At 43.0% G+C, this 116,056-nt stretch overlaps 4 protein-coding genes and 1 long non-coding RNA gene across 10 annotated transcripts; 3 read left to right on the top strand and 2 right to left on the bottom strand.

The window, feature by feature from the left end:
- Positions 1 to 13,872: 13,872 nt before the first annotated feature.
- LOC127907708 (uncharacterized) lies at positions 13,873 to 15,578 on the top strand. Its single transcript, XM_052464286.1, has one exon. The coding sequence runs from the start codon at positions 14,178 to 14,180 to the stop codon at positions 14,958 to 14,960; it is 783 nt and encodes a 260-aa protein (XP_052320246.1). The 5' UTR covers positions 13,873 to 14,177; the 3' UTR covers positions 14,961 to 15,578.
- A 13,446-nt stretch (positions 15,579 to 29,024) lies between these two features.
- On the top strand, positions 29,025 to 83,461 carry LOC118370786 (paired box protein Pax-3-like). 2 transcript variants are annotated; one of them, XM_052463662.1, is made up of 9 exons: positions 29,025 to 29,479; positions 30,085 to 30,320; positions 30,854 to 30,980; positions 31,481 to 31,627; positions 45,082 to 45,281; positions 46,208 to 46,373; positions 47,356 to 47,576; positions 59,936 to 60,199; positions 80,688 to 83,461. In XM_052463662.1, the coding sequence occupies exons 1-9, from the start codon at positions 29,395 to 29,397 to the stop codon at positions 80,703 to 80,705; spliced, it is 1,464 nt and encodes a 487-aa protein (XP_052319622.1). In that variant the 5' UTR covers positions 29,025 to 29,394; the 3' UTR covers positions 80,706 to 83,461. The 2 variants fall into 2 exon arrangements, with proteins under 2 accessions (XP_052319622.1, XP_052319621.1); XM_052463661.1 differs by having other exon boundaries at positions 30,851 to 30,980.
- A 4,767-nt stretch (positions 83,462 to 88,228) lies between these two features.
- LOC118370788 (mucin-4) lies at positions 88,229 to 95,099 on the bottom strand. Of its 3 annotated transcripts, XM_052463660.1 has the most exons (6): positions 94,956 to 95,099; positions 92,503 to 92,760; positions 92,217 to 92,351; positions 90,197 to 90,391; positions 89,964 to 90,052; positions 88,229 to 89,784 (listed from the first exon to the last, which is right to left on the bottom strand). In XM_052463660.1, exons 1-6 carry the CDS (start codon positions 95,029 to 95,031, stop codon positions 89,701 to 89,703), a joined length of 837 nt encoding a protein of 278 aa, XP_052319620.1. In that variant the 5' UTR covers positions 95,032 to 95,099; the 3' UTR covers positions 88,229 to 89,700. The 3 variants fall into 3 exon arrangements, 2 of the variants coding, with proteins under 2 accessions (XP_052319620.1, XP_052319619.1); XM_052463659.1 differs by having other exon boundaries at positions 88,229 to 90,052; XR_008065177.1 differs by lacking the exons at positions 92,217 to 92,351; positions 92,503 to 92,760; positions 94,956 to 95,099 and adding an exon at positions 91,234 to 91,383 and having other exon boundaries at positions 88,229 to 90,391.
- On the top strand, positions 91,444 to 92,041 carry LOC127907623 (uncharacterized). Of its 2 annotated transcripts, none has more exons than XR_008065179.1 (3): positions 91,444 to 91,572; positions 91,645 to 91,860; positions 91,933 to 92,041. It is a non-coding gene; the product is annotated as an uncharacterized LOC127907623 (long non-coding RNA). The 2 variants fall into 2 exon arrangements; XR_008065178.1 differs by having other exon boundaries at positions 91,897 to 92,020.
- A 260-nt stretch (positions 95,100 to 95,359) lies between the features above and the next one.
- On the bottom strand, positions 95,360 to 114,603 carry LOC118370787 (zonadhesin-like). Of its 2 annotated transcripts, XM_052463656.1 has the most exons (23): positions 114,416 to 114,603; positions 113,867 to 113,907; positions 113,260 to 113,507; positions 109,644 to 110,196; positions 109,256 to 109,452; positions 108,527 to 108,907; positions 107,378 to 107,679; positions 106,939 to 107,204; positions 106,492 to 106,545; positions 106,237 to 106,374; positions 105,683 to 105,945; positions 105,488 to 105,572; positions 105,307 to 105,378; positions 105,058 to 105,195; positions 104,279 to 104,541; positions 104,013 to 104,097; positions 101,686 to 103,920; positions 101,276 to 101,484; positions 101,015 to 101,171; positions 100,389 to 100,768; positions 97,419 to 97,548; positions 96,399 to 96,567; positions 95,360 to 96,120 (listed from the first exon to the last, which is right to left on the bottom strand). In XM_052463656.1, the coding sequence occupies exons 1-22, from the start codon at positions 114,490 to 114,492 to the stop codon at positions 96,434 to 96,436; spliced, it is 6,408 nt and encodes a 2,135-aa protein (XP_052319616.1). In that variant the 5' UTR covers positions 114,493 to 114,603; the 3' UTR covers positions 95,360 to 96,120; positions 96,399 to 96,433. The 2 variants fall into 2 exon arrangements, with proteins under 2 accessions (XP_052319616.1, XP_052319618.1); XM_052463658.1 differs by lacking the exon at positions 105,058 to 105,195.
- Positions 114,604 to 116,056: the final 1,453 nt, after the last annotated feature.

Here is a 116,056-nt window from a genome sequence, read left to right as displayed (position 1 = left end):
CAAGTCATAGACTCTTCTCTCTGCTTCCACACGGCAAGCGGTACTGGAGCGCCATGTCTAGGTCCAAAAGGCTCCTTCCCAACTTCGTCCCCTTAGCCATAAGACTGCTGAACAATTAATGAAATGTTCATCCTGACTATTTACATTGACCCCCCCATTTACACTTTATCTTCCTACATGTACAAATTACCTCGACTAACCTGTACCCCCGCACATTGACCTCTGCAATCCGCCCTGGCATGCTGTCAATTAACTTCTGGGCCACATCCTGACTGATGGCAGCCCATTCTTGCATAATCAATGCTCAGAGTTCGCCAGAATTTGTGGGTTTTTGTTTGTCCACCTGCCTCTTGAGGTTTGACCACAAGTTCTCAATGGGATTAAGACCCAAAATATTGATGTTTTATTCCCAGAGCCACTTAGTTATTACTCTTGCCTTATGGCAAGGTGCTCCATCATGCTGGAAAAGACATTTTTCGTCACCAAACTGTTCCTGGATGTTTGGGGGAAGTTGCTCTCGGGGATGTGTTGGTAACATTCAAAATTGTGAGTGAGCCCACTCCCTTGGCTGAGAAGCAACCCCACACATGAATAGTCTCAGGATGCTTTACTGTTGGCATGACACAGGAATGATGGTAGCTCTCACCTTGTCTTCTCCAGACAAGCTTTTTTCCGGATGCCCCAAACAATCGTAAAAGGGATTCATCAGAGAAAATGACTGTACCTTTTGCAGAATATCAGTATATCCCTGATGTTTTTCCTGGAGAGAAGTGGCATATTTGCTGCCCTTCTTGACACCAGGCCATCCTGCAAAAGTATTTGCCTCACTGTGCGTGCAGATGCACTCACACCTGCGTGCTGCCATTCCTGAGCAAGCTCTGTGCTGTTGGTGCCCCGATCCTGAATCAACTTTAGGAGATGGTCCTGGCACTTGCTGGACTTTCCTGGGCGCCCTGAAGCCTTCTTCACAACAATTGACCCCCTCTCCTTGAAGTTCTTGATGATCCGATAAATGGTTGATTTAGGTGCAATCTTACTGGCAGCAATATCCTTGCCTGTGAAGCCCTTTTTGTGCAAAGCAATGATGACGGCACGTGTTTCCTTGCAGGTAACCATGGTTGACAGAGGAAGAACAATGAATCCAAGCACCACCCTCCTTTTGAAGCTCCAGTCTGTTATTCGAACTCAAGTAGCATGACAGAGTGATCTCCAGCCTTGTCCTCGTCAACACTCACACCTGTGTTAACGAGAGAATCACTGACATGATGTCAGCTGGTCCTTTTGTGGCAGGACTGAAATGCAGTGGAAATGTTTTGGGCGGATTCAGTTCATTTGCATGGCAAAGAGGGACTTTGCAATAATTGCAATTCATCTGATCACTTTTCATAACATTCTGGGGTATATGCAAATTGCCATCATACAAACTGAGGCAGCAGAGTTTATGAAAATGAATATTTGTGTCATTCTCAAAACTTTTGGCCACGACTGTACACTTGTATTTGGCGTATGTGACAAACACATTTTGATTTGATTTCTTATGGAAATATGGGTCACAGCGTAAAATACAATATTCAACTATGTTTTGCATTAGGCCCAACAAATAAATAAAAATACATTAAAACAATGTATTGTTTTAAAACATTGACACATTCTATCAACAGTCAAGTCAGATGTATTGCACCATGTGGTTTAGTTTGTGCTCATTTGCAACATAGGCCTGCAATAATTTCTTGATCCAAAGGTTGGATTCCAACCATTATAAACAGGAAATCATTTATTCATAAACAAACGTTTACTCTATAGCAGTAACATTGCACAACATTGACAGCCAATTAAGGAAGAGCATAGACACGGGAATATAAATTGATAGGCTATTAGTTTAAAAATATAACATTTTTAGGATCATTTCAAGATCCAACCAGGCATTATTATAAACTGTAAATAATTTACAGTGGGGTCTGAAATGATTGACACCCTTGATAAAGATGAGCAAAAATGACTGTATAAAATAAATCATTCAAATACTCAGCTATAATGTATGCAACAAAAATGTGGGAACAAGTTCTCAGTGAAAGTAATTTTGTTTAAAAAGGTAGGGGTCAAAATGATTGACACCCCTGTATTCAATACATTCCAATACCTCACCTTGTGAGGATAAAGGCACTGAGCCTTTTCATAAGATGGTGTATGAGTTGGAGAACACATCCTCTATAACGAATCCTTTGTACATCATTGATGTCCTTCCTTTGTGCTTATGGAGTCCTACCCCTATGGGTTTCAAGTCCGGAGACTGAGGTCTGCTCCCGCCCCCCGCCCTCAAACGCCAGGCTGCCCTGCATCACGTGCTCCTATCATCCATTACGCACACCTGTTTTCCCTCGTCATGCGCTTCAGCGTTATTGGACTCACTCATCGCCTGTTTATTACCTCCCCTATATTTGTCAGTTCCATTGGTCTGTTCCCCGGCTGCTGCATTTATTGTTTTTTTGTCTGTGTTTACTCGAATGCTGACGCTGTTCCTGTCTCGTTCCATGTCCGTTCCTTATTACATGTTTGACTCCCCGTACCTGCTTTGTCTCTCCAGCGTCAGCCCATGTGACAGATGGCCATTGCAAAATTGTGATTTTGTGACCAATTAACCATTTCTTTCTGGATTTATAGTACCAGTCAAAAGTTTGGACACACCTACTCATTCAAGGGTTTTTAATTTTTTACTATTTTGTACATTGTAGAATAATAGTGAAGACATCAACTATGAAATATCACATGTGTTATATAAGCAATCATGTAGTAAATAAAAACGTGTTAAACAAATCAAAATATACTTTAGATTCTTCAAAGTAGCCACCATTTGCCTTGATGACAGCTGTACACACTCTTTACATGTGTTCTATGGTATGAAAATCTAGCTCTTTGGCCACATACGCCATCTCAGTCTCCTGACTTGAAACCCATTGAAAACATGTGGTTAGAATTGAAGAGGGCAGTCCATAAGCGCAGATGAAGAATATCAAAGATCTTGAAGGATTCTGTATGGAGTAATGGTTAAGATCCCTCCCAAAGTGTTCTCTCAACATGAGAAAAAGGCTCAGTGCCATTATCCTCGCAAGGTAAGGTAATGAAAACAGGGGTGTCAATAATTTTGACCCCTTGCCTATTTGAGAGAAAAAGTATTACTTGTCAACAAAATCTCTTTCTCTGAGCAGTATTAGTAGGCCTATAATATAATTTTCAATGTTTTTGTTGCATACAATATAGTTCAGTATTTGAATTATTTATTGTATACAAATATCTGTGCTCATCTTTATCAAGGACGTCAATAAATGTGGATTCCACTGCATATTTTAATACCTTGAGCCTCTCAGCTGCGGGAGGGCCTTATCCTACAACATTATCCTACAATTATGCTCCAATTATCTTCATTTTACGAACAAAAGAAGCAGGTTCTCCTCTTACATGGCACTGGCCACTTTATATTCCGATGTGTTTCCGATTTATTTTGTGTATTGACTATTTATTTGTGTCGAATTGCTCATGCGATTTTCAATGGTTGGATGTAAATTATGATGCACGGTACAAATAAAAAAATGTTAAGTGCTGTTATCCTCACAAGGTGAGGTACTGAAAGGTATTGCAAACCAGGGGTGTCAATACTTTTGACCCCAACCTTTTTGAGAAAAACGAATATTACTTGTTAAACAAAATCTATTTCACTGAGCAATTGTATTAGTAGCCTACAAAATAATATAATTTACCCAAAATGTTTGCATACAATATAGTTCAGTATTTGAATTATTTATTTTATACAGTAGGCACATTTTCGCTAATCTTCATCAAGGGCGTCAATAATTTCGGATCCCACTGTATATTATAATACCTTGAGCATCTCAGCTGCGGGTGGGTCTACTCCTACAATTGTGCTCCTATTTTCTTCATTTTACGATCAAAAGAAGCGAGTCGTCCTCTTGCATGCCCTGTTTTTGTGTTAGGAATGGCAAAGTTACTATGGGAAATTCAGCGTCAATTTTGAATCTTTAAAATGACTACATTAACCATAACGCTAATTGACTGGACGTTCAAAATTGCCATGGCAATTATGCATCGCAATAATTATACTATGGTGTAGGCAGGGCCTTCTAATGTGTATGGCAGTCCAGTACATTTTGCAACCAAATTATTTGACTGTGCTGTGAGACCTTGAAGTAGTAGTTCCCCTTGCTCTGAAAGGGCTGCGGCTTTTGTGGAGCGACGGGAACTACTACTTCAAGGTCTCAGAGCAAGTGACGTCACTGATTGAAACGCTATTTAGCGCGCACCACCGCTAACTAAGCTAGGGTTTCACATCCGTTACATCTACACACAATACCCCAGAGTGAAAAAGCAAAAACAGTTTTTTAGAATTGTTTTTCTATTTTGAAATACCTTACTTACATAATAGATGTAAAATTGAGCTCAGGTGCAACCTGTATCAATTGATCATCCTTGAGATGTTTCTACAACTTGATTGGAGTCCACCTGTGGTAAATTCAATTGATTGGACAAGATTTGGAAAGGCACACACCTGTCTATATAAAGTCCCACAGTTGACAGTGCATGTCAGAGCAGAAACCAAGCCATGAGGTCGAAGGAATTGTCCGTAGAGCGCCGAGACAGGAAGGGTACCAAAACATTTCTGCAGCATTGAAGGTCCCCAAGAACACAGTGGGCTCTATCATTCCTAAATCAAAGACGTTTGGAACCACCAAGACTCTTCCTAGAGCTGGCCGCTCGGCCAAACTGAGCAATCGGGGAAGAAGGGCCTTGGTCAGGAGGTGACCAAAAATCTCCAGAGTTCCTCTGTGGAGATGGGAGAACCTTCCAGAAGGACAATGTTCTCTGCAGCACTCCCCCAATCAGGCCTTTATGGTAGAGTGGCCAGACGGAAGCCTCTCCTCAGTAAAAAAGCAAATGACAGCCCGCTTGGAGTTTGCCAAACGGCACCTAAAGGACTCTGTGTCACGTCTGGAGGAAACCTGGCACCATCCCTATGGTGAAGCATGGTGCTGGCAGCAACATGCCGTGGGGATGTTTTTCAGTGGCAGGGACTGGGAGACTAGTCAGGATCGAGGAAAAGATGAACAGAGCAAAGTACAGAGAGATCCTTGATGAAAACCTGCTCCAGAGCACTCAGGACCTCAGACTGGGGTGAAGGTTTACCTTCCAACAGGACAATGACCCTAATCACACAGCCAAGACAATGCAGGAGTGGCTTCTGGACAAGTCTCTGAATGTCCTTGAGTGGGTCAGCCAGAGTCCGGACTTGAACCCGATCGAACATCTCTGGAGAGACCTGAAAATAGCTGTGCAGCGACGTTCCCCATCCAACCTGACAGAGCTTAAGAGGATCTGCAGAGAAGAATGGGATAAACTCCCCAAATACAGGTGTGCCCAGCTGCTGGTGTCATACCCAAGAAGACTCAAATCAAATCAAATTTATTTATATAGCCCTTCGTACATCAGCTGATATCTCAAAGTGCTGTACAAAAACCCAGCCTAAAACCCCAAACAGCAAGCAATACAGGTGTAGAAGCACGGTGGCTAGGAAAAACTCCCTAGAAAGGCCAAAACCTAGGAAGAAACCTAGAGAGGAACCAGGCTATGTGGGGTGGCCAGTCCTCTTCTGGCTGTGCCGGGTGGAGATTATAACAGAACATGGCCAAGATGTTCAAATGTTCACAAATGACCAGCATGGTCGAATAATAACAAGGCAGAACAGTTGAAACTGGAGCAGCAGCACAGTCAGGTGGACTGGGGACAGCAAGGAGTCATCATGTCAGGTCGTCCTGGGGCACGGTCCTTGGGCTCAGGTCCTCCGAGAGAGAGAAAGAAAGAGAGAATTAGAGAGAGCATATGTGGGGTGGCCAGTCCTCTTCTGGCTGTGCCGGGTGGAGATTATAACAGAACATGGCCAAGATGTTCAAATGTTCATAAATGACCAGCATGGTCAAATAATAGTAAGGCAGAACAGCTGAAACTGGAGCAGCAGCATGGCCAGGTGGACTGGGGACAGCAAGGAGTCATCATGTCAGGTAGTCCTGGGGCATGGTCCTAGGGCTCAGGTCAGTTGAAACTGGAGCAGCAGCATGGCCAGGTGGACTGGGGACAGCAAGGAGTCATCATGTCAGGTAGTCCTGGGGCATGGTCCTAGGGCTCAGGTCCTCCGAGAGAGAGAAAGAAAGAAGGAGAGAATTAGAGAACGCACACTTAGATTCACACAGGACACCGAATAGGACAGGAGAAGTACTCCAGATATAACAAACTGACCCTAGCCCCCCGACACAAACTACTGCAGCATAAATACTGGAGGCTGAGACAGGAGGGGTCAGGAGACACTGTGGCCCCATCCGAGGACACCCCCGGACAGGGCCAAACAGGAAGGATATAACCTCACCCACTTTGCCAAAGCACAGCCCCCACACCACTAGAGGGGTATCTTCAACCACCAACTTACCATGCTGAGACAAGGCTGAGTATAGCCCACAAAGATCTCCGCCACGGCACAACAAAAGGGGGGGCGCCAACCCAGACAGGATGACCACAACAGTGAATCAACCCACTCAGGTGACGCACCCCCTGCAGGGACGGCATGAGAGAGCCCCAGTAAGCCAGTGACTCAGCCCCTTTAATAGGGTTAGAGGCAGAGAATCCCAGTGGAAAGAGGGGAACTGGCCAGGCAGAGGCAGCAAGGGCGGTTCGTTGCTCCAGAGCCTTTCCGTTCACCTTCCCACTCCTGGGCCAGACTACACTCAATCATATGACCCACTGAAGAGATGAGTCTTCAGTAAAGACTTTATACAAACAAGCCATTTGCCACACGGGCCTGCCATCATTCACTTTGAACTGGACTGTGTGTTTACAGGCAGTAGGCCCTGTCATCATTCACTTTGAACTGGACTGTGTGTTTACAAGCAGTTGGTTCTGTCATCATTCACTTTGATCTGGACTGTGTGTTTACAGGCAGTAAGGCCTGACATCATTCACTTTGAACTGGACTATATGTGTACAGGCATGTGTGTTTACAGGCAGTAAGAGACCTGCCATCATTCACTGGAATGTGTGTTTTTGAACTGAACTGAACTGTGTGTTTACAGGCAGTAAGGCCTGACATCATTCTTTGAACTGGAATTTGAACTGGACTGAACTGGAATGTTTACAGGCAGTAAGGCCTGATCATCATTCACTATATGTTTTTGACATCAACTGAACTGGACTGTGTGTTTACAGGCAGTAAGGCCTGACATCATTCACTTTGAACTGAACTGTGTGTTTACAGGCAGTAAGGCCTGACATCATTCACTTTGAACTGGACTGTGTGTTTACAGGCAGTTGCAACAGAGCGACTTTAGATCATTAGAACGCATTCGCCAAAAGCCACAAAATCCACCTGAATGGATTTCTGCAAATATGTAAAGACCACAGGATTAACCCCGGTGTCCTGGCTAAATTCACAATCTGTCCTTCATACAATCATGGCCACCTAATCATGCCCAGGTTACAATTGGCTCATTCATCCACCCCTCCTCTCCCCTGTAACTATTCCCCAGGTTGTTGCTGTAAATGAGAATGTGTTATCAGTCAACTTACCTGGTAAAGTAAAGGTAAAATGAAAAAGATGAGCTAAAATCTAATGAAGGAACATTAGATAAACTCTCTCAAACTTTTTCAGCTAGTTGGACGTCAAAATTTCACTGATAAACGATGGGGAATTGTAGCCTCCTCGTCGTTCTGCAGCTTGCCTGCCAATGCATGCTTGTCCCAACTAAGCACGCAAGGTAACTGGCTAAAGTTGGCTAGCTTGCCAGCTAGCTACTTCCAGATACAAATGAGAAAGCACCTCTGACCATTTTGGGCTCCCGAGTGGCGCAGCGTTCTAAGGCACTGCTTCTCAGTGCTAGACGCGTAACTACAGACACCCTGGTTCGTATCCAGGATGTATCACATCTGGCACAATGGCCCAGGGTCATCTGGGTTTGGCTGGTGTAGGCCGTCATTGTAAATAAGAATTTGTTTTAACTGACTTGCTTAGTTAAATAAAGGTTACATTTTTTAAAAATTAAATACTTGTTGTAGCAGAGATGGCTAGGCTGTTTATACATGTTATGTAGAGCGTTCTTAACGAACAATTACTTTTTTTGTCTACGTTTACTGACACCGGTCATATTCAGCGGATGTTGCGTTTTCGTAAATTCAATCAGTTATTCTGCACTCTGACACATTCAGACGAGAGTGCTCTGAAATCGGAGTAGATAGCCAGAGTGATTTTGCAAATGCAATAGATTCTTGAACTAGCTAACCAAAGTACACCTGCATCTCTAGCTGTGTATAGCTAAAAGTCACTCACCCACTCCTCCAATGGCAGGACATGACATCCTCCTAGAAGATAGCTAGCTAGCTAACGTTAGGCTCCGTGTTTTTAGCTTGCTATATAAATAGATACGCTAGCCTATTAGCCACGTTATGACTGACTTGTGATCATTGCCCTTGCTAGTTTGATTGTATTGACATTCCCAGCCTGTTACATTTGTCTGTTTTTTTGTCCAGAATAGTGAGTCATTGAAACTGAAACAGTGCATCCTGAATGGAGGCAGAAAACAAATATTGGGAAATGCCTAATGATTGTGTTTTTGTATTCTTATGATTGGAACCTACTGGCTTATTATTTCAGATTGTATGGACTTCGTATCCTTTAACATCATGCTGTGTGTGACTGCTGTCTTCCCATCTGTCCTATGCAGTGGTGTAGTGGTGCCTGGAGAAGTGGGTATACTCAAATTCTGCCAAAAAGTTTCCAAATGGCCCACCCAGCAAAGGAAAGGCACCCCGTTTTTAAATTAGTTTTCCTATAGATTTTTCAGATTTTCACTCTCAAAATCATGTTTTATTTTATTTTATACAAAAATGTGATCGTCTAAGTCCACAACAATGCTTAAAACACATCAATCTGTTTGGGTGGGCCTGTCAGGGCCTGGCTCCCCAGTGGGTGGGCCTTTGTCCACCCAGGCCCATCCATGTCTACGCCCCTGATGCATGATGACAATTGCGCATCACAAATAGCCTACTAACCAACACTTCGGACTTTTTCAATACCTGGTTTGCATACTCATTATTGTCTTCGGTAGGATTTACTGGTAAATATCATAAGTTGAAACGTCTTTCCTACCCTACCGGCTACCGATGTCATTCTTCTGTGAGCTGCTCTATGCCAACAAAAAACAGCTGAGAGCTGCACACTCATGCTGCCTGCCTGCAGATAATATTCCGCTGAAACTAGGCTGTGTTCGGAGCGCATGTGAATATATTTCACGTGATTTGCGACTGTATAGGCTAATTTGTGCATGATTTCTCTATTGTACTACATAATTGATAAGTCCTATACCTCCACTTCAACATTGGTAAGCATCAGTAGGGATTAAGAAGTGAGTATAGCAGTGAAAGGAAACGGGGCTTATACCTGCGTATATCTCCACTACACCACTGGCCCTTTGTTTTACAAAGAGTGCGCTATCGTACATGAGTGCGCTGCTATTACGGTTGCTGTCCTTTCAGAATCACGAACCTGTCACACACTGAAGGCCTGTAGGTTCGCCACTGCGCAAGCATGTTTATAATATATATAATGGCTGTTAAGATACTGTATTAATGATTCAAGAAATGAGTGTATATATTTGGCCAGGAGAAACGGTTTTATGCGCTGACTGAATGGAAACGGATAATTATGAGTTTTTTACTCCGCTGGTCTCGGCTGGTCTCGGGAAGAAATTACGAGTCCTCACTGTCCTCACTGTCCTCCGAGACTGTCCTCACTGTCCTGTCTCGAGACCGGCCTTGAGTACTACAGCTCTGAAAATAGGGTTGTAATGTGAAAGAGGAAGTGTGAAATTTAATTCGGATTTTCGCATGTGGAAAGAGCTACAGAGCGAATGCTCACCTTAGAAACGACATGCAAGTGAAATGGCCAGGGAAGCCCCTCTTGACCCCCTGACCCTAGACTGATGATATCCACTCAGTACAGCCAAACATCTCCAGGGTATTGGCATGCTTATTAAAGCAAGAACGATCATCCTTTCACATGGTGTATATTGACCATGTGTCTAATAGGGTTAGGTTCCCCAACATACTCATGTAAACAATGGACACACATGTGTTAGTACACACACACACACACACACACACACACACACACACACACACACACACACACACACACACACACACACACACACACACACACACACACACACACACACACACACACACACACACACACACACACAGCATCTGTGTCCCCAGGCTATTCCTTTCTCGTCTAGGTCATCAAGATGATTCACCCACCATCAGAGGGCAGATGTTATAAACCGAGGAAGCACTTTCGTCTCCTCTGTAAATATGTGTGTCCAATCTGATAATGACACCGACACACACTTGAGCTGCTTGCCCTGGTGCCTAGGTGCACACTTAGTGGTGACCCTAAAGGCAGACAGAGGAAGAGAGGGAAATGCATAATATCCTGAGACCTAGCCATAGGTGACCTCTTCTCCCTGACAGGCTTAGACTAGCTGACAGACTCTCCCTTGGGAGTCACTCTGAGCAGCACCAATATTGACCCATGTCATGTGATCACTTCATGATTATGATGATGTGTAATGTGTTTAGTCATTTCTCTAATACCCACCATAATATATGATGAATGGTAAAGTGTCAATGGGGAATTGTATGAATTAATGGAATTAGATTACATTACAAGAAATTGGGGTGATGTTTCTCATTATGGTTGCTATGGCACTGTTAAAGAGATGATGTTCTGTTATAATCTCCACCCGGCACAGCCAGAAGAGGACTGGCCACCCCACATAGCCTGGTTCCTCTCTTGGTTTCTTCCTAGGTTTTGGCCATTCTAGGGAGTTTTTCCTAGCCACCGTGCTTCTACACCTGCATTGCTTGCTGTTTGGGGTTTTAGGCTGGGTTTCTGTACAGCACTTTGAGATATCAGCTGATGTACGAAGGGCTATATAAATACATTTGATTTGATTGTATGGTTTCCATAGAAAGACTGCAAATCAAGCTCTTATTAACTTAAATGCTGGCTAAATTCTGGTAAACTGCCAGCTACAGTTGACAGCAGTTCAGAATCATGAAGATATACAATTAAAGTCCCACATACAGATATTTGTGTCTGTTACCCTTAAAAAACAAGGGGAGAGAATGTATAAAAAATAACGCTCAGATTATCCCATTCTTCTGAGTGATGAAGTAGAATGAAAAATGTAACCATTGAGTCCCTGCCTGAGCATGCAGCCCCTTTGACGTCCAGTTGGGCTTGAAATGTGCCAAGGGGAGGGGATGGGTGTAAGGAGGGGGATAAGAGGGGCGAGGAGGATTAGGGGAACAAAAGGATCCTTCTCTGTCGTCTTAAAGAGGATCTTCTCCTGGCTCATCCCCTGCTCTCTGTCGGCAGATTTATTTTTCAGAGAGAGGGTGGCTGGTGGAGAGAGTGATGGAGGGAGGGAAAGAGGGAGGAGGACAGAGAGGAGGTGGAGTGCAGATTTCAAAGTCATCTTTAACTTTAAGTCCTGCAGTCACTCCCAAACGAAGCCCCCTTTCCCAGACACTGTGTTATCTATGGCTCCCCAATGGCAGCCCAGTAGCCTGGCACCCTCTCTTTCTTCTCACGCTTTTGTCACGTTGGCATTTAAGTACCCTTTTTCACTGGCTGGATGACCAAGTGAAGGAGCCCCTTTGAGGGACATGAAAGAGACAGACTTTAACTAAAACAATACCAGCCCAGTCTCAGGTTCTCTTAAGAACAATACCAAAACTGATAGGAGAAAACAAACTTTAGCTGCATTTGTTATGATCGTTTCATCCCATAGCATTTTTGAAGACATTTTGCTAATGCAGAATTCTCCATTAAAGAAATGTTGCCACACACACACACACACACACACACACACACACACACACACACACACACACACACACACACACACACACACACACACACACACACACACACACACACACACACACACACACACACACACATCAGCTTCATGTACAACTTCCCACAGAATATGCAACACAATCACACACACCAATTCCTTCAGAGGCTCTGTCAGACACTGAACTCTTAACCTGTGCTTTGTTCCAACACGCCTAGCTAACAGGGAGGTTGACAACATAATACAAATCTGTACCTAAGGGTTAACTCAGACAGGGTCGAGGGTTAAGGATCATTTTTCACTTAAATGATCATGTCAAAGAGATGCACATTCAGCACTGTGATATTGGCAAAATACAATAATGAGGACATCAATAAAAACATAAAATGACATCTGAAAATGTTTATTCAAGGTATGGTGTTCATTTACCTCCAATTTGTCAGATACAGCCTAATCTATATCACATATCAACACATGAAATTCACCTGATGATCCATACATTTGGAGGTTCTAGTCTTATTGATGTGTGTGTGTGTGTGTGTGTGTGTGTGTGTGTGTGTGTGTGTGTGTGTGTGTGTGTGTGTGTGTGCGTGCGTGCGTGCGTGCGTGCGTGCGTGCGTGCGTGCGTGCGTGCGTGCGTGCGTGCGTGCGTGCGTGCGTGTGTGTGTGTGTGTGTGTGTGTGTGTGTGTGTGTGTGGTGTGTGTGTATGTGTGTGTGGTGTGTGTGTGTGTGGTGTGTGTGTGGGTGCTACACATTCTGAAATCACATTCTACACACTCCACATCGACTCACTTTGTGTCCGTATTTGCCTATGATACTGGTTCAGATTGTCTGCCCTGGCTAAAAAAATAAGTTATTTCATTATTTGCTGCTCATGTTGGTCAATAAACTATGACAGGGTGCAAAAATCGCGTAAAACTAATTTGACTAAGCATTTTTTCTGGATGGGATGAGTAAAAAACGTATCACTAGCTACTTTAAACAATGCCACTTAATATAATGTTTACTCATCTCATATGTATATACTGTACTCTATACCATCTACATCATCTTGCCATCTTTATTATTATTATTATTATTATTATTATTATTATTATTATTATTATTATATTATCTTTATGTAATACATGTATCACTAGCCACTTTAAGCTATGCCACTTTTATGTTAACATACCCTACATTACTCATATGTATATACTGTACTCGATACCATCTACTGTATCTTGCCTATGCCGTTCTGTACCATCACTCATTCATATATCTTTATGTACACATTCTTTATCCCTTTACACTTGTGTGTATAAGGTAGTAGTTGTGGAATTGTTAGGTTAGATTACTCCTTGGTTATTACTGCATTGTCGGGAAACTAGAAGCACAAACATTTCGCTACACTCGCATTAACATCTGCTAACCATGTGAATGTGACAAATAAAATAAAATAGGATTTGATTTAGCAGGCGGGAGGTGTCGTCGCATGGTGCTGATTAGAATCACTGGCGCTGTCCACCAAGTGTGGTGCTGAAATGTCTAAAACAGCAGTGCGCGGATTGATCACAATAAAGATATTGTTAACTATTTCACTCAAACGACAAGATGTAGGCCTATCTCTAAAACGACGAATAGGCCTATTATTTTTGTTTGTTCAGATAGGCTGTAGGCTACGCAAATAGGTACTTGGCAGGAGGATAGATTAGGTGTTTTGCAGTAAGGGTTAATTCCTTTAAGTATGTAACAGGTTTAGACCTAAACGGGTTTAAACCTGAATAATCTGATCATGTAGCCTAATCTGGCACTGTTCTGGGTTGTGCCAGTACCCCAGTTGCGCCCCAGATTTGTGAACCAAACAGCTCTACAGGGGGAACGACTCTAATCAAGATTCTGGTTCATGCCGAGCTTCAGCAGCGGGGGAAGGGAACCGTGAATGCTGCTCTGTCCTGTCCTCTGTGAGAGAGAGGGCTAAAACGGCTGCCGCCTCTTCACCGACTCAGCTAGGAAACCCCAGCATTACCTCATCAAATTCCCATTGCGTCGTATTACGGTATTATATCTCTATTCCGGGATTTGATGATAACAAAACCACACAGAATGGCGGCGATGGAACTCACTGCGTCTGTGTGAGCCCGGATGAGAGGCAGTGGAAATCATTTGATTACATCACATCAGAAGTTATTTTGAGCATGTAAACATTCGAGGATGACATGGCAGAGGCGCCGAATGTAGCAGGAACTAAAGGAATCGGGGCGCAGGTGAATGAAGATGTTTCCCTCTATGAGGAATACGAGTGTAAAATATGCTATAACTACTTCGACCTGGACCGTCGCACGCCCAAAATTCTGGAATGTTTGCACACTTTCTGTGAGGAGTGTCTGAATACTCTCCACCTTCGTGAGGACCGAGGATGGCGCATCGGCTGCCCTCTCTGTCGCCACCGGACCCCGGTGCCTGAGTACAGGATACACAACCTCCCCAACAACACCAAAGTCACCGATGCTTATCCATTCTACATCCAGGATGACAGTCTTCCGCAGGACATCCTGCCACCGTATCCTCCTCCTTTGCACCCAGCGCTCACTGCCGCGTACCGCCGCGAGGTGGCGAACGAGGCAGCCGTAGCTGCGCAGGACCAGGCTATCCCGTCTGTAGCTGTGGTCGGAGGTAATGCCGCTGCGAACTCTTACGACAGTGCTGGATACGAGAGCTGTCAGAACTGTAGGCGCATCGTGTTAACCATAGGCTGTGTGTGCGCCATTTTCGGCTTCGTCTCCATGCTTGTGTTGCTGTTTTTGGGACTGATATTCGTGCATAACTTCAACAACCCTCCGTCTCCAGTCGGCCCTATCTGTTTGTCTGTAGCCAGCATCATGGCCATGTTCTCTGTTGTTATGACGTGGTTGGTGTGCTGGTTGAGATACAGGCCTGACCCGGAACCCGGGCGTGCTGCTTCCTCCAATGCCAGCAGGAGACATGTAAATGTTTTATGAGATTACATTTAAAATGTGTTCACTTCGTTGTATTAATTTATTGACGTGTCAGTTATTAAGTGTAGGGTATACTATATATACTCAAGTTTGTTATACACAATAAGTAAGCCATGATACACTCCTTTCGGTAGCCTGGTTGACATAGAAGGGGGTGTATCACATGCTAGTGATCACATATTATTGGACCAATTTAATTGTGTAAAATGTCTGCCCAATTTAGTGTTGCATCACATTGTGTTCCACGTCTGCCTCTGGTGGGCCTGTCATGTCACCCTGAATGTAGGCTAGGTCATGACTCATAGTCAGATTGTGTGTTCTTCTGTGTCAAATGTGTCACCCATATTCACATTAACCAAAGAATAAAGCTAATGAACAATTGTCATCTGCCCTTGCTGTCCTGGCTGTTAGGTATAGGTTAGTACTATTTGATGGCAGAAAGGATTTAGAGCAGTTTCTTAGTTAGCCGGACCCTGGAATCTAGCCCTTCAGATGTTTTTATATGACATTGATTCAGGCAGTGCTCAGGTCTTATATTTGTAATAGAATTGATCCTTGAGTCTTGATCTGCCAGCCCTTTCCTTCCTTTCTGATCTGGCATTACTGGATAAGTGTACATGTATTTGTAGTTCATATTGATTGTTATGACTACATTGCCTCACCTGGTCCCAGTTTTTTCAAAGTTATCTATCTGGATTTCGCTTATCGGATAGGATTAAATACATAGAAATAGAATGAACAGAACTCACAAATCATTGACATGAATGGGGACTGCCGTTCTATTTATTCCATTTCTATGCATTTAATCCTATCCGATAGCCGAATTCCGCATAGATAACCTTTGAAAAACTGGGCCCAGAGGGTGCGAATCTCAGCCTCAAATCAGAATAAGGATTACCACTGGCGCCCTCCTGTGGATCATACAGTTAATACTGTACAATGTTTCATACAATGAAACGACTGAATTCTGTGCAGCTCACTGATGCTGCATGAATCTCAATGTACTTGTCACAATCTGTGATACACTAAGCTACTATAAAAGCCTATCATTGGAAGCCTTTACAATGACAGAATGTTCTGTTTTAGGTTCTGGTCTTATAAAGAGAACAATGCAAGGTTTTCCACATCATCAAGCAGAGATGGTAGGCTACCCACATCCTCTACTTGGTATCCCTTTTTCTTATTCTCATGGTGGGAAATACACTCCCTGTCAAAGTGAATATTGTTCACACTAAAACATTTTCCACCGAGTTCCCTAGATGGAGAGATGAAATAATGACATTATTCACAATTAGATCAGGGAGAGATATGGGGTTCCAATGTTGATGGGGGGAATCTACTCCCACAATAGTGAAGGTATTAGGTTACAGGTTGATGAGGCACCATGGTGGGACATTTCTTATAGCACTACGACGTGATAAGTACTTTTTGTACACACATGTGCACGCACAAAAGAAGAACAAACACATACACGCATTTCTGGCAAATGCCAGATGGGCTGGTCCATCTTTAGCTTAGTGTGCCTGTCTAAGATATGTTTTTTTTGCACAAAATGATCATTATCTGGCTAACAGTGGGGCTCATGGGAAAAAATGGGCCGGAGGGCCGTGAGATAAAAAGAATGGCCGTTATGGGGGCCTCGAGGGAAAAATTGACCAGTGTATTTGAAATGCCAGTTCCGATTTCTTTCGTCCAAGTCCGCCCCTGCATACACACACACACACACACACACACACACACACACACACACACACACACACACACACACACACACACACACACACACACACACACACACACACACACACACACACACACACACACACACACACACACACAGAGAGAGACACACACACACACACACACACACACACACACACTCAAACAAATTAACACACCAGACTGAGCGTCAGAATAAAGTGACTAAGAGGGCAGTTGAAATCGGTGAGGGGGTAACATTTTGGAATTATATTGAATTCTGCTTATATCGGGCTATACAACAATAAACAAATGCTGAGACTCCAAAATCATTGAGGGTTTTTGAAGTGACAGATAGGCTACATATTTTGCGTCAATCTCCGCTGTACTGTATCAGCACAATGGACAGCGCCCTACACACTAAAGCAAGGCCATTTTGGTAATGAATATAAGCTACAAGATAGATAGGGTAGTTCACCTATTGCAAACATCTTATGTGAATGCAGCCGCACACACAGCTGTCTTACTAAAATAATGCAAACTAAATCCTGAAAGTAGTAGCCTTGTTATTCATGCATGCAAACAAACATAGTGAATAGCAGTTTGTGAATGAGAACGAATTAATGCGAACAGAACAAAACAGCAGTACCAAATAAGCCCAGTAAACAACATTTGATCCATAAAGGCATGACACGAGCTATATTTAGGCTTGTCACATTAACAGTAAACAAAACATTTGATTCATAAAGGCATGACACGAGCTATATTTAGGCTTGTCACATTAACAGTAAACAAAACATTTGATTCATAAAGGCATGACACAAGCTATATTTAGGCTTGTCACATTAACAGTAAACAAAACATTTGATTCATAAAGGCATGACACGAGCTATATTTAGGCTTGTCACATTAACAGTAAACAAAACATTTGATTCATAAAGGCATGACACGAGCTATATTTAGGCTTGTCACATTAACAGTAAACAAAACATTTGATTCATAAAGGCATGACACGAGCTATATTTAGGCTTGTCACATTAACAGTAAACAAAACATTTGATCCATAAAGGCATGACACGAGCTATATTTAGGCTTGTCACATTAACAGTAAACAAAACATTTGATTCATAAAGGCATGACACGAGCTATATTTAGGCTTGTCACATTAACAGTAAACAAAACATTTGATCCATAAAGGCATGACACGAGCTATATTTAGGCTTGTCACATTAACAGTAAACAAAACATTTGATTCATAAAGGCATGACACAAGCTATATTTAGGCTTGTCACATTAACAGTAAACAAAACATTTGATCCATAAAGATCCATAAAGACACGAGCTATATTTAGGCTTGTCACATTAACAGTAAACAAAACATTTGATCCATAAAGGCATGACACGAGCTATATTTAGGCTTGTCACATTAACAGTAAACAAAACATTTGATCCATAAAGGCATGACACGAGCTATATTTAGGCTTGTCACATTAACAGTAAACAAAACATTTGATCCATAAAGGCATGACACGAGCTATATTTAGGCTTGTCACATTAACAGTAAACAACATTTGATCCATAAAGGCATGACACGAGCTATATTTAGGCTTGTCACATTAACAGTAAACAAACGCAGTAAACAAAAGGCGACTGGAGATCTAAAGAACCAAAACATACAGCCTGCCACAGTGAGATGCAGCCATGCACAGCTGTCTTGCCAAATAAATACGCCTATAGGCCCTCTTCAAACATAGAAAACCGCTCATAAGTACAGCAACTCGTTGTGATATGCACAATACACTTCTGTGGATCAAATTCGACCCATGTAATCAAGGAAGCAATACCAGACTTCAATAAACACGTTTCCAATACGTATAGTTCTATTTACAACCATGAAAATTAGTAGACTGCCAAGAAAACCATAATACAATGTATCTATTTCTATGAGGAATCGTACGGATATGTAGCTACAGCGCATTCGGAAAGTAGTCAGACCTCTTAACTTTTTCACATTTTGTTACATAACAGCATTATTTAAAAAAAATATTAAATTGTTTTTTCCCTTCATCAATCTACACACAATACCCCATGAAGCCAAAACAGGTTTTTAGACATTTTTGCAAATGTATTCAAATAAGAAACTGAAATATAACATTTACATACAGTACCAGTCAAAGGTTTGGACACAACTACTCATTCATACTTTGAAGAATCTCAAATAGAAAATATATTTAGATTTGTTTAACACTTTTTTGGTTACTACATGATTCCCTATGTGTTGTTTCATAGTTTTGATGTATTCACTATTATTCTACAATATAGAAAATAGTAAAAATAAAGAAAAACCCTGTAATGAGTAGGTGTGTCCCAACTTTTGATTGGTACTATAAGTATTCAGACTCTTTGCTCAGTACCTTGTCGAAGCACCTTTGGCAGTGATTACAGCCTTGAGTCTTCCTGTGTATGACGCTACAAGCTTGGCACATCTCTATTTGGGGAGTTTCTCCCATTCTTCTAGACAGATCCTCTCAAGCTCTGTCAGGTTGGATGGAGAGCATAATTTCACAGCTATTTTCAGGTCTCTGTCTCTCTAGCGATGTTCGATCAGGTTCAGGTTCGGGCTCTGGGTGGGCCACTCAATGTGTTGTCTTGGCTGTGTGCTTAGGGTCGTTGTCGAAGGTCCTGAGTGCTCTGGAAAAGGTTTTCATCAAGGATCTCTCTGTACATTCAACTTTCCCTCGATACTGACTAGTCTCCCAGTCCCTGCCACTGAAAAACATCCCCACAGCATTTATATTTTATTTTATTTATTTAACCTTTATTTAACTAGGAAAGTCAGTTAAGAATAAATTCTTATTTACAGTGACGGCCTACCCCAGCCAAACCCAGACGTCGCTGGGCCAATTGTGCGCCGCCCTATGGGACTCCCAATCACGGCCAGATGTGATACAGCCTGGATACGAACCAGGGACTGTAGTGATGCCTCTTTTACTGAGATGCAGTGCCTTAGACCGCTGCGCCACTCAGGAGCAGTGGTCTGGTGCCAGGTTTCCTATAGACGTGAAGCTTGGAATTCAGGCCAAAAACTTAATTCTTGGTTTCATCAGACCAGAGAATCTTGTTTCTCATGATCTCAGAGTCCTTTAGGTGCCTTTTAGCAAACTCTAAGCAGGCTGTCATGTGCCTTTTACTGAGGAGTGGCTTCCGTCTGGCCACTCTACCATAACGGCTTGATTGGTGGAATGCTGCAGAGATGGTTGTCATTCTGGAAGGTTCTCCCATCTCCACAGAGGAACTCTAGAGCTCTGTCAGAGTTACCATCAGGTTCTTGTTCACCTCCCTGACAATTGCTCAGTTTGGCCGGGCGGCCAGCTCTAGGAAGAGCCTTGGTGGTTCCAAACTTCTTGAATTTAAGAATGATGGAGGCCACTGTGTTCTTGGGGACCTTCAATGCTGCAGAAATGTTTTGGTACCCTTCCCCAGATCTGTGCCTTGACACAATCCTGTTTCGGAGCTCTACGGACAATTCCTTCGACCTCATGGCTTGGTTTTTGCTCTGTCATGCACTGTCAACTGTGGGACCTTTGTATAGACAGGTGTGAGCCTTTCCAAATCATGTCCCATCAATTGAACTTACCACAGGTGGACTCCAATCAAGTTGTAGAAACATCAGTGGTGGAATGTGCAATAATAAGTATATCTATTTTTTGCTTTGTCATTATGGGGTATTGTGTAGATTGATGATTTTAATTTAATTTAATCCATTTTAGAATAAGGCTTTAATGGAACAAAATGTGGAAAAGTCAAGGGATCTGAATACTTTCCAAATGCACCAGGGGCATCATTTGGTTTTTGCATTGGGAATTATATTGAATTCTGCGTATATCAAACTATATCACAATAAGCATAACAGTTCAATTTTTTATTTAACCTTTACTTAACCAGGTAGGTCAGTTGAGAACAAGTTCTCATTTACAACTGCGACCTGTCGTAGATAAAGCAAACAGTGCGACAAAAACAACACAACTCTGTGGAGTTACACATAAACAAATGTACAATCAATAACACAATAGAAAAAAATAGAAAGATCTATGTACAGTGTGTGCAAATATAGAAGAGTAGGGAGGTAGGCAATAAATAGGCCATAGAGGTGAAATAATTACAATTTAGCATTAACACTGGAGTGATAGATGTGCAGATAATGATGTGCAAGTAGAGATACTGGGGTGCCAAAGAGCAAGAGGGTCAGTAATAATATTAGGATGAGGTAGTTGGGTGTGCTATTTACAGATTGGCTGTGTACAGGTACAGTGATCGGTAAGCTGCGCTGACAGCTGATGCTTAAAGTTTGTGAGGGAGATATAAGACTCCAGATTTGGTGATTTTTGCAATTCATTCCAGTCATTGGCAGCAGAGCACTGGAAGGAAAGGCTGCCAAAAGGAAGTGTTGGCTTTGGGGATGACCAGTGAAATATATCTGCTGGAGCGCATGCTGGGTGTTGCTATGGTGACCAGTGAGCTGAGGTAATGCGGGGCTTTACCTAGCAAAGACTTATAGATGACCTGGAGCCAGTGGGTTTGGTGACAAATATGTAGTGAGGGCCAGCCATCGAGAGCATACAGGTTGCAGTGGTGGGTAGAGTGTTGGGGGCTATTTTGTAAATGACATCGCCGAAGTCAAGGATTGGTAGGATAGTCAGTTTTACGAGGGTATGTTTGGCAGCATGAGTAAAGGAGGCTTTGTTGCGAAACAGGAAGCCGATTCTAGATTTAATTTTGGATTGGAGATGCTTGATGTGAGTCTGGAAGGAGGGTTTACAGTCTAACCAGACACCTAGGTATTTGTAGTTGTCCACATATTCTAGCTCAGAACCGTCCAGACTAGTGATGCTAGTCGGGCGGGAGGTGTGCGGGCAGCAATCGGTTGAAGAGCATGCACTTAGTTTTAATAGCATTTAAAAGCAGTTGAAGGCCACGGAAGGAGTGTTGTATGGCGTTGAAGCTCGTATGGAGGTTTGTTAGCACAGTGTCCAAAGAAGGGCCAGATGTATACAGAATGGTGTTGTCTGTGTAGAGGTGGATCAGAGAATCACCAGCAGCAAGAGCGAAATCATTGATATATACAGAGAAAAGAGTCGGCCCGAGAATTGAACCCTGTGGCACCCCCATAGAAACTGCCAGAGGTCCGGACAACATGCCCTCCGATTTGACACACTGAACTCTGTCTGGGAAGTAGTTGGTGAACCAGACGGGGCAGTCATTTGAGAAGCCAAGGCTGTTGAGTCTGCCGATAAGAATACGGTGATTGACAGAGTCGAAAGCCTTGGCCAGGTCGATGAAGAGGGCTGCACAGTACTGTCTTTTATCGATGGTGGTTATGATATTGTTCAGGAACTTGAGCTTGGCTGAGGTGCACCCATGACCAGTTCGGAAACCAGATTGCATAGTGGAGAAGGTACGTGGGAAGGTACGGTGATCAGTTTGTTAACTTGGCTTTCAAAGATTTTAGAAAGGCAGGGCAGGTTAACAGATTGGGTCTAGAGTGTCTCCCCCCTTGAAGAGGGGAGACACTCTAGATCCAAACTGTTAAAGACCTATTAAAGACCTATATCCAAGACGCACTACTCTCTGTAGCGTCTTGCAGTTGGATGTCAAGTAGTTGTCATACCAAGCGGTGACGCAGCCAGTCACGATGCTCTCGGTGGTGCAGCTGTAAAACATTTTGAGGATCTGAGAGCCCATGTCAAATCTTTTCAGTCTCCTGAGGAGAAAGATGCTTTGTCGTGCAATGTTCATGACTGTGTTGGTGTGTTTGGATCATGATAACATGTGATTCAGTTTTACAGTCGTGTAATTATTTTAAAATGAACCAGCTTACGGTGGTATTTGACATCAAGATGCCAACATCAGAGCGAGGATGACCCATGCTGCTGCAGGGTGAAAGGTCAATTGAGAGCTTATGGTTTAGTTTAGGGTATACAGGAGGAGGGCCACGGTGCTCACACAGTAGCCTGGGGGTATGGATGGAAAGCTATGCATGGGGTTGTAGGTATATGAGTTCACCATAGGGATAATAAACTATAAACTCACCATTGTCTCCAGTCATCATCTATGGTCATTAATAGTATTAAAGTAGACTGCTGCATGGCCTGGGGGCTCCCATGCCCCTCTACTCATCTTTCTCTCTTCTTCTCTTTCTTCTGCTCACCAAGTCCACTTTATAGGCTCACTGTCATGCAAAATGCCCCCAGTTTGAGCTCTGGGTGACGGGCCTCAGATTGCATGTAATTGATAACATCAAACACATTAGACGTAACATATCCATTGTTGAATGAGCTTAGGCCCACAAGTCCTACCTTACCTGTAGGCTATATGGGCAACCAATCGACCAATAGCCATAAGAATATTTTGCCCCTGAGAAGCTATTCTTTGTTTGCAACCTTTTTGAAAATATCCATATATGACTGCATTGAGAGCTAAAGTTCTGACTGGGCTATGCTGATAGGCTATTGTTTTAACACATATCATATCTGGGGACAGTATAGCCTACACAAAAATTGGCTATGACAATACTTGGTTTATATAAAATCATGTTACTTTCATGAGAGAATTACTGCCTCTGTCACAGTGGCAAACATTTATCTGTGGACTTAATACATCGTTGTTTACACTCAAAGTAAATGGGAAATGGCTATCAACCATTCCTCATGTATTTGAATGACCTGAAAACAGTGTGTGAAGTCATCACAGCAACCAGTTCCGACTGTAAACGGTATTCTGTCATCATAATGGGAGAATGATACGGTTCCCACATTATGCACCACTGACTTTAAAAGGGATCATTGAAAGGAAAATCTCCAAACCTCCAAAATTGACGTTTTTCTGATTTACTGTTATACTTTTGAACAATATATTTATATTAGGCTACAATTTCCCAAAAACATAAGTCATCTTTCATAATTGAAAGAACTTGTCAATAAATAAATGAAATACCATGAGATGTGGGTTTATTATATCGAAAATGACATAATTCTGAGATCAGAACCAGACCAAATTCCTGACGGTACTTTCTTGTTTCCTCCCGGCCTATACGTGACAGATTTGTTGTTATTCTTTTTTAAAATTAATTTTGCTCTCTGATACATCACAAGGTTATGTTGGTTCTGAGCCTGCACTGAATACTACGAGTTTTATTTTCTACACTGAGGCATTTTGCTCTCTGATACATCACAAGGTTATGTTGGTTCTGAGCCTGCACTGAATACTACGAGTTTTATTTTCTACACTGAGGCATTTTGCTCTCTGATACATCACAAGGTTATGTTGGTTCTGAGCCTGCACTGAATACTACGAGTTTTATTTTCTACACTGAGGCATTTTGGTCTTTATTTTTCGATGCATTTTGTTGAGGAAATTTCTGACTGATCGAGGAAATTTCTGACATAGATTTTCCCCTTCACTAATTGATTTGACACGGATATCCAGTATCCCTTTCATGATAATCAAACTTCGTATCATAACTTTGTTTTTGCACCATTCCATCTTTTATGGCGATATAGAGTTTCAGTAAGTCCTTCATGTTCCGTGGATGTATTTGTGTAGGAGGAAAGGGGAATGTATCTCACCTCGAACCCTGTGAACAAAAACATTATCAGGCTACATGCTGGGGTTGTTGCTGTAAGAAGTAGCCACGCCATTTCTTTAGAAAACTGCAAAGAAATACACTTTTTAGTGATCTCACTGTAGTGCATGTTTCAAATGTCACAATATATTATTCTGATATATTATTATTTGTATTATAATTGGTCATTATTATTATCATTATTACTACGTTATTAACAAGCCAACATGTTAATGCACGATTGGAAGATTAAGTCCCATGCCCGTAAAATGAATAATAATCGTGTTATCAGATATATTTACCATATTAGTACATTAGATTATCACAAATAACGCATACGCATCCGACCATTAAACATGGCTAATTGTCACAGTTCAACAAGACCACAAAACAGTCAAATGATCTCTCATGTCTCTGTGTCAATAATCGAACATTTGCAAGGATGTGTTAGTTACACCAACGTGTGGTTGAACCATAGGTCATGCATGGTCCTAATGTTGAATTAGTCGACCATTAGGCGAAGAAGTTCCACATGTAGACTTTTGTGCTGAAACTCTGAGAAAGAGAGCAATTTCTCCATTTGCACGTGAAATAACTCCCGTGTCCATACCATATTCCCCTCGTGCGTTCAATTGCCCGTGCATTCCTGTAGAAAGACAACATTTGGAACAGACTTTTCAGTTCCCCAAAAGTTTAACGTAAAAGCAGGCCTTCATAAAACTATGGGATAACCCATTTCCATCTCTAAGATGTCTTTTGGCTAACAGTCATTCTTCTTCTGTTAGGTTTTATAGATCTCAGGTGACAAAAACGACAGCAATGGTCATGGAACAGGGTTAGAAGAAAAGCCGCAAACAGCCACTTTCCTAATGATTTTTAATGCCGTAGCCTATACTAGTAATGGATATTCAATAAGAATGTTAACGATTATTATTATTATTATTATTATTATGCCTGTTTATCTCCATAGTTAACATTGTGTGAGATTTTTTAAAATCATACAATGTTTTATTATTAATGGATATTTATCAGAAATAATACGAGCCCCAATTATAATAGTAATAATAATATGCTTAATATTCCATGTATTTTTTTATATGTAGATATATGAATAAGACATACTAATAATCTGTTGCTCTTTTTTAACACCTCAGGGACATCGCTAAAAACGACATATAACGAAGCTATTCCCATTGATAAATAAGTGACACCATTATGCAAATACTAGGCTATGATTGGCTTTAGGCATAGGGCCTACTCATCAGAAGCATTTATTAGTGTTCAGCTATCCCAGCAAAATCAATTAAAATCAAATCCAATGACGCTCTCCCTTGTGGAGATTCCAGCTTGGTATGGAGGCTCCTTGCTCCACAGTGACGGCCTTAATCCGGTTAGGGTGCACCTGGGACCGCGACGCTCCATAATCACCTCTTATTAAGGTCCGCGGTGCACCCGGGCGCGCACTCAGAGATACGGAGAGGGCAATTATGCCATCCAATATTCCGAAGGAAAACCACTCTCGAATAGACTTTTCTGTTTATACACAGAAGTATTTTTGTCAACAAAATTCATCTGTGGTGAATATCAACCACAGTAATGTTGTAGGGCTCAATCTGTTGGAGTTGACCACGTTGTTATTGGCCTTTTATAGAGCACAATAGTGTAATAGCTGCTGATATGCCTAAATCCCTTTAATGCAACAACATAAAACATGACAAAAATGTTCATGTGGGGTTATGAATTGTTGATCAAGTTGACTATATTCCAGGCCCCAAACAGCCACGACTGCCACAAGTAGCCTGTAGGGGAAAATGCCCCCTTAAGAAATGTCAAATTTCTGACAGAAAAATATTTAGATATGTGCATACTGGCTATCTTTAGGCAAACACATTTTGAACGGAAATAAGTGAGCAAAAATGTTTGTTGTTGTTGTTGTTATTCAATAAAAGTAGAATCTTTAGAAAGGGGGCGTTTTGCCCCACTATCAGGTCAAAACGCCCCCCTCTATGGGCAAACATATTTTTAAATAATTTACTCTTAAAAGCTAAGATATCCTATTTTAAATAGATAAATCAAATATCCGAACAAACTGGCACTGTACTATCTCACTATTTATATACCCGCTATGATGAGGTTTTGATCCACTGTCCCTCTTTTTATATTCGCCCTTCCTGTCCAAATCATCCTGAAGTTTCTCTAAATGGATTGTTTAACTCAAAGAAGTTACTTACTATTTGGACAATGATTTGGAAAATGCTAATATTAGGTATCATTGATTTACATTGATTGCCTGTACATAGATTTTTCCATTTTTCTTTTCTTTTGTGTCATTGGCTGTACGTTTGTTTATGTGTAACTCTGTGTCATTGGCTGTACGTTTGTTTATGTGTAACTCTGTGTCATTGGCTGTATGTTTGTTTATGTGTAACTCTGTGTCATTGGCTGTATGTTTGTTTATGTGTAACTCTGTGTCATTGGCTGTACGTTTGTTTATGTGTAACTCTGTGTCATTGGCTGTACGTTTGTTTATGTGTAACTCTGTGTCATTGGCTGTATGTTTGTTTATGTGTAACTCTGTGTCATTGTTTTTGTCACTTTGCTTTGTCTTGGCCAGGTCGCAGTTGTAAATGAGAACTTGTGCACAACTGGCCTACCGAGGGTCTCGATTTCGACAAACCATTTCTGTATGGACCTCGCTTTGGACACGGAGGCATTGTCATGCTGAAATAGGAAAGGGCCTACCCCAAACTGTTGTCATAAAGTTGTAAGCACAGAATTGTCTAGAATGTCATTGTATGCTGTAGCGTTAAGATTTCCCTTCATTGGAACCAAGGGGCCTAGCCCGAATCATGAAAAACAGCCCCCTTACATTATTCCTCATCCACCAAACTCTACAGTCAGTGCTATGCATTCGGGCAGGTAGGGTTCTCCTGGCATCCGCCAAACTCAGATTTGTCCGTAGGACTGCCACATGGTGAAGTGTGATTCGAGAGAACTGCTCCAGAGTTCAATGGCGGCAAGCTTTACACCACTCCAGCTGATGCTTGGCATTGCACATGGTGATTTTAGGCTTAAATGTGGCTGCTCTGCCATGGAAACCTATTTCATGAAGCTCCCGACAAACAGTTATTGTGCTGACGTTGCTTCCAGAGGCGGTTTTGAACTCGGTAATGAGTGCTGCAACAGAGGACAGACGCGACTGAGCCATTCTTACTCCTAGACGTTTCCACTTCCCAATAACAGCACTTACAGTTGACCAGGGCAGCTCTAGCAGGGCAGAAACTTGACAAACTGACTTGTTGGTGGCATCCTATGACGGTGCCACGTTGAAAGTCACTGAGCTCTTCAGTAAGGCCATTCTACTCCCAATGTTTGTCTATGGGGATTGCTTGTCTGTGTGCTCAATTTTATGCACTTGTCAGCAACCGGTGTGGCTGAAATAGAGGAATCCACTAATTTTAAGGGATGTCCACACACTTTGGACATGTCATATATTTTCTAAATGACAAAAAAACAGATAAATGAACCTCAAAATAGTTTTTTTGGAGTGATTTAAAAAGTTGAGCTGAGACAGATGAAATGTTAATTAAGTTGAGCAAGACTAGTGGCATCCAGGTAAAGTGGTTTCTGTGAGAATTACAGGAGGGGGACGTTTAACCCCGAGCCACCCTACATCTCTCATATACATATCCTCATACAAAACTGTATTTTCGTTCAGTTTACTGATTGGAAATGTGACCAAACAATCGGTGGGTAATATTAGGCTATGTGGAATTTTGAGACAAATAACCCGTTGTTTGCATAGAACTAACTCAAAGGCATATTTTGGAATGATCTCGATACTTTTGATTGATTGGAGTGGTGAATGGAAGAAGCTTTTTGACTGACCGGACGTATTCAGTTAGCCTCCACAAAGACTGCGCTTCTGAACTGGGAACAATTGTGTGCGTGCTTGTGCGTATGCGCGCGCGTATGTGTGACGAGAGAGAGGCAGAGCGCGCGCGAGAGCGAGAGATAAGGACAGGGCAACCAGTGAACAAACACGATATTTATGTTTATTTATTAGTCATGTTTACTGTTAATTTCTGATAGTTTATTTAACTTTTGTTTGTTATCTATTTCACTTACTTTGGCAATGTAAACATGTTTCCATGCATACCAGAAAAAACATTTGAATTTAATTGTGAGAGAGAGAGAGGAAGAGGGGGGGCAGTTGACACTCATGAAGTTATAAATAATGTCTTCACACAATTGTACTTATTTCGCTACAGACAACTTTTACTGCACTCCCGGCGTCATATCCTGCTGGGTCGACCGAGCGGTGCTCCTTTTATTCTAATTAGTGCAATACTGTCTAAATAGTACAATACATTCCTGTGTTTGTAGCATCACTGTGCATAGCATTAACAAACTGTGTTTGTGTATGTGATTTTAGTCACATCATAATAAATGGATAGATGAGTGACTGTTTACTTACAGACTCAGGGGGTAGCGTAGCCTTCAGTGAAAGACGCATCTTCATCCATCCACATATTGGATGGAGGGCTGATCCTGGATCAGATCCTGTGAAACAAAAAGCTCGAGGGCACCGCAAGACTCAAAACACATCGCCTTGAACCAGTGAGGCCACGACGTGATACATTTTCCTCTGTCGGCCAATCAAAAAGTCCCCTCGGCCCTCAGGACTTTCGCCTCTCTACGCCAATCAGAGGCCTGGAAAGACTGGGGTAGAAAGGAGAGAAACATCTTCTAAAATGTTTCACTTCCACGCATCTTTTCAATTCACATCAAGTGTTAACAAGAACTCCATCTAAGCGTCTTCCAATTTCAACAGAGGCAAACATCGCTTTGTGAAACGTTCACTATTTTCACTCTCCATATTGGATATCGACAACGGCACCATTCTCAAAGGATTTATCTTGTGTTTTTATTTGCATGTTGTTGTTATTTTGACGAAGCAACTTGCTATTCCCCAGGAGGTGGAGGCTGTCCTGTTGCTCCATCAAAGCCAAAGTGTAGTCTGTAACTTTTTTGGGGATCCCAGAATTGTTCTGAAGTTCCCGTTTTGGTGTTGATTTTGGTCCAGCGCAAAGCTTTGTTTGCGGAGGTTTAGGAGACATGACAGCTCTAGCCGGGGGCATACCGAGAATGATGCGCCCGACACACCACCAGAACTACCCGCGGGGAGGCTACTCTCTGGAAGGTAGGCAGTTGCAAATAAATATGGGTCCAAATGGAACCAAGTGCATGTTTCTTGCGTGTTGGAAGATTTGTTTTGTTTGTAATTGATTCAATCAGGTAGCAAGTGTTGATATTTTGTCAACTTCGAACAGATGCAAAATTGTTGTTCGTCTATAAATCATTTTGTTTGCCTTTCAACAGACAATTAGGCTACATACGAACTAGCATTTTGACAGTGACAAACATTTTAGGCTACACTACTAGGCCATGTAGCAACCCATGATTCCGTTGAATTGACATAGCAGCTGTTATCAAAACAACGACAATGCTCATGTTGTGATTTTGATATTTATCGATTTAGCTACACTGTGCACTATTAATTAGGTCTAGTGTAAAAACAATACCAATCAACCCTTTGCCTATATCTAGCGAGATTAAATGCTATTTTAGATATCAACAAATGTTCTTGCAACAGGTCTCTCTTGAAAAACAGTCTCGTTTTAATGAGGATAAATAAAGGTTGAATGAATAAATACAGGCCTGATTGTTTGGCATTTTTTTTACTGTTGTTGTTCTTTTTTTTGAAGTAATTGTTGTTATTGAATGATATGCGTTCCCTCCTTCCAGTCTCTACCCCGTTAGGCCAGGGCCGGGTGAATCAACTCGGTGGAGTGTTTATTAACGGCAGACCCTTGCCCAACCACATTCGCCACAAGATCGTGGAGATGGCCCACCACGGCATTCGACCCTGTGTCATCTCCCGCCAGCTCCGAGTCTCCCACGGCTGCGTGTCCAAAATCCTTTGCCGGTATCAGGAGACCGGCTCCATCAGGCCCGGGGCCATCGGAGGCAGCAAACCGAAGGTGAGGGCCCTAGAACCGGATTGCAAGACCTGCCTGAAATAGTCAACGATAATTAATAGCATAATATTTTATTTGTATTGTTTCAACTTTAAACCAAGCCCATATGCTCTAACACTGTTATCATCACTAACGACACGAGAGAGTTAATGGGAGATGACAGGCCATAAAAGTAACGTGCTATCTAAAAAGACACGTAATAATGTAGGCCTACAGTTGGTATAATTTATAGAATTGTCATACGCTATTAATGAATTCCCAATTTGAAATAGCCTACTTTTTTAATCGATAAGGACATTTGAGGGGTGTTTTACGCGCACTTTTACACACTCTATTAACCCAGCAAGTGGATGTAGAGTCAAAACGTAGGTTTTATAAACTAAGTAAACAATCAAACTCAACAGAAGCAAGCATAGACTCACCCCTTAGGGTACTTATTTTCTATTGTGCAATGTCTAATTTATTCAGAAAGGAAACCGTATTTTGCAACAACAATATATTGAAAGAAATGTGTATGCATTCTTGGCATGAAGCAGACATCCACCCCAGACGTGGATAAGAAGATCGAGGAATACAGGAGAGACAACCCGGGAATGTTCAGCTGGGAAATCAGGGATACATTACTCAAAGACGGCATCTGCGACAGAAACAACGTCCCCTCAGGTAGTTACATTTTATTTGATTTTCTTGACCAATTTGCAATACGTACAACATTACTAAAATGCATATTTTACAATATATCTACACTTTTCAAATAATGTCATTCATAATAAACAAACATGGACGGTAGGATATAGGCCTACTTGACTGAAATCGTCTAAACTTTTGCGTAGTAAAAAAAGGCAATGCCTCAAATATTTCGGCAAGAGAGGATATACCAGCCCAGGCCTAAGAAATCATAACCGCAGTTGGCTAAATAACGAAAACAGTATTTGAATGTACATGTAAACTTATCTGAAAGTTGAAAAGTATGCCATGCATTGCCTAAAAAAACAACATATGAATACCATGTGTGAACAAATCAACCGGTGCTATAATGGCAATATGAATGACATGTTAGTATGTCTAATACCTGTTTGGACATAAGTTTGCTCATTATCCCGTATTCCTGCAGGCATTTAAAAAATAACGTAGGCCTATCATTTTACATTTTGTTTCGAAAGTGAGTTCAATCAGCCGCACCATGCGTTGTAAATTCGGGGGAGGTGCAGGAGAAGACGAGGAGGATGATGATGAAGTCGAGAAGAGGGAATTGGAAGAGAACGAAAGAAGGGCGAAACACAGCATCGACGGCATCCTCGGGGATAGATGTAAGTAATGGTTTTAATTTAAAGCAGTGCAGAGCACTGGCGATGTTGATGTGGCCTAGGCGACGATGTTGAGTTCTATTGGACAAGTGTGCAATTATGATACAGAGAGGCCTACTTATTTTTTATTTCAGAATTAGTACCATCGTATACTTTGTTTTCCTCTCAGTTTTCTATATTTGGTTGTGATAAAATGTGTAGAGTTATTATTTAGAAGTTTCGTAAAGGTTTGTTTATTTGTTGGCCTCTTGAGTCTGTTGGTGGAACATTTAGGAAAATTGAGAATGGGGAAAATTAGTATTTGTCTCTTAACGATACTGAATTAGAAGATATCTGTACCATTTAAATTCAGAGGATAGACAAGACTCAGTTGGTGTAGCCTAAATAAAGTATAATCATGAATTGGAATAGTCCTACAATTTGATTTGTGGAAATAGGAATTATCTTTCATTTTCAGTTATTCCATTTCATTACGCAATTTCCCAATCATGCATTGAATAAAGTTGGAATAAATGATATACGTCCAGAAATTGTTTAGTAAATCTGTTGACCAAAATTGTTTTTTAAATGTGTTTTCTTAGGCTACGGTTGGCTTATAAAGCGAAATGAGTCCTGTGCATATTATATTTTTTTACTTGAACATAAAAAAAATACATTCAAAAACCAATGGCACTTGACAGAGAACTATTATGTACATTTTTGCAACATAGTCTATTGTTTATGAATTTGGAGTTCTGAATTGTATGCCTGTAGGCTATTATTTCCAAACGAAACTTTTACAAAAGCCAAACGTTTCCATATGAAGTTGATCAAACATTTGCCCAACTGTTCCGTCCCCCATAAAAAGAGACGGTTCCTCTGCACACAATCCGGCACTTGAGGATGAACTTGGGAGACAAAGGCGCGAGAGTCCATTGAGACTCACACTTCGGCATCTCGCGCACAAAGGTCTGCTATAGCAAGCGGCTCAGTGGTGTACAAAAAGACGCCAAAGCTTTTCAAAATGTGGAGAGAAAGGGTGAAAAAATGCGCTGACAAAGGGCTGGGAGAAGACATTATGGACCCGCAATAAGCGATGAATAATTCAGATAACACCGATAGCAAATCCGGCCTGTTTTATAGACTGCGCGCCCAGAGAAAAAAAAATGCAGTTTTCACCTACAAAATGTTACTTTGGAGTGCTTCTCAGCGTCAGGAGATGGGGTTTACCATTCCGAGTCCGAGATAAAGAGACAGCATCTACTTTCTCCCTGTGACCTGGATTTTCCCCGAACACCTGTTGATTGGTGACCTGTTGGGTTTTATGGAATGTAGGCTCTATGATATCATAGTCCTTTCTCATTGTGCTTATAGTAGGCTAAATGGACTTGACATGCTTATTTACATTTTTTACATAGTTATACAATTCTAGAAATGTGAGCATAATATTGTTGGTAATGTAGTAGTTCATAAAATATGTCTGAAGTGCCCAGTGCCCATTGCCTGCTTTGTTTATATATAAATATATGTATATATATATATTAAATATATCTATTTCGTTCCACTTATAGCAAATACTTCTAGGCCACATTAGATAAATAACTATCAAACATATATATATATTTAAAAAAAAATGTACTTCCCCTCCAAGCATCCTCAAATGATTGTGCCCACATCGCTCTTTTACGCATGGTTTTACTAGTCCGTACTGCATCAGTCATCGCAGTGAAAACCTTTTCTAGTAGATTAAACTCAAACCTTTTATTTTTCCCCACTTTCATCTCCGGACAAAGCCCGCCCCCTTCCTCTTCGCCCGGGGCGCGCGCATTCATGCAATATAACCGCTTTCCTCCCTCTTTCCAGGCGAGGCATCGCGAATACAGATCAGGATAGTCAATTGACTTTATTAACCTTTAAAAGTGACTCTGCCAGTTTGGTTAAGGTCTTTCCTGTAGGGTTGGAACGAATTTGTAGGCTTGTATTTTGTTGCATTTATGGTGCTCCTTTATGATTGTGTTTCGATATCTGATATTATTCTCCCCAATTTTCTGTGTAATCTATTCGTGTCGATGCCTTGTTTAGATAGATTAGACAGCCTCGCAGATATTCTGAGATAGACCTATGAACCGGATGAAGACATTGTAACAAGTCAGGACCAGCAAGGCATAATAAAACGTTGCAACAAGTCATGTTAAATTGGATATTATGGGCACAGTATGATTTACAGCCTATTTATTTTCAAATATGCCAAACATCTGAATGAACTAAAAGTAATTGTTCTGATGTGTTATCTATTTCAACAGAAATAGTTTAGTGTTATGGAAGGATTATTCTAGGTATTTTGCTTTCAGTACCTGGACCTCATGTTACATTATCATCCGCATTAGCAACATTATCTTATCCATAATGACTACATCAACTTATAAACTCAGTGCAAACTCAACTGTTGATAATGGCATATCTGAAACGTTTTTTTCTCAAAATCTGACTTTCCTTTTCCCGTCTTCTGTGTGTCTGTGGAAGTAGTTGGTCTTGTTGTTTTCTTTGTCCTTTAAAGCTCTTCATTAGAATATGAAAAGGCTGTTTTGGGTATGAGGACTGTGTCTTCTGGCCAAATATTGATTAAGTAGGTGTTTGTAGAGGCGATAGTTGTGGGAGAGAGAGGACTGTTGCTCTCTGCCCCTTTCTCTTCGGCCTCCATTGTTGGCTTCCCTTAAGTGCCGAGATCAAAGCTGCTCTGTTTAGATTTATTTGTCTGGTAAAAGGCCACTGCAGAGTTCTGTGGCCGGGATAAAAGTATCTATACTGGGACTGGGTAGCTACTATATCTGCATGGTATTACAGGGAACCTAGAGCATTCTGGGAAAAGGATGCCCCCAAGCAAATTGGAAATGTTGCGCTTTTAATCAGGAAATGAATCTGATGTTGAATGATTCCACTTCCTGTTTAACTGTAATAATGAAGTTTAGCGGAAATAAAATATAACTATATACAATTGATTTACTGCGTGTCCTTAATTAAAATGGTTGTGTTATCATTATACAAACGGTTGTACCTTGTACTAGAAGTAGCAGTGAGAGGCATTAGTACAGGAAATAGTAAATACATAGTATCTTTAACAACAAATGAATATTGCTGAAAAAAATATCTAGAAACATATCCACCCAAATATTGCATTAGCAAGTTCCATAAAGGATACTGGCATGTAAAGTGCCTCCAGAACGGAATAGATGGTTACATTTATTAATCAATAAATACTATCGTAGTAAGTGGCCCCTAATTAATGACACCGTTCCTCTGTATAGTCTGTATGACTATATCACCAATGACACTCCTTTAGCCTCATTTAGCTAAGTAAAAGTAACCAATTTCATGATAGAGGAGTGGCCTTCTTTTACAGATTCCATTTAAAACGATGGGGGAGAGAGAAGAGAGGAGGGAAGGGAGAAAAAATAAAATACAAACAGTCAAAGGGATAACTTCTCTTAAAATGGAGTCCTGCGGTGCCAAATTGAATAAGCCCAGTTCTTTCAAATCTGCCATGGTGAACGCAGTCAACATGTAATAATTGGTTTCATTGAGGCACATTCCAACAATCTGCTCCCATTCTCCTGGCTCCATTGTCTTGGGGCAGGCAAATAGCCAGGGGACAGGAGGAATCAAGTGCTGACAAAACATGAAAGATTTAGCTGCTTTTGTCAAAGAAACTGAGTAGGACTTTGTTTGTGTAAATAAAGTGGGGAAAATGGCTCCCCACTACTTTGGCATGGACTGAGAGAGAGTAGAGGTTGAGAAAAAGAGACAAGAGAGCAGAGAGAGATGGATACAGGGAGAGAGAGAAAGATATCGATTACGGAGAAAGTGAGACATTTTTCAACGTGGCATGAATACACTGTAATGTGCATACTTTGCAAAAATGTGTTTGATGTTTAATCATATCATTGACTGATATGATTTGTCTGAATGTATATACACAAACCATATAAACCAATTAGAACGTTCCATAATGACTATTCTCCCAGGGCATTTAGAAATGTCAATAGACCCATGTATATCACACAGTCAGTCAATAATAGCCTAGTACAAGCTCAGGTCAGGAATACACCGATACCCCCTCAGATAGAACAGGGAAAACCATCAGGGAAGATGAACAGGGAAAACCATCAGGGAAGATGAACAGGGAAAACCATTAGGGAAGATGAACAGGGAAAACCATCAGGGGAGATGAACAGGGAAAACCATCAGGGAAGATGAACAGGGAAAACCATCAGGGAAGATGAACAGGGAAAACCATCAGGGAAGATGAACAGGGAAAACCATCAGGGAAGATGAACAGGAAAACCATCAGGGAAGATGAACAGGAAAACCATCAGGGAAGATGAACAGGAAACCATCAGGGAAGATGAACAGGAAAACCATCAGGGAAGATGAACAGGGAAAACCATCAGGGAAAACCATCAGGGAAGATGAACAGGGAAAACCATCAGGGAAGATGAACAGGGAAAACCATCAGGGAAGATGAACAGGGAAAACCATCAGGGAAGATGAACAGGGAAAACCATCAGGGAAGATGAACAGGGAAAACCATCAGGGAAGATGAACAGGGAAAACCATCAGGGAAGATGAACAGGGAAAACCATCAGGGAAGATGAACAGGGAAAACCATCAGGGAAGATGAACAGGGAAAACCATCAGGGAAGATGAACAGGGAAAACCATCAGGGAAGATGAACAGGGAAAACCATCAGGGAGATGAAAGGGAAAACCATCAGGGGAGATGAACAGGGAAAACCATCAGGGAAGACAGGGAAAACCATCAGGGAAGATGAACAGGGAAAACCATCAGGGAAGATGAACAGGGAAAACCATCAGGGAAGATGAACAGGGAAAACCATCAGGGAAGATGAACAGGGAAAACCATCAGGGAAGATGAACAGGGAAAACCATCAGGGAAAACCATCAGGGAAGATGAACAGGGAAAACCATCAGGGAAGATGAACAGGGAAAACCATCAGGGAAGATGAACAGGGAAAACCATCAGGGAAGATGAACAGGGAAAACCATCAGGGGAGATGAACAGGGAAAACCATCAGGGAAGATGAACAGGGAAAACCATCAGGGAAGATGAACAGGGAAAACCATCAGGGAAGATGAACAGGGAAAACCATCAGGGAAGATGAACAGGGAAAACCATCAGGGAAGATAGACATTGATTTTCTGTATTCCTTTAATGTTGTGCATTTGTCAACGGTCCATGCGTTTTTAAGCTGTTTTAGTGAATTAAGCAGGGGGATTGAGAGAGATGGAGAGAGATGGGAGTCTCCAGTCACAACAAACAAAAGCCTCATTGCAACCAATGGAATGTTTTCTACAGGCTACTTTCCATCTCTGCCTCCAGGCAGAGCAACAGAGAAATCCTAGAGTCGAGAAAAGCTGGGTTTTGACTCTGTGTGTGATCCATGGCTGTCTCCCTGCCTGGGTTATAACTACTTATGTAAACCCAACTGAACTTGGCCAGTGGAACTGTACTGTAACAATATGCCAAACCAGAAATCCAAAGCCACAATACCTGGAATATAGCAACTGTTTCTAGGAGATTGATGGAGGGATCAGAATTCATTCCAGGGTTAAGAGTTTTTAACCTCAGTGATAGATTAATAGTGGATGTATCCTAGGGAATTTGGTGTTAGGTGTCCTACAAGCTCTCACAGTCTCACGTCAGGATTAGTCCATCATCCATGTTTCTCAAATTTCAAATTTGTCCAATTTTGAAGTGTTTAAGGTTAAGTTTAGGCATGAACTCACATTCTTAAAGTTAGGCATTAACTCTGAATGGTTAAGGTTAGGCATTAACTTTGAATGATTAAGGTTTGGGATAGGCTTAAAACAAAAATATAAAAAACAACTTTCTATTGCTGGATTTGAACATGCCACTTTTGGAGTCAGAGGAAGACGCTTATGCTTATTCCTCTCTACCATCCCTGTCCACAATGGTCTAGCAAAACCCAAACCTACTTGAAGGTAACAGTGCTTACTGCCAGTTTCCACCTAATCTCTTATGCTCATTCCCCTCTACCATCCCTGTCCACAATGGTCTAGCAAAACCCAAACCTACTTGAAGGTAACAGTGCTTACTGCCAGTTTCCACCTAATCTCTTATGCTCATTCCCCTCTACCATCCCTGTCCACAATGGTCTAGCAAAACCCAAACCTACTTGAAGGTAACAGTGCTTACTGCCAGTTTCCACCTAATCTCTTATGCTCATTCCCCTCTACCATCCCTGTCCACAATGGTCTAGCAAAACCCAAACCTACTTCAAGGTAACAGTGCTTACTGCCAGTTTCCACCACATCTCCCAACCTCCTCAGACATGAATGGACGTGGAATACTGACTTGAATCACGGGCGACATGCCTGAATGTCACCACAAGTCAAACAGAGAAACAGCTTGATAGTCCCATATTTATCTGTTTCATGGCAACTTTTCCCCCTTGCATGAATTTCCTTGTTTTCTTGGATAAAGTGATAAAGATAAAGTTAGTGATCGTTTAAAAAACAAAAGTTGTAGTTTATTTTTTACTTCTGCAGTGTGTTTCCTGCAAACAATTTAAAATATTGTCAGCTGGTTAGTTAGCGAGGTCCAGATTCTGCTGGCCAGCATTTTTAGAGAATGTAGCTATGCTAGTGGCAACAGATTGCATCAGTTAGTGTTGCATTCAAAAGCATCCCCCCTCCTATTCACTTCCAGATTTACTCCTCTCACCCTAGCTATACACACCACATTCACTTTAGCCTACGTCACATCATCACTTTCAAGACGGGCTTATCTGCAAGTGAATGGATCTATGCTTCATTAATGCTTCTTTCTCCACTGGCACCCTCATTGTGATCGGCATGATATCATTCAAAGGACAATTAATGAATGCAGGGCAACTTTGAAGTGAGGGAGTGGGGTCCTGCCCTGGACCTGCCCCTCGTTGCTGATAGACTCCATCACATTCTCCCCACTGCCCTGAGAGACAGTTTGAAGTGGCTGAAAGAGAAAGAGAGAAGAAGAGAGAAGAGACGAGCGACCAATAGAAGGTTAAGGAGAGGAGTCCCTGTATAAAAAGAGCTCTCTATTTCCTTGGAAATATTAGCCAAGCAAATCTCTGTGATGGTTGAGGATAAAGGAGTTGGAAGAGAATGGAGTCGGGGGGCCGAGGGCAAAGGGACTCCAGGCAAAAAAGGTTCGGACACAATGAGATAGTTAATTGAGTAAAGCCAGACAGCGTTGTCAATCACTTAACTTTGTTTAGCCAGGCTTTTTTGTTGTTGAATAGCAGTTTAGTTCAGCGTAGAAGAAGGGACACGGTAGAAGGGACTCTTTTTAGCTGTCTTCTCACAATTTCTTTTTATCTGCAGCTGTTTTTTCATCCGTATTCGTACATCTCAACTGTCTTCGACTTGACCAATCTCTCATTTCTGCGAGAGAAGCTGAGAAAAATCCCACAAATGTCAAAATGTAAAACTAAAGAAACCAGGACAGACAGACTAACCAGTAAAGGGAGAAACAGAAAGACAGACAGACGTCACAGCCAAGAACATTTGTTATGGAAAAGAAGAGAAACTGAGGAATGAGATGGTGGTTGATCTCTGGCCGTTCACTGCCTATGATCTTTTGTGGAGAGGTGATGTTGGGCTGTAAAGGGGTAGGTAGCCCCCATCCGCCCCTCTCCTGTCCCCCTCCCATCTCCGGCAGTACATGGCAGTGTGGTTTGGGCAGGGTCAGAGGGCGGCTTGGGGTCACTGCCTGTTAAAACTATCTCCTCCTCAGGAAGAGAGGGTTAGAATAATGTTTAGTTCACCATGACAGCTAATGGACTCCCGTTCCGTTCCTCTGGGCTATAGAACATATTACATAGACATCCTATATTACATGGAAATCCTGCATGGATGTGTAATGCTAAAGGGAATTGGAATGATGATGGTGATTGCTTGGTGTGAAACTGTGAGAGTAGGCCCACTAGGGTCATTATGCACCTGGGGAGCGGGTGGCTTGGGCGGCTGGGCAGGGGTTAGTCGGTGCTGGGGGGGGAGCGTGTGGCAGACTGGCCTGTTCATGTGGCCCTGCATGGGTGCTGTACCGCTGCTTTGTCCCTTCTCTGGGGGTGGCAATGCCACCGTGAAACTGTCACCTCACTCCACCCCACTGGAACTAAATAATAAGATGCCCCACACTGGGTCCACATAATGTCCTGCACAGGGCCGTTTGGGGCTTTTTGTCACTTCAGCTACATTAGAGAGTGATACATCTTTTTAATGTCATATCGCTGGCTCTCTTTGTGTGTGATCTCTGCAGCCAGCTTTCCCATATCTCCCTGTCTACCATTGTCCTCCCCTTTCTCTCTCTCTCTCTCTCTCTCTCTCTCTCTCTCTCTCTCTCTCTCTCTCTCTCTCTCTCTCTCTCTCTCTCTCGCTCTCTCTCTCTCTGTCTCTCTGTCTCTCTGTCTCTCTCTGTCTCTCCATCTCTCTCGCCATCTCTCCATCTCTCTATCCCTCCTACCTCCCTTCCTCATTCCCAGGCAGCTGGCACAGACTCCTGGGGGCTCCTTAGAAAGTCAAGTGAGAGCCAGGCCCCACTCTGCTCTTCCTGCCCATCCTCCCTTCTTTCTCCCCACACTGTTAACTCCAGCTGGGGTCAAAAGCTCTCAGTTAACCATTATGCCCCGTGTGCATCTGCTGGGTCTGGCCCTAGCATTTCCCTGTCACGCCTCCATGGCGATGATGTACTGTTTTATTCAGAGAGTAGGCCAGTGAGTCCTACTCTCTGAAAGGGCCAGATCTACTTCCCTGGGCAAATAGCTAGTTTATTTGTCTCTTCTGCCTTTTGTTTTGGGTGCAGAGGAACACATGTCAGCAGCTCAATTACCCTCTATAGTAAGAACCCCTAGAGGATGGGCTGCCCGCCCCTACGACCGTTCTCGTCATAAACAACCCCATATGGCCCTCTCTCTAAACCCTTTCTCTCTTCTTCTATTCCTCTCTCTCTCTCTCGCTTTCTTTCTCTTTCTACGTCTTTATGCTGAGATTGCAAAAGCAGAGAGTGCACAGGTTGTATTTTAGTGTGTGTGTGTGTGTATTGCACACTCTCTCTCTGTGTGTATCAGTCACTATGTGTGTGAGTGATGTCTCTCCTCATATTGACATGTCAGAGTAGGGTGGAGAGTTGAATGCTTGCCAGGGCGTCTCTTGTCTTGCCCACTGTACTCTACACAGTCAACAAAGCCCGTCCCTATTGGAGGTCTGGTCTGTGTGGAGGTTTTCCTCTATTGTTAAATACAGTTCTACTGCAGGTGATCTTAATGGACAGAGACAGCTTGACAGTTCACATCTGTGTGTGTGTGTGTGTGTGTGTGTGTGCCCTGCCTGTCTGCTCCCTGGATCCATAAAGCATTAGTTTAGCTCAGGTTTGTGTATGTGTGCTTTTAAAAAAAATGTGTGTTCCCAAGTCGGTGTGTGTGTGTGCTTGCGTGTGTTTGTGCGTGCATGTGTTAGAGCTGGTTTCTGTGTGAACAGCACATGAATGTCTGTAATAGTTTAAGAGACACGCACTGTCTAACACAAACTACCTATTTAAATCTATCTCTCTGTCTATTCTTACTGTGGCACTCTGCCATCCTTATGCAATGTATCCTTTATCTACTGGCCTTGTCCTGCTTTGTTTAAATGTCTATTTTACTGGGTAATTCAACAGCAAAACCAATTTCCCCCTCAGGGATAATAATCTATCTTCCCATTGTGGTCAGAGACACAGCCAAACTGTTGAGTATTTTGTATTCTCAGCACCCTGGTGCTTTAGCTCCAGCGTAACATTTGATTTGGGTGTTGAAGTGAGGAGGTCGAGGCCTCCCTTTGTGTGTTTACTATCCTCTTCTTCTGTTTGCTGATGAGAATGTGTGGGAACACTGTTGCTCCGGGTTCATGCGCCTGCGTTCCCCTCTCGTCCCGATTCTCTGCGACGTCGGAACGTGGTTGGTCTTCTCATACTCAAAAGCTGTTGTGGCGAGGGGGGTATATAGAGAGCATGAGTAATGAGAAACAGGGGAGTGAATTGATGGAAATGGACGTGATGTAAGGGAGAGTTTTAAGAATGAACGGCACAGAGCAAGGGAGTAGAGAGCATCCCCAATTTATCTCCCTCCTGTCCTGCTATCCTGGTTCCCTCTATAGCACCCCTGAACTCCTGCCCACATACACTTTTCTCCAGGTGCATTCAGCTCCCCTCTCATTTACCCCCTCTCTCAACCCCCCCAACCCCCATCCCTCCTCCAATCACCATGCCCCTCTGGGTTTAGGTGGAAGGTGGGCGCTCCCCTGCTGTGCCCCTCCACAGCCCCCAATGGCCCCTCTCTGGCCCTCTTTGTGCCCCCCCCCCCTCGACTCCTTCAGCTCCCCCAGCCCCCCACTCCCCTGCCGGGCAGGTGACAGGGCCCTGAATGCGGGCCTGGGCAGCCCTGATGAATCCTACAGATGGAGCGTGGAAATTGACCCAATAGAGCCCTGCCAGGCCTCTCCCCTCTGCCATACAAAGGAACCCAGGCCACATCACTCCCAAAGAGAGAGAAAGAGAGAAAAAAAAGTCAGGAGGATGACAAAAGTAACACTGTCATTTGCCATTAACGGAGTGGCCGTGATGTAGAGTTTCCGTGGCAGTTACTAATAATAAAAACAGGGAGTGAAGAAAAAGACAGAGAGAAAGTGAGTAAAAGAGGAATGCTCCACCCCCACCCTGCAACTAACATGATACAGTGCTGCTGGGGTGCTTCATGAACTCTCACTCTGTCGTTGAGTCTCTCATTTTCAGCTCTAGCACTCTCTCTCTCCTTCTTTTCTATCTCTCTCTTCTCTCCTTTAAATGGTAATGACTGTGAAGTTTGTTTAGTCTTTTTCTTGTTTATCTCTTGATTAATCCGTTTCTTGTTTTGTGAATGATTTGACTAACAAGTCCAGTGGCTTTTGGGGCAGAATTTGAGATTAGAGGGTAGTATCCAAAATACTAGTTTGTAGTTTATAAGTTGTAAATGTAAAATCCTTCACTATACTTTTTTTCAGTTTTAAGTGAGGCTTCATGCTGTGTTCCAAGCCTCTCCTCATCATTGCTGCCAAAGTACCACAAACGTCCTAGCCAGACCAGTATTCGAAATCACGGCTGAAAACTCTCTGCCCTGATAGGTATTTGCACTTTACGTCCAACAACTCTCCCATGAGTCTCTCTGCTCTCAATGCTCTGTCCGGTACCCCTGGTCCGACTCTATTAAAGAGCTCTTCTCGGTGTCGGAATCTTGATTTTGGTGTTCCAGAGCCGGAGCAGAATTCCCCGAGCTAAAATCCCCGTGTAATGCCTGGACGGGCTTTCACTGGCAACCAGCACAAGCATTTCCTGCTCGGCTCCAGGGGCTGGCGCTGAGGGGACTGGAGAGACGGGATCCCAACTCGCCTGCCTGCCTGCCTGGCTCTCTTTTTAATTAAACCTCCAAATCTGGAGAGGAAAGGAGAGAGGGAGGAGAGAGGAGAGGAGAGGAAAGGAGGAGGGGAAAGGAGAGGAAAGGAGGAGGGGAAAGGAAAGGAGAGGCGAGGTGAGGCGAGGAGGAGGGGAAAGGAGAGGAGGAGGGGATGGGAGAAGAGAGGAGGGGAAGGAAGAGGAGAGGTTACCTCCATTAACCATTCTCTCTCCACTTCTCTCTCTCTTTCCTCCTCTCTGATGCCTCAATGAGAGACATGCAGTGGAATTGATTTGGGAAATACTATCACCAGAACATAACTTTATTTGCCTAGGAGCACAGACTTGTGGCTCACAGAGCTCTGTCCCATCTTCTGTCTGACTTCATGATTAGATGGTCTCAGGCAAGGAGCTCAAGGGAGTGGAGTTTAACCCTTTCTATCTGTAGCCATCTGCGTTGGAAACATTGTTATAGAGAAAAAGCAATGCGTGAAATCAGAGGTCCAAGACACAGCAGATGCATGTGTGGGTGTGAGTGTGTGTATACATTTTGTGTGTGTGTCGAGGGCATTGCATACACGTAATGGCAAACAATGGGTGGCTGTCACGCTAGTTTGAGGAGCCTAATCATTATTTAATAGACGGCTAGCCTCCCCCCATGTGCTGCTTTAGTTGTTCAGTCTATCAGCCTCAAGCCTTCATTCACCTCTCTTCTGCTGAATTAGGCCTTAAAGGCCCTCTCAGTCTGTCTGTCTCTATATCCCTCTGTCTGTCTGTCTGTCTGTCTGTCTGTCTGTCTGTCTGTCTGTCTGTCTGTCTGTCTGTCTGTCTGTCTGTCTGTCTGTCTGTCTGTCTGTCTGTCTGTCTGTCTGTCTCTGTCTCTGTCTCTGTCTCTGTCTCTGTCTCTGTCTCTGTCTCTCTCTCTGTCTCTGTCTCTGTCTGTCTGTCTCTGTCTGTCTGTCTGTCTGTCTGTCTGTCTGTCTGTCTGTCTGTCTGTCTGTCTCTCTGTCTCTGTCTGTCTCTCTGTCTCTGTCTGTCTCTCTCTGTCTCTGTCTGTCTCTCTCTGTCTCTCTCTGTCTCTCTCTGTCTCTCTCTCTTTCTCTCTCTCTTTCTCTGTCTCTCTCTCTCTGTATCTCTCTCTCTCTCTCTCTCTGTCTCTCTCTGTCTCTCTCTGTCTCTCTCTCTCTCTCTCTCTCTCTGTCTCTCTGTCTCTCTCTGTCTCTCTGTCTCTCTGTCTCTCTGTCTCTCTCTGTCTCTCTCTCTCTCTGTCTCTCTCTGTCTCTGTCTCTCTCTGTCTCTGTCTCTCTGTCTCTCTCACTCTGTATATTCTTCTGTCCCTCTGTCCAACAGCCCTTAACTGAGCAAACAGATTAAAACCACAATCTGGGATAAATGTTTCATCCAAAATGGCACTCCTGTCACTTATGTTGGCAGATTAGGCAGCACCTGCCTGGTGATAGGCGCCTCTCTCCCTGCTTGTCTTCCTCTATAGAATGCTATCTCCACAGTGCGCCCAGCATGAATGAGACTAGAGGCCTAGGGGATATCCTACTTTGCCCTACAGGGATACGACTCCTTTAATCCGTGTTTAAACAGACTACTGGTCTCACTGGGCTCTTTTGATCACCTTGTGATCCACTGGTGCCTGTGGGGAGTTAAAAAGGGGTGTTCAGGATATATTTAAAGTGATCTCTCCCTGTGAAAGCCATAAGCTCCTAGTCATAGTTGGGGGAGAACTAGATATGTTATTCCCTGACCACAGGGGCTGCCCAGGAAAACTCTGGGCCTTAGTCATTACATTACATTGCAGGATTTATACCAAATCTCTGACACCTTTTGCTTCTGTGTCTCTCTAATAAAGGTGTAAGCGTTTACTTTACATTCCAAGTCTTCTGGCATTTTGTTGTTCCCTTCTTCCATAAAAAAATAACAGCCTTCCTCATTTAGTTTTTCCAAACGGCCAATCAGAATAACCATTATGTGTTGCATGTTTGCAGCCAGCCACTCAGACGAGGGTTCGGATGTGGACTCGGAGCCGGGCCTGCCACTGAAGAGGAAACAGCGTCGCAGTAGGACCACCTTTTCAGCCGAGCAGCTGGAGGAGCTAGAGAGAGCCTTTGAACGAACACACTACCCTGATATATACACCAGAGAAGAGCTAGCTCAGCGGGCCAAACTCACAGAGGCCAGAGTACAGGTTAGTGAAGACCAACATACACACATAGGCAGGAATACACATACACATTATGGAGGTCTTTGTCCACAGTCCCATACAACCCCTCCAGACATCAGTCACGAGACATCAGTCATGAGTCAGCTGTACACACACACACACACACACACACACACACACACACACACACACACACACACACACACACACACACACACACACACACACACACACACACACACACACACACACACACACACACACACACACACACACACACACACACACACACACACACAGGACCCTACTGTGTCTTCAGTTATGAGAGTTTCCTGTTTTGACCTCTTTTGTAAAAAATATTCATACAAAGAAACTAAAATAGAAGCCTGAATTAGAAAGTCTTTATTAAGATAGATAAAGGGATTTCTTTGGTTTATGTGCTTGATTTACACTAGTCTCTATGTAAACCCGTGACTGAGTTAGACAAGGAGGTGATGTCCCTGTGGATTCACTGGGCTCCAGATGTTCATACTGTATCTCTACATCTGTTCTGCTTGAGGCTACAGAGCAGATACACACACACACACACACACACACACACACACACACACACACACACACACACACACACACACACACACATACACACGGGCACACACACACACACAATATGAATACTCTTACATAGGCATGCCTATTCACACTTGCACACGCACACAAATACACACACACACACACACACACACACACACACACACACACACACACACACACACACACACACACACACACACACACACACACACACACACACACACACACACACACACACACACACACACACACATAGAAGTGTTTAAATACACACACAATGAATACACGTTAGCACACACAGATTTTCTATTTTTCACAATAATTGATTCTCACATCTTTTATTTTATTTTTATTAGGTGTGGTTCAGCAACAGGAGAGCCAGGTGGAGAAAACAGGCAGGAGCCAATCAGCTGATGGCATTTAATCACCTGATCCCTGGCGGTTTCCCACCTTCGGCCATGTCGAGTTTGCAGCCCTATCAGCTGTCAGACAGCCCCTACCCTCCCACCTCCATATCACAAAGTGAGCACAACTTCACCTTCTATTTCTCTCTCTGATCTTGTTTTATATGTGCACACCAAAGCTCATCTACAAATCACATTTACATTTGAGTAATTTAGCAGGAACTCTTGTCCAGAGCAGCACGTACAGTTAGTGCATTCAAGTAGGGGTGGGAGGGCCAAGAGACCGGAGGTGGCAGAACAGAGTGCTTGGGTTGGGGTGTAGAGTTTGAGCATAGCCTGAAGGTAGGGAGGGGCAGTTCCTCTTGCTGCTCCGTAGGCAAGTACCATGGTCTTGTAGTGGAAATGTTATTTGTCACATGCTTCGTAAACAAAAGGTGTAGACTAAAAGTGAAATACTTACTTACGGGCCCTTCCCAACAATGCAGAGAGAATAAATACACAATGAATAACAATAACTTGGTTATATACACAGGGTACCAGTACGAGTCGATGTGCAGGGGTACGAGGTAATTAAGGTAGATATGTACATATAGGTAGGGATAAAGTGACTAGGCAACAGGATAGATAATAAACAGTAACAGCAGTTTGTGATGAGACAAAAGAGTTAGTGTAAAAAGGGCCAATGCAGATAGCCCGAGCAGCTACTTGGTTAACTATTTAGCAGTCTTATGGCTGTTCAGGGTTGGTTCCAGTCTTGGTGCATCACTACCGCTTGCCGTGCAGAAGCAGAGAGAACAGGCCATTCCATGATGTATTTGACTCAAAAACAATAGGATAGCATTAATCCATTCCTCCTTTCTCTCTCTCTCTCTCTCTCTCTCTCTCTCTCTCTCTCTCTCTCTCTCTCTCTCTCTCTCTCTCTCTCTCTCTCTCTCTCTCTCTCTCTCTCTCTCTCTCTCTCTCAATCTCTTTCTCTCTCTCTCTCTCTCTCTCTCTCTCTCTCTCTCTCTCTCTCTCTCTCTCTCTCTCTCTCTCTCTCTCTCTCTCTCTCTCACACACACTCAATCTCTTTCTCTCTCTCCATCACTCTCTCCTTGCAGTGTCAGAGCAGCCCAGTACGGTCCTCAGGCCTCAGCCCCTCCCCCCCACCTCAGTGCACCAGGGTGGGCTCAGCTCCTCAGCGGGGGCCCAGGACGGTAGTTCTGCCTACTGCCTGTCTTCTGGACGCCATGGCTTCTCCGGCTACTCGGAAAGCTTCGTGCCTCCGTCCGGCCACTCCAACTCAGTCAACCCCAGCATCAGCAATGGTCTTTCACCACAGGTCAGTTCACTGTTCAGTCCCGACTGTAGCTAATAGAATAATCATTTATCACATTGAGCAGCAGACTATATTATCCAAAGAGACTGACATTTTGCTAGCAGTGCACATAGAAGAGCTTGCCTATGTTCCGCTCTGCAACATGTGGATTCCATAGTTTCAATAAGACATTTAGTACAGGTTTTATACCATTGGAATGGAAAAATCCTGTTTACCGGTTGGTTCTAGATAACATTCAGAAGGTATATTTTCGCAGAGGTTCTACAGATGTTTATCAAAATATCTGCAACATTTCAACATTTCTTAAGCCTTTCAGTAGCATCTCAACAGTAAATCTCTTCATGTTAAACAAGGTAGTCAAACAGGTGACAAACTCGAAACCGGATGTTTGTCAACAATACACGATACTAAATCATTTCAGTTTAGCAAAAAGTCTCTTCTCATTTGAATATGGACCGCGAGCATATGAATAGACATGAGACAATAAAAGATGGAGGGTGTGTGAGAGCGGAAGATGACACAAATGAAATCTGAAAAGACAATTATGGCCGATTACACAGTCATCAGCATCCGTGGGGGGTTCGGTACGCGGCGACGGGGCCGTCCTAACAGGCGGAAAACAAGCTTTTAACTGCCACAAAGGGTGGCCAGGCCCCACGCAATGCATGCTGGGTCCTCACCCCATGAGAAAGAGAGGTTCTCAGGCCTCCATCAGTGTCCTGCTTAGTGGTGATAAAAACGAACGCTTCAGGCACATCTTCCTCTCTTTCTATGACAAGGGGAACCCCGAGGGTGTGTGTCTGTGTGTTTGCTTGTCATTTTCATCAGCAATGACAACATTAAATTCAACCACACCTGTTTCATCACAAAACTGGAGAGCAACATCTGTCTGGTGAAGTCCACAAAACATATTGCATGTAACAAACAGTTACAAGACCTACAGCAGGGTCAAGCAAGGTAATGTTTCTCACATTTTCGAACTACTAAACAACTATAGATTTAGAGCCACAGAGAGTTACCGCAAAGAAAACAGGAACTGCCTCCACTATTCCAGCACCATTTCAACATCATCAAATCACCTCTGCTTAGTCTAATACAGTGGCAACTATAATATACCAACAACAATTTAGTCCAGTCAACATACGCTAAATATGATGTGGCTGTCCATAGCACTGATATATATATGTGTGTGTGTGATTGCAAGGGGAACAAACATGTTGACTCACCAATGCCATCCTCCTCTCAGTCATGTTGCCGAAACGGTCTATGACAGTCATACAGTACAAGATTTTAGTTTTTGTTGTCCTAGGCTACCTGGATAATATTATTGCTGCTAGCCTAACTTCCTTTCCTAGGCAACAGTGAGCCAGCTAGTCAACATTAGCCTACTACATCTACCTACGTATTGAATTTCCATCCTCTCAGACAAGGGGCACAATGTATGAATTTATGGTTGGATCGGTTGGATCGCCATTATAATCATTTACCAATACAGGGAATTAAGTAAAACCACAAGTCCAAATCCCTGTCTCCATCCTTGGCTAATTTAGGAAAGGGTAAATTTTAGCTAGATAGCTAGCCACCAGAGGACAACAACACAACGAGATGCTCAATTCAACTTTTTTATGTAAATTTTGTTTGACTTTTGGTGTGATGTGATTGGTGTGAAGCCAAATCTAAACTGGCTTCCTTGACTGGATTACTTCTTCTTTTTATAAGAAACATTAACGTGTTGAACATTCTAAACGGTTTGCATAGTCAACTTACACACAGATCTGACACACACTTACTCCACCAGACATGCCACCAGGGATCTTTTCACAGTCCCCAAATACAGAACAAAGAGTACAGTATTATATAGAGCCATTATTGTATGAAACTCCCTTCCATCTCATATTGTTCAAATGAACAGCAAACCTGGTTTTAAAAACAGATAAAGCAACACCTCACAGCACAACGCCTCTCTCCTATTTGACCTCGACAGTTTGTGTGTATGTATTGATATGTACGCTACATGTGCAGTTTTTAAATTAATGTACTTCTATCCTTGAGCTGTTTTTGTCTATTAATGTTCTGTATTATGTCATGTTTTGTGTGGACCCCAGGAAGAGTAACTGCTACTTTTACAACAGCTAATGGGGATCCTAATAAAATACCAAATACCCTTGACACTTTTTTTGAGTGCGCCAGGACTGAGCTCACTCAGTTTAGCTCCTCGCTGATTGGCTATTACTATAATTTTTTATTATCAAGGGAGGCCAAATGCTTGCTGTCCTCCCTTGCATTCAATGCTACGGGCAGCAACAATGTCATACTCTTTTTGACCAGACAGAATCAGATAGATGGGCTACATAGTGAGAGGGGTGCTGTTTTGCTCGCTCAGATGCTTTCTCTGGTGAGAGACATATAGCCTTTTCCGAATTGAAGGAAAATTATGAAACAGAGTGACGAAAGCTAAATTATTTTCTATGTTTTGTATTTTTTTCTTGGTAATTATTTTGGGGAAGCCTGGCTTCCGTTGGCATGAATACAAGCCACTGGCACGCACACACACACACACACACACACACACACACACACACACACACACACACACACACACACACACACACACACACACACACACACACACACACACACACACACACACACACACACACACACACACACACACACACACAGTCAAACGCACACGTCGGGAATGTTTGTTTCCATATGGAATTGCAATCATGGAACGTTCCAGTGTGCTAATTGATTGCAATGAAGGAATCTATCCCTTAGTAATGTGGTGTGTAATTTATGCAAATTACTCACTTTGTTGACTAATTTGTTTTAATTAATGTATTCATCTGCAAATTTGGATGTATACTGGAATATGCTCATTTGCATTTCAGACTGGATGGCATTTATGTGAGGGTTGTAAATGAATACAAGAGAGGGAATGTAAATGAATACAAGAGAGGGAATGTAAATGAATACAAGAGAGGGAATGTAAATGAATACAAGAGAGGGAATGTAAATGAATACAAGAGAGGGAATGTAAATGAATACAAGAGAGGGAATGTAAATGAATACAAGAGAGGGAATGTAAATGAATACAAGAGAGGGAATGTAAATGAATACAAGAGAGGGAATGTAAATGAATACAAGAGAGGGAATGTAAATGAATACAAGAGAGGGAATGTAAATGAATACAAGAGAGGGAATGTAAATGAATACAAGAGAGGGAATGTAAATTAATACAAGAGAGGGAATGTAAATGAATACAAGAGAGGGAATGTAAATGAATACAAGAGAGGGAATGTAAATGAATACAAGAGAGGGAATGTAAATGAATACAAGAGAGGGAATGTAAATGAATACAAGAGAGGGAATGTAAATGAATACAAGAGAGGGAATGTAAATGAATACAAGAGAGGGAATGTAAATGAATACAAGAGAGGGAATGTAAATGAATACAAGAGAGGGAATGTAAATGAATACAAGAGAGGGAATGTAAATGAATACAAGAGAGGGAATGTAAATGAATACAAGAGAGGGAATGTAAATGAATACAAGAGGAATGTAAATGAATACAAGAGAGGAATGTAAATGAATACAAGAGAGGGAATGTAAATGAATACAAGAGAGGGAATGTAAATGAATACAAGAGAGGGAATGTAAATGAATACAAGAGAGGGAATGTAAATGAATACAAGAGAGGGAATGTAAATGAATACAAGAGAGGGAATGTAAATGAATACAAGAGAGGGAATGTAAATGAATACAAGAGAGGGAATGTAAATGAATACAAAGAGGGAATGTAAATGAATACAAGAGAGGGAATGTAAATGAATACAAGAGAGGGAATGTAAATGAATACAAGAGAGGGAATGTAAATGAATACAAGAGAGGGAATGTAAATGAATACAAGAGAGGGAATGTAAATGAATACAAGAGAGGGAATGTAAATGAATACAAGAGAGGGAATGTAAATGAATACAAGAGAGGGAATGTAAATGAATACAAGAGAGGGAATGTAAATGAATACAAGAGAGGGAATGTAAATGAATACAAGAGAGGGAATGTAAATGAATACATTTCTTTTACATTAACAGTGAGTGGATGAAAACTTTATAATTAGACATACCAACAAAGCTACGTAAACTCTGCAGTCCTTACACAGCAAAGCCTCAATACTGTGGATTGTTACAGTTTACTGTTCTTTTGAGTTATCTGATCGTTTATCAGTGCTGAATGGTATTTCTTGGTGGTATTGGGAGTTATTTGGGGCTTTAGTTAGTGAAAAATCAGTTCCTGTGGTGTAGCTCTGTGAATGTTACACTTTGTTTATATGGTGTTTTAACAGTAGTGTATGAATATGTCGCCAGTGAGTTAGTCCTGCTATGCCATGACTAGTTCGGCCTATGCCCTGAGTGGTGGTGCTTCGGTTGGTAGTAAAACATAAAGGCTTAGGGAACTATATGACCATTCTAGCCTAGCCCAGTGTAATGTGGGCTAGATCCCTGTCGCATGGGGTCTCAGGCGTCTGGCTAGCTGATCCGTTGCATACCAGTGGAATCCTTTCTCACCAGCGCAGCGAGCGGTCGGGCTTTGCACAGCGTTGAGGCTTAATCCCCGGAACCACCGAAAAACAGAGACAGTGCCGGGGCTTCAATCACAGAGCAGAGGAGCTGGAGTAATACATAGACTGGCTGAGACACATATGTGCGTTCATACAGTCTCAGACACACATACAAACAAGGCTTTTTTGATCAGGTTGCCTTATCAAAGGGATTGTACACAGTTATCTTCCCTCTAATGCTTTATCTAATCTAATCTCTGAGGACATACAGTGGGGAGAATTTGATACACTGCCGATTTAGCAGGTTTTCCTACTTACAAAGCATGTAGAGGTCTGTATTTTTTTAATCATAGGTACACTTCAACTGTGAGAGACGGAATCTAAAACAAAAATCCAGAAAATCACATTGTATGATTTTTAAGTAATTAATTAGCATTTTATTGCATGACATAAGTATTTGATCACCTACCAACCAGTAAGAATTCCAGCTCTCACAGACCTGTTAGTTTTTCTTTAAGAAGCCCTCCTGTTCTCAACTCATTACCTGTAATAACTGCACCTGTTTGAACTCGTTACCTGTATAAAAGACACCTGTCCACACACTCAATCAAACAGACTCCAACCTCTCCACAATGGCCAAGACCAGAGAGCTGTGTAAGGACATCAGGGATAAAATTGTAAACCTGCACAAGGCTGGGATGGGCTACAGGACAATAGGCAAGCAGCTTGGTTAGAAGGCAACAACCGTTGGCACAATTATTAGAAAATGGAATAAGTTCAAGATGACGGTCTATCACCCTCGGTCTGGGGCTCCATGCAAGATCTCACCTCGTGGGGCATCAATGATCATGAGGAAGGTGAGGGATCAGCCCAGAACTACACAGCAGGACCTGGTCAATGACCAGAAGAGAGCTGGGACCACAGTCTCAAAGAGAACCATTAGTAACACACTACGCCGTCATGGATTAAAATCCTGCAGCGCACGCAAGGTCCCCCTGCTCAAGCCAGCGCATGTCCAGGCCCGTCTGAAGTTTGCCAATGACCATCTGGATGATCCAGAGGAAGAAGGGGAGAAGGTCATGTGGTCTGATGAGACAAAAATATAGCTTTTTGGTCTAAACTCCACTCGCCGTGTTTGGAAGAAGAAGGATGAGTACAACCCCAAGAACACCATCCCAACCGTGAAGCATGGAGGTGGAAACATCCTTCTTTGGGGATGCTTTTCTGCAAAGGGGACAGGACGACTGCACCATATTGAGGGGAGGATGGATGGGGCCATGTATCGCAAGATTTTGGCCAACAACCTCCTTCCCTCAGTAAGAGCATTGAAGATGGGTCGTGGCTGGGTCTTCCAGCATGACACTGACCCGAAACACACAGCCAGGGCAACTAAGGAGTGGCTCCGTAAGAAGCATCTCAATGTCCTGGAGTGGCCTAGCCAGTCTCCAGACCTGAACCCAATAGAAAATCTTTGGAGGGAGCTGAAAGTCCGTATTGCCCAACGACAGCCCCGAAACCTGAAGGATCTGGAGAAGGTCTGTATGGAGGAGTGGGCCAAAATCCCTGCTGCAGTGTGTGCAAACCTGGTGAAGAACTACAGGAAACGTATGATCTCTGTAATTGCAAACAAAGGTCTCTGTACCAAATATTAAGTTCTGCTTTTCTGATGTATCAAATACTTGCAATAAAATGCAAATTAATTACTTAAAAATCATACAATGTGATTTTCTGGATTTTTGTTTTAGATTCCGTCTCTCACAGTTGAAGTGTACCTAGGAAAACCTGCAAAATCAGCAGTGTATCAAATACTTGTTCTCCCCACTGTATGTGTTAAATACTCAGCAGTACAACATCCACATGTAATTCACATCTATATGGTATTATCTTCAGTTATGTAACCTTTATTTAACTAGGCAAGTCAGTTAGGCAAGAACAAATTCTTATTTACAATGACGGCCTACACCGGCCAAATTGTGTGCCCCCTTATGGGACTCCCAATCACAACCGGATGTGATACAGCTTGGATTTGAACCAGGGACTGTAGTGACACCTCTTGCACTGAGATGCAGTGCCTTAGACCGCTGCGCCACTCAGGAGCCCAAATGTCCACATTTTGGCTTTCCAGAAAAAAACCTTCCTGTATACTTTCTCACCTTCAACACACACACACGCACGCACGCACACGCACGCACGCACACGCGCACACACACACACACACACGCTGTGAGATGAATGGGGTGTGTTGACCTCCATATGTTTCCCATTTGTAGTCAGTCACACATGAGCATGTTCCTCAGACGCATTAGGTTAGATTCCTCTGACAGCGCTCCTGTAAATTACATACCCTTAGACAGATAGTGTGTGTGTGGCTGTCCGGCCTTTTCTGTGTGGACGTTTTTAACTATACTTGGGGGACCAACTGAGGACACTTTCTTGGTCCCTACAAGGTCAAATGCTATTTCTAGGGGTATAGGTTTAAGGTTAGAATTAGGGTTAGGAGCTAGTGTTCGGTATCTCTCTCTTCTCTCTCTCCTCTCTCTCCTATCTCTCTTCTCTCTCTCTTTTCTCTCTCTCTCCTATCTCTTCTCTCTCCCCTATCTCTTCTCTCTCCCTCCTATCTCTTCTCTCTCTCCCCTATCTCTTCTCTCTCTCATATCTCTCTCTTCTCTCTCTCCTATCTCTCTCATATCTCTCTCCTATCTCTCTCCTATCTCTTCTCTCTCCCCCCTATCCCTTCTCTCTCCCCCCTATCTCTTCTCTCTCTCATATCTCTCTAAAGGTCCCTTTCACGCCACCTATTTCCCCCTCGTTTTGACGACACCTCTTCTCACGCCAACTCTCATGCAGCTGTTCACGATGTATCACCAAGGAAACCTCTTAACCCTTGACATCAGAAACACAAATTTCCACACACACACACACGCACACACCACATACACGCTTATTGGAAATGTGTTAAAGAATCATACTCCTTTTTCCCACGTACCCCGTGGCCTCTCCTTGTTGGCCCCACAAGGACACGGTGAATTTGGGCATCAAATGAGAAAGCTGGAGAGGGAGGAGAGGGAGGAGAGGGAGGAGAGGGAGAGAGAGAGAGAGAGAGAGAGAGAGAGAGAGAGAGAGAGAGAGAGAGAGAGAGAGAGAGAGAGAGAGAGAGAGAGAGAGAGAGAGAGAGAGAGAGAGGAATGGGTTATTCACGTCTGTTTTTCTCCTTTACACACTGTTGAACACACCACCTGTTTGATCTAGTACACACTGAAGACAAACAGTTATTTACCATAGGTTTTGTATTGTGAATGTCTTTTAATATGTTTGTCATTTTTATGTTTCATGGTAGGTCTACTGGAAATTGAAAATAGTAGTTAGTCTCCATGAACAAAATGTTCAATTCTATAGGATACAGTAAAAATCGCACAGAGTCATTCGTGGGGGAAAAGGCTAGCTAGCACGGAATAGGAACGGAACTGTGCGGTCCCTAAACGACGCAGGCTCCCCTGTCCGTCCGTCAGTTAGGAAACCATGTAACTAGAACCATGTGTCTGGGTGAACACAGTATAATGTGTCTCTCATGGTCACAACCAGGAGAGGAGAGAGGATGAGAGGAGAGAGGAGGAGAGAGGATGATAGGAGAGAGGATGATAGGAGAGGGGAGAGGATGAGAGGAGAGGAGAAAGGATGATAAGAGAGGAGGGGAGGAGAGAGGATGAGAGGAGAGAGGATGAGAGGAGAGAGGATGAGAGGAGAGGATGATAGGGGAGAGGAGAGAGGATGGGAGGAGAGGACGAGAGGGGAGGAGAGGATGAGAGGGGAGGAGAGGATGAGAGGGGAGGAGAGGATGAGAGGGAGGGGAGGAGAGGATGATAGGAGAGGAGAGGAGGAGAGGATGAAAGGAGAGGAGAGGGGATGATAGGAGAGGAGAGAGGGTACAGGAGAGAGGATGATATGAGAGGAGAGAGGATGATATGAGAGGAGAGAGGATGATATGAGAGGAGAGGATGATAGGAGAGGAGAGAGGATGATAGGAGAGGAGGGAGGATGATAGGAGAGGAGAGAGGATGAGAGGAGAGGAAAGAGGATGATAAGAGAGAGAAGAGAGAGGAGGAGTGGATGAGAGGAGAGAGGATGGGAGGAAAGCAAGAGAGGATGATAGGAGATCAGAGGGGGGAGAGGATGATAGGAGAGGATAGTATGAGAGGAGAGGATGAGAGGATGATAGGAGAGGAGAAAGGATGATAGGAGAGGAGAGAGAGGATGATAGGAGAGGAGAGGGGATGATAGGAGAGGAGAGAGGATGATAGGAGAGGAGAGAGGATGATAGGAGAGGAGAGAGGATGATGGGAGAGGAGAGAGGATGATAGGAGAGGAGAGATGGGAGAGGAGAGAGGATGATAGGAGAGGAGAGAGGATGATAGGAGAGGAGAGAGGAGAGATGATGATAGGAGAGGAGAGAGGATGATGGGAGAGGAGAGAGGATGATAGGAGAGGAGAGAGGATGATGGGAGAGGAGAGAGGATGATAGGAGAGGAGAGAGGATGATGGGAGAGGAGAGATGATGATAGGAGAGGAGAGATGATGATAGGAGAGGAGAGAGGATGATGGGAGAGGAGAGGGAGGAATAGAGAGGAGAAGATTGGAGAGGTTATTATGCCTGCTACTAACTACTTGATTTACATTACACCAAGTTACATTGTCATGATCAGTAGGAAATAAGAATCAATAGGTATGGTTTGGTCAGTAAATGAAGAGTAGGTAAAAATGTTAACCAATTTTCAACCTCCATTCATTATCTCAAGTACCAAACCAGTGTCTACATATGTGAAAATGGGTTGTTTCTATGATCTGTGGTTAAAAAGATGCTTCTCTGTGACATGATAGGGTAGGATTAAAAGTTACAGAATAAATAATGTGAGGTTGAAAAGTCTCAGAGTTGCCTCACAAAGTCTCATAAAAGCAGAGCATGATTTTTATATAATTTATGGCTTTGTTTATGGGAAGTCGGATGTATGAATATGTTTTATACATTTTCCTTGTGTTACATACAGGACTGCTTTCAAAGAATGTCAGTAACATGTCTTAAAATATATATTCCTGGAAAATGTAGCTAACAATTCAAGAGACTGACATTTCTCTGATGTGAACTGACAGAATTTATTTTAGGCCCAGTGGGGTTTAATAACACAACTTTCCTGCTGTAGTAAATTCCTGTTGTTCTTCCTCCATCTGGAACTCTCCTCTTGTGTTCACTGACACAGCAACTCCAATCTGCACAGTGTGACTCTGTATATACCCTAACTCGTGATATGAGTGCTCAAGTTGAACTTTCACGCATACTGTATGTCCTAGTTACATCATGATCTATGCAGAAGTATGTGTATAAAGAAGTGTGCGTTTGTAACTGGATCGAGCCATGTACGGGCCGTATTTATGCATAATCTGTATGAGACAAAGTATTATTTCATTTACTTTTATTTTTATTCTATTCTATTTGAAATTATATTCTACTGACCCTACCCTACCCTACTCTACTCTACTCTACTCACCCTACTCTACTCACCCTACTCTACTCAACCTACTCTACCCTACTCTACTCACCCTACTCTACTCACTCTACTCTACTATACTCTACTCTACTCACCCTACTCACCCTACTCACACTCTACTCTACTCTACTCTACTCTACTCTACTCTTCTCTGAACTGACTCTATTCTAGGCCCAGTGGGGTTTCTAACTCAACTTTCCTGCTGTAGTCAACCTACCCTCCATCTGGAACTCTACTCTTGTCTTCACTGACACAGCAACTCAATCTGCACAGTGTGACTCTGTATATACCCTAACTCTGAGTGCTCTGAACTTTCTACGCTACTCTACTCTACATCATGATCTATCTATGTGTATAAAGAAGTGTGCGTTTGTAACTACTCAGCCCCTATTTATGCATAATCTACTATGAGACAAAGATTTCTCTTTTATTTTTATTCTATTCACCCTACTTTACCCTACTCTACTCTACTCTACTTTACTCACCCTACCCTACTCTACACTACACTACCCTATGCTACGCTACACTACTCACTCTACTCTACACTACCATACCCTACGCTACACTACACTACTCTACTCTACTCTACTCTACTCTACCCACCCTACTCTACTCTACTCTACACAACTCTACTCTACTCACTCAACTCACCCTACTTTACCCGACTCTACTCTACTCACCCTACCCTACTCTACACTACCCTACTCTACCCTACGCTACACTACTCCACCCTACTCTACTCTACCCACCATACTCTACACTACCCTACACTACCCTACTCTACTCACCCTACCGTACTCTACACTACCCTACTCTACCCTACGCTACACTACTCTACTCTACCCTACTCTACTCTACCCACCATACTCTACACTACCCTACACTACCCTACTCTACTCACCCTACTCTACACTACTCTACCCTACTCTACCCACCATACTATACTCTACTCTACCCTACCATACTCTACTCACCCTACTCTACTCTACTCACCTTACTCTACTCACCCTACTCTACTCTACACTACTCTACTCTACCCTACTCTACTCTACCCACCATACTATACTCTACTCTACTCTACACTACCCTGCTCTACTCGACTCACCCTACTCTACTCTACTCTACTCTACTCTACTCTACTCTACTCTACTCTACTCTACTCTACTCTACTCTACTCACCTTACTCTACTCTACTCTACTCACCCTACTCTACTCTACTCTACTCTACTCACCCTACTCTACTCTACTCTGGTCACGCTACTCTACTCTACTCTACTCTACTCTACTCTACTCTACTCTACTCTACCCTACTCTACTCTACTCTACTCTACTCTACTCTACTCACCCTACTTTACCCTACCCTACTCTACTCTACTCTACACTACCCTACTCCACCCTACGCTACGCTACACTACTCCACCCGACTCTACTCACCCTACTCTACTCACCCTACTCTACTCTACTCTACTCACCGTATTCTACTCTACTCTACTCACCCTACTTTACCCTACTCCACTCGCCCTACTCTACTCACCCTACTCTACATGACTCTACTTACCCTACCCTACTCTACTCACACTACTCTACTCACCCTACTCTACCCTACTCTACTCTACACTACCCTACTATACCCTATGCTACACTACACTCCTCTAACCTACTCTACTCTACTCACTCTACTCTACTCACCCTAATCTACTCTACTCTACTCACCCTACCCTACTCTACTCTACTCTACTCACCATACTCTACTCTACTCTACTCACTCTACTCTACCCTACTCTACTCTACTCTACTCCACTCTACTCACCCTACCCTACTCTACTCTACTCTACACTACCATACCCTACGCTACGCTACACTACACTACACTACACTACACTACACTACACTACACTACACTACTCTACTCACCCTACTCTACTCTACTCACCCTACTCTACTCTACTCACTCTACTCTACTCTACTCACTTTACCCTACCCTACTCTACTCTACACTACCCTACTCACCCTACTTTACCCTACTCTACTCTACTCACCCTACCCTACTCTATTCGACACTACTCTACACTACCCTACCATACACTACTCTACACTACTCTACCCTACCCTACTCTGCCCTACTCACCCTACCCTACTCTACCCTACACTACCCTACTGTACTGTACTGTACTCTACCCTACTCTACCCTAATTTACACTACTCTACTCTACTCTATCACACCTCACTCCATTCCATTCTCTCCTCTCTCTCACCAGGTAATGGGGCTGTTGAACCCAGGAGGAGTACCCCACCAGCCCAGCCACCAGAGTGACTTTGCCCTCTCTCCCCTGACCGGAGGGCTTGAGCCCGGGGTTGGCATGGCGGCCAGCTGCCACGGCTCCCAACGGGGCTTGGAGGGTCTGCCAGGCCTGACCAGCATGCCCAGCTCCCAGTCCTACTGCCCACCCACCTACAGCTCGCCAGCCTACGCCATGGAACACCACCCCTCCTACCAGTACGGACAGTACGGACAAAGCAAGGTGGGTTTTTGAACTAGGAATATTATGTACGGTTTATTGTAGCACTGGGACTGTTAGTAACATGTTTTATTGTAGCACTGGGACTGTTAGTAACATGTTTTATTGTATCACTGGGACTGTTAGTAACATGTTTTATTGTAGCACTGGGACTGTTAGTAACATGTTTTATTGTATCACTGGGACTGTTAGCAACATGTTTTATTGTAGCACTGGGACTGTTAGTAACATGTTTTATTGTAGCACTGGGACTGTTAGTAACGTGTTTTATTGTAGCACTGGGACTGTTAGTAACATGTTTTATTGTAGCACTGGGACTGTTAGCAACATGTTTTATTGTAGCACTGGGACTGTTAGTAACATGTTTTATTGTAGCACTGGGACTGTTAGTAACATGTTTTATTGTAGCACTGGGACTGTTAGCAACATGTTTTATTGTAGCACAGGGACTGTTAGTAACATGTTTTATTGTAGCACTGGGACTGTTAGTAACATGTTTTATTGTAGCACTGGGACTGTTAGTAACATGTTTTATTGTAGCACTGGGACTGTTAGTAACATGTTTTATTGTAGCACTGGGACTGTTAGTAACATGTTTTATTGTAGCACTGGGACTGTTAGCAACATGTTTTATTGTAGCACTGGGACTGTTAGTAACATGTTTTATTGTATCACTGGGACTGTTAGTAACATGTTTTATTGTAGCACTGGGACTGTTAGTAACATGTTTTATTGTAGCACTGGGACTGTTAGTAACATGTTTTATTGTAGCACTGGGACTGTTAGTAACATGTTTTATTGTAGCACTGGGACTGTTAGTAACATGTTTTATTGTAGCACTGGGACTGTTAGCAACATGTTTTATTGTAGCACTGGGACTGTTAGTAACATGTTTTATTGTAGCACTGGGACTGTTAGCAACATGTTTTATTGTAGCACTGGGACTGTTAGTAACATGTTTTATTGTAGCACTGGGACTGTTAGGAACATGTTTTATTGTAGCACTGGGACTGTTAGTAACATGTTTTATTGTAGCACTGGGACTGTTAGTAACATGTTTTATTGTAGCACTGGGACTGTTAGCAACATGTTTTATTGTAGCACTGGGACTGTTAGTAACATGTTTTATTGTAGCACTGGGACTGTTAGCAACATGTTTTATTGTAGCACTGGGACTGTTAGTAACATGTTTTATTGTAGCACTGGGACTGTTAGCAACATGTTTTATTGTAGCACTGGGACTGTTAGTAACATGTTTTATTGTAGCACTGGGACTGTTAGTAACATGTTTTATTGTAGCACTGGGACTGTTAGTAACATGTTTTATTGTAGCACTGGGACTGTTAGTAACATGTTTTATTGTAGCACTGGGACTGTTAGTAACATGTTTTATTGTAGCACTGGGACTGTTAGTAACATGTTTTATTGTAGCACTGGGACTGTTAGTAACATGTTTTATTGTAGCACTGGGACTGTTAGTAACATGTTTTATTGTAGCACTGGGACTGTTAGTAACATGTTTTATTGTAGCACTGGGACTGTTAGTAACATGTTTTATTGTAGCACTGGGACTGTTAGTAACATGTTTTATTGTAGCACTGGGACTGTTAGTAACATGTTTTATTGTAGCACTGGGACTGTTAGTAACATGTTTTATTGTAGCACTGGGACTGTTAGTAACATGTTTTATTGTAGCACTGGGACTGTTAGCAACATGTTTTATTGTAGCACTGGGACTGTTAGTAACATGTTTTATTGTAGCACTGGGACTGTTAGTAACATGTTTTATTGTAGCACTGGGACTGTTAGCAACATGTTTTATTGTAGCACTGGGACTGTTAGTAACATGTTTTATTGTAGCACTGGGACTGTTAGTAACATGTTTTATTGTAGCACTGGGACTGTTAGTTTTAACATGTTTTATTGTAGCACTGGGACTGTTAGTAACATGTTTTATTGTAGCACTGGGACTGTTAGTAACATGTTTTATTGTAGCACTGGGACTGTTAGCAACATGTTTTATTGTAGCACTGGGACTGTTAGTAACATGTTTTATTGTATCACTGGGACTGTTAGTAACATGTTTTATTGTAGCACTGGGACTGTTAGTAACATGTTTTATTGTAGCACTGGGACTGTTAGTAACATGTTTTATTGTAGCACTGGGACTGTTAGTAACATGTTTTATTGTAGCACTGGGACTGTTAGTAACGTGTTTTATTGTAGCACTGGGACTGTTAGTAACATGTTTTATTGTAGCACTGGGACTGTTAGTAACATGTTTTATTGTAGCACTGGGACTGTTAGTAACATGTTTTATTGTATCACTGGGACTGTTAGTAACATGTTTTATTGTATCACTGGGACTGTTAGTAACATGTTTTATTGTAGCACTGGGACTGTTAGTAACATGTTTTATTGTAGCACTGGGACTGTTAGTAACATGTTTTATTGTAGCACTGGGACTGTTAGTAACATGTTTTATTGTATCACTGGGACTGTTAGTAACATGTTTTATTGTAGCACTGGGACTGTTAGTAACATGTTTTATTGTATCACTGGGACTGTTAGTAACGTGTTTTATTGTATCACTGGGACTGTTAGTAACGTGTTTTATTGTATCACTGGGACTGTTAGTAACATGTTTTATTGTAGCACTGGGACTGTTAGTAACGTGTTTTATTGTAGCACTGGGACTGTTAGTAACGTGTTTTATTGTATCACTGGGACTGTTAGTAACGTGTTTTATTGTAGCACTGGGACTGTTAGTAACATGTTTTATTGTATCACTGGGACTGTTAGTAACGTGTTTTATTGTAGCACTGGGACTGTTAGCAACATGTTTTATTGTATCACTGGGACTGTTAGCAACATGTTTTATTGTAGCACTGGGACTGTTAGTAACATGTTTTATTGTATCACTGGGACTGTTAGTAACATGTTTTATTGTAGCACTGGGACTGTTAGCAACATGTTTTATTGTAGCACTGGGACTGTTAGTAACGTGTTTTATTGTATCACTGGGACTGTTAGTAACATGTTTTATTGTAGCACTGGGACTGTTAGCAACATGTTTTATTGTATCACTGGGACTGTTAGTAACGTGTTTTATTGTAGCACTGGGACTGTTAGTAACATGTTTTATTGTAGCACTGGGACTGTTAGCAACATGTTTTATTGTAGCACTGGGATTGTTAGTAATATATATATATATGTGTGTGTATTTGTATGTGGTTATTTTATACACATTTGATGTTTGAATGCATTGATTGCAACTCATTCTGAAAAGAATGTCTGTTAAAATATCTTTATGAAAGACGCATTAGATTAGCATTAAAGGTATACTAGCTCCATTCATTTCTACATACCCTACAATCTCCCATGATTAGAGACCATACTCAAGGTTTAGATTTTCAGAATAATAACCCATGTTAATTGCAAAGGCCAACAAATCAGGCGGTGACATTACACATATGTCAGAGACACGGCTAGTAGTCGAGGGGGCACTTCAGTTTCCATTACTATTACCTGTGAGCATTTACCCACACCATATATCTACATGACCAGATACAGAAGTATGTCGGTTGGCCTCTCTCCCCCATAACCATCAGCCTGTGACCTTTCACGAACCTGTGTGATGAGCTGGACCATCAAACCCTCCGCTCGTTCACCTAGCCATGTAATTACCCCTCGGTAACGAAGATACCTCCCCAAATCAAAGGAGCGGCTTCCCCAAAGCATGTTTGACAGGCGGGGGAGGAGGAGGGAGAGTTAGTGGGGTGGGGTGAGGGGCGGGGGAGGCACACTACCACATGTTGACTGGCCCGTCAGTAGCGGCATCTTGATGTCATTAATTTGGGGAGGTCCAAGCTGGGGACCCATGTGCAAGCAGCTCGTGAGGGTAGGGGTAGGGGGTTGTTGGTAAGAGAGAGTTGGGTGGAAGGTGGGGTTGAGAGGGGGTCTTTTTAACGGGGAGCGAAATGGCCTTTGGCAGGCAGGGATTGGAAACATGTGTCCCTGTGGAGGTCAGATGCAGTCTGAGTTGTTATTGATCACTGGAGCAGAGCCACAGCCAGGACCAACGTAGCCAGGACCAACGTGGCCAGGACCAACGTGGCCAGGACCAACGTGGCCAGGACCGGCCAGGACCAACGTGGCCAGGACCAACGTGGGGGCCAGGACCAACGTGGGGGCCAGGACCAACGTGGCCAGGACCAACGTGGGGGCCAGGACCAACGTGGGGGCCAGGACCAACGTGGGGGCCAGGACCAACGTGGCCAGGACCAACGTGGGGGCCAGGACCAACGTGGCCAGGACCAACGTGGCCAGGACCAACGTGGCCAGGACCAACGTGGCCAGGACCAACGTGGGGGCCAGGACCAACGTGGGGGCCAGGACCAACGTGGCCAGGACCAACGTGGGGGCCAGGACCAACGTGGCCAGGACCAACGTGGGGGCCAGGACCAACGTGGGGGCCAGGACCAACGTGGGGGCCAGGACCAACGTGGGGGCCAGGACCAACGTGGCCAGGACCAACGTGGGGGCCAGGACCAACGTGGCCAGGACCAACGTGGCCAGGACCAACGTGGCCAGGACCAACGTGGGGGCCAGGACCAACGTGGCCAGGACCAACGTGGCCAGGACCAACGTGGGGGCCAGGACCAACGTGGCCAGGACCAACGTGGCCAGGACCAACGTGGGGGCCAGGACCAACCAACGTGGGGCCAGGACCAACGTGGGGGCCAGGACCAACGTGGGGGCCAGGACCAACGTGGCCAGGACCAACGTGGCCAGGACCGTGGCCAGGACCAGCGTGGGGGCCAGGACCAACGTGGGGGCCAGGACCAACGTGGGGGCCAGGACCAACGTGGGGGCCAGGCCAGGACCAACGTGGCCAGGACCAACGGGGCCAGGACCAACGTGGGGGCCAGGACCAACGTGGCCAGGACCAACGTGGGGGCCAGGACCAACGTGGCCAGGACCAACGTGGCCAGGACCAACGTGGGGGCCAGGACCAACGTGGCCAGGACCAACGTGGCCAGGACCAACGTGGGGGCCAGGACCAACGTGGCCAGGACCAACGTGGGGGCCAGGACCAACGTGGCCAGGACCAACGTGGCCAGGACCAACGTGGCCAGGACCAACGTGGGGGCCAGGACCAACGTGGCCAGGACCAACGTGGCCAGAGCCAACGTGGCCAGGACCAACGTGGCCAGGACCAACGTGGCCAGGACCAACGTGGCCAGGGCAGGCAGGCCAACCAACTCTAACTCTCCCCAGTACAGTACAGCCCAGCCAAAGGGGAAAGCACCAGATCTGCCTCTCTTTAACTCCCTCACCCCCTCTCGCCCTCTTCCTTACATCCTCCATTCTCTCTACCTCTCACTGCTCTCGTCAACACCTTCACCCACTATTTACCCCTCTCATCCATCAGACATGATGACTTAAATGTAAACGTAATGTAAATGTAACCCTGACACAGGAGGTAGATACTGACATGATGTAACCCTGACACAGGAGGTAGACACTGACATTATGTTATCATGACACAGGAGGTAGACACTGACATGATGTAACCCTGACACAGGAGGTAGATACTGACATGATGTAACCCTGACACAGGAGGTAGATACTGACACGATGTAACCCTGACACAGGAGGTAGTTACTGACACAATGTAACCCTGACACAGGAGGTAGACACTGACACGATGTAACCCTGACACAGGAGGTAGATACTGACACGATGTAACCCTGACACAGGAGGTAGATACTGACATGATGTAACCCTGACACAGGAGGTAGATACTGACATGATGTAACCCTAACACAGGAGGTAGATACTGACACGATGTAACCCTGACACAGGAGGTAGATACTGACATGATGTAACCCTGACACAGGAGGTATATACTGACATGATGTAACCCTGACACAGGAGGTAGATACTGACACGATGTAACCCTGACACAGGAGGTAGATACTGACATGATGTTATCATGACACAGGAGGTAGATACTGACACGATGTAACCCTGACACAGGAGGTAGACACTGACATGATGTAACCCTCACACAGGAGGTAGATACTGACATGATGTTATCATGACACAGGAGGTAGATACTGACACGATGTTACCCTGACACAGGAGGTAGACACTGACATGATTTTACCCTGACACAGGAGGTAGACACTGACATGATGTTATCATGACACAGGAGGTAGATACTGACATGATGTTATCATGACACAGGAGGTAGACACTGACATGATGTAACCCTGACACAGGAGGTAGGCACTGACATGATGTTATCATGACACAGGAGGTAGACACTGACATGATGTTACCCTGACACAGGAGGTAGACACTGACATGATGTTATCATGACACAGGAGGTAGGCACTGACATGATGTTATCATGACACAGGAGGTAGACACTGACATGATGTTATCATGACACAGGAGGTAGACACTGACATGATGTTATCATGACACAGGAGGTAGACACTGACATGATGTTATCATGACACAGGAGGTAGATACTGACATGATGTTATCATGACACAGGAGGTAGACACTGACATGATGTAACCCTGACACAGGAGGTAGACACTGACATGATGTAACCCTGTCACAGGAGGTAGACACTGACATGATGTTATCATGACACAGGAGGTAGACACTGACATGATGTTATCCTGACACAGGAGGTAGACACTGACATTATGTTATCATGACACAGGAGGTAGATACTGACATGATGTTATCATGACACAGGAGGTAGATACTGACATGATGTTATCATGACACAGGAGGTAGACAGTGACATGATGTTACCCTGTCACAGGAGGTAGACACTGACATGATGTTATCATGACACAGGAGGTAGACAGTGACATGATGTTACCCTGACATAGGAGGTAGATACTGACATGATGTTACCCTGTCACAGGAGGTAGACACTGACATGATGTTATCATGACACAGGAGGTAGATAGTGACATGATGTTACCCTGACACAGGAGGTAGACACTGACATGATGTAACCCTGAGACAGGAGGTAGACACTGACATGATGTTATCATGACACAGGAGGTAGACACTGACATGATGTTATCATGACACAGGAGGTAGACAGTGACATGATGTTACCCTGACACAGGAGGTAGACACTGACATGATGTAACCCTGAGACAGGAGGTAGACACTGACATGATGTTATCATGACACAGGAGGTAGACACTGACATGATGTAACCCTGACACAGGAGGTAGACACTGACATGATGTTACCCTGACACAGGAGGTAGACACTGACATGATGTAACCCTGACACAGGAGGTAGATACTGACATGATGTAACCCTGACACAGGAGGTAGACACTGACATGATGTTACCCTGACACAGGAGGTAGACACTGACATGATGTTACCCTGTCACAGGAGGTAGACACTGACATGATGTTACCCTGTCACAGGAGGTAGACACTGACATGATGTTACCCTGTCACAGGAGGTAGACACTGACATGATGTTACCCTGTCACAGGAGGTAGACACTGACATGATGTTATCATGACACAGGAGGTAGGCACTGACATGATGTTACCCTGACATAGGAGGTAGACACTGACATGACGTTATCATGACACAGGAGGTAGACACTGACATGATGTTATCATGACACAGGAGGTAGATACTGACATGATGTTATCATGACACAGGAGGTAGACACTGACATGATGTAACCCTGACACAGGAGGTAGATACTGACCTGATGTAATCATGACACAGGAGGTAGACACTGATATGATGTTATCATGACACAGGAGGTAGACACTGATATGATGTTATCATGACACAGGAGGTAGACACTGACATGATGTAACCCTGACACAGGAGGTAGATACTGACATGATGTTACCCTGTCACAGGAGGTAGACACTGACATGATGTTATCATGACACAGGAGGTAGATACTGACATGATGCTATCATGACACAGGAGGTAGGCACTGACATGATGTTATCATGACACAGGAGGTAGATACTGACATGATGCTATCATGACACAGGAGGTAGACACTGACATGATGTTATCATGACACAGGAGGTAGACACTGACATGATGTTATCATGACACAGGAGGTAGATACTGACATGATGCTATCATGACACAGGAGGTAGGCACTGACATGATGTTATCATGACACAGGAGGTAGACACTGACATGACGTTATCATGACACAGGAGGTAGACACTGACATGATGTTATCATGACACAGGAGGTAGATACTGACATGATGTTATCATGACACAGGAGGTAGATACTGACATGATGTTATCATGACACAGGAGGTAGACACTGACATGATGTAACCCTGACACAGGAGGTAGACACTGACATGATGTTATCATGACACAGGAGGTAGATACTGACATGATGTTATCATGACACAGGAGGTAGATACTGACATGATGTTATCATGACACAGGAGGTAGATACTGACATGATGTTATCATGACACAGGAGGTAGATACTGACATGATGTTATCATGACACAGGAGGTAGATACTGACATGATGTTATCATGACACAGGAGGTAGATACTGACATGATGTTATCATGACACAGGAGGTAGATACTGACATGATGTTATCATGACACAGGAGGTAGACACTGACATGATGTAACCCTGACACAGGAGGTAGATACTGACATGATGTTATCATGACACAGGAGGTAGATACTGACATGATGTTATCATGACACAGGAGGTAGATACTGACATGATGTTATCATGACACAGGAGGTAGACACTGACATGATGTTACCCTGTCACAGGAGGTAGACACTGACATGATGTAACCCTGACACAGGAGGTAGACACTGACATGATGTAACCCTGACACAGGAGGTAGACACTGACATGATGTTATCATGACACAGGAGGTAGATACTGTCATGATGTTATCATGCCACAGGAGGTAGACACTGACATGATGTAACCCTGACACAGGAGGTAGACACTGACATGATGTTATCATGACACAGGAGGTAGATACTGACATGATGTAACCCTGACACAGGAGGTAGACACTGACATGATGTTATCATGACACAGGAGGTAGGCACTGACATGATGTTATCCTGACACAGGAGGTAGACACTGACATGATGTTATCCTGACACAGGAGGTAGACACTGACATGATGTTATCATGACACAGGAGGTAGACACTGACATGATGTTATCATGACACAGGAGGTAGACACTGACATGATGTTATCATGACACAGGAGGTAGATACTGACATGATGTTATCATGACACAGGAGGTAGACACTGACATGATGTAACCCTGACACAGGAGGTAGACACTGACATGATGTTATCATGACACAGGAGGTAGACACTGACATGATGTTATCATGACACAGGAGGTAGATAGACATGATGTTATCATGACACATGATGTTACATGATGATGACACAGGAGGTAGATACTGACATGATGTTATCATGACACAGGAGGTAGATACTGACATGATGTTATCATGACACAGGAGGTAGATACTGACATGATGTTATCATGACACAGGAGGTAGATACTGACATGATGTTATCATGACACAGGAGGTAGACACTGACATGATGTTATCATGACACAGGAGGTAGACACTGACATGATGTAACCCTGACACACTGACATGATGTTATCATGACACAGGAGGTAGATACTGACATGATGTTATCATGACACAGGAGGTAGATACTGACATGATGTTATCATGACACAGGAGGTAGACACTGACATGATGTTACCCTGTCACAGGAGGTAGACACTGACATGATGTAACCCTGACACAGGAGGTAGACACACAGGAGGTAGACACTGACATGATGTAACCCTGACACAGGAGGTAGACACTGACATGATGTTATCATGACACAGGAGGTAGATACTGTCATGATGTTATCATGCCACAGGAGGTAGACACTGACATGATGTAACCCTGACACAGGAGGTAGATACTGACATGATGTTATCATGACACAGGAGGTAGATACTGACATGATGTAACCCTGACACAGGAGGTAGACACTGACATGATGTTATCATGACACAGGAGGTAGGCACTGACATGATGTTATCCTGACACAGGAGGTAGACACTGACATTATGTTATAATGACACAGGAGGTAGACACTGATATGATGTAACCCTGACACAGGAGGTAGACACTGACATGATGTTATCCTGACACAGGAGGTAGACACTGACATGATGTTATCATGACACAGGAGGTAGGCACTGACATGATGTTATCCTGACACAGGAGGTAGACACTGACATGATGTTATCATGACACAGGAGGTAGACACTGACATGATGTAACCCTGACACAGGAGGTAGATACTGACATGATGTTATCATGACACAGGAGGTCGATACTGACATGATGTAACCCTGACACAGGAGGTAGACACTGACATGATGTTATCATGACACAGGAGGTAGGCACTGACATGATGTTATCATGACACAGGAGGTAGACACTGACATGATGTTACCCTGACACAGGAGGTAGACACTGACATGACGTTTTTATGACACAGGAGGTAGACACTGACATGATGTTACCCTGACACAGGAGGTAGACACTGACATGATGTAACCCTGACACAGGAGGTAGACACTGACATGACGTTTTTATGACACAGGAGGTAGACACTGACATGATGTTATCATGACACAGGAGGTAGACACTGACATGATGTTATCATGACACAGGAGGTAGACACTGACATGATGTTATCATGACACAGGAGGTAGACACTGACATGATGTTATCATGACACAGGAGGTAGATACTGACATGATGTAACCCTGACACAGGAGGTAGACACTGACATGATGTTATCATGACACAGGAGGTAGACACTGACATGATGTTATCCTGACACAGGAGGTAGACACTGACATGATGTAACCCTGACACAGGAGGTAGACACTGACATGACGTTTTTATGACACAGGAGGTAGACACTGACATGATGTTATCATGACACAGGAGGTAGACACTGACATGATGTTATCATGACACAGGAGGTAGACACTGACATGATGTTATCATGACACAGGAGGTAGACACTGACATGATGTTATCATGACACAGGAGGTAGATACTGACATGATGTAACCCTGACACAGGAGGTAGACACTGACATTATGTTATCATGACACAGGAGGTAGACACTGACATGATGTTACCCTGACACAGGAGGTAGACACTGACATGATGTTACCCTGTCACAGGAGGTAGACACTGACATTATGTTATCATGACACAGGAGGTAGACACTGACATGATGTTACCCTGTCACAGGAGGTAGACACTGACATTATGTTATCATGACACAGGAGGTAGACACTGACATGATGTTATCATGACACAGGAGGTAGACAGTGACATGATGTAACCCTGACACAGGAGGTAGACACTGACATTATGTTATCATGACACAGGAGGTAGACACTGACATGATGTTACCCTGACACAGGAGGTAGACACTGACATGATGTTACCCTGTCACAGGAGGTAGACACTGACATGATGTAACCCTGACACAGGAGGTAGATACTGACATGATGTTATCATGACACAGGAGGTAGACACTGACATGATGTTACCCTGTCACAGGAGGTAGATACTGACATGATGTTATCATGACACAGGAGGTAGACACTGACATGATGTAACCCTGACACAGGAGGTAGACACTGACATGATGTTATCCTGACACAGGAGGTAGACACTGACATTATGTTATCATGACACAGGAGGTAGACACTGACATGATGTTACCCTGACACAGGAGGTAGACACTGACATGATGTTACCCTGTCACAGGAGGTAGACACTGACATGATGTTATCATGACACAGGAGGTAGATACTGTCATGATGTTATCATGACACAGGAGGTAGACACTGACATGATGTAACCCTGACACAGGAGGTAGACACTGACATGATGTTATCATGACACAGGAGGTAGACACTGACATGATGTAACCCTGACACAGGAGGTAGATACTGACATGATGTTATCATGACACAGGAGGTCGATACTGACATTATGTTATCATGACACAGGAGGTAGACACTGACATGATGTAACCCTGACACAGGAGGTAGACACTGACATGATGTTATCATGACACAGGAGGTAGACACTGACATGATGTAACCCTGACACAGGAGGTAGATACTGACATGATGTTATCATGACACAGGAGGTAGACACTGACATGATGTAACCCTGACACAGGAGGTAGACACTGACATGATGTTATCATGACACAGGAGGTAGACACTGACATGATGTTACCATGATGTTACATGACACTGTGTCACAGGAGGTAGACACTGACATGATGTAACCCTGACACAGGAGATAGACACTGACATGATGTAACCCTGACACAGGAGGTAGACACTGACATGATGTAACCCTGACACAGGAGGTAGACACTGACATGATGTAACCCTGACACAGGAGGTAGACACTGACATGATGTAACCCTGACACAGGAGGTAGACACTGACATGATGTAACCCTGACACAGGAGGTAGATACTGACATGATGTTATCATGACACAGGAGGTCGATACTGACATGATGTAACCCTGACACAGGAGGTAGACACTGACATGATGTTATCATGACACAGGAGGTAGGCACTGACATGATGTTATCATGACATAGGAGGTAGACACTGACATGATGTTACCCTGACACAGGAGGTAGACACTGACATGATGTAACCCTGACACAGGAGGTAGACACTGACATGACGTTATCATGACACAGGAGGTAGACACTGACATGATGTTATCATGACACAGGAGGGGGTAGACACTGACATGATGTTATCATGACACAGGAGGTAGACACTGACATGATGTTATCATGACACAGGAGGTAGACACTGACATGATGTTATCATGACACAGGAGGTAGATACTGACATGATGTAACCCTGACACAGGAGGTAGACACTGACATTATGTTATCATGACACAGGAGGTAGACACTGACATGATGTTACCCTGACACAGGAGGTAGACACTGACATGATGTTACCCTGTCACAGGAGGTAGACACTGACATGATGTTATCATGACACAGGAGGTAGACACTGACATGATGTTACCCTGACACAGGAGGTAGACACTGACATGATGTTACCCTGTCACAGGAGGTAGACACTGACATGATGTTATCATGACACAGGAGGTAGACACTGACATGATGTTATCCTGACACAGGAGGTAGACACTGACATTATGTTATCATGACACAGGAGGTAGACACTGACATGATGTTATCATGACACAGGAGGTAGACACTGACATGATGTAACCCTGACACAGGAGGTAGACACTGACATGATGTTATCCTGACACAGGAGGTAGACACTGACATTATGTTACCCTGACACAGGAGGTAGACACTGACATGATGTTACCCTGATACAGGAGGTAGACACTGACATGATGTAACCCTGACACAGGAGGTAGATGACATGATGACATGACGTTTTTATGACACAGGAGGTAGACACTGACATGATGTTATCATGACACAGGAGGTAGACACTGACATGATGTTATCATGACACAGGAGGTAGACACTGACATGATGTGACACAGGAGGTAGACACTGACATGATGACACAGGAGGTAGATACTGACATGATGTAACCCTGACACAGGAGGTAGACACTGACATTATGTTATCATGACACAGGAGGTAGACACTGACATGATGTTACCCTGACACAGGAGGTAGACACTGACATGATGTTACCCTGTCACAGGAGGTAGACACTGACATTATGTTATCATGACACAGGAGGTAGACACTGACATGATGTTACCCTGACACAGGAGGTAGACACTGACATGATGTTACCCTGTCACAGGAGGTAGACACTGACATTATGTTATCATGACACAGGAGGTAGACACTGACATGATGTTACCCTGTCACAGGAGGTAGACACTGACATTATGTTATCATGACACAGGAGGTAGACACTGACATGATGTTATCATGACACAGGAGGTAGACAGTGACATGATGTAACCCTGACACAGGAGGTAGACAGACACTGACATTATGTTATCATGACACAGGAGGTAGACACTGACATGATGTTACCCTGACACAGGAGGTAGACACTGACATGATGTTACCCTGTCACAGGAGGTAGACACTGACATGATGTAACCCTGACACAGGAGGTAGATACTGACATGATGTTATCATGACACAGGAGGTAGACACTGACATGATGTTACCCTGTCACAGGAGGTAGATACTGACATGATGTTATCATGACACAGGAGGTAGACACTGACATGATGTAACCCTGACACAGGAGGTAGACACTGACATGATGTTATCCTGACACAGGAGGTAGACACTGACATTATGTTATCATGACACAGGAGGTAGACACTGACATGATGTTACCCTGACACAGGAGGTAGACACTGACATGATGTTACCCTGTCACAGGAGGTAGACACTGACATGATGTTATCATGACACAGGAGGTAGATACTGTCATGATGTTATCATGACACAGGAGGTAGACACTGACATGATGTAACCCTGACACAGGAGGTAGACACTGACATGATGTTATCATGACACAGGAGGTAGACACTGACATGATGTAACCCTGACACAGGAGGTAGATACTGACATGATGTTATCATGACACAGGAGGTCGATACTGACATTATGTTATCATGACACAGGAGGTAGACACTGACATGATGTAACCCTGACACAGGAGGTAGACACTGACATGATGTTATCATGACACAGGAGGTAGACACTGACATGATGTAACCCTGACACAGGAGGTAGATACTGACATGATGTTATCATGACACAGGAGGTAGACACTGACATGATGTAACCCTGACACAGGAGGTAGACACTGACATGATGTTATCATGACACAGGAGGTAGACACTGACATGATGTTACCCTGTCACAGGAGGTAGACACTGACATGATGTAACCCTGACACAGGAGATAGACACTGACATGATGTAACCCTGACACAGGAGGTAGACACTGACATGATGTAACCCTGACACAGGAGGTAGATACTGACATGATGTAACCCTGACACAGGAGGTAGACACTGACATGATGTAACCCTGACACAGGAGGTAGTTACTGACATGATGTAACCCTGACACAGGAGGTAGACACTGACATGATGTTATCCTGACACAGGAGGTAGACACTGACATGATGTTATCCTGACACAGGAGGTAGACACTGACATGATGTTACCCTGACACAGGAGGTAGACACTGACATGATGTAACCCTGACACAGGAGGTAGACACTGACATGATGTAACCCTGACACAGGAGGTAGACACTGACATGATGTAACCCTGACACAGGAGGTAGACACTGACATGATGTTACCCTGACACAGGAGGTAGATACTGACATGATGTTACCCTGACACAGGAGGTAGACACTGACATGATGTTACCCTGACACAGGAGGTAGACACTGACATGATGTTATCCTGACACAGGAGGTAGACACTGACATGATGTTACCCTGACACAGGAGGTAGACACTGACATGATGTAACCCTGACACAGGAGGTAGACACTGACATGATGTAACCCTGACACAGGAGGTAGACACTGACATGATGTAACCCTGACACAGGAGGTAGACACTGACATGATGTAACCCTGACACAGGAGGTAGACACTGACATGATGTAACCCTGACACAGGAGGTAGATACTGACATGATGTTATCATGACACAGGAGGTCGATACTGACATGATGTAACCCTGACACAGGAGGTAGACACTGACATGATGTTATCATGACACAGGAGGTAGGCACTGACATGATGTTATCATGACACAGGAGGTAGACACTGACATGATGTTATCATGACATAGGAGGTAGACACTGGCATGACGTTATCATGACACAGGAGGTAGACACTGACATGATGTAATCATGACACAGGAGGTAGATAGTGACATGATGTTATCATGACACAGGAGGTAGATACTGTCATGATGTTATCATGACACAGGAGGTAGACATTGACATGATGTAACCCTGACACAGGAGGTAGATACTGACATGACATTATCATGACACAGGAGGTAGACACTGACATGATGTTACCCTGACACAGGAGGTAGATACTGACATGATGTTATCATGACACAGGAGGTAGATACTGACAAGATGTTATCATGACACAGGAGGTAGATACTGACATGATGTAACCCTGAGACAGGAGGTAGATACTGACATGATGTAACCCTGACACAGGAGGTAGATACTGACAAGATGTTATCATGACACAGGAGGTAGATACTTACATGATGTAACCCTGACACAGGAGGTAGATACTGACATGATGTAACCCTGACACAGGAGGTAGACACTGACATGATGTAAACCTGAGACAGGAGGTAGATACTGACATGATGTTACCCTGACACAGGAGGTAGACACTGACATGATGTAACCCTGACACAGGAGGTAGATACTGACAAGATGTTATCATGACACAGGAGGTAGATACTTACATGATGTAAACCTGACACAGGAGGTAGATACTGACATGATGTAACCCTGACACAGGAGGTAGACACTGACATGATGTAACCCTGACACAGGAGGTAGATACTGACAAGATGTTATCATGACACAGGAGGTAGATACTTACATGATGTAAACCTGACACAGGAGGTAGATACTGACATGATGTAAACCTGACACAGGAGGTAGATACTGACATGATGTAACCCTGACACAGGAGGTAGATACTGACAAGATGTTATCATGACACAGGAGGTAGATACTTACATGATGTAACCCTGACACAGGAGGTAGATACTGACATGATGTAACCCTGACACAGGAGGTAGACACTGACATGATGTAAACCTGAGACAGGAGGTAGATACTGACATGATGTTACCCTGACATAGGAGGTAGACACTGACATGATGTAACCCTGACACAGGAGGTAGACACTGACATGATGTAATCATGACACAGGAGGTAGACACTGACATGATGTAATCATGACACAGGAGGTAGACACTGACATGATGTAACCCTGACACAGGAGGTAGACACTGACATGATGTAATCCTGACACAGGAGGTAGACACTGACATGATGTTATCATGACACAGGAGGTAGACACTGACATGATGTAACCCTGACACAGGAGGTAGATACTGACATGATGTAATCATGACACAGGAGGTAGACACTGACATGAGGTTACCCTGACACAGGAGGTGGCGCCGAAGATTATGGCTAACGTTTTACATGCCCGTAACCAATTGTGCTATTTTGTTCATTTTTTTTTGCGTTGTTTGTAACTTTTTAAAAACTTTTTGGGAATATAATGTTGCTTCAACTGTTTCTTGTGACCGAAAATAACTTCTGGACATCAGAAATGGTTTTAATCACCACAAACTGGAAGAAGCTTCTTCCTTTAACTAGTCCAATTAGAAAGATATACTGCTCTCCCGGGAACAGGCCCAGATTCCCGTTGTTTGCGTGAAGAAAAGATGGAGGAAAAGAGGACGCAGATCGGGCTGCCTTTTGAGAATCCGTAGGCGAGCGAGTAAACTCCCACTGCCATCAATTCTACTTGCTGACATGCAATCATTGAAAAATACAATTGATGACCTACGATTACGATTATCCTACCAACGGGACATTAAGAACTGTAATGTCTTATGTTTCACCGAGTCGTGGCTGAATGACGACACTGATAATAAAGAGCTGGAGGGATTTTCAATGCACCGACAGAACAGAGAAGCTACGTCTGGTAAGCTTCTTGTCAATAACAGCTGGTGCGCGATGTCTAATATTAAAGAAGTCTCGAGGTATTGCTCGCCTGAGGTAGAGTACCTTATGATGAGCTGTAGACCACACTATCTACCAAGAGAGTTCTCATCTGCATTATTCATAGCTGTCTATTTACCACCACAGACCGATGCTGGCACTAAGACTGCACTCAACCAACTCTATGAGGCCATAAGCAAAGAAATAAATGCTCACACAGAAGCGCCGCTCCTAGTGGCCGGGGACTTTAATGCAAGCAAACTTAAATCAGTTTTACCAATTTTTTTTACCAGCATGTCACATGTGCAACCAGAGTGAAAAAAAACTAGACCACCTTTGCTCCACAAACAGAGATGCATAGAAAGCTCTCCCTCACTTTCCATTTGGCAAATCTGACCATAATATTATCCTCCGGATTCCTGCTTTCAAGCTAAAACAAATCCATACGCCTATAAGAAATCCCGCTATGCCCTCCGATGAACCATCAAACAAGGAAAGCGTCAATACAGGATTAAGATTGAATCCTATTACACCGGCTCTGACGCTTGTCGGATTTCTCAGGGCTTGAAAACTATTACGGACTACAGAGGGAAACCCAGACGCGAGCTGCCTAGTGACGCGAGCCTACCAGAAGAGCTAAATTACTTTTATGCTCGCTTCGAGGCAAGCAACACGGAAGCATGCACGAGAGCAACCGCTGTTCTGGATGACTGTGTAATAATGGTCTCAGTAGCCGATGTGAGCAAGACCTTTTAAACAGGTCAACATTCAAAAAGCCGCAGGGCCAGTTGGATGTGTACTCAAAGCATGCGTGGACCAACTGGCATGCGCGGAACAAGTGTCTTCACTGACATTTTCAACCTCTCCCTGACCGAGTCTGTAATACCTACATGTTTCAAGCAGACCACCATAGTCCTTGTGCCCAAGGAAGCTAAGGTAACCTGCCTAAATGATTACTGTCTGGTAGCACTCACGTCGGTAGCCATGAAGTGCTTTGAAAGGCTGGTCATGGCTTACATCAACAGCATCCTCCCAGATACCCTAGAGTAGACCCACTCCAATTCTCATACCGTCCCAACAGATCCACAGATGACGAAATCTCAATTGCACTCCACACTGCCCTTTCCCACCTGGACAAAAGGAACACCTATGTGAGAATGCTGTTCATTGACTACAGCTCAGCGTTCAACACCATAGTGCAAACAAAGCTTATCACTAAGCTAAGGACCCTGGGACTAAACACTTCACTCTGCAACTAGATCCTGGACTTCCTGACGGGCCGCCCCCAGGTGTGTGTACTTAGTCCCCTCCTGTACTCCCTGTTCACCCACGACTGGCCAAACACGACTCCAACATCATTAAGTTTGCTGACGTCACAACAGTGGAAGGCCTGATCACCGACAATGATGAGAGTGCCTATAGGGAGGAGGTTAGAAAACTGGCAGTATGGTGCCAGGACAACAACCTCTCCCTAAATGTGAGCAAGACAAAGGAGCTGATCATGGACTACAGGAAATCATCAACGGGGCTGTAGTGGAGCGGGTCGAGAATTTCAAGTTCCTTGGTGTCCACACCACCAACGATCTATCATGGTCCAAACACACCAAGACAGTCGTGAAGAGGGCACAACAAAACCTTTTCCCCCTCAGGAGACTGAAACGAGTTGGCATGGGTCCCCAGATCCTCAAAAAGTTCTACAGCTGCACCATTAACAGCATTCTGACCGGTTGCATCACTGCCTGTAATGGCAACTGCTCGGCATCTGACTGTAAGACGCTACAGAGGGTAGTACATACGGCCCAGTACATCACTGGGGCCAAGCTTCCTGCCATCCAGGAATAGATGATGTAAGAGGAAAGCCCATAAAATTGTAAGAGACTCCAGTCACCCAAGTTATAGACTGTTTTCTCTGCTACCGCATGGCAAGCGGTACTGGAGCGCCAAGTCGATGACCAAAAGGTTCCTTAACAGCTTCTACCCCCAAGCCATTAGACTGCTGAACAATTCATCTAATGGCCACCGGACTATTACTTTTTAACCTTTATTTAACTAGGCAAGTCCGTTAAGAACAAATTCTTATTTACAATGACGGCCAAGGAACAGTGAATTAACTGCCTCGTTGAGGGACAGAACAGCAGATTTTTTCATTGTCAGCTCAGGGATTCGATCTAGCGACCATTTGGTTACTGGCCCAACGCCCTATCCAATAGGCTACCTGCCCCCCATTTGTTTTTTTACACTGCTGCTACTGGCTGTTTATTATCTATCCAGTCACTTCATCCCTACCTACATGTACAAACTACCTCTAACCTGTATCTCCACACACTGACTCGGTACCGGTACCCACTGTATATAGCCTCGTTATTGTTATGATATTGTGTTACTTTTGTATAATTTTCTCACTTTAGTTTACTTTAGGGCTTGTAAGTAAACATGTCACAGTAAGGTCTACACTTGTATTCGGCGCATGTGACAAATACAGTTTGATTTGAGATACTGACATGAAACCCAATGGAGAACAGTTCTAACCCCCCTCTCTCTCAGGTGCCTTTCATTATCTGAAACCCCAACATGGCTAGGAGTGGACGAGATCTCTGGCCAACCTGACAGTCAACTCCGGAGAAATCCCTCCTTCCCCCCTTCCCCCCCTCTGCCTATTCCCTACCCAGCCCCTGAGGAGAAGGGACAACCCAGAGAAATGGACGGAGGGGGGTTGTTTTGGGATGGGGTACCCTGGTTGGGGATGTGGGGGAGTCTCAATGGGATAATCAGAACCAAAGGGGGAGCCCTCTCCAGTTACCTGGCTCTCGCCCCACTTGCACTTCACGTCATGCTCTGAAAACCAAGCACGCCTTGCTCTCCATGCTTGAAGAGAAAAATAAATGGAGAGAAGGAGAAGAAGAGGAGGTGAGGCAGAGGATAAATGAAAAAAGGGTGAATAAAACAAAATTCACAAGATTCTGCCTTTGATTTGTAATAAGTGGGAGAGAGTGGGAGAGAGTGGGAGAGGACTTGTAAGCTGTTTTTCTTCCATGGATGTGCCTTCGAGGCCAATGTGATGGGAGGAAAATACGTTTTTAAGGCACGATCCTGAGGCTAACGGTGATCTATCTATGGACCTGCAATAGGCACACCGCTCACTCAGCCACAATGCTTTATTTATGGCACTCACAATGTCTTAGGGAAATGTCTTATACTGTACACTGATACTATGTCTTTTTTCACATGATTTGGGGAAATGAAATTGGTTCTATCAGGAGAAGAAAAACCGCCATCAATTTGATTCGTAACATGACTGTAGGGTTAAAGTAAAGATCTGGAGAGTGAACTCAGTCTTTCACCCATCTCGGTTGATAGTAGAGAGACAGAGAGATAGAGACATACAGTCGTAGATGGAAGCTGCTTCAACCCAAAGAAGTGCCTCAGATGAAATGAACTGACACATCTCCTCAACTAGCCTTCTACATTCTTTTTTAAATCTATATTGTATTGAGAAAAACAAAGATAGCTGGGTTGCTTGCAGGGCAGTGCACAGACCTTTTGGGGGGCATGTGCTCAAACAAAAAGTAGGGTGCCCCCTCAAAGAAATTCCCGCAGCAGCTGCAATTTTTACAAGAGGCGAAAGCAGCACAATCTGATGAGTAAAGTATTTCCCGAAACTATTTTGAACTGGAATTAATGCTGCACTTATTAAAATTAATGACCCACACAATTCCAGTCAAAATAGAAGATGGTAAGAAATACTGTTGCCTACCGTTACTAAATCCAAAACAACTCCATTTGTTGCCACGATCATGTATCCCAGGGTTTTTCATATTCGTTGACCCGCGACCCCCAAAAAGGAGTGGTCAGCCTACAAAACATGTAAACCCCGGCGCACGCACATGCACGTGTGCGCAAATGTAGCATGTCATTACAGACATAAATGGTGACGCATTTTCAAAACGCAAGTCTACAGAAATAAACTTTACAGCTGAATTTGGGTCTGAAAGTCATGTTTGCAGCCAATATGTACTAGGGAAATATCATGTCACTTCTCTGGAGTCCAGAGCAAGCAAAGTCAAACGGCCTACTTGTAGAGGAGGTTGAGGATCGTATGGAAAATGATGCCACTTTGGAGGGCAACCTGCCCTCAAAGTGCTTGTTGTCAGCCCTGTAGCCCGGTTCTTCGTTACAACTATTGTAACAAATTCACCAGAACATTTTACATCTTCACTCCATAATATTGAAAGCAGTGCGACGTTACAGCTGCTTATCTTTAGACATATAGCCAGCAGTAGCCACCCAAATTAGCCCTATCTGAAATTTGGAAATTACCAATCAAATCTCCACCTAGCCTATTGTTCGGGCAAATATGAGTCCGTAGTAGATTGCTAAACTGTATTTTATATGGATGATAAACGTAGGCCTACTCTGTATTTGGCACGTAGAATTGGAGGAAATGAAACAAGTGTTCTGGTCATTAATCTGGATATGCACGCCTGCCTTTGCGCGCCAATGCTGATTGATGACTGGTCATTGGTCAAAAATCAAGAAGCACAACTTTTTGGTTCTGAAGCATAGATGAGAATTTACCACCGATTTGAGCGCACTCAGAACAACAACGACAAAAAATGTATACAAAAAGAATAATATATGCCACCACTGAAAAGGGCACTTTGGAGTCTGGAAGGCTTGGATCACTTTTAAAGCAATAAGAATCCTAACACAAGATCCATGCATGTACAGGTAACTTCGATTTTTGCAGATGGGAAATTTGAGTATAAATCTGAGTCATAAACACTCAAGTTAAGATTCTGCCCGTACAGATCTGGGACCAGTCACATAGTCCAGTCAAGTGTTAATTGGACCTGATGAAACATACCACTCCTGTTCATTGAGTATTTATTCAGTCCACCTCTGTTAGTATCCCTGGTCTTAATACTCAGTGGTGCTGACCCGTAAATCTTAAACAGCAGATCTAGGATCTTAAACACAGGAAATTGTAGGGTATTTTTGTTTTTTAAAAGGCTTCTGAAGTTTATAATTTCCACTTTGAAACTTCAGACTTGTTTTTCATTACGAAAAATGAATCAACCCCTACATAAATGTCTATTCATTATAATCCACATGATAATTCACATTTGCAGTTGCTGCAGCAGTATTTTCCAACTGTATCAAACTGGCTCAAATTAAGATCCTACATCTGTACACCTATATTTTTCGGCCTTGTTTCTTTTGTAAACATATATCATGTTCATTTATGACTGCATAAAATGATTTTTGTTGGAATATGTCTTGTCAAATGCAGCACTATTTACTATTTATAATAAAATATTAAAAACATGTGTACAGGCTGAAGTGTTTTCATCGATTTAAAACCAATGTGTGTCTGTCTTTACAATCTTGATTACGTACTGACATACTTTTTTATTTTTTGAATCTTAAGAGTAATGTAAGTCGCTCTTGATAAGAGTGTCTGCTAAATTACTGAAATGGAAACATGTAAATGTAAAATGTTAGCTTTGACTTAACTATGAGTTAGGATAAGTTATGAACCAGTTCTGAACTTGGGGCAATATACTTGATTACTAGCTCATTCAGGACATTTACATTAGTTACATCTAAATTAGATACCGTAATTGCATTAAACAAAGGGAAAGGCAGCCAAAAGAGCAATGACACAGACAAGACAAGATGGCAATGTCCCAAGTGACCATCCACTGGATGACTTACTGGAAAGTGACACATCTTTACCCCAAATTTAGAACAAAGATAATATTTCTTTCTTTTCAAATTTCATGTTTAAGGTTAAATGTTTTCCCTGCAATAGGATATGTTTGGTTTTCCAAGAGAATAACTGAAAGAATCTGCCATCCACCAACCCCATCACTGTAAGCACACACTCATGCACTCACCAGGTTTGGGGTCAATTCAATTTCAGTTCCAGTCATTTCAGTAAGTAAACCATATTGTGGTCTTCCTAAGAACAAGCATTTGCCATGACTGACGGTGGACCGTTGGTGCTCTCATCCTCTCATGTATTCTCTCGCTGCAGCCCAGCGGCTCCCCAACACTTTAAAGACTCATTCATAAATATATCATTTTTCATAAACACTGCTTCCAGACAAATTCCTGCTCCCCAGGGGACCCTTCAAATCCGTAATGATTAAAGCAGATCTCCCTGTAAACGATCTAAACACAACACCACAGACACATTGGGACATTAGTCACTGCCACTGTCTCTCTGGGGTTCAGCCTGGAATTGCTTCCCAAAAAGCACCCTATTCTCTATATTGTGCACTACTTTTGACCAGGGCCCAAAGGGCTCTGGTCAATAGTAGTGCACTATGTAGGGAATAGGGCACCATTTGTGACACACATGGGGTTCAGAGGGCTAAACGTTCCGATCCCAGCGCCCCGGCAGAAAGAAAAACACTCAGCCAGTTGTCTGACACTTCACAAGTTATGGGTATCTGTGTTTTTATCACTCTCTCATTCTTCTCTTCTTCTTTCCTTATTTTTTTCTCTTTGTGAAGGGGGGACTCTGGGGATCAGGTGTTCGCAGCTGGTAGTGTCACTCATTTTATGTGTGTGTGTGTGTGTGTGTGTGTGTGTGTGTGTGTGTGTGTGTGTGTGTGTGTGTGTGTGTGTGTGTGTGTGTGTGTGTGTGTGTGTGTGTGTGTGTGTGTGTGTGTGTGTGTGTGTGTGTGTGTGTGTGTGTGTGTGTGTGTGTGTGTCCATGTATGAATTCATACCAGTGGCGGTCTGAGCCGTTTAAGATGAGGGAGGACAATTTTCTTTCTCCATAAGCATGGTCTTATTTCCTATTGGAGGAGTGTCATTCATATTCCATTCACTCAGTTCAATGTAACATCGATAGGTTTAGACTACTAAACGATACTCTCATTTTCTCTATACCCATCATGAGGTTGCACAACCTAGCCTATGAATGAAAGTTTACAACATAGGTGCACAGGGACAGACAGTGACACATTCAATAGTGCCTTGTACACTCTTGCCTGCATCTAGCTGATCTAGGGTGTAATCATTAGTCCAACAGTTGCAAACAAGAGTTTCTATGTGACAAATTCAGGTATGTTCATCCCCGTTTCATTCCATTTGATTCTGTTTTAGAAACGTTTTTCAACAGAATCGGCAGAATAAATACATCCCCGATCACGTATAAACACAGTTCACTTTTATAGCAGCCACGTTGTATTCCTTCTCACATCTATGTGCTATCCCCCTCTCACCTTTTCCTTTAATTTGGGTACTTCAATTCACAACGCATCAGTTTTATGTGACCAGGAGAAAAAATATGTTCCAAGCTCAACCATATCATAACCTCTACACACAGCCTACATAGATGTCACCATATTAGACACCACAGCTAATAAAACTAGCGCCATAGTAAACCTGCTTCATTCCTGCAGTAATGTTACAGTGTATAGTCAGTCAGCAGTTTAGCAGTTACACAAGCGGGCCCCGGTGGCAATAAATGAGTAAAACCAAAAGCTTACCTTGACTTGGAAGTGTTCCAGTTTTGTGTTGGATAGTCATAGCCAGCTAGCTAACATAGCATCACTCTGTTTGAGCAGGGCATTTGAGTGGGCTAAACTAGCTAGCTGCATTTTCTACCTAAGTAAGTGAAACTGAAAGTGAAAAAAATGACAAAATCTCTCTCTCTCTTGCTTCTCCATTTTTGAAGATATGAATTTGTCTTTCTCTCTCTTTGAGACAACTACTCACCATATTTTATGCACTGCCTTGCTAGCTAGCTGTAGATTATGCTTTCATTACTAGATTCATTCTCTGATTCTTTGACTTGGGTGGACAACATGTCAGTTCATGCTGCTAGAACTCTGATAGTTTGGAGGACGTCTTCCGTAAGTTGTCATAGTTACTGGGCAGGTCTATGGAAGGGGGTGAGAACCATAAGCCTCCTATGTTTTGTATTGAAGTTAATGTACCCAGAGGAGGAAGGGAGCTAGCTGCCCTCCAGCTACACCATGGTGCTACCCTACATAGTGTTGTTGAGGCTACTGTAGACCTTCATTGCAAAACAGTGTGTTTTAATCAATAATTTGTTGAGGTGAATATATTTGGTAGATTTTTATCTAAAAAGGATAACTTTCTTAATGTTTAACTTAAAAAATAATGAAATTCACTGAGGAGAATGGTCCTCACCTTCCTCCTCTGAGGAGCCTCCACGGGTTCATACATCTTCCTTTATATGTCTGCATGTGTTCCTACATTGTGTATTTACTTGCAATAGTGTTTGTGTGATTGTGTGTTGATGTTTGCTTGTGTGTCCGAGCTCTGAGGTAAACTTTGAGAGATCAAGGCCAGATATCATTTCACTGTTTTCTAAGTCTTTCTGCAAACTCCTTTTAAAGTGCTTAACTTGTTGAACACAATGGAAGTAGGAGAAAAAAGCCTCCTCTGAAGCAAAGTGCCACTCAAGCAGCCACAAACTGGAGACAACTTAACCCTTGACCCAACACTCTTTGAAATGAGTAGACTACTTGACCAGAGCTAACAACAACCCCAGTCTCTTGCAGCCTCCAAGCCCTCCAATAGAAAGTGAAGGAAGGGGAGGAGGTGTTTCAGGAGAGAGGGAGGGAGAGAGAAAAGGAGTGAGGGAGGTGTGAAAAAGAGTTGATTTTAGAGAAGAGGACAAAAGAGAAAATATGTTCTGGGTAATGCACAGCTTTGATTCAAGGCAAAAAGTTGAAAAGGATGAATTGAGCTCACATGATTTGTCTGCATAGACAATGGTGCATGTATGTTATTTTAGCCTGGTGACATTAACTTTATCAGTATGACATTTCAACCATGTTTATAACTTCATTGAGAGACTGAACTCTGATATTTTGCAGAGAGTATCTTTGCTCTGTAGCTGCCATGGCCTTTTACTGGTAAGGGTGGTAAGTGGTCTTTATCTCAGCAATGTCTCTTTATCCATTGTCAGATAGTTGCTAGGTTAGGGACAACATTCCTTTCCCAATGTGGCTCAGTGTCGTCACTTCTCCCTCTCTCTCTGTCTCAATTTTTCCCTTTCTCAATCTGGCTCTACACATCTTTCTCCAATGTCTTTCTCTCTCTAGAACTCCATTTCTTCATCGTCTCTCTCATTCCATCGTTGAATACTTTTGGATACCATTTTTATTTTCCCTCATCTGTATTTCTCTCTCTGCCTCATTCCAAACTCCTCTTTATCTGTTTCGCCATGAACCGAACCCTGCTTCTTGCACTACTCTCCCGATGCAGGAAGATCATCCTGGAAGAACTGGAATCCAACAGTGGCAACAGTGTCCACCACCTCAACAACAACACCACATCGTCATCATCCCTCCCAATGCCCATCCTGACCCCCAGCCAGCCGGCTGTGGATCCCAGGACTTCCTACGACAATGCTTACTTCTACATCCTCTTTGTCATGGGTTTCTACTCCTTCCTGGCTATCGCCCTCTTCAAGAGCTTCGTCAACAGTTCACAGAAGAAGGACCCTTATGAGGAGTTCATGGGCGAAGGAGGAGGAGGGAAGGAGAAATTGAGTGCAGATGATTTTGACTTGAATTTGAACGACAATGGGGCGGTTTAACTTTGAAGAGTAGAGCAGAGGAGGAGAGCGGACTCTGAGTCCTGAAGTTGGGTTGGCTGGTGGGCTGGCTGTGAGGCAATGCTGCATGCAGATGTTTTGACAGTTGCCAAAGCCAGGAAAATGTCAATACAAACTTTTCCGGGACCTGCTAGTGATTTTGCAAAACCTTTAGCTGCAAAGTTATTTTTTTTCTCCACCATTCAAAAATGAGAAACTGAAAGCAGGAGGGGGATCAGGGGGGAGCAGTAGGGGGATGGGGGGAACTGTGGGTCATCACAATTCAGAATCTTCTCCTGTGAGGCCCTATCAGGATAAATTCCAGAAGGTCCTTTTACATGGCACACACCACAGAACATAAGGGACACTTAAACTGCCCGGTGCAACAGATAGTGTGTGTGTATGTGTGTGAGACCATATTTGTGTATGTAGAAAGAGACAAACCATTAAATAATTGTATATATAATCTTGAATATTATGAAGACAAGCATGGGTAAAGAAACAATGTTTTGAGAATTTTATTCAACAATATGATGAGGTTTGTTTGGGTTAGACAGTTATGTCACAGTTTGCAATCATTATACAGCAATTAATATGTGCATATGAAATAAAGAACAATAAAGACATAAAGAGTGATTGCATTTGAGGTGCCAAATCATACACGGGTCGTTTCACCTGAAAAAGCACAAGAAAGATGATTTCAACACCCAACATCTCAGATTTTTTCTAAAATCGTTTCTGTTGTTAGAAACAGATAAGATTAGCATTGCGACAACATTATTTTGTTGAAATATAATTGAATCTCTGAGAAATTAAACTAATTGACTGCACCCAAATTAGCCATTTTAATTTACAGGATTCATATAATATTGAATAAATATAATATGTAACATCTGATTTGGGCCAAACTTTTCTCTAACAATGAGTTAGACAGGAGGAATCCAAAGAAATTGTCAAAAGCCCCCCACGGAATCCCCCAAGCCAATCCCACCCAAACAATGAGTATCAGTTCTCTATGTTTGACAAGTAGTATGGAGCTGCGGCTCAGAGTATTGTCTCTTCATCCTGTGTAATGTTTTCTCAGTGAATTTGGTGATGTTTCTTTCCCCTGTTCAGAGAAATGAGTCATTGAAGTTGTTGGATTTATGTCCCATCCCACATCCTAATGTTACCAAATTCTGACCACTAGATGGTGCTGTTCCTGCTATTAGGCGATTACTTTTTAAAGACCCCCCCATCATGTGTTCATGGGATAGTTCACTCAAGTTGTATGTAAACATTATTAAGGTGATTAGTGAAATGCAAATGAATTACTTGAAAATCGAAAATACATACACACACACAGTATATACAGGATATATATTGACAATCCAATTGTTGCTCAGATCTTCCAAAATAACTTTTGTTTTGCAGCCAACAGGTGTATAGTGCCCCTTAGAGGCATCTTTACCTATTTGTTTTTAAACAATGTCTAGTATAGAAATTGGAAATAGCTGTTGTATTACAGGTTTTTGGGTGTTTTTAGATGGAAAATATTATTGTGACAAAAAGGGGTAAAAACTAATTTTTGGAAAGTCACTTATGAAAGTGCATTTTTGACAGTGTTGGAAAGCCTCTTTTACTGTGCTTCTGTTGGATAATGAAACAGTTATACTGCCTCCTTATGACAAATGACTGAACAGCATTATAAACCTATAATACAATATGTCCATATGCTAAACTGACCAACATTCCTAAATAAGGTTAAATATAAATATAGGCTACAATTAATAGGCCATAGATTTAATTCTTCTGAAAAAGACTGAACCAAAATCAAAATGACTGAAAAGCTTAAACTGGCATTGTTGATTTTCAGATGTAGGTTTTTCTGTGGGGTCCAGACTATTTTAGGGTTATATGAAGAGGGTTAGTTCCAGGAATCTCCTAAGATTCTTTGGGTTAGTGTAGAGACATGTTTTGGATTAAATGTTGGTCTCATATTCCTCTGACGTTTCTGATGCGCAGTGTGCAGTTGTTACAGTACTCTCTCTGTAGAAAGGCTTGGACCTGCGCTGCAAACTGGAGAGGAAGAGTAGAATCAGGCAAGGAATAAAGTCTCTCCTGCCTGTTATCTCAACAGGTTGATATAATATAGCCTGGAAGCCTACTTCTAAATGGTTGATTCTGGTCATGTAGTAATGTTTTAGAAACATTAAGCCGTGTAAAAGTGTGAGATGATAATTGCGAGCTTCACTTACATGATGCAACGCCTCAATGATCTCCTCCTTACTTATGTCCCCAGCCGAAACTATAGAGACCCTCAAATGGGCGATCAGAGTTTGGGTATCTGATTGGAAAAATCACAATGTAATATGATCCATTTTGAGATGATGATCCTAGCCATACTGAGCTGTAAATGATGCCCTTTACAAAATCAATCATGTTAATGCCATGATTCTTGAGCAACTTGGTAGTGGGAACTATAGCCTACCTTTGTGAGAGGTTATGATGTTCTTATGGTCTGTCTCAGTTGTTTCCTTGGAGACAGTATTCTGGATTAAGGTTGTTGTGACCGATGGTGTTGTGTTACCAGTTGTGTCGTCAGAATGACTGGTAATGGTCTGTACTAGGTTAGACACAGCAGGGACGGTATGTGTGGCTTGAAGAGTCCATGTTGATCCAAGTTCTGAAATAAACCATGTATATGATTAACACCGTGTCATGAAACTGCTGTATTCATTCCTGGTCCATACAACTATGTCATAAGGTGAATGCACCAATTTGTAAGTCGCTCTGGATAAGAGCGTCTGCTAAATGACTTAAATGTAAATGTAGATGTTGTTTGACAGTTCAGATACTATACAGTGGTGTAAAGTACTTGAGTAAAAATACTTTAAAGTACTACTTAAGTCATTTTTTGGGGGGTATCTGTATTTTACTATTTATATTTTTGTTTACTTTGACTTTTACTCCACTACATTCCTAAAGAAAACAATGTACTTTTAACTTCATACATTTTCCCTGACACCCAAAGGTACTCTTTACATTTTAATTGCTTAGCAGGACAGAAAATGGTCTAATTCATACACTTACAAAAAGAACGTCCCTGGTCATCCATAATGCCTCTGATCTGGCGGACTCACTCAACACAAATGCTTTGTTTGTAAATTATGTCTGAGTGTTGGAGTGTGCCCCTGGCTATCCATCCATTTAAAAAAACAAGAAAATTGTGCTGTCTGTTTTGCTTAATATAAGGAATTTGAGACTTATTGGTGTAGCATTTTACTGGGTGACTTTCACTTTTACTAGAGTCATTTTCTATTAAGGTATCTTTACTTTTACTCAAGTATGACAATTGGTTGCTTTTTTCAGTACTGATTACTAACCCAGAGTAGTGAAGGCTGGGACTTTTGTGACTGTACTGCCCTCTACTGGTGACGGTGTAGTATTGCTGTCTCCTGTTATTGGCGCTGTTGTGTCTGTCGTTTTTTGCCAGAATAGAATACTTGGATATCATCATACACTCACCAACAGGAGTGGATGTTGTGACTTCTAGTGTGCTGCCATCTTCTGGTGAAGGTGTAGTACTGCTTTCTACTGTGCTAGATGGTGAAGGTGTAGTATTGAGGTCTACTGTGTTAGATGGTGAAGGTGTAGTACTTCTGTCTACTGTGTTAGATGGTTTAGGTGTAGTATTGCTGTCTACTGTGTTAGATGGTTTAGGTGTAGTATTGCTGTCTACTGTGTTAAATGGTTTAGGTGTAGTATTGCTGTCTACTGTGATAGATGGTTTAGGTGTAGTATTGCTGTCTACTGTGATAGATGGTTTAGGTGTAGTATTGCTGTCTACTGTGATAGATGGTTTAGGTGTAGTATTGCTGTCTACTGTGTTAGATGGTTTAGGTGTAGTATTACTGTCTACTGTGTTAGATGGTTTAGGTGTAGTATTGCTGTCTACTGTGATAGATGGTTTAGGTGTAGTATTGCTGTCTACTGTGATAGATGGTTTAGGTGTAGTATTGCTGTCTACTGTGATAGATGGTTTAGGTGTAGTATTGCTGTCTACTGTGATAGATGGTTTAGGTGTAGTATTGCTGTCTACTGTGATAGATGGTTTAGGTGTAGTATTGCTGTCTACTGTGATAGATGGTTTAGGTGTAGTATTGTTGTCTACTGTGATAGATGGTTTAGGTGTAGTATTACTGTCTACTGTGATAGATGGTTTAGGTGTAGTATTACTGTCTACTGTGATAGATGGTTTAGGTGTAGTATTGCTGTCTACTGTGTTAGATGGTTTAGGTGTAGTACTGCTGTCTACTGTTCTTGGCTCTTGTGTGACTGGCTTTGGAAGGGTGAACGTTTTAGAAAACAAGGAAAAGGATGGCAGTTAGAAAGTCACAATTCAAACAACCGACTGTTGAGAAAACATGCCATATGTTATGAAATAAGTATAATTTCAACTGGTTGCTTTTCTATGTTCTGATAGGACTGGTATTCTATCTGTCCCTCACGTTGTGTGCAGGTGGTCCTGTAGTCATGACAGCAGTCTCCATACAGCACACAGGCCTGGTCACAGAAACAGCTTCTTCTTCTACAGCTGCTACTCTGCCCCAAACAACACAGAACTGGAGGGGACGAGCATCTGTCTGAAAAACAATGGAATAGTGAACACGGATGCTTCACCTTGTAAAAAGCTAGCCACACTTCTTACAAGTGATCATTATACTGCAGGCCTTCTTATTGCGTTAATATCACTTAGGGACTCCCGTTGAACAGGCAAGTGGGTTATTTACTCACCCTGTGACAGGGTCGATTGGGCTGGTGTGGTAGGTAGGCTTGAGGTGTTGATGGCGGTATTAGAGGTGGAGTCACCCTCTTGGGGCCTGGCTGTGGTGCCTGAAACATGGCTGGACAGACTACTGCTGGGGTCCTGGGTGGAAGTAGCCATGTTGGGTCGAGCAGAGGTGGGGGTAGAAGGGGTAGTTGGGTGGGATGCGTTCAGAGGGCTGTAGTCAGTCTGAGTAGCTGTCGTATGGGTTGGAGAGATAGCTGTAACTAAAGAGAGAAGACAGTGAACACAATCTAAATGATGACACATCCCTTTAAATCATATCTTGTGTTAGTAGTGTGTGTCCATTGTATGGGCTGACATCCAGACAGACACCCACACAACACAAGCAATATTAAAGAGATGTGACAACAACAAGTTCAGTGTTATAGTGACATTCTTCCGTCTAGACGTAAGGTCTCAAGTATCAAGCTATTCACTAGTCAACATTCCTTACACTGATTTGTACCTTCACTATGATGTCATATTTTGAAGATGAAAAATGGACTGAACATTCAGTGCTGTGAAAAAGTATTTGCCCCCTTCCTGATTTCTTATTTTTTTGCACATTTCTCACACTTAAATGTTTCAGATCTTCAAATAAATTAAATATTACACAAAAATAACCCAAGTAAACACAAAATGCAGTTTTAAGGGATGATTTTATTTATTAAGGGAAAAAAAGCTATCTGAACCTTCATGGCCCTATGTGGAAAAAGTAATTGACCCCTAAACCTAATAACCGGTTGTGCCATCCTCAGCAGCAACAACAGCAATCAAGCGTTTGCGATAACTGGCAATGAGTCTTTCACATCGCTGTGAAGGAATTTTGGCCCACTCTACTTTGCAGAATTGTTTTAATTCAGCCACATTGGAGGGTTTTCGAGCATGAACCCCCTTTTTAAGGTCACGCCACAGCATCTCAATCGGATTCAAGTCTGGACTTTGACTAGGTCACTCCAAAACCTTCATTTAGTTTTATTTAAGCCATTCAGAGGTGTGTTTTGGATCATTGTCCTGCTGCAGAACCCAAGTGTGCTTCAGCTTGAGGTCACAAACTGATGGCTGGACATTCTCCTTCCGGATTGTTTGGTAGAGCGCAGAATTCATGGTTCCATCAATCACAGCAAGTTGTCCAGGTCCTGAAGCAGCAAAGCAGCCCCAGACCATCACACTACCACCATATTTGACTGAAATTATGTGTTACTTTTACGCCAGGGAAACACACCTTCCAAAAAGTTAAACTTGTGTCTCGTCAGTCCACAGAATATTTTCCAAAAAGTCTTCTTTTTGGTTAGCAGTGGTTTTCGCATTGGAACTCTGCCATGGATGCCATTTTTGCCCCGTCTCTTTCTGATGGTTGAGTCATGAACACTGACCTTAACTGAGGCAAGTGAGGCCTGCAGTTCTTTAGATGTTGTTGTGGGTTCTTTTGTGACCTCTTGGATGAGTCGCCGCTGCGCTCTTGGGGTAATTTTGGTAGGCTGGCCACTCCTGGGAAGGTTCACCACTGTTCCAAATTTTCTCCATTTGTGGATAATGTCTCTCACTGTGGTTCGCTGAAGTCCCAAAACTTTAGAAATGGCTTTGTAACCCTTTCCTGACTGATAGATGTCAATTACTTTGTTTCTCATCTGTTCCTAAATTTCTTTGAATTGCGGCATGATGTCTTGCTTTTTGAGATATTTTGGCCTACTTCACTTTATCAGACAGGTTCTATTGAAGTGATTTCTTGATTCAACAGGTCTGGCAGTAATCAGGCCTGAGTGTGGCTAGTGAAATTGGACTCAGCTTTCCAAAAAATGTGATTAACCACAGTAAATTCATGATTTAACAAAGGGGGGCAATTGCTTTTCACATATAGCCATGAAGGTTCAGATAGCTATTTTCCCTTAATAAATAAAATGAACACTTAAAAACTGCATTTTGTGTTTACTTGGGTTCCCTTTGTGTAACATTAAAATGTGTTTGATGATCTGAAACATTTAAGTGTGACAAATGTGAAGAAAAAATAAGAAATCAGGAAGAGGGCAAATACTTTCACTGCACTGTAGATGTTTTCCTAGTAAATGATATAGATATGGTGACAGATACATCTGATCAGTAAGTTAAAAGTGATATATTATTGTTATAACACAACACGATATTATCTTACGTCATGCAATAATGGACTACACTTTTGATATGTGATTATCGTATATCTTGGACTTTGAAACATTGTAAGGTTCATATCAATCTTTTTAAAATTTCAACATTGGCTATCAAATTAAATCATACTTTCTGCCCACGCCAGATCTTTAGGAGGATCCATCAACAAACAATAAACGTTTCAAAATGATGTCTAATATAACCCAATATTCTAAATAAAAACAGCATCAAATAGATTGTATGTCAATAAGTGTCCTTTCTCTTTGTTCCCTACCTGTTGACAAGGTCCCCTGTGTACAGGGAAGCAGAAACAGCATCAGAAGCACGAAGTGTTCTGTAGACCCATCCATCCTACTGTCTTACAGCCAAATGTGGTGAACATTCATTTATGTGGGTACGAATGAATACACTGGCAATCATACACACGGCCGCACACGTATGCAGACAAACACAGAGTGAGTAATCCCATGGTTTGCTAGGTGCACAAACACATATTTTCCTTCAAGTTTGGAAGTATCCTATTACCTCAGACTTGACACCACAGTCGTATCTGTTGCCCTAAAAGTCACAGTGGCGTCTAATCGTTTCGTAACAAGAACATTCTTTTCATTATTGGTTAATGTTTGACATATAAGGAATGGTGTGTATTACCTCTGACTAGACCAATGGAGACACACATGACCAGACTGATTTATAAGGAAATAAATAATACACCATAACCAGGGCCCAGAGTTTTTCGAGTTTTTCAAGCCACGTGAGTTACAACCATTGCTTCTTTGTTGTCCCTTCTTTAAACTGGACTTCCCTACTGCTTTCAACACATACAGAATCGGTGCAGTGTGAATCATTTTGGATTATTTATAAGATGTCATAAAATTCCTATCAATCCTAGATATATCATTCAAGAAATAAAACATACATTCAGTGGGATAAAACATCAGCTAAAACACTTGCATCCTTTGTTTACATCGTTTTCTATTATCGTACAGTAATATTGCACATTACAGTCACTGAACTATTGGACATCAGCCTAAAGCTAAAGGAATGTGGGCTTTTGAATATATAGTACACATTAGAAGTAATACACAAATATGTAACTTGTGTACATTGATTCATACACTAGGTGAACTGTGCAAAGAACCTACAGTAAGACTGAAAGAGATCTCAGAAGGCACACAGGTGGGTCATAAGACACAGTAACAACAGGATTTAAACCAAAAGTCATATAGAAGGAGTAGAATACTTCATTGATCTCCTCTCCATACAGTCCACAAAAACACACGCTTTTTTTTGTTTAACCCAAGTACTTTCAAATACGCTGTGTCCATTGTAGGAAGGAAAGTGTCTGCCTATGAGAAGAATATTACACAATCAATGGTCTTGATGCACGGAGGTCAGGTCACTGGCCATAGACAACGTTACGAAGGGAAGATGATCCTCTGAAAACATAAAAGAACGAGCAGTCAGTCTTGGTTTTGGTGCTCTTTAAATATGTAACATATGCAATCAATAAAAAATAAGAATGACTAGCATTGTTCCCCAATAAATCAAATCTCTCTGCTTGGTAGAGAGATAATTAAAGTGGAACTTGAAATTCTAAAAAAGTTCAATAAGGAGGGGAGTTCCTAATATGGATGCCGTACTTTACACTCCACACACGATATGGCAGACAATAACATGGCAGTGGTAGCTAGTACTGGTTTCTGTGACTACATACTTCCATGTTATGCTCAGTCTGTCCTCTGTCACTCTCTAACTCTCTCTGAACTCCTTGATGCTCTTGGTCTGGTTATTGTCGGGCTTCATCATATCGTTCTTCTTGTTGCCGTCAAAGTTGCCACACAGGCCGCCCACCCTCCTCTTGTAGGTGTGGGGCAGGATGATCTCTACAGAAAGTAAGCACATGGATATCAGTTTACTGCAATACATAAACCAGTTTACTGTATATAATAAAGAAGTTTACTGTATAGTATAAAGCAGTTTATATCATAGAGGTTTACCGCATATCATAAAGCAGTTTACTGCATATCATAAAGAGGTTTACCGCATGTCATAAAGCAGTTTACTGCATATCATAAAGCAGTTTACTGTATATCATAAAGCAGTTTACTGTATATCATAATGAAGTTTACTGTATATCATAAAGCAGTTTACTGTATATCATAAAGCAGTTTACTGCATATCATAAAGCAGTTTACTGCATATCATAAAGCAGTTTACAGTATATCATAAAGCAGTTTACTGTATATCATAATGAAGTTTACTGTATATCATAAAGCAGTTTACTGTATATCATAAAGCAGTTTACTGCATATCATAAAGCAGTTTACTGCATATCATAAAGCAGTTTACAGTATATCATAAAGCAGTTTACTGTATATCATAATGAAGTTTACTGCATATCATAAAGCAGTTTACAGTATATCATAAAGCAGTTTACTGTATATCATAATGAAGTTTACTGTATATCATAAAGCATACATTGCACATCTATAGCATATCGTAAACATTACACAGATGTGTTTGGATTGATATGTTGTCTTGTTACCACATTTTCAACAAAATATGAAAAAAGGTGTCAGCTATGATGACATGTATGATTATATTATCTGTCCACAGATAAAGCCATATTGTGTGGTCTGTACAGCTGTCTGTCTTACTGTCCTATCATTAGAGAGACTACTGAGGTACCACTTATTTAAACTCTCCTTTGGCTGTACTATAACAGTGGTGTTACCTGCTCTGCTGTCTCCATCAAACTCCACGGAGAGGCCGAAGTCTGTCTTCAGGTAGATACGAGAGGAACGCTCCAGAATCCTCAGACCACCTGCTGGTGAGACAGGGGCACGGGTGCTCCTACCGTCCAGCTAGAGAGAGGGAGAGAAAGAGAACAAGCAAAGAAGTGAAAATATTAGTGAACAAAATAATATGCATTCCTCTGAAGTTCAGAGTGTACTACAACCCTGTCATAAACCATTTATTTGATACTGCACAGATAAGGCTCAACCAGTGCCCGAGTGACTGCTCCTTTGCCCTCCTATGAAAAAGTGCCCTGCAGCTTGTGGATTTTTGGAATTTTAGGAAAGACTTTTGAATTATATTTTGAGTCTCTTCATTTTTAGTAACATTTTTAAATGCAACAAATTGCACATCAATCTAGATAATTCCTTAAACTCTTGAATCTCAGAATATTATACCCCTCCCCACCCTCCCGCCCCAGATTGCACTTGTCTGACTTGCATGCAGTGGCTACCGGCTGCAGGCACCAGACGGGGAGACTTGAATACTGGTAGGAGGCTACTTTAGAGTTGGGTCTGTTTCCCACTGTTAGGGACAAACAATGGGGCAATCTGACTGCTTGTTAGTAAGAGGCAGATTATTCAGATTTTTTTTCTCACTTTTATTTAACCAGATAGGCTAGTTGAGAACAAGTTCTCATTTACAACCACCCCAGGTGGTGAGGGTAGGCAACAACATCTCCTCCCCGCTGATCCTCAACACGGGGGCCCCACAAGGGTGCGTTCTGAGCCCTCTCCTGTACTCCCTGTTCACCCACGACTGCGTGGCCACGCACGCCTCCAACTCAATCATCAAGTTTGCGGACGACACAACAGTGGTAGGCTTGATTACCAACAACGACGAGACGGCCTACAGGGAGGAGGTGAGGGCCCTCGGAGTGTGTTGTCAGGAAAATAACCTCACACTCAACGTCAACAAAACTAAGGAGATGATTTTGGACTTCAGGAAACAGCAGAGGGAACACCCCCCTATCCACATCGATGGAACAGTAGTGGAGAGGGTAGCAAGTTTTAAGTTCCTCGGCATACACATCACAGACAAACTGAATTGGTCCACTCACACTGACAGCGTCGTGAAGAAGGCGCAGCAGCGCCTCTTCAACCTCAGGAGGCTGAAGAAATTCGGCTTGTCACCAAAAGCACTCACAAACTTCTACAGATGCACAATCGAGAGCATCCTGGCGGGCTGTATCACCGCCTGGTACGGCAACTGCTCCGCCCTCAACCGTAAGGCTCTCCAGAGGGTAGTGAGGTCTGCACAACGCATCACCGGGGGCAAACTACCTGCCCTCCAGGACACCTACACCACCCGATGTTACAGGAAGGCCATAAAGATCATCAAGGACATCAACCACCCGAACCACTGCCTGCTCACCCCGCTATCATCCAGAAGGCGAGGTCAGTACAGGTGCATCAAAGCTGGGACCGAGAGACTGAAAAACAGCTTCTATCTCAAGGCCATCAGACTGTTAAACAGCCACCACTAACATTGAGTGGCTGCTGCCAACATACTGTCATTGACACTGACCCAACTCCAGCCACTTTAATAATGGGAATTGATGGGAAATGATGTAAATATATCACTAGCCACTTTAAACAATGCTACCTTATATAATGTTACTTACCCTACATTATTCATCTCATATGCATATGTATATACTGTACTCTACATCATCGACTGCATCCTTATGTAATACATGTATCACTAGCCACTTTAACTATGCCACTTTGTTTACTTTGTCTACATACTCATCTCATATGTATATACTGTACTCGATACCATCTACTGTATGCTGCTCTGTACCATCACTCATTCATATATCCTTATGTACATATTCCTTATCCCCTTACACTGTGTATAAGACAGTAGTTTTGGAATTGTTAGTTAGATTATTTGTTGGTTATCACTGCATTGTCGGAACTAGAAGCACAAGCATTTCGCTACACTCGCATTAACATCTGCTAACCATGTGTATGTGACAAATACAATTTGATTTGATTTGACCTGGCCAAGATAAAGCATAGCAGTGTGAACAGACAACAACACAGAGTTACACATGGAGTAAACAGTAAACAAGTCAATAACACAGTAGAAAAAAAAGAAAAAAAGAGAGTCTATATACATTGTGTGCAAAAGGCACGAGGAGGTAGGCGAATAATGACAATTTAGCAGATTAACACTGGAGTGATAAATGATCAGATGGTCATGTACAGGTAGAGATACTGGTGTGCAAAAGAGCAGAAAAGTAAATAAATAAAAACAGTATGGGGATGAGGTAGGTAAATTGGGTGGGTTATTTACCGATGGACTATATACAGCTGCTTCGATCGGTTAGCTGCTCAGATAGCAGATGTTTAAAGTTGGTGAGGGAGATAAAAGTCTCCAACTTCAGCGATAGACGTCAGCAACAGAACAAACTTAAATTAAATCAAATCAAATGTAGTTTTTGTTTGCCTTTCTTTATTTTGAGCACCTTCCCTCCCAATGGGCTGTGCATGGTTTTGCCACACGCGCTCAGACATCTCATGTGTATTTACAGTACTCTATACTATTCTACGCTATCTCATTCACTTAATAATGCTGACGTATGTTGTGTAATTTGTTAGATATTACCTGTTACCTGCACTGTTGGAGCTAGAAGCACAAGCATTTCGCTACAACAGGAATAACATCTGCTAATCATGTGTATGTGACCAATACACTTTGATTTGTAACAATTCTAACACCTAGACAGAGATAATGTTTTAGAGAGGTGTTCAATATGACATGGGGCAACTGATTACAAAACGCTGAGGATGAAAAACCATAGAAAGACTGCTATAAATAATGTATAAAGAGAAGTACAGGCTATGAATTGCCTTATACTGTACTTGTCATGTTGCGTAATGTATATGTCCAGAATACTTACAACAAGTTTCCTGTTGTTTCTGAACTCCACTGTGTGGTTATAGACTCTGATCTTCAGTCCTCTGAATCGCAGACGGTTGTCGTTCTCTTTGCTGTGATCATGGCTGTCTTCATTGCTGTCCCTTTCCTTGCTGTCTTTATGCTGGTCATCCTCATCCTTGCTGTTACCATGACGACTGTCACCATGTCTACTGTCCCCATGACTGTCCACACCATCCTGGTTGACGATCTCAATGATGGCCTCGATGTAGACATCTTGCTGGTTCTTGGACAGGCCTGTGGTCTGGACCAGAATGTAGGACTTTCTGCCGTCAAAGTCATGCTTCATGTTGTCAAAAGTTCTGTACTCTGGCTCTCCATTGATAGAGCACTCGCTGAAGTCTGGAAGGCAACAGTAGGGACATCATTAGTGCATAGGCATAGCCGCGGGAAGTAGGGGTGCAGCACCCCCTAAAAATCACAATAAAAACAATGAAATATATAAATGTAACTTAAAAAAAAAAGAATCCCAGAAGTAGTGCACTGGGCCTGGAGTAAGATATAGCCATCTGTAGCATGGGAAAGATATATCTGTAGCATGGGAAAACATTTGTACAGCCCATTGAGCAGGTCAAGTGTGGCCTATACCTGTTGACTTGCAGAAATACTGTCCGGCTTCATTCTGAAAACAGACAGAATCCTCATCACACCCATTTTCATCGTCGCAGTCAATCTCCCCCACACCGTCGCCTTCATCACACTCACACTTTTGATGGCAGTGCTCAGTGTACCAGTTCTCTTTAAACTGAAATCAAATAGATCATTAAAGTAATTACACTGCACATGTTACACATATAACTAGGTAGCTACATCTAAAAACAGTTTAGAATTTTGTGCTGGGTTACTCACATTATGACTGTTGCCATTGCTGCCTACACAGCCACACTGCTGGATGGGCACACACACCCTCTGTTTGAGAACAAAGCCGTCGTCACATACACAACCCTGTACACAGGGCTCGTCAGCATGGCAGTCAGGAGGGCCATGGAGGTGCTTACAGGTGGGCTGGCAGGCGGAGATGCAGGAGATGTAATGGCTGTTCTTTAGGCAAGATGACGCTAGAGAGAAAATAACAAATACGATGTTGAGTGTAAAGAATATGTATCACATATGTATCACACTGACTGCAAGTACAGAGATTACATTTCCCTTGTACTTTCCATTTTGAAAAGACAGATTGTATAAAACTTGTTTTAAAGGAGGGGTGTGTGATGAATGAAGATTGTAACTTTGTGGTATCGAAGGACACAAAGACTTACTTGGTCTTGCTGTGGTGGGCGGTTGTGGTCTTGCATTTGTTGGTCTTGGTGGTCGTGGTCTTTCAGTTGTTGGTTGTAGGGTTTGTGGTCTTTCTGTTGTTGGTCTAGGTGGTCTTGGTCTTTCAGTTGTTGGTCTTGGTGGTCGTGGTCTTTCAGTTGTTGGTTGTAGGGTTTGTGGTCTTTCTGTTGTTGGTCTAGGTGTTCTTGGTCTTTCAGTTGTTGGTCTTGGTGGTCGTAGTCTTTCAGTTGTTGGTCTTAGTGGTTGTAGTCTTTCAGTTGTTGGTCTTGGTGGTCTTGGTCTTTCAGTTGTTGGTCTTGGTGGTCGTAGTCTTTCAGTTGTTGGTCTTAGAGGTTGTGATCTATCAGTTGTTGGCATTGGTGGTTGTGGTCTTTCAGGTGTTGGTCTAGGTGGTTGTGATCTTTCAGTTGTTGGTCTTGGTGTTTCTGGTCTTTCAGTTGTTGGTCTAGGTTGTCGTGGTCTTTCAGTTGTTGGTCTTAGAGGTTGTGATCTTTCAGTTGTTGGTCTAGGTGGTTGTGATCTTTCAGTTGTTGGTCTTGGTGTTTCTGGTCTTTCAGTTGTTGGTCTTGGTGTTTCTGGTCTTGCAGTTGTTGGTCTTGGTGTCTCTGGTCTTGCAGTTGTTGGTCTTGGTGTTTCTGGTCTTTCAGTTGTTGGTCCTGGTGTTTCTGGTCTAGCAGTTGTTGGTTTTGATGTTTCTGGTCTATCAGTTGTTGGTCTTGGTGTTTCTGGTCTATCAGTTGTTGGTCTAGGGGGTTGTGATCTTGCAGTTGTTGGTCTAGGTGGTTGTGATCTTTCAGCTGTTGGTCTAGGTGGTTGTGATCTTTCAGTTGTTGGTCTAGGTGGTTGTGATCTTGCAGTTGTTGGTCTAGGTGGTCGTGATCTTTCAGTTGTTGGTCTAGGTTTTCGTGGTCTTTCAGTTGTTGGTCTTAGAGGTTGTGATCTTTCAGTTGTTGGTCTAGGTGGTTGTGATCTTTCAGTTGTTGGTCTTGGTGTTTCTGGTCTTTCAATTGTTGGTCTTGGTGTTTCTGGTCTATCAGTTGTTGGTCTTGGTGTTTCTGGTCTTGCAGTTGTTGGTCTTGGTGTTTCTGGTCTTTCAGTTGTTGGTCTTGGTGTTTCTGGTCTAGCAGTTGTTGGTTTTGATGTTTCTGGTCTATCAGTTGTTGGTCTTGGTGTTTCTGGTCTATCAGTTGTTGGTCTAGGTGGTTGTGATCTTTCAGCTGTTGGTCTAGGTGGTTGTGATCTTTCAGTTGTTGGTCTAGGTGGTTGTGATCTTGCAGTTGTTGGTCTAGGTGGTTGTGATCTTTCAGTTGTTGGTCTAGGTGGTTGTGATCTTTCAGTTGTTGGTCTAGGTGCTTGTGATCTTTCAGTTATTGGTCTAGGTGGTTGTGATCTTTCAGTTGTTGGTCTAGGTGGTTGTGATATTTCAGTTGTTGGTCTTGGTGTTTCTGGTCTTGCAGTTGTTGGTCTTGGTGTTTCTGGTCTTTCAGTTGTTGGTCTAGGTGGTTGTGATCTTTCATTTGTTGGTCTAGGTGGTTGTGGTCCTTCAGTTGTTGGTCTTGGTGTTTCTGGTCTATCAGTTGTTGGTCTAGGTGGTTGTGGTCTTTCAGTTGTTGGTCTTGGTGTTTCTGGTCTATCAGTTGTTGGTCTTGGTGTTTCTGGTCTATCAGTTGTTGGTCTAGGTGGTTGGGATCTTTCAGTTGTTGGTCTAGGTGGTTGTGATCTTTCAGTTGTTGGTCTTGGTGTTTCTGGTCTTGCAGTTGTTGTTCTTGGTGTTTCTGGTCTTTCAGTTGTTGGTCTTGGTGTTTCTGGTCTTGCAGTTCTTGGTCTAGGTGGTTGTGGTCTTTCAGTTGTTGGTCTTGGTGTTTCTGGTCTATCAGTTGTTGGTCTTGGTGTTTCTGGTCTATCAGTTGTTGTTCTTGGTGTTTCTGGTCTATCAGTTGTTGGTCTAGGTGTTTCTGGTCTTTCAGTTGTTGGTCTTGGTGTTTCTGGTCTTTCAGTTGTTGGTCTTGGTGTTTCTGATCTTGCAGTTGTTGGTCTTGGTGTTTCTGGTCTTGCAGTTGTTGTTCTTGGTGTTTCTGGTCTTGCAGTTTTTGGTGGTTGTAGCCTAGTTGTTGTGGGTGGTTCAGGTCTTGTAGTAGTTGGAGCTGGTGCAGTGGTGGACTTGTCCACTGGAGGGAGAACAGGTTTCTCTGTTGGTGTTGGTGGCTTAATCAAGTCTAGAAGATAAAATAATATCCAAATTATGACAATGACCCCAAACATGGTTGTGTTTTTGACCAATATGAACTATAGAGGGAGTGACCCTTACCTGCACATCGCCCACGATGCAAAGAAACATCATCTATAGTCACGTCGGACTGATCAGTGGTGCCTCTGTGGCCCTCGAAGATGATCTGAGATCAAAGTAAATTCATTCAGGGGAAACATTCACAATAGCAAATTGATATATAACAAACAGGTAAAGTAAACACATTTTGTCAAAAGGACCTCTGGATGAACAAGCTAGTCTTTAAATTACAACATACAGGGTGGAAAAGGCCAGGGGCTACACCAAGACCAAGGTCACGCCACTACCTGGAAAGGTCCAGTGGTCATCAGATCCACCTGAGCCCGTTGCCATGAGTCTCCCTGGTTGTTCTTCTTCCCCCACACCCTTTCCACATAGCGGCCCTGGAGCAGGTAGACGTGCAGACCCATGGTCTCGGCCGAGCCAGACATGTGGTACCAGAACTGCAGACACTGAGGACCGGGGTCAGAACACTCAGAGCTGAGGAGGCGAGCCGTGTCTCCGTTAGACACACTGTTGGCCTCGATGTATAAGTAGTGACCAAATGGACCTGCCGATTATAGGTGAGAGTAGATTAAATAAGATTAGAGATGGGGTCACAGGGCCTCCTGAGTGGCGCAGACCCGGGTTTGATCCCGGGTGCTAAGAAGCGGTTAGGCGGGTCATGTTTCAGAGGACCATTGACCCAACCTTTGCCTCACGAGCCCATTGGGAAGTTGCAGCGATGAGACAAGATTGAAAAAGGGGGTAAAAAAAGAAAAAAAGAGGTGGGGTCACATGAAATTCCTTTAGATTTGATTAGGGGTTCTAACAGCAATGGGACAGGTCAGATTGTTTATGAGGTTAATTGAGAAAAAATAATAGTTGAGGGTAAGTCTTTCAATCCAATTTGGACTTTCAGGCCCGTTGTTTGAGTTTCGGAGATTTAGCAACCATTACAATGCATTAAAAAGCATTGCAATGTCCAACAATAAGCATTTTGGCGCACATTCAGGCGGTAGCCCCGACCGGGACTGAAACCTGGGTCCAGTGACTGTCAAGCCAAACACATCCTACGAACACCTACTTCCTTTTGTGTGGTCAGCTGATGGCCCAGTCATGGCAGTGGGGGTGGAGCCACTGTGCCTTGTCCAATCAAAAACGTCTGTCATTAGCTGGGTAAAACCGCAGAGGTCCTGCTCGAAAGCGCAATCAAGGTTGCAGACTGAACGGGGAACATTGGGAACATTTGTAAATGTCAACATGAGTCTAAAATTTTAACATATTATTCTGAAAGATCTTTCCATAAGAAAATGCGTTTATAGATGTTATGTACCTGGATGTGGGGCAACTCCTCCATCAACTGAGGAAGGAACTGAAGCTCCACTAATACCACCAATCGAAGAACCTGCCAGAGGAAGCAAAGGAATGGCATTGGTCATAAAGGGTGAACGTTTTCTTATCTGACATTCAGGGATTAGATAAAGCACGTGTCCCTATGATCATTAAATACTCACCTGAGCATGATTCATAGTGGATGGAGACGTCATCAAATGCCACATCAGACCGAGGGTCAGAGCCTCGTATTCCCTCCATGATGATCTGAAACAGAGACCTTTTGTGTTGGATGGAAAACAATCTCCCCTCTCTTTATAAAATCACAATCTTTTCACAATAGTTAACCCTCTTAAACCTCTGTGACCTTCTCCTACCTTGAATGACCCATCGATTATAATATCCACTTCTGCCGGATACCATGTGGAGCCCTGGTTGTTGGCTTTGGACCACAGTTTTTTGTTTCTGTTGTGCTGGTCAAGCTGGTAGACATTGAGAGCCATGGCTGTGGCCTGTCCGTACATGTGGTACCAGAAGCGCAGGCAGTATTTGCCCGGCCCGTTTTGGCACTTAGGGCTCATCATACGGGCAGAGTCTCCGTGGTAAACACCGTCACCCTCAATGTACATGTAGGAGCCACCTGACCAACAAACACACACAGACACACTTAACATCACGACTCACAGCATATTAGCTCTGAAATGGCTTGCTTCCATGGTGTCTAGGGTATCTTCTATGTAGACAGGTATTTATATATATATAACTATCTGTACAAGTCGATAGGCTACAACCATGTATTGACGCATTCATTGAATAATGCATTCATTGAATAACAGTGACTGATGCACATTTGAACATTGAGATTGGATCTGGGTGTGTAAGATATTGGTCGTTTCAGATATGTTTTTGTCACAACCATGTAACCTCTCACCTCCTGTGGTATGGTCTTGGGTTGGCCCTGTGAGGTCAGATGGGGTTGGGCCTCTCAGTCTCCTCCAATCAAAACTGTCCTGAATAATCTGCTCCCACCCACACTCGCTCTTGTCAAAGTTGCAGTCTAGAGGACAAACTGTAGGAGGCAGAACCATAGAAAAATCTGTCATCAAATGAACCAGATCGTATAAAAGGCATGGAAACGCTGCCATTGATCAATTTGATACAAAAATAATGTGGTCAAGGTTCTTACGTTCCTTGTCAGGTGTAGTAACTGGTGGTATTGTGGGAGGGCCAGGGAGACTATCTACAATGATAAGACAGACAGCAAGGTTTTTCACAGGAACACATTGGACAAGCCTCAGGTTCAGGTGGATGTGAGGGAGGGCAATGTAAGAGAAGTAGGGCGGAGGGGAGGAGGGAAAAAAGGGCAGGAATTAGGGATGAAAGAGGGGAAGGAAAAGAAGAATGGAGTAAGGAATGAAGGATCCATGTTGAAGACTACAGCAAAAAGCTAAGTGTACGATGATGGATGGGGTGAGCAAACTCCATACAATCATGGTACGGTGTTCATATTAGGATAGCCTCACCGTAGTAGTGGGACCATAACCAAATATAAATTACATTAAAACCTGAAGATTGCCTCTAAACTCAATACATCATCATCATTACGAAAACAACACCATCAAAAAACACTCACCACAGGCGGTGTTGTTCCACCAGGGAGGCAGGGTCACATTGGCCACTTCGCAGGTGGTCACATAGGACCTCAGGGAGTCACATGTCACATGCATGTTCCCGCCGGAGGCACAGTGGTCGGACATACAGCTGTCGATGTAGGGTGTGGGGTGGACGAAGGGGTGGCAGGGCTTGAAGGCTTCGCGCAGCAGTTTGGAACACTCCCGGTAGCCCTGTTCGTTGAAATGAGAGTCACATGGTTGGGGGGCAGGGGGGGAGGCAACACATCTAGGGTAGAAGGGAAAGGAGAGGAGATCAGTGGTGGACTGGATTTCATAGAATAGTGTTGATGACACAACCATGGTCCCCATTTCAGATTATGCACAGGAAAAAGTCATTAACTACGAACCGAATGACCATTGTACGTTACCGTTATGGTTTAAAACAATTAACCCACTCACCGATCGTCTTCCGGACTATTCACTCTCCAGCTGTTGGCGAACGTGACCACGTTGGTCTCGGGTTTGGTGCCGTTAGGGGTCAGGAAGTCATCCCCCTGGTCATCGGAGTAGGTACCACAAAGGCCGCACATCTCACCCTTGTAGCGCTCGTCCAGCTGCAGGAAAAGCCTGCTCTGGTCGTCCAGCAGCATCCGAAGGCCAAAAGTCGTCTCCATGACAGTGTACTGCTTCTTCTTGTACAGCTTCACCTCGCCGTATGTGCCATTTACTGTAACTGGAAGATGCTGCCAAACATGGTTCACCTACAGGGGAGAGTAGGGAAGGGTAGAGTAGAGTAAGGTAGAGTGGAGCCAAGTAAAATAGATGACAGTAGAACTGAACTGAATTAAATTGAATTGTTGTTGGAGTAATGTACAGTACCAGTCAAAAGTTTGGACACACCGACTCATTCAAGGGGTTTTCTTTATTTTTTTACTATTTTCTACATTGTAGAAAAATAGTGAAGACATCAAAACTATGAAATAACACATATGGAATGATGTAGTAACCCAAAAATTGTTAAACAAATCAAAATATATTTTAAATTCTTCAAAGTAGCCACCATTTGCCTTGATGACAGCTTTGCACACTCCTGCCATTCTCTCAACCAGCTTCATGAGGTAGACACCTGGAATGCATTTCAATTAACAGGTGTGCCTTGTTAAAAGTTAATTAATGCGTTTGGGACAATCAGTTGTGTTGTGACAAGGTTGGGGTGTTATACAGAAGATAGCCATATTTGGTAAAAGACCAAGTCCATATTATAGCAAGAACAGCTCAAATATGGCAAGAACACTTAATGAAAAGCCTTTGAATGAGTAGGTGTGTCCAAACTTTTGACTGGTACTGTAGGTCTCCACCATCTCACAGGACAAATTGTAGACACTAAAGTACACTGAATCGTCACAAATACAAATGAAGACATATAATGGATAGGCATAGTTAGATTCGGCACTACAAGTCTACATAACATTTATTTGACTTGTCATGCCAAAACAAAACAGAACAGTGGGGAGGGCTAGTGGGAATCCAGTGGGTCAGCAATGCATGGTAATGTAATCACAACAAGTAAAGAAAGATTATTCACAATTTTGTAGTTTTCATGCTTACTGTGGCACTGTAGTTTTGCATCTTCACATGCAGACCGCTTGTCTCCAGAACCACTGCGCCCAGCTTGGCACTGCTCTCGTTTCTGGGGTTCCAGTTCTGGCCCGTCACTGAGAACTGGACGGGTGTGTCCCCACCGCAAGTCTTGGCCAAGGTATAGCTGCAGCCCCCCTGGAAGGTGTATGCCTTGCCGTCGAAGGTGATGTAGTGGGGGTCTCCGTAGACGTGGCAGGTGGCCGGGCTGGAGAGGAAGCAACCGTTGACCCCCTCCTTGACCTTGCACACCTCGTCGGCCGCGCAGGAGGAAGCAGCACACTGGAGTCTGTCCCCACCCATACACTGGCACACACGATTACACTCACCTTCCATGAACGTCTCTCCTCTCTAGAAAAGGGTGAAGAAAAGAGTGATGAACACCAACATTCTCTGTGTGTGTGTTGTATGTGTGTGTGTCTGTCTGTCTGTCTGTCTGTCTGTCTGTCTGTCTGTCTGTCTGTCTGTCTGTCTGTCTGTCTGTCTGTCTGTCTGTCTGTCTGTCTGTCTGTCTGTCTGTCTGTCTGTCTGTCTGTCTGTCTGTCTGTCTGTCTGTCTGTCTGTCTGTCTGTCTGTCTGTCTGTCTGTCTGTCTGTCTGTCTGTCTGTGTGTGTGTGTGTGTGTGTGTGTGTGTGTGTGTGTGTGTGTGTGTGTGTGTGTGTGTGTGTGTGTGTGTGCGTGCGTGTTAACATTCCCTACTTCATAGTGTTCTCCCTTTATCCAGCAGCCGCAGTCCTCTGCAGGTACACAACTCCCCCCGCTGAGCTTGAAGCCTGGGTCACACACACACCTCTCCTCACACCACCCACACGCCCCTTGAATATCCATGCTGGAGCAGACCTCAGGGCAGCCCTTAGCACAGGCATTGTAGTGGCTGTTCGCACCACACTCCAGGGCTGGGGGAGGAAGAGAGAGAGATATGAGACAAAAGTCTGGTCATGGTGTAAAAGAGGGCTATCACCACCACCAACATTATCATTATCATCATCGTCATCATCATCAAGTCCTCTCCAACTTTACCAGTTAATAAGAGCAAACTGTTTACTACAACAGGAAGGTGAAAAGAGGAAACCATAAAACAACTTACGACACATAGTCGAGGTCCTCCAGGCTGGTATGAGCACCCCGGCCTTGAGACACATATCTGAGTAGGAATGCAGGGCTTCACACAGCACCTCTGGGTCACCATCCGCTCCACACATCTCTGCCACACAGCTCCGGAAGTAGGTCTCTGCTCCCAGAACAGACTGGCAGCCAGAGAAAGGCCCATGCCTGGAGACCAGGGACCCACAGTATTGCTCGCTGGCATACTCCGCCTCCTCAGTTGGTTGACACTCAAGGGGGAGGACGGTCAAGTCACAGGCCTCGCTCTGCCAGTTCTGTCCGAATGTGGCAGAGTCTTCGGCCTCGGAACTGCCAGGTGTGTGGTAATCATCGTCTCTCAGGTGGTTGAAGTTCCCACACATGCCACAGACTTTACCGGAGTACGATACGGGAACGGTGATATGGACAGCACCGGCGTCGTCGTACGATACAAAAAGGTTGAAGTTTGTCTCCACAGCGACGGAAGCAGCGTTGCCTAGGATGTTGACAGTGCCACCATTGAGGCTCAGAGGGAGTTTCCTCCAAATGCCATTGACCTGAAAACATGATACAGATTAGTGTGCTTGAAAGACTTTGGTCTTTCTTTGCCGTTCCCTCATCTATGGTAGTATGTAGTAAATATTTACTGGATCAAGGTGTTCAATACTTTGGAATAGGGGACAAATTACTAATACCCTAATGGCCCATAAAACTTTGAAAACCTGATAAGGTTTCATATTATTGTACATTATTGTGTAACAGAACTTTGAACTCATCTGAACTTAGTTGTATTGTAAATACTTTTAAAGATATCAGTCAATGGAAACAGCAGATACAGTGAGCTCCAAAAGAATTGGGACAGTGACAGTGAAATGGTTTATTGTTTTGGATCTGTACTTCAGCAGTTTGGATTTGCAATAATATAATATTATGAGGGTATTTCATCAATATGGGATTAACCGTTTAGAAATTACAGCACTTTTTGTACATAGTCCCCATATTTGAGGGGACCAAAAGTATTGGGACAAATTCACTTTTATGCATTTTAAAGTAGTAAAAAGTGAAGTATTTGCTATATTCCTAGCACACAATGACTACATCAAGCTTGTGACTGTAAACATGTGTTTGGATGCTTTTGCAGTTTGTTTTGGTTGTGTTTCAGATGATTTTGTGCCCAATAGAAATTAATGGTAAATAATGTATTGTGTTATTTTGGAGTCACTTGTATTGTAAATAATAATATAATATGTTTCTATACATTTCTACATTCTACATTGTGGATGCTACCATGATTACAGATATTCCTGAATGAATCGTGAATAATGATGATTGAGAGGGTCATTGGCATTATCTGCATAAATGGCTGCATATTTGCATTTCACAGGAGAGAAACACACCTTATCTGTGGCAATCTCAATGAAGAAATGTTCCCCCAGAAGTCCTGGGGTCACTGACACAAGGAGACGTGTGATGACTGATGAAAATGTGAATTGACTAAATGTATGTTATTGTGTGAATTAAATTGTCGTGTTTGGTTTGTTTCAAGAGCTCATAAAGGGCTGCACATTTGGACATGTCTCACTGCATTGTATGTTTTCTGGTTGATGCATTTTTAAAGTGACTGGATTGAAATGAGATGTTGGGTTGATTGGTTATCAGGCACATTCCTGTAGTCTGGTCAGAACATTCCAATTCAATTGATTAGATTAGAATCTGGGTGTGTTGTTCCTGCGTTTTGTTTTCACTAGCAAAGAGCTCAGAAATGTTAATTCAGGCTGGGGATGCGTTCCCGCTTGAATTTGGTTAAAAGGGCAGTGAATTTGCTCATACTTTGAGAACTTGCTACCAAGCTCCTGTGTGTATCAGACACACATCATTTCTTCTCTTATGGGTTATTCTGACCTGAAGACACGTGTAACAACTACTTACTCTGTGTTATTCTCTAATGTATCATGTATTTCATGCACACTGTAATTGTTTGATTGTCAATTATTTTGTGACTAATACATTCTAATTGTTGAATTGAGTAAATGCATTCCTCGTTTTACAGAGTAACTCTTTGATTGACTATAAGCCTATAATGTAATAGGTCTATTGATAGTGGTTATATAAACTAAACACATATCACATGCTTGGGTACCACCTTGACATCCCCGATCTGCTGGCCTCAATAACTTAATGCTAGAACATTGGTTGCCAGGATTAGCTATTTGAATCTAGTCTTAATAATTGCATAACGGTGCAAGTTAGACATTATAGTCATTCTGAGTCGGTGATGCAATGTTTCACTATCTTGCTATATCCTCCAGAGACCCACAGGGCCTGTTGCATTCATTCACATCATATTGGAGTCAGATTGATGACTGTAGTTTAGTATTATTAAACAGAATTTCGACTTAATGGTTGGATAATTTTTATCCATCTACATAATGGTGACCCCTCATCCTCAGTCGATGGGGATTTCCACCAACCTACAACCTTGTTATTGTAATGGTGACCCCTCATCCTCAGTCGATGGGGATTTCCACCAACCTACAACCTTGTTATTGTAATGGTGACCCCTCATCCTCAGTCGATGGGGATTTCCACCAACCTACAACCTTGTTATTGTAATGGTGACCCCTCATCCTCAGTCGATGGGGATTTCCACCAACCTACAACCTTGTTATTGTAATGGTGACCCCTCATCCTCAGGCGATGGGGATTTCCACCAACCTACAACCTTGTTATTGTAATGGTGACCCCTCATCCTCAGTCGATGGGGATTTCCACCAACCTACAACCTTGTTATTGTAATGGTGACCCCTCATCCTCAGGCGATGGGGATTTCCACCAACCTACAACCTTGTTATTGTAATGGTGACAGGATTAGCATGTCTTGGGGGTATGATATTTGTGCGTCTGTAACTTTTTCACTCATCATTAATCACGATTCATTCAGGATAATCTGTAATCATGGTAGCATCCACGTTAATGTAGAAGTGTTCAGAAACATATTATACTCTTATTTACAATAAAAGTGACTCCAAAATGACACAATACATTATTTACCATTAATTTCTATTGGGCACAAAATTATCTGAAACCCCACCAAAACAAACAGCAAATGCATCCAACATGCATCCAACAAATGTGTAGTCACAAGCTTGATGTAGTCATTGTGTGAATATGGGACCAAATACAACACGTTTTACTACTCTAATACACATAGAAGTGAATTTGTCCCAATACTTTTGTTCCCCTAAAATGGGGGGACTATGTACAAAAATATGAAAATACCCTCAAATTGAAGCTAACAGTCTGCACTTTAACCTCGTAGTCATTGTATCATTTCAAATCCAAAGTGCTGCAGTACAGAGCCAAAACAACAACAAAAATGTCACTGTCCCAATACTTTTGGAGCTTAATGTATATTTAGACCCAGGGACTTTGTTTAGCACTATTATGCAGTGACTCAATTACAAATAGCACAACCAAAGTCATGATATTTTCTGCGTCAAGATACATTATGTAACATTATAACGTGTTCAGTTGGAATTTGCAAGACTAAATCACATGTGAAAGTGATTATAACCAATAAACCATTATACCTTCCATGTAACAACCTACAAGGTACTCACCATGACCCGGTGGTTTTGTCTCTTGTGCAGGGAGACCCTGAGGTTCTCCACTTCCACCATGACCTGCTGAACAGCAGACACGGAGGAGTTCCCTCTCAGCTCATTCTTCACCTCAACACTGAAGTGGGGCAGGGGTGTCTCAGAGGGCGCGCACACCCGGGTCAGGACGTAGGTACAGGGTCCCACGAAGCGGAAGTTGGCCCCGTCAAAGGTGCTGTAGTGGGGGTTGCTGTGGACAGTACAGGTCCCTGAGAGAGAGAGAGAGAGAGAGAGAGAGAGAGAGAGAGAGAGAGAGAGAGAGAGAGAGAGAGAGAGAGAGAGAGAGAGAGAGAAAATGTAAACATTTTAATACACTATTCTGTGTTTTGGCTTTTAATAAAGGTGTGTCTTTCTCCAAAGTTACTGTAGTAAGAAATTGGTGGTGTGGATGACACTGGAATTAAGGATGTGAACTGCACACAAGTGTAGCCTATACGCCAGACTGATGAATAGGTTGCTAGTTCTACTGACAAAACCCATTTCTCCTTTTGCAATCATTGTGTTGTTTGAAGAAAAAAAAACAGCAAAACAATGCTAAGCATTATTTGTTTTTAAAACTATTTCGCACCTGCATCTGTCCTGGTAACTGATGAGCTGTCACCTTCAATGCTGAAGGAAGAAAAACAACATCAGGATCAAATCAAAACATTGGAAGAGAAATGGATATCAAAGTAGAACACGTTGTTTGCCTGTCAATACATCAACATCCTAACCTCAATGTCATGGTGCTATCAGAGAACAAGTTGCAAACAAAAGTTCAGCATTAGTATTATTAATACTAACGTGGACATAATAAGGACTTAGACAGTAATCATAGAAGTGAGAAGACTGAGATGCAGCCAGAGAGAGAGGGAGAGGGGAGGGAAGAGGGGGCAGAAAAGAGACACACAAACACATAGAGCCCCAGTGTCCAATACCTATGCCAAGGCAGATGGATGGATGGATGGATGGAGCGAGGGAGGGAGGGAGGGAGGGAGGGAGGGAAGGAAGGAGGAAGGGAGGGAGGAAGGGAGTGTGTTGGAGAAGAAGGGAAAGTGATAGAGTGAGAGAGAGTAACTAAAAGTATGTTAGATGCTAGACATTAGACCAAGAGATACAGTATGATAGTGAGACCCACCTTGCGTTGGTTCCTGCCTGAAGCAGGCAGAGGAGGGCTGCTGTAGCCACCAACCCAGTGTAGGTGCCTCCTAGCATGGCTGTTCTCCTTGCTGTGGTCCCTTATGGAGGCTAGAGATAAAACACCGTTTGCACTCTTTGTACAGAGAGAGTGGAGAGTACTGAGTCTCTGAGTGTTGTCAGGTCTCACTCGGATTCTGACTGGGAAGAGGAGAGCAGGCAGGCTTTTATAAGGGGGAAGCACACACCTGATAAGGTAAAACTCAGAGCAGTGGGCGGGTAAAGTAGAAAATGGGGGTGGTCAGGTGTATGGCGTCAAACAGACATTGAATTGACAAATTGATTGAGAAACAGTTACTATAAAGTATGTCAGTCTCCAGGTCAGGGATTTAGTATAGGATCAAAGCTATGGCATGGCTAGTAGACTACGCCATGCTGATTAGAGATTAATCATAATCAAAAGATTCTGTTTTATTATGCTTTTATCCCACTTCTTAGGAGATAGGACCATATAAAAATCACAAGGAAAAAGTGAGGACAATCACTGAGATACATTTTTTATAGAATTAATAAAAAATGTATTTATTGATAAGATCAAGAGTGGAAATGAGGGGAAATTCAGGGGAATCGGGTTCTGGGAGTGAATTTACAGTAGTAAAATTGTGCTTTTTAAGGTAAATTCAAGGATTATACATTGGTGGGTTCCCAGAGTGATCCCCCCAACCCATTTCCACGCCTGGCTTAGACATTTTTCTATTGGAAAACTACAGTGCTAAAGTTAGTTTATTTGCTTATTTCGGACACCTCATGATCCAAAAAGTAAAAGGTGAGTGTAAAGCAGTGTAGTTAGTTCCACTCTGAACAAACAACTGAAACAAAGTAAAAGCATGATTAATACTTAAACAAGGTGGCATTTATAGAAATCTTGTGTTTGACAATGGGTTTGTTCATGAACAGGAACAAACAATGCAGATATAAGCAAGCTTGGTAGTCAACAACTTTCACTTTTCTTATAACCAATATTCATCCATTTTAACCTGGTTTGTGGGTCATTCAAACAATGATGGTAAAACAAAATCATGCAAAACCTAAAAAAACATACTTTGTTGCATATTGGTCATAGAAAAGGAGTGTATTTACTCAATGCTTGCTGTCTTGGCAAAATCATACTGGAAACAGAAGGGTAAATTGTCTGTACAGATGTAGGATCTTAATTCAATCATTATTTTGTTGCTGAGAATTTTCTTGCACAGCAGGAAATGCAAACTTGCAGTGTATTTGAGGTTTAGAAAAGGCTTCTAAAATTGGTCATTTCCATTTAGAAATGTCAGACTTGATTTTCCCTAACGAAAAATGTATCAACGCCTATAAAAATGTCAATTTATTATAATCCACATAATAATTTACATTTCCTGTTGCTGCAGGATAATTTTTCTGCTCTAGCAAACTGGCTCAAATTAGGATCCTACATCTGTACTATATAACAGTTTAGAATGTGAAATACTCCAAGTTGTTGACATGCACTATAACATGTATCAGATTAGCCACTTCCTCCTCAATGAAAACTTAATCTGTAATCCAGGGACTACAAATGGAAATGAGCCTTTAAGCTAAATTGCACATTTACAGAAGATACATGTGC

This window comes from Oncorhynchus keta, chromosome 15 (assembly GCF_023373465.1).
Source record: "Oncorhynchus keta strain PuntledgeMale-10-30-2019 chromosome 15, Oket_V2, whole genome shotgun sequence".
Taxonomy (NCBI): domain Eukaryota; kingdom Metazoa; phylum Chordata; class Actinopteri; order Salmoniformes; family Salmonidae; genus Oncorhynchus; species Oncorhynchus keta.
Note: the sequence above shows the minus strand (reverse complement) of the source record. Positions and strands in the feature narration are given on the sequence as shown.

What these genes read in the sequence shown, in the direction of transcription:
- LOC118370786 (XM_052463661.1), top strand. Translation starts at nt 29,395, where the DNA reads ATGACAGCTCTAGCCGGGGGCATACCGAGAATGATGCGCCCGACACAC. An exon ending in GGGAGGCTACTCTCTGGAAG is followed by an intron (nt 29,480 to 30,084) that starts GTAGGCAGTTGC and finishes CCCTCCTTCCAG; the next exon opens with TCTCTACCCCGTTAGGCCAG. An exon ending in TCCCACCTCCATATCACAAA is followed by an intron (nt 46,374 to 47,355) that starts GTGAGCACAACT and finishes CTCTCCTTGCAG; the next exon opens with TGTCAGAGCAGCCCAGTACG.
- LOC118370787 (XM_052463656.1), bottom strand. Translation starts at nt 114,492, where the DNA reads ATGCTAGGAGGCACCTACACTGGGTTGGTGGCTACAGCAGCCCTCCTC. An exon ending in TAAAGGGAGAACACTATGAA is followed by an intron (nt 108,908 to 109,255) that starts GTAGGGAATGTT and finishes ACCCTTTTCTAG; the next exon opens with AGAGGAGAGACGTTCATGGA. An exon ending in TACTACACCTGACAAGGAAC is followed by an intron (nt 106,375 to 106,491) that starts GTAAGAACCTTG and finishes TGCCTCCTACAG; the next exon opens with TTTGTCCTCTAGACTGCAAC.
- LOC118370788 (XM_052463659.1), bottom strand. Translation starts at nt 95,031, where the DNA reads ATGGATGGGTCTACAGAACACTTCGTGCTTCTGATGCTGTTTCTGCTT. An exon ending in ACAGGGGACCTTGTCAACAG is followed by an intron (nt 92,761 to 94,955) that starts GTAGGGAACAAA and finishes TTCTCTCTTTAG; the next exon opens with TTACAGCTATCTCTCCAACC. An exon ending in CCAATCGACCCTGTCACAGG is followed by an intron (nt 92,352 to 92,502) that starts GTGAGTAAATAA and finishes ATTGTTTTTCAG; the next exon opens with ACAGATGCTCGTCCCCTCCA.
- LOC127907708 (XM_052464286.1), top strand. Translation starts at nt 14,178, where the DNA reads ATGGCAGAGGCGCCGAATGTAGCAGGAACTAAAGGAATCGGGGCGCAG.